Raw genomic sequence first — 144,179 nt, 5'->3', positions numbered from 1 at the left:
ATCTTTGGGATGCGCTATAAAACAAGTCCAATTCATTGAAGCCTCATCTTAAAGCTTATAGGACTTTGATTCTGCTGCTAATATGCCAGATACCACTAGTGCTGTTTAGTCAGAGTCAGAGTCCCCTTCAGTGCAGAATTTGTTGCATATTTCCTTTCATAGGAATTTAGGCAACTTTTGAAATGTCCTATAAATATAACGTTCTATTCCTCTAAGCCCCTATTTATGAAAAACATTGATAGCTAGGATGTGGAAACGGCAATAGACTAAGTATCCTTATGCTGCTTCTTCAAGGCTTTTAGTTGAGATGGATCTGTGCCGCACTATCTGCACATGCTCAGTAGTGAAGCTCCTCCTCTACAGACCAAATCACAGAGGATCCCTTAAAACTATAATATTTTATTACTTTTACTTTAAAAAGCACACTTTGGGCTCAAGACACTCATCCACTGATGAGAAAATAAGACAAAGACAAAACAACAATGAACAGAACAGACGTGCCGGTATAGGTCACGGTGTTACCACATAAAGGAAGTGTGATTTTAGACTCAGTTTGTACGTCTCAGGTATAGCTACGCAGTTTTTGTGCCATAGGAACTTCCCATTAGAGGGACAATATATACATGATGTCTACCTACCCACCATCAGGGCAGGAGGCTACACCAACCTCTATCTAATTTAGCCTAAAGAAAATTGCTCTCCATTCAGCGCTTTAATGCAGTATAGACAGCTAGTTAACTGAGTCAAGACTATTTGACCAAGGGTTCAGTTAGCTATACTAACAAGTTTGCTGACCTTTCTGCAGATCTAGATTTAAGTGGAGGGGTATTGTCTCCTCCTTTACTTACTTAGTCTAGACAGTCAGTAAACTGGGTCACTAGCATCTGACTGCAGATCTAGTGAGTTAAACTAGTAAATCTGCTGACCTCTTTGCAGATCTAGATTTAACCTGAGGGGTATCGTTCCCCTAATCTTTATCTTTTTCTCTGAGTGCTGAGACACTGGTCTATACAGCAGGAGAATGGTGTTATAGAATAATAAACCATCTCTACGTTACCGATACTATCAAATCGGGTAGACCAATGGTAGCTACACAACAATGGTAGCTGCTAAGAGGCGGTGTACCAAATTTACACCTGCCAATCAGGAGAGCCAATATCAGAATTATTTGGGACTCCTATAAAATCTATCTTGAGCCATCCCAGAAAATTCTTTTGCAACGATTAAAAATCAAGATACACCAGCAATTATTCTCTCGCATAAACAACTAACTACCGAGATATATCTACATTGATTCATATATCTGTCAAACCTTCCACATTGATGTGAGAAGGATATATATATATATATCCTTGTAGGTAGAAAAGAAAACACTGGAATATATACATTTATATAGATATAGTTATGTGCCTTTCTTTTTATATGTATAACTAACTTTATTCTCATATGTACTAACTCTATGAAAAAACGTAATACTTCGCCTTATACCAGATATTCCAAAGGCCTTGCCAGGCGAAGACAAAATGTACAGCAAAGAAGAATCGGACAAGGCCGCGTGTACTTGGCCGTTTTCCCAGAAGCGCCATATCTAGATGAAGACCGTTCAACTATGCATCTGAACTTTCACTGTCTCAGGCCGGAAATCCGGACTTCCAATATATGGTTATGCTGTGAATTTTAGCCAATGAGCCCATCACCCATTTCTAGTGATGAGACCAAAGGGTATAAGATCTCATGTAATCTGTAATAAAGGGCAGCGCAGTCATGGCCCCGTGTGAGAAACTATACCAGACCTCCGTGTGGTGTTTTCTTCTTTCCGCCGGCAGCGGGGCAAGTGGGGTGGGCCTGATTGGTGCTGTACTTAGAATTTTACCCTGACAATTTGGCGCAACCAACTGGGGCAACAAAACCGGAGCCGTACAACGCATTCTACCCGGATCCACGCCACGGGGAAGCCGTCCTGCTGCAAACCGAGCCTGATCAACTCACAGAACTCCAGGTAAGACCAGCATATATTTATGTTGTGTTTTACACTGCGAGTCTTGCAGCAGGAGGGACTATCTGTGTTTTGTGACCGGACGGGTTGGGTTAAGAGTTCTACACGGTAACTCGTGTGGGCTTCGGGTTTGCCATCATGGACCACTGACCGTGATATGCGCACCAATCGCTCACCCAGGAACTAGTCTGTAGTCTATTTGTACTTTGAAGTCCGTAGCGTTTTAGCAATAGTGGAGGTTGTTTGTTGTATCTGCAGAATTTTTTTTCTCTCTTTCTTTTCATTTAGTCTCACAAGAGAAGGGACCATCGGTTGTTTTTCCAGTATATAAGGGGCTAACGATTTGAAAATTAAGAGGGATGCATTTTGCGAGACAGGCTTCATAGGAGAAGGGACTCTCGGTTGTTTTGCCTTATATATGGGGCTAACGATTTGATTTCAGAGAGATGCATTCTGTGAGGCTGGTTCCATAGGAGAAGGGACCCTCGGTTGTTTTGCCGGTATATAAGGGGCTGACAATTTGAAAATTAAGAGGGATGCATTCTATGGAGCGTGTTATTATTATCATTGTTGTTGTTGTTCTAATATGCGTAAGACCTTATTAAAGAAGACAGAGCCCCTCAAGGGCTGCCGCCGTGCGGATGAATTGGTGGAGGAGAGTTCCAATCTGTAAAATGTAAGAAAACTTATAAAAATGTGTAACAAGGACCCGCACGGTATATTACAGTATGGTGACTAGGAGGTCTTTAGGACCAAGAAGCGTGCCTTAAAAGATCAAGGTTTGCTAGAAAGTGCTGGAGGAGGAGGAGAGAGAGACAGTCAGAGAAAGTTAAAGGGGTTGTCCCGCGCCGAAACGTTTTTTTTTTTTTCAATAGCCCCCCCGTTCGGCGCGAGACAAACCCGATGCAGGGGTTAAAAAAGAAAACCGGATAGTGCTTACCTGAATCCCCGCGCTCCGGTGACTTCTTACTTACCTTGTGAAGATGGCCGCCGGGATCTTCACCCTCGGTGGACCGCAGGTCTTCTGTGCGGTCCATTGCCGATTCCAGCCTCCTGATTGGCTGGAATCGGCACGTGACGGGGCGGAGCTACGAGGAGCCGCTCTCCGGCACGAGCGGCCCCATTCAGAAAAGAAGAAGACTGGACTGCGCAAGCGCGTCTAATCCGGCGATTAGACGCTGAAAATTAGACGGCACCATGGAGACAAGGACGCTAGCAACGGAACAGGTAAGTGAATAACTTCTGTATGGCTCATAATTAATGCACAATGTACATTACAAAGTGCATTAATATGGCCATACAGAAGTGTATAACCCCACTTTGTTTCGCGGGACAACCCCTTTAAGTATGTACACGTATTAAGAAAGTATCCGTAAGTGAAATGTTGGAAAGTACAGTAAGTGATCAAGAGGGTGTCGGGAGAGTGTCTATTGAAGGTTACATTGGCAGTTAGGTAGGGAGAAAGTGCTGAAGGAACAAGCAAAGTCGAGAAGAAAGTTACAATGCATGTGATTTGTTGGCAGAGAGAGAGAGGAAAAGGTGTATAATACAAGATAGATAATAGATATAGATATATATGTGTGTATATATGTATATACTGTATGTGAAAATAGTTAACTGAGCTTGCTTTTAGAAGAGAAGGGTTTGTTTACATGTAGCTACAGTCTGTGTCTTGTTTTCAAGGTCAAGCGATAACAAAGCAGAGAAAATGAAATACTGACCCTGGAAAATATCTTTGCTTGCTTAAATGGAATGAAAGCTTGAAATGAATTTAATTAATTATACTGTCTTAGTAGGCTGGAAATATAGCAATTTCTAAGGTATATTCTTACTTATACAGGGGTTGAAAATGAATGTTGCAAGGTCCCAGGATATGTGTTATTTATGAGTTCAAATGCAGGGAATAGTTAAGCTAAAACAACTTATTCAGTCTGTGTTTCATATTCGTAGAGAGATAACAGTTGGTTTTACAAAGGTGGGGGCTTTCAGACTTGACTCTCAACTCAGGGTCACAGAAACTAAAGTACTTCAGCGTTTAATACAGCATATAATAGCTTCAGTAGATAAGAAATATAGAATGTCTCAGTCACTCAGCAAACTTTTTCACATAATTTGTCAAAGATAGCACTCATTCACAATCTCATCTCAATAGAATCATGTACTTTATAACATTATAGCACTCACCTCAATGTTTTTCAACTGATGTATGTTTGTTTGTCAAACTTTTTTTGTCTGTGCGTCTGTGTGTGCTGGTACACCTTCAATAGGGGGTGACGGAGCAGACTTGAGTGCATGGATGGATGAGAGTTAGTGACCCGTGCTCAGGCTGCGGTGAGTGTGGAATGTGTGATGCAGATATTGACTAGGGATGGAGGTCCCCCCCCATGCATGGGACTTTACTTGGTTGTGATGTGGATGCTTAGACTGTACAGCTGAAATGAAGTTCTGAAAAAAGACGCACGCAGCCAGTATCGAAGGGGTGGAGCTAGATGATGTAAAAGTACGTAATGTGGGTCATCCCTCTTGTCCACAAGGGAGGGGGTGAGAATCTTGAGCAGCTAGTAAAAGTTTTTTTTGTTTTTTTCTCTCTCTCTCAAATTTGATAAGACATTGCAGGCAGGAACAGATGAATAATGAATTTGCTCAAAGCATATCACATTTCCAATATTAGTAGATGTTTGTAGATTATTCTGCCCTGATGTAACTCATGTCTCTGTTATTGGTGCTAACATTTTACAGGCCTTATCTGCATCCATCAAATCTTTTTACAATGTTATACTACCTTGAAACCGGGTACTACTGTTCCAATTGAGTACCCTGGTTCAAAGGGGGGGAGGAGAAGGCATAGGTGATCTAGGTATTGCAAATCAGCCATTTTTAAATTTTTTGCAAGCCATTTTTAAATTTTTAAATTTTTTGCAACAAGATTCTGATCTTTTTGAAATAAAATACCAGCATGATTGTCTAGCATTGATGCAACAAGAAAATTTAAGTTTTAAAAAAGTTACTGAAAGCCCTTGTTAATAATGCATATTTTGAGTTGTTTTTTATAGATGGTACCCAGGGTGATTGACAACTCCACTCCGGTTATGCAGTCGTAACACAACATGACACGGTAAAAGCAGAACCTCTGCCTCCGCATGTCTCAGCACAAGAAGCGGAATTAAAAGCACTCACGGAGGCGTGTAGAGTGGCCACAGGTAAGACGGCAAACATTTACACTGACTCCCGGTATGCATTTGGCATAGCTCATGATTACGGCCCAACATGGAAGGCCAGACAGTTTTTTACCACAGCAGGACAGCCAATTGAGAATGATGCAGCGGGCAGAGTCTCACGGAGACCCTACTTCTACCTGATAAAGTGAAGAGCTCACACCAATTCCTACACCAGAGAAGCAAGAGGCAATGCCATCACAGACCACACAGCAAAGGCAGCGGCCCTCAAGCCGTGGAAGAACAGAAGAAAAGAAGAATTTAACAATAACTTTGGACTTTGACTAAACCTTGGACTTTGATATGAACTTGGACTTTGATATGAAATTGGACTTTGATAAAAACTTGGACTTTGATAAAAACTTTGGACTTTGACTAAACCTTGGACTTTGATGTGAACTTGGACTTTGATATGAAATTGGACTTTGATAAAAACTTGGACTTTGATAAAAACTTTGGACTTTGATATGCTAAAGACTTTACAGTTACAAGCCAGCAAGGAAGAAAAGGAAAAATGGACTAAAAAGGGACGGCGTATGGCGAACAGTCAACAGCACTTGCCTACCACGATCCCTGTGCCCCGTGATGGCCCAGCTGATGCAAGGAAAGACGCACCTCTCAAAGCAGCAATAAAGTTGACGCTTGAACAAGGACCAGTTGCTCCTTGGTTTTCTGTAGCTGCTGCATCATTTGTCCAATTTTGCATGATCTTTGCCGTAAGCAACAGGGCAGAAGTAAATTTGCCACATCACACTTGCCGAGGCCACTCTACCCATTTCAGGGATTGCAAATTGGCTACACTCAGCTCCCACTTGTTGGGAAGTATGAATATGTGCTTGTTGTTGTTGATGTTTTTCAGGTTGGAGAGACCTACTGTTACCAAGGTAAATAAGCAGGTAACCGCACGGAAGCTCATGAATGAGGTAATCCGCAGATACGGGGTACCGGAAGTAATTGAGTCAAACAAAGGTACACACTTCACAGGTGAAATAATGCAATACATCATGTCTGTTTTTGGGTATATTCCAGGCTTTTCACACACCCTACCATCCACGGAGTAGTGGGAAAGTAGATACAAAAGGCAATGAAGAAAATGGGCAAATCTTGAATTGAGTGTCTTCCATTAGTTTTTCTTTTTCTCCGGAGGGTACATGCCTCAGTAGCAGAATTTGGGGAATGATTCTCTTGTTAATTTTGTTATAGGCCTATCCAAGGAATTGTCAATAATGCATTCTGTAGTCTCTGCTTTTCTCCCAGGTCCTACAGATGAGTGTCACAATCTAAAACCAGGTGACAGGGTCTATGTGAAAGAGTTTGAGAGAGAAACCCTGTTTGAATGTCCCTACCAGATGTTGCTCACCACCCCAACTGCAGTCAAGCTCGAAGGAAAGCCCACTTGGATCCACACTTCGCTCTGAAAAAACTCATGATCCTGCATATCCTTTACATGCTATGGGCAGGGTTGGGGACCTGGGCGGAAGTGGCTGTCACAGTGACATTGTGGTACAATTTCTCTAACACACACAAGTAGCCACACACACCTTTGACTACTGTACACTAGCCCCCTGTTTCAGAACAAATTAATACAATCAAATGTGCAATATGAAGACTACACTGAGGGTGAGAATCCAACACCGCATCGTACTAAGAGAGAAGTTGACGCTCCAGGTGACAGGTTTGATCCACATGTATACATAGATGCAATAGGAGTGCCAAGGGGGGTGCCAGATGAGTTAAATTCTAGAGATCAGGTTAAAGCAGGTTTTGAGTCCTTATTTGCTATTGTCACTGTTAATAATAATGTAGATTGGATGAATTATATCTATTACAATCAGCAGAGGTTTGTAAACTACACCAGGGATGCTTTACAAGGGTTAGCTGACCATTTAGGGCCCACTGCATCCATGGCGTTCTAAAATAGAGTGGCCCTGGATATGATTTTAGCAGAAAGAGGTGGGGTATGTAATTTCCTGTACGTGTATTATCCCTTTGATCAAAAAGAGTATGAGTAAGGGACTGGACAATATGACACCAACATTTCCCTTGTTTGAAAAAGATGAAGAGCCAGTTCCGATAATGCCAACCACGTACGTTACCAGAAGAATGGAGAAATGTACTAGTACTGCGCCGCCCCGGTCTCATAAGATGAACTGTCAGTGGACTTCCCATTTGCCTAGGGATAGCGCAGAAGACCATAGGTTCCAGCGAGGGGGCACTCTGCAGGGTGTTAACTCGTACAGATAGAGGGTATGGATGCCCGAAAATGAGCCCAGGGAATCCATGGCCTCCTTCTGAGGTGAGGTAGGGATTCCCCCCCCCCCCCTTTTAGGAGTAGGGCCTTACAGGCAGTGGGGAAACCCTGACACAAGAGAGAGGCGACCGAGGGAGAGTGCGAGGCCTGGTGCTTGATCTCCGTATTAAGTTTTTAGGGGGGTTTGAGAAGGATATATATATATATCCTTGTAGGTAGAAAAGAAAACACTGGAATATATACATTTATATAGATATAGTTATGTGCCTTTCTTTTTATATGTATAACTAACTTTATTCTCATATGTACTAACTCTATGAAAAAACTTAATACTTCGCCTTATACCAGATATTCCAAAGGCCTTGCCAGGCGAAGACAAAATGTACAGCAAAGAAGAATCGGACAAGGCCGCGTGTACTTGGCCGTTTTCCCAGAAGCGCCATATCTAGATGAAGACCGTTCAACTATGCATCTGAACTTTCACTGTCTCAGGCCGGAAATCCGGACTTCCCATATATGGTTATGCTGTGAATTTTAGCCAATGAGCCCATCACCCATTTCTAGTGATGAAACCAAAGGGTATGAGATCTCATGTAATCTGTAATAAAGGGCAGCGCAGTCATGGCCCCGTGTGAGAAACTATACCAGACCTCCGTGTGGTGTTTTCTTCTTTCCGCCGGCAGCGGGGCAAGTGGGGTGGGCCTGATTGGTGCTGTACTTAGAATTTTACCCTGACAGATGGACATATGTATTCTAAACAATTGACCACCCGGTTCTTGAAAAGTCGTGGGTCTGACTGAAATGCATTGAACCATTCATTTTGAATCAATCACTGAATATCTCGATTCAGTCAGTGATTACATCAACTCACTAAGGTCTAGAATTTTTTGGCTAATTATATATGAATATTAGAAGATGGTTGGTCAAGTCTATTAACCAAACCAGTGAATGAAAACACTAAATTGGGACAATATCTCATACTGAGGGGTGATTCTAACCTATTACACTACAAAATCTCAGATATATGGGAGACACAACTAGGGAGATTGACAACGCCCTATCCCCCCATGTATATATTGTCCTTCTAATGGGAAGTTCCTATGGCACAAAAACTGCGTAGCCATACCTGAGACGTACAAACTGAGTCTAAAATCACACTTCCTTTATGTGGTAACTCCGTGACCTATACCAGCACGTGTGTTCTGTTCATTGTTGTTTTGTCTTTGTCTTATTTTCTCATCAGTGGATGAGTGTCTTGAGCCCAAAGTGTGTTTTTTTTTAAAGTAAAAGTAATAAAATATTATAGTTTTAAGGGATCTTCTGTGATTTGGCCATTTTATAAATTAGTTCCCTCTGCCTCTGTGATTCTCCTCTACAGACCAGAGGAATCATAATGGTGATAAAAAGCCTGATCTGATGTTACCATTTTAATACAGTAAATTTATGAGCCATATATTAGGGAGTTGGAATATGGGAAAATTGAGGAATTGAGAGGTTTGGCTTACTAACTCCACACCCTTGGATACCACAGGACACCTTCAGAGGTTTGGTAGAGTCCAGTTAAATGGTTAACGAGCTCAATATTATACCCTGGTATGTACAAGTACAATGTTGAAGCTAAACCCCCTACACATCTTCCCAGCGCTAGCTCACAAAGGGGGGAACTTCTTATTTCGTACTGCATTCTTTTAGTCCAGATTGGAATATTAATAAAGTCTATGCTACTTGGGTATATAGGAATTACGTGTTCACATAGCGACATACACCTGGGGTGTAAACATATGTTAATCATTAGCGTCATTACATACTAGGCTAATCATGAGTTGTTATGATTTTGGGGATTGTGCGTGTATTGGTGCATCATGTTCAACTATATCTGTATTGTATTTCCTTTTAATAAATCAGAAGGGTCCTGGGGGCTGACAGATAACACCAATTAGTTCAAATACATATATTCATGCATGAAGCTTCTCATTAAAACCAATTTGGTGCAGATCCGTGAAATATCCTTGAATATGATTTATTCCCTCTGACCTCGGTGGGTCAGAGCTATCGAAGCAGCATGAAGGATACCTACACAATATTAAGCAGGTAGATTTAATGTCATGGCTGATCAATGTATCACTTAATAGGATATGTACAGAATAAACAATAAAGCAATACTTACTAGGATATTATTAAATATTGGTGTTACCTTATTGGGAAGAAAGGTGTCAATTTCCTCCTGTAGTTTGGTTTAGACATCGGGGTGAGTTACCAAAAGGTAAGCCAGAAACATGAGTGTAGTGCTAGTGGTATCAAAACCAGCCATAATGAAGATAGGTCCCTGAGCCATAGTTTCAGTGTCTGGCAATTCTGCAGGACACAGAACATTGTCATAGTGCTGGCCATGTGACTTGGAAGAAAAGTGCAAAATACGCAGCCTGGAGGTGACAAGCTACAGAACTGGATTTTTCACAGCAGATGTTAGTGATACTGTGATGGATTTTTCAGAGAAAAAAAACATCAAAGTACTTCTTTTATAATAGCCTATACTGACCTACATGTACACTGAACGATCACTGCATTAGGAACACCTGGGGCGTGTCATCTTGTAATCTGTAACGCCGTACCACATGAAGAGCGCATCACAATCTGGTCTCAGATAATGTGCTGACCTCTCACATGTGCAGCAGGAGGCAACATTTTGCAGTCATGAGTAAACATGATGACTTGAGTAACTTTGACCTCAGGCAGATAGTTAGTGCCTAGAGGTGTGGTGAAATTATTCCTAAACATTTGCACTTGTTGGCACGGTATCAAGAGTGTACCAGAGAGTACTAAAACTTGTTGAACCATGGACAGACATACGATAGAAGATCACACACTGGCATGTATGTGGTTGATCCTAGAGGTGAACGTTGGGTTGCACATCTGGTATTTCAGCAACGACATGCCACAGTAGAACAACTGACCAAGTCCAACTGCGGGGAAGTTAGACAAATTTCCACAATGACCATGCAGCATACCTTGTATTGACGGTGGTTCAATAGCCAAAGGCTGACAAGACTGATGGCCCTATATCATCACAAACAGCACCTCACATTGGTCCAGAAAAGACGTCAGCAAGAGGTCTTCTGGAGTGATAAGTCCTATTTCCTTCTCAACTATGCGGATAGCCAGATTAACATCTGGTGTAAACAGCACAAAGCTGTATACTGGAGGGAAGGTTAAGGTTCAACAGGCCGATGGTGGCAGAGAAATCTGGGATTATCTTCCTTAGATGTTGCCCTCTCTTCTGTTTACTAGTTCTGTCCCTTCTTCCTGATGGTCTTCCTACATTTCTGGCTCTATGCACTGGAGCTGCTGTAGTATACTTCACTCCACCCTGTAGTGACTCTGCTCTGGAAGAGGGATCACCTAACAGAGAACACTGCTGGCCACGAGCCATGGACTTGTATTATCTGTGTGGATGGAGACAACATATACTTCTCATTTTCTTCTGCCACACTGTCTAGTGTGCTCTAATATCTTCAGTATGTACAGAAAAATCCAAAGTGATTCTTACATAGTAACATAGTATGTAAGGCCGAATGAATACAAATATCCATCTAGTCCAGCCTGTTATCCTCCTGTCTTGTTGATCCAGAGGAAGGCAAAAAAAACCCAAGAGCAGGAGCCAATTAGCTCTTTTGGGGAAAAAATTCCTTCCCGACTCCTTAATGGCAATCAGACTAATCCCTGGATCAACCGCTAGTAGTTCCTACCTGCCTGCATACCCAGATTAACAATTAACCTAAGATTTATATCCTGTAATATCCTTCCACTCTAGAAAGACCTCAAGTCCCCTTTTAAACTCCTCTATGGAATTTGCCATCACCACATCCTCAGGCAGAGAGTTTCACAGTCTAACTGCTCTTACAGTAAAGAACCCCCTTCTGTGTTGGTGATGAAACCTGCTTTCTTCTAGACGTAGCGGATGCCCGCTTGTTACCGTCGCAGTCCTGGGTATAAACAGATCATGGGAGAGAGCCTTGTATTGTCCCCTCATGTATTTATACGTAGTTATTTGATCACTCCTCAGCCATCTTTTTTCTAGAGTAAATAATCCCAATTTGGATAGCCTCTCTGGGTATTCCAGTCCCGTCATTCCATGTATTAGTTTAGTTGCTCGTCTTTGAACCCCCTCCAGCTCTGTAACATCTTTCCTGAGCACCTGTGACCAAAACTGTGTGCAATATTCCATGTGAGGCCTGACAAGTGCCTTATATAGTCGGAGGATAATGTTCTCGTCCCTCGCCCCTATACCTCTTTTAATGCTCCCCAAGACTTTATTGGCTTTTGCAGCAGCTGACTGGCATTAGTTACTCTAGTTTAGTCTACAATCCACTAGTACCCCCAGGTCTTTTTCCATATCCCTTTTCCCTAGCAGTACCCCATTTAGTGTATATTGGTGACATCCGTTTCTCCTGCGCATGTGCATAACCTTACATTTTTCAACATTGAACTTCATTTGCCATTTTTCTGCCCAAGCCCCCAGCTTATCTAGGTCGGTTTGTAGCTGTACCTTGTCCTCCATTGCATTGGTTATATTGTATAATTTTGTGTCATCTGCAAATATTGATATTTTACTGTGCAGTCCCTCTATCAGGTCATTGATAAATGTATTGAACAGAATGGGGCCTAATACTGAGCCCTGTGGCACGCCGCTAGCGACGGTGGCCCAATCAGAGTATGAACCATTTATTACCACCCTCTGCTTTTTATCTTTGAGCCAATTCTTTACCCAGATACACACGTTTTCACCCAATCCAAGCTGTCTTACCATTTTTTTCCCATTCATGTATGAAGGCAGGTTACAGAACTGTGACAATGTTGTGGGGGCATTTCTGTGACCCCCTTGTTATGCAGCCGAGCATTATTCTGCTGGAAAATGCCTCTTGGAAGCCGCCATGAGAGGAAACCTGGATTTGTCGCTGAAGGCAACCTGGTTTCATTCTGTAGCGTCCAGTTTCATTGTTCACAACATCACTGCTAACGGAGGTGATGGTGGGTGGGTGTCAGAGCCAGTACACATAATGGACGCTGTGAGACCAAATGTCCTTCAGTCAAGTGCCTAGAAATAATACCGACAGACACAGTTGCAGACAACTAAACAGTTGGAGCTGCTCATGCTTGTCAGACAATCAGACGATCCTCTCTACTGATGGTCTGTTGAGGGCATCCTGAGTCCAGTCGCCTTGTGTGCATGTGTGCACTGCGAGATCTAGGAAGTGGGTAAGTACAAAAAAGCATCAGGCTCCCTGTCACCACACCTAACAGCACTATAAGTTAGTTTATGGTTCTCTAGGCAGGTGACCGGTTTCCTTTAAGAGGTGGACAACTCCTTTAAGGGGGCCCATGGTATTATAAATGAAACATGGTACATGATAGTCCCTGCTACAGGTGTAGCACTAAGACCTAGAAGCTTTAAGCAACCTCCATGACTGCACCACACATGAAGAAACACTACATAAGAATACCCAGTGGAGAAACAATGCAATAAACTTGATGCTATAACTTCAGTATCACCGGAAATAGGTCCTTGGACATTATTCCCATGAAAGGTGGGGGTTAGACTATATTCCCCTCCACTTCGTCCTCATTCAATTCATTGGGAACTGTTCAGGTTCTTGCAAAACTAGTTGTGAGTAATGATACAAGACCAAGACTCTTATTTATTTTACTATACACTTCAATGTCCAGCTTAGTGTCTACGTTGCCAAGTCATCTTGTCATGACAAACTAGGATTAGGGCTCCTTCACACTTGCAAGGGCGATATCAGGCTGTAAATCATGGCCCAATATCACCCTCGCCATCCATCTGAAATCCCCAGTGATGCGAGGCATTTTAATGTGAAAACTGTGTGATTGTTCTCAGCAAGAGAAACCAAGTAATCTTGTAGATATGATACCTTTTAATGGCTAACAAAAATACATGATGTTACAGCAAGCTTTCAGGTTTGGGGCACAAACCACTTTTATAGCCTGATGAAGGGTCCATAGGAGAACCCGAAAGCTCGCTGTAACATCATCTATTTTTGTTAGCCATTAAAAGGTATCATATCTACAAGATTACTTGGTTTCTCTTGCTGGGAACAATCACACTTTGCTCTACTGGCTAACACGGTACCAAACCTTTTTTTTCATGTCAAAACAGCCACACATAACTGCAGGGTTTCCCACAGCCCTGGCAGAGAATCATAGAGTTCTCCCATTGCTTTCAATGGGGCCAGTGCTGCTATCCCTGACCCCATTAAGAACAATGGGTGATATCGCAAAAAGAATGGGCATGCTGCAAGTGTTTTTTCACGCAACATCATGTTAGTGAAAATATCGGAAATGGCAATAAAACCATTGGAAAAAATTGGTTTCATAATTTTGTGTTTTTACTCACTCTCGCATCATTTATCTCGATTTTATCACCAGTGTGAAGGCACCCATACTTTTATTTGTAATTTGGAATCTTAATCTAAATCGTAACCCCTTGAGGATAGGGTCACTTGCTCTATTCTCATTGCGGTTTTCTCCTCCCCATTTTCAAAATTTAAAAAAAAAAATTTCTGTCGACATAGCCAAGTGAGGGCTTGTTTTTTGGTGCAATTTAAATTACCACATCATGTACCGAAAAATTTTAAAAATTTCTAGCTGGAGTAAGATGGAAAAATACAATTGTGCCATTTTTGGGGAATCTTGATTTTACGGTGTACACAGTGCAAAAGAAATGTAAACTTTATTCTGTCACAGACAATATATTCACTGTCAAGGCCATATACTTACTGATATACTGATACAAGAGGGCAGGTATAAACACCACATCCAAAACATGCAGACAGCCAGACTGCTTTCTGTAACTTTATTCTGTGGGTCAGTATAATTACAGTGACACCTGATTTATACAGTTATTTTTACTACTTTAAAATTTAAATTTAAATGTCACTGTCTTCTGAACACCTTAACTTCACTTTTTGTCAATGGGTCATTTTTTGAGAAATGACCTGTAGTTCCTATTAGTATTATTTCGGGGACTCACTGATCACTTTTGTATAATTTGTTCTTGGGTATGGAGCTACTAAAAAAGCTCAATTTTGATGTTTTTTTCCCTCTTATGTCGCCCACCAGAGGGACGATAATAATGCGGCATTTTAACATATTGGGCTTTGACGGATGTGATGATACAAAATAAGTTTTCTCTTTTTTTGCTTTGATCTCTTATGCTAAAAATAGAAAAATGGTTTATTATTAGAGATGAGCGAGCACCAAAATGCTCGGGTGCTCGTTAATCGGGACGAAAATTTCGCGATGCTCGAGGGTTCGTTTCGAGCAATGAACCCCATTGAAGTCAATGGGCGACTCGAGCATTTTTGTATTTCGCCGATGCTCGCTAAGGTTTTCATGTGTGAAAATCTGGGCAATTCAAGAAAGTGATGGGAACGACACAGCAACGGATAGGGCAGGCGAGGGGCTACATGTTGGGCTGCATCTCAAGTTCACAGGTCCCACTATTAAGCCACAATAGCGGCAAGAGTGCCCCCCCCTCCCAACAATTTTTACTTCTAAAAAGCCCTCATTAGCAATGCATACCTTAGCTAAGCACCACACTACCTCCAACAAAGCACAATCACTGCCTGCATGACACTCCGCTGCCACTTCTCCTGGGTTACATGCTGCCCAACCCCTCCCCCCCCCGCACGACCCAGTGTCCACAGCGCACACCAAATTGTCCCTGCGCAGCCTTCAGCTGCCCTCATGCCACACCACCCTCATGTCTATTTATAAGCGCGTCTGCCATGAGGAGGAACCGCAGGCACACACTGCAGAGAGTTGGCACGGCTAGGCAGCCACCCTCTTTAAAAGGGGTGGGGCGATAGCCCACAATGCTGTACAGAAGCAATGAGAAATCCAATCCTGTGCCACCTCCATCAGGAGCTGCACACGTGGGCATAGCAATGGGGAACCTATGTGCCACACACTATTCATTCTGTCAAGGTGTCTGCATGCCCCAGTCAGACTGCGTTTTTTTTTAAAAATAGTCACAGGCAGGTACAATTCCGCAATGGGAATTCCGTGTGCACCCACAGCATGGGTGGCTCCCTTGAACCCACCGGCTGTACATAAATGTATCCCATTGCAGTGCCCTGGACAGCAGAGCTAACGTCAGATTTTAAATGCAGGTGGGCTTCGGCCCACACTGCATGCCCCAACCTGACCGGGGTTTTTAATTCATAGACACAGGCAGGTACAACTCCCTATTGTGAAGTCCCTGTGGACCCACAGCATGGGTGGCTCCCTGGAACCCACCAGCGGTACATAAATATATCCCATTGCAGTGCCCATCACAGCTGAGGTAATGTCATGTTTAATGCAGGTGGGCTTCGGCCCACACTGCACGCCCCAGACAGACTGGGGTTCTTTAGAAGTGGACACATGCAGTTACAACTCCGTGTGGACCGACAGCATGGGTGGCTCCCTGGAACCCACCGGCGGTACATAAATATATCCCATTGCAGTGCCCATCACAGCTGAGGTAATGTCATGTTTAATGCAGGTGGGCTTCGGCCCACACTGCATGCCCAGTCAGACTGGGGTTCTTTAGAAGTGGACACATGCAGTTACAACTCCGTGTGGACCGACAGCATGGGTGGCTCCCTGGAACCCACCGGCGGTACATAAATATATCCCATTGCAGTGCCCAGCACAGCTGATATAACGTCAGCTTTAATGCAGGTGGGCAAAAAATTAATTGGATTACACTGTAGGCAAGGGCCCCAAAAAATTGGTGTACCAACAGTACTAATGTACCTCAGAAAAATTGCCCATGCCCAACCAAGAGGGCAGGTGAAACCCATTAATCGCTTTGGTTAATGTGGCTTAATTTGCAACTAGGCCTGGAGGCAGCCCAGTTAAAATAAAAATCGGTTCAGGTGCAAGTTTCAACGCTTTAATGAGCATTGAAACGTATAAAAATTGTTTACAAAAATTATATGACTGAGCCTTGTGGGCCTCAGAAAAACTGCCCGTTCGGCGTGATTACGTGAGGTTTCAGGAGGAGGAGCAGGAGGAGGAGGATGAATATAATACACAGATTGATGAAGCTAAAAGGTCCCCGTTTTTTATGGTGATAGAGAACGATTCTTCCATCCGCGGGTGCAGTCTACGTATTGTTTAGGTACCGCTGCGGTCCGCTGGTGGAGAAGAGAAGTCTGGGGAAATCCAGGCTTTGTTCATCTTGATGAGTGTTAGCCTGTCGGCACTGTCGGTTGACAGGCGGGTACGCTTATCCGTGATGATTCCCCCAGCCGCACTAAACACCCTCTCTGACAAGACGCTAGCCGCAGGACAAGCAAGCACCTCCAGGGCATACAGCGCGAGTTCAGGCCACGTGTCCAGCTTCGACACCCAGTAGTTGTAGGGGGCAGAGGTGTCATGGAGGACGGCCGTGCGATCGGCTACGTACTCCCTCACCATCCTTTTACAGTGCTCCCGCCGACTCAGCCTTGACTGGGGAGCGGTGACACAGTCTTGCTGGGAAGCCAGAAAGCTGTCAAAGGCCTTAGAGAGTGTTCCCCTGCCTGTGCTGTACATGCTGCCTGATCTCCGCGCCTCCCCTGCTACCTGGCCCTCGGAACTGCGCCTTCTGCCACTAGCGCTGTCGGATGGGAAGTTTACCATCAGTTTGTCCACCAGCGCCCTGTGGTATAGCATCATTCTCGAACCCCTTTCCTCTTCGGGAATGAGAGTGGAAAGGTTCTCCTTATACCGTGGGTCGAGCAGTGTGTACACCCAGTAATCCGTAGTTGCCAGAATGCGTGTAACGTGAGGGTCACGAGAAAGGCATCCTAACATGAAGTCCGCCATGTGTGCCAGGGTACCTGTACGCAACACATGGCTGTCCTCACTAGGAAGATCACTTTCAGGATCCTCCTCCTCCTCAGGCCATACACGCTGAAAGGATGACAGGCAAGCAGCATGGGTAGACATGAGGTTGCTCTGACTATCCAGCGACATACTGTCTTCCCCCGCCTTCGTTTCCGATTCTAAAGCGTCTGCCTTTATGCTTTGCAGGGAACTTCTCAAGAGGCATAGCAGAGGAATGGTGACGCTAATGATTGCAGCATCGCCGCTCACCATCTGGGTAGACTCCTCAAAGTTTCCAAGGACCTGGCAGATGTCTGCCAACCAGGCCCACTCTTCTGTAAAGAATTGAGGAGGCTGACTCCCACTACGCAGCCCATGTTGGAGTTGGTATTCCACTATAGCTCTACGCTGCTCATAGAGCCTGGCCAACATGTGCAGCGTAGAGTTCCACCGTGTGGGCACGTCGCACAGCTGTCGGTGCACTGGCAGATGAAACCGATGTTGCAGGGTGCGCAGGGTGGCAGCGTCCGTGTGGGACTTGCGGAAATGTGCGCTGAGCCGACGCACTTTTCCGAGCAGGTCTGACAAGCATGGGTAGCTTTTCAGAAAGCGCTGAACCACCAAATTAAAGACGTGGGCCAGGCATGGCACGTGCATGAGGCTGCCGAGCTGCAGAGCCGCCACCAGGTTACGGCCGTTGTCACACACGACCATGCCCGGTTGGAGGCTCAGCGGCGCAAGCCAGCGGTCGGTCTGCTCTGTCAGACCCTGCAGCAGTTTGTGGGTTGTGTGCCTCTTCTCTCCTAAGCTGAGTAGTTTCAGCACGGCCTGCTGGCGCTTGCCCACCGCTGTGCTGCCACGCCGCGCGACACCAACTGCTGGCGACGTGCTACTGCTGACACATCTTGATTGTGAGACAGAGGTTGCGTAGGAGGAGGAGGAGGAGGAGGAGGGTGGTTTAGTGGAGGAAGCATACACCGCCGCAGATACCACCACCGAGCTGGGGCCCGCAATTCTGGGGGTGGGTAGGACGTGAGCGGTCCCAGGCTCTGACTCTGTCCCAGCCTCCACTAAATTCACCCAATGTGCCGTCAGGGAGATATAGTGGCCCTGCCCGCCTGTGCTTGTCCACGTGTCCGTTGTTAAGTGGACCTTGCTAGTAACCGCGTTGGTGAGGGCGCGTACAATGTTGCGGGAGACGTGGTCGTGCAGGGCTGGGACGGCACATCGGGAAAAGTAGTGGCGACTGGGAACCGAGTAGCGCGGGGCCGCCGCCGCCATCATGCTTTTGAAAGCCTCCGTTTCCACAAGCCTATACGGCAGCATCTCCAGGCTGATCAATTTGGCTATGTGCACGTTTAACGCTTGAGCGTGCGTGGCGGCGTACTTGCGCTTGCGCTCAAACACTTGCGCTAGCGACGGCTGGACGGTGCGCTGAGAGACATTGGTGGATGGGGCCGAGGACAGCGGAGGTGAGGGTGTGGGTGCAGGCCAGGAGACGGTAGTGCCTGTGTCCTCAGAGGGGGGTTGGATCTCAGTGGCAGGTTGGGGCACAGGGGGAGAGGCAGTGGTGCAAACCGGAGGCGCTGAACGGCCTTCGTCCCACCTTGTGGGGTGCTTGGCCATCATATGTTTGCACATGCTGGTGGTGGTGAGGCTGGTGGTGGTGGCTTCCCGGCTGATCTTGGCGCGACAAAGGTTGCACACCACTGTTCGTTGGTCGTCTGCACTCTCAGTGAAAAACTGCCAGACCTTTGAGCACCTCGGCCTCTGCAGGGTGGCATGGCGCGAGGGGGCGCTTTGGGAAACAGTTGGTGGATTATTCGGTCTGGCCCTGCCTCTACCCCTGGCCACCGCACTGCCTCTTCCAACCTGCCCTGCTGCTGCACTTGCCTCCCCCTCTGAAGACCTGTCCTCAGTAGGCTTAGCAAACCAGGTGGGGTCAGTCACCTCATCGTCCTGCTGCTCTTCCTCCGAATCCTCTGTGCGCTCCTCCCTCGGACTTACTCCAATTACTAATACCTGAGTGATAGACAACTGTGTCTCATCGTCATCGTCCTCCTCACCCACTGAAAGCTCTTGAGACAGTTGCCGGAAGTCCCCAGCCTCATCCCCTAGACCCCGGGAACTTTCCAAAGGTTGGGCATCGGTCACGACAAACTCCTCCGGTGGGAGAGGAACCATTGCTGCCCATTCTGGGCAGGGGCCCGAGAATAGTTCCTGGGAGTCTGCCTGCTCCTCAGAATGTGTCATTGTAATGGAGTGAGGAGGCTGGGAGGAAGGAGGAGCAGCAGCCGGAGGATTCAGAGTTGCAGCAGTGGACGGCGCAGAACTCTGGGTGGTCGATAGATTGCTGGATGCAATTTCTGCCATCCACGACAGGACCTGCTCACACTGCTCATTTTCTAATAAAGGTCTACCGCGTGGACCCATTAATTGTGAGATTAATCTTGGGATGCCAGAAACGTGCCTCTCTCCTAATCCCGCAGCAGTCGGCTGCGATACACCTGGATCAGGAGTTCGGCCTGTGCCCAAACCCTGACTTGGGCCTCCGCGTCCTCGCCTGCATCCACGTCGTCTAGGCCTACCCCTACCCCTCAGCATGGTGTATTACCAGTAGTGCAGAAACAGAACGCTGTAATTAAATGTGCCGCTTATTGGCCTGTGGTTGGAGGCTGACTTCGCTTACGGAACGCACAGCAGAGCCAGGAAAGAATTTTGCGCAAACCTGCTGTAACACTTAGCTGGGTGTGTATTAATTAGGACTACTACCCCCAGCAGAGACGCAGTACACTCAGGACGGTCACAGGCAGCCCAAATAGATTTTTTTGTCCCAAATTTTTTTGGAAAAGCCCACTGCCTATATAGACAGAATATGTCTTTCACCTTTTTCACTGTCCGTGCCTCAGCACTACTGGCCCTATACTATGTAAAATTACTGCAGACTGTTTCCCTCTGGACAGGATGACAGCGGTAATCTAACGGGCAACGCAGAGCCAGGAAAGAATTTTGCGCAAACCTGCTGTAACACTTAGCTGGCTGCGTATTAATTAGGACTACTACCCCCAGCAGAGACGCAGTACACTCAGGACGGTCACAGGCAGCCCAAATAGATTTTTTTGTCCCAAATTTTTTTGAAAAAGCCCACTGCCTATATTGACTGTATATGTCTTTCACCTTTTTCACTGTCCCTGCCTCAGCACTACTGGCCCTATACTATGTAAAATTACTGCAGACTGAGGACGCAATGCTCTGCACGACCGATATACAAAAAACAAAAAACAAATGTGCAACACTGCAAAAAGCAGCCTCAACAGTACTGCACACGGTCAGATGTGGCCCTAAGAAGGACCGTTGGGGTTCTTGAAGCCTAAAATCACTCCTAACACTCTCCCAATAGCAGCTCCAGCATCAGCAGCACTTTCCTTGAGCTATGTCAGAATGCATCTGTGGCGAGCCGCGGGAGGGGCCGATTTATATGCTCGGGTGACTCCTGATCTCCCCAGCCACTCACTGCACGGGGTGGTATAGGGCTGGAACATCACAGGAGGAAGTTGTAATGCCTTCCCTGTCTTTCTATTGGCCAGAAAAACGAGCTAACGTCTCAGAGATGAAAGTAAAAAGTAACTCGAACATCGCGTGGTGCTCGCCTCTAGTAACGAGCATCTCGAACACGCTAATACTCGAATGAGTATCAAGCTCGGACGAGTACGTTCGCTATTTATTATTAATAGAGATGAGCGAGCATCCTCGCTAAGGCAAACTACTCGAGCGAATAGTGCCTTATGTGAGTACCTGCCCGCTCGTCTCTAAAGATTCAGGTGCCGGCAGGGGTCAGGGAGCGGCGGGGGAGAGAGAGGAAAGGAACGTGGGGGGCGGGGGAGAGCTCTCTCTCACTCTCTCCCCTCTGCTCACTCCCGCAACTCACAGCTCTCCCCCGCCGGCACCTGAATCTTTAGAGACGAGCGGGCAGGTACTCGCATAAGGCACTACTCGCTCGAGTAGTTTGCCTTAGCGAGTATGCTCGCTCATCTCTATTAATAAACCATTTTCCTATTTTTAGCATAAGAAATCATAGCAAAAAAAAAAGAGAAAACTTATTTTGTATCATCACATCCGTCAAAGTCCAATATGTTAAAATACCGCTCATCTCTATTTATTAAATTTTCCCCTTTTTTGTAATCATCAAAAAAGCTTAATTTAACTTATTTTTAGTCCTCATAGGGGACTTGTGATCATTTGAATGCTTATACAATATACTGCAGTTCTCCTGTTTTGCAGTATATTGTATGTTGACAGACGATCTAAGACTTTCCACAGACAGGGCTTAATAGACAAATAGCCATAGCAGCCTTCATAAGTCCCAAAGGTGCCATGGTGTATGAACAGCCCTGCGTGATCTTGTTGCAAGAGAGTCGTTCAAGTGACAGAGGGAGCTCCTGTGACGTCACAACTGTATGGTGACTGCTGTGACGTCACAACTGTATGGTGACTGCTGTGACGTCACAACTGTATGGTGACTGGTGTGACGTCACAACTGTATGGTGGCTGCTGTAACATCACAAATGTATGGTGACTGCTGTAACATCACAACTGTTTCAGTCAAGCAAGCTATTGTGACATCAAAAGTGGGTTTTAGTAATGTAAACTGTTGTTACATCACAAGTTGTTTCTGGCAGGTAACTGCTGTGACATCACAAGTGAGTTTCCATCAGGTAACTTGCTGTGATATTAGGTTTTCATCAGAAGTGAGTTTCTGTCAGCTCACCTCTCTGACATCACAACTGTTTCAATCAAGTAAGCTATTGTGACATCACAAGTGAGTTTTAGTCATGTAAACTGTTATTATATCACAAGTAGGTTTCAGTCAGGTAAATTAGCTGTAACATCACAACTCCCTTTCTGTCAGGTAGGCAGCTGCCAGATTATAGATGGGTTTCAATCAGGTAATCTGCTATGACATCACAACTAGTTCAGTCAGGGGTGGAAATACCATATCATATAAGCGGTGGAAAATGAAGGCGTCCATTTACTGTTCTTGCACAGAGATATATGCTGCTGGTGTCCGCTCCTGGGATGTGTGACTGTGTACTATACACCCTCCTGATAAGATATCCTGCAAACACCAATATACGGAAGGACTACATTGCCTGATTGCTGCTATTAGCAGTGGAGACAATCCTATAGTCTGCATTTTACAGGAAGTCTACCAAACATCTGGGAATGAGAGGGAACAACATATCACATATAACTGATGGTTGTGGGAGGTCCTTTATAACACGTCCTGACTATGGTTTCCATTAACTTCTCCATTCATCCATACATGTGCCACACTGTCACATTCAGTCATCTGTCATTAAGAAACAAAGGTCTGACACATAAGGCAACTTGATGATGTCATTAGTTTCTTTATATCACATTGTATGACAGACAGTGCTTTTGGCCTCTGCACAGTTTACATAAAGTATATTGACTGTGTATAGTGCAGATTTCCATCCTCAACATGTAAAACTGAATATAAGTAACTTTTGCAGATGGGTGATGCATGTCGGGGCCGCTGCTGGCTGGGACATTTATTTTCCTCCTATAAAAATACAATACTGCCTTCTATAGACACAATATTAGACTGCATTTAAACAACCAGTACAAAAGATTTCCCTTATGGTCATCTGAGGTCAGTTAGTATGTAGGTAGATAAAAAATAGTTTGAGTTTTACAAACATCAGTAAATAGCTGTAAGAAGTTCTATACATGTGTTCCCACTAAACATACATCCTACATTTAGTAGTCTTTATATCCTGGACGGTGGTAATAAAAACATTCTCTCTTCTCTTCCTCCTGCACCAGCCCTGCTACTTTTTTGAAATGTGGGCAGGGCTTGTCAATAGGGGGAGTGGCCAAGCAGACCGACAGATTTATATATTTTTTAACCCCATAAACTGGTGTAAATTATTGCAGAAATGTACGTTGGTTGGATCCAAGCAGACATTTCTGTGATGCTTCCGGGGATGCGCTGAATACATGAAGAAGTCTGCGCCTCTACATATATTCAGCGCACCGTGCCCTGGGGAAAATTCTAGTAAATCCGGCATTGGGATTAGTAAATTTCTCCCACGGTTCTTAAAGAACACAAGGCATGAATGTAAGCAGATTTGCTGCATAATTTAAAGGCATCTTTACTTCAATTTTTGCCAGTTTTACATAAATGATCCTGGCCTTTCTGCACATTTTTAGAGTATAAGGCACTTATGTCAGCTCATCACTGAATTTGTAAAGTGACCAGGCAGCAGCTGATGATTTTTTATAAAGATAGAAAAACTTTTATTCCTCCATAAAAGTCAGACTGGCGACGTTTCGGTCTCCACTGAAACCTTTCTCAAGGGGCTTGAGAAAGGTTTCAGTGGAGACCGAAACGTCGCCAGTCTGACTTTTATGGAGGAATAAAAGTTTTTCTATCTTTATAAAAAATCATCAGCTGCTGCCTGGTCACTTTACAAATTCAGTCGTGTTTGGTTTTTGGATCCGGACCACACCAGGCTCTTGCACATTTCTCCTCATATCCACAACAGATGATCCTCTGGTGGAATCCGGAGTTTTAGTCTGCCAACTCTGGTGAGTGCTGTGGTTGCATTAACTTCTTTTGGAATTATGTCAGCTCATCATTCACAGTCTTCTAGGCGTCTCTAGGCACAAGGTTCAGTATAACTGGTTTTGTTGGCTTCAGGAATCCTTTGGAGTCAAGTACCAGAGGGATCTGTAACATCAGATATAATAGATTAAGACTTGTGTATATAGGCTTGTATTAAGACTTATAGTCTATTAAACCCTTCCCGCTGTACTTCTGTTCAAACTGTACTTCCTGGCAGCGGGTTACGTAACGCAGCAGGACGTACAATTACGCCCTGTGGATGCTGTGAGATCAGAAGAGATCCCACGGCATCTGGCAGCAGAAGTCGTCGTCTGTGACTGATAGCCAACCTTCCACTGCAGTAGCGGGGGGTGCATCGGGGCAGCGACCCTCCGCTTTTAACCCCTACACGCCACAATCTATGTAGATCGTGGCATGTAAAGGGTTTACAGAGGGAGAGCGCTCCCTCTATGACGTCATTGGACCCCTGCAACGTGATGACGGGTTGCCATGGCAACAGGATACCAGATACAGGCATCCTACTTTGTCATTGGTCCTGCTATGCCTTATCGCTTGTTATAGCAATCATAGGCAAAGTCTTGCAATTCCTTACCATAGCAATCATAGCTGTTATGCAATTTGAAATGCAATTATGCCTTTTGAAAAGTAGAAATGAAAATCCCCCAAAAATCATTGCGTCCTCAACGCCAAAATAGGCCGTGTCCTTTAGGGGTTAAGGGCGTTTCCATTGTTATATTAATAAATTATAATGGTTCTGTAATAAATAGCTATGCAACTTTCTTATATATTTTGTATTACAACTTCCCATAATTTACAACATCTATTTATTGTATTCATAAATCAAAACCTAAACAGACATGATAATCACAGTTTTAGTGATCGTTTAGCATAAACTGCTAATTGACACTAATGTCTATTAGCAGTTTATTACCTTCATTTGCATGTACATGAGCCTCCAGCAGCTGTTTGCAAATCCCAGCATATGGTCTGGACTTTGCACGCAGCTGCATTGACCTAGTTGGGGCTACCGCAGGCTGTCAGCTGAATACAATGTAATGCGGTCCCTGCTATCTCTCTCCAGCTGAATGATGGATTTTAAGCTCACCCAAAAATCAATGTTCAGACGAAAAGTGAAAGATAGAAGCATTTACATGCAATGATTATCGCTCAAAAGCCATCGTTTGAACGAATTTTGAGCAATAAGCGTTGCGTGTAAATGGGGCTTAAGTCTATAGTCCAGAATGTCCCAGGAATGTCTAGGCTAGATACATAGGCACATACCCTTGGAGGGGCTGGGAAAGATAGCTGTCGACCAAATGAGCGTTTGGCTGACAGCTATCTGAAATGTTTAAAAAGCTGTAAAATCCTTTATTCACTTTGGTTAAGTTACTATATAGTAAACAATGCACAAGAATATTCAATGACTCTCTAGCTGAAATTCTCAAATGTAATAATCCATTTTAATTGGTGTCTTACTGGAGTGTCTTTACACGTTCTGAAAGAGAAGTTCTGCAGCAGCAGGGTGATGCCTGATTTCATATTGAGCATGGCAAATCTCATCCCTATGCAGTTCCTCGGTCCAGCTCCAAAAGGCAGGAAGGTGTAAGGGTCTTGGGTTTCCTTGTTTTCTTTACTAAATCTGTGCATGAAAAAGAGAAAATTTCATGTTTGCTTCGTGCGTGAAATAACTGTAAACCAAAATATAAACTCTCTGGCAATGTTCACACCACACTACCAGGAACTCCCAGCAGTGCAAGGAAAAAATAAACATTCCCTAAGGGGAACTAGGGCATGACAACCCTTGCCTACTAGTGAATGGTCCGCCCTGATAAGGACGCATCCACCCTCATGCCTGTGCCACTCACTAACCCTGATAAATGACATAGGAAAAACCACCATTAGCACTCCTACCCGCTAGCGTTTTTTCAATGCAAATGTCAGTGGGACTTTCTAATATTAAAATCGCATCGCAGAAAAATCGCAAAGCACAAACTTGTGATTTTTTTGTGCAGTGTGTTTTTAACATTAGAAAGTCCAATTGACATTTGCATTACAAAAAACGCAGCGATATCGGAGCGGTAAAAAAACGCTAGTGGGTAAGAGCCCTAAACAAAAACCTCAAAGAATAATTTTTAGTAATGAATCTCTAAACTTATCTGAAGAGCCGCTGAAAAAACCATGGAAACCAGATCCAGAGAGGTCATCACTCTGCAGCAGAGGGAAACTGCTCTGAAATTGACCAGGGCAGAATACAGTCCAGGAGAGAACTAAAAACCCTCCCTAATTGTCCCAAGGTGTACAGCCACAGCCTACACACCCAGCAGAGTCAAAGAAGACCAAATGCACAGTCAAGCTCAGGGTGCATTCACACGAAGTATATCGGCTCGGTTTTCACGCCGAGCCGATATACGTCGTCCTCATCTGCAGGGGGGGGGGGGGGGGGGGATGGAAGAGGCAGGAGCAGGAATTGAGCTCCCGCCCCCTCTCTGCCTCCTCTCCGCCCCTCTGCACTATTTGCAATGAAAGGGGGCGGGGATAAGGTACGAGAATTAGCTCCGGCCCGCCCCGCCTCTCCCCATTGCAAATAGTGCAGGGGGCGGAGAGGAGGCAGAGAGGGGCGGGAGCTCAGTTCCTGCTCCTGGCTCTTCCAGGCCCCCCCCCCCCCCCCTGCAGATGAGGAGGACGTATATCGGCTCGGCGTGAAAACCGAGCTGATATACGTTCGTGGAAATGCACCCTCAAACTGACACAACAATACCTTTCAGGTCTGAATTCTTCTGGTTCAGGCCAGAACTCAGGGTCACGGTGCAGAACAAAGGCCGGGATAACTGTCACAACGCCCTTTGGGATCGTTACTCCATTAATCTCAGTTGTTGTCTTACAAACACGTTCAATTCTCCCAGCTGCAGGGTAGAGCCGCAAGGTTTCATTAAGCACCATATCAAGATATTCCATCTGCATCAGAGCTTCGTATGTTGGAGGAGCCTGCAGAGGGTAAATACATTGCTTGTTTATTCTTGCTGTACTTAGTATGATTGCAATGTGGTCAGCAATTCATAAATTTTACCATGCTCACCAATGACATTGCTATCAAATACTACTTGCTGCATATACAGTCGTGGCCAAAGTTTCCTGCTTCACTTATAGTGGCAATTTGCATCAACTCGAGATTGTTATGAAGATGATCAGATGAATTGCAATAAATTGCACAATCATTCCTTGTCATGAAAATTAAAGGGGTTGTCCCGAGCCAAAACCTCAAAATTTACTATTAGCCCATTCCCCCTGTCACCCCCCGGCATAAAGCAGCCCTTTAAAGCGGTTATAAACCGCTTTCCTACTTACCGTTTTGAAGAAAGAATAACTTATAAAGTTCTTCTTCCAAGAAGGCGCCTGTGATGTCCCAGGGTGCGTTACACGGTGCACCGCGCTTCCAGGAGGCTTTCATGCGCGCTCCCGAGACGCCGGTCACGTGAGCAGGTGACTGACGTCATCGGTGGAGGCGTGCACTTGTACTGAATGAAACGCCACTCCCGTGCAGTGATAGCTCGTCTGCGCATGCGCAGACGAGCTGTATAGCGCGGGCACACTGGAGCGGCTCGTTCACAGCGGGGAGAGGACAATCTGCGCAAGCGCGTCTAAAACAGACTGCTGAGGAAGAAATTAGACGGCACCATGGCGACGGGGACGCAGAGACAGCGCGAGGACGGAGACAAGTGAGTGAATAACTTCTGTATGGCTCATATTTAATGACGATGTATATTACAAAGTGCATTAATATGGCCATACGGAAGTGTATACCCCCACTTGCTTTCTCGGGACAACCCCTTTAACTATATGACATATTCCAGGACTTTCAAAACTTCTAAACCTTTTACCACAGTTAGCCCCATTTGTTTACCTTGAATGAATGCTTGTGTTTCAATCAACGATTAAAGAGCAATTTGGTGATGATATAGAGATGAGCGAGCACGAAAATGCTCGGGTGCTCATTGCTCGAACTTTTTGTAATGCTCGAGAGTTCGTTTCGAGTAACGAACACCATTGAAGTCAATGGGGGACTCGAGCATTTTTATATGGGACCGATGCTCCGCATAGGTCATGACTTGTCAAACACCAGAAAACATCAGAAAGTCATGAAAACACCACAGAAACTGATAGGGAAGGGCAGGGGCAGCATGCATGACTGCATCTGAGGCTCCCAGGTCCCACTATTAAACCAAAATGGGGGCAAGCGTCTGGCGTCACCCCCCTAACAATTTACTTGGGACAAACCCTCATCAGCAAGGCACACGCGCTGGCACATCTTAGCCAAGCACCACACTACCTACAATGAAGGACAATCACTGCCTGCGGGTGACACCGCTGCCTCTTCTCCTGGGTTACATGCTGGCATTGCTGTCCAACCCCCCCGCATGACCCTGCGTCCACAGCGCACTCAAAAGTTTCCCTGCGCAGCGTTCAGCTGCCCTCATGCCACACGCTCGCTTCATAGCCACACCACCCTCATGTCTATTTATAAGTGCGTACTGGATGAGGAGGAACCGGAGGCATACACTGCAGAGGGTTGGCAGGGCTAGGCAGCGACCCTCCTTGAAAGTGTGGGCGATAGCCCACAATGCTGTTGAGAATTGATTATAAATTGACGTACGATCATCATTCCAATCCCGTGCCACCTCCGTCACAAAATTGTGAGGAACCGCAAACGTGAGCATAAAGGGGACTCAGATGCCAGCACTTCTACACATCTCCACAATGCAGCAATACTCTGTGTGGGAAGCATGTGAGCGGGCCCAGGGTCAGGCTCGGTCCCAGCCTCCATCTTGTGTGACCCAAGGTGCACGAGTTACAGAGCAATGGGAAATCCATGTGTCCTCACACAATTCATTCTGTGTATGTGTCAGATAGCTCAACACCGCAATGGGAAGTCTTTGAGTTCCTTGGGCTCGCCTATGGCAGAGTTTCACCCTGCCAAGGACCTCGGCCCACATTTTTACCCTAGCCAGTCAGTGTATTTGTGCCAGACAGGTAGAACACCGCAATGGGAAGTCTTTGTGCACCCACAGCATAGGCAAGCCCAAGGAATATAAAGGTGGTATTACACATAAAGAAATCAGAGTGCCCAAACATGGCAGAGTTTCACCCCGCCAAGGACCTCGGCCCACATTTCTACCCTAGTCAGTCAGTGTATTTGTGCCAGACAGGTAAAACACCGCAATGGGAAGTCTTTGTGCACCCACAGCATTGGCAAGCCCAAGGAACTTAAAGATGATATTGCACATAAAGAAATCAGAGCGCCCAAACATGGCAGAGTTTCACCCCGCCCCCCTCCCCACCTATCTTTTCCTTCCTTCTATCCCTCTACCCTTACCCCGATCCTCTCTTTATTTTTCTTTCTATCTGTCTATAGTACTTCTTTAAGTGGGTTTCATCTAATTAAACTTTCAGAGGTCTTTGCTCCTTCTTGGAAACTCCAGCATCTTTTTGCCACTTTCTGACTATGCTGTTTGTTTTTCAATGTCTGGGAGTTTATTTGTGAAACAATGTTTTCCTTTCTGTTCATTACACGATCTCCCTCAGATGTTGGACTCCGAGAGGCAGGTATTTTCTCTGTACTATAAAAGTTTTCAATAAAAACTTTATTTAAAAAAAAAAGAGTTTCCCCCTGCCAAGGACCTCGGCCCACATTTCTACCCTAGTCAGTCAGTGTATTTGTGCGAGACAGGTAAAACACCGCAATGGAAAGTCTTTGTGCACCCACAGCATAGGAGAGCCCAAGGAACTTAAAGATGGTATTACACATAAAGAAATCAGAGCGCCCAAAGATGGCAGAGTTTCACCCCACCAAGGACCTCGGCCCACATTTCTACCCTAGTCAGTCAGTGTATTTGTGCCAGACAGGTAAAACACCACAATGGGAAGTCTTTGCGCACCCACAGCATAGGCGAACCCAAGGAACTTAAAGATGGTATTACACATAAAGAAATCAGAGCGCCCAAACCTGGCAGTTTCACCCTGCCAAGGACCTTGGCCTCGGCTCACACCCTCAGTAATTGTGGGCATAAAACGGACTCGGATGCTTGTGCAGCTCTGAACGTTCCATTAATGCAGTAATGCTCCTTTTGTTTGGCCCAAACCACTGTCTCAGATAACTGTGGTAACAGGAGAGAAAATACATGTTGCCCAGCGCTGATCCCCAGACCCCAAGCAGGAGGAAGAGGTGGCATAATAAAACCGAGAAATCATGACCGAGGTAGGACCTGCAATACTCTGTGTGGGAAGTACGTGAGCGGGCCCTGGGTCAGGCTCGGTCCCAGCCTCCAACTTGTGTGACCCAAGGTGCCGTGAGTTAAATAGCTATGGGAAATCCATGGGTCCCCACACACTTCATCCTGCAAATTTACAAGGGCAGCTAATCCCAGTCAGAACTTTGGGAAATTTACTGCTAGGACCTTCCAAACTAATAAAATTAAAAAATACCTTTTATTAAATTCCTTTAAAAGAAGAACAAAACAAATACAAACAAATAAGGGGAAGATTAGGATTAAGAAGGCCACTAGTGACTAGTGACCAAACAGGTTGGAGTCGTATAATAGGACTCAACCTTAAAAAAGCTACTCACTCGAGTTGCATTATCAGTCTATTTAGCAACTTCAGATAGTTTCTTATCATTTAGGTAGCTGCAAATCTATCTTGAGGACTTTAAGGGCTTAGGTTATTGATAGCATCTGACGGCTTATATATCTCTTTTTGATCTCATCTTGTACTTTGAGGATAATTTTGTCCTCTTAATGACCATTACCGTGACCATCATTGCCACGTCATAGGTCATTCTTTTCTGATTTTTGTAAATTGCGGTGCACTGGAATTCTTCGCTGCATTGCATTTACATTTAGAGACAGATCATTTTGGCGACCACTGGTCCATGATTATCAGTCCTGGACTATGTGTGGCTTCCACACTTTATAAAAATTTAGCCACAATCCAACCTTTTGGTTGGAACTAGCGCATTGTAACCCCTGAGGAACCCACCAGTTGGGAGAAACGCGTTGGGTAACGCGCATTTTTGCTTTAAGAGCAAACTCCTTACGTGCAAGTCCTTCCCACTATACGACGCACATTAGGATACCAGATTTAGAGTGATTCTACTTTATTTGATCACTTTTCTGGATCTATGATCAATGTTGTACATCAATTGAGCTTCATCACATGACTCGATTTCCCATTGTTCATATTTCAGAAGTGGCGGTTGCTGTCGTTTTTTAAGGTTGAGTCCTATTATACGACTCCAACCTGTTTGGTCACTAGTCACTAGTGGCCTTCTTAATCCTAATATTCCCCTTATTTGTTTGTATTTGTTTTGTTCTTCTTTTAAAGGAATTTAATAAAAGGTATTTTTTAATTTTATTAGTTTGGAAGGTCCTAGCAGTAAAATTCCACACACTTCATCCTGTGTAGGTGTCAGATAGCTCAACATCGCAATGGGAAGTCTTTGAGTTCCTTAGGCTCGCCTATGCTGTTGGAGCACAAAGATGGTATTACACAGGAAGAAATCAAAGTGCCCAAACATGGCAGAGTTTCACCCCGTCAAGGACCTCGGCCTTGGCCCACATTTCTGCCCAAGTCAGTCAGTGTATTTGTGCCAGATAGGTAAAACACCGCGATAGGAAGTCTTTGTGCACCCACAGCATAGGCAGACCCCAGTAACATTTCTGTAGCAAAAGTATAGGCAGACCCCAGTAACATTTCTGTAGCAAGACTATAGGCAGACCCCAGTAACATTTCCGTAGCAAAAGTATAGGTGAACCCCTCAAACCATTCAGTTGAAACTACATAGGCGGACCCCAGTAACATTTCTGTAGCAAAAGTATAGGCAGACCCCAGTAACATTTCTGTAGCAAAAGTATAGGCAGACCCCTGTAACATTTCTGTAGCAAAAGTATAGGCAGACCCCTGTAACATTTCTGTAGCAAGAGTATAGGCGAACCCCTGAAACATTTCTGTAGCAAAAGTATAGGCGAACTACTCAAACCATTCAGTAGAAAAGCTATAGGCAGACCCCAGTAACATTTCTGTAGCAAGAGTATAGGCGGACACAAGTAACATTTCTGTAGCAAGAGAATAGGCGGACCCCAGTAACATTTCCGTAGCAAAAGTATAGGTGAACCCCTCAAACCATTCAGTTGAAACTGCATAGGCGGACTCCAGTAACATTTCTGTAGCAAGAGTGTAGGCGAACCCCTGAAACATTGGTGTACCAAGAGTATAGGTGGACCCCAGTAAGATTTCTGTAGCAAAAGTATAGGTGAAGCCCTCAAACCGTTCAGTAGAAACTGCATAGGCGGACCCCAGTAACATTTCTGTAGCAAAAGTATAGGCAGACCCCTGTAACATTTCTGTAGCAAGAGTGTAGGCAAACCCCTGAAACATTGGTGTACCAAGAGTATAATCGGACCCCAGTAAGATTTCTGTAGCAAAAGTATAGGTGAACCCCTCAAACCATTCAGTAGAAACTGCATAGGCGGACCCCAGTAACATTTCTGTAGCAAAAGTTTAGGCAGACCCCTGTAACATTTCTGTAGCAAGAGTGTAGGCGAACCCCTGAAACATTGGTGTACCAAGAGTATAGGCGAACCCCTGAAAAACTCTGGTTACCAAGAGTGTAGGCGAAGGGCGGAAAAATTAGTTAGATAACAGTATAGGTAAGGGCCAGAAAAATTGGTGTACCAAGAGTGCAAGTGCACCCCTGAAAAATTGCTCAACCGCGAGGGCAGGTGAAACCCTTAAACATACAGCTTGCTGTTGCTTAATTTGTAACAGAGCCTGGAGGCAGCCCTGTGAAAAACATTGTTGTCTGTTAAAGCATCAATACTTTTGAAATGTTGAAAAATTGTAAAAAACTTTTAAACAGAGCCTTTTTGGCCGCAGAAAAAATGGCAGTTCAGCGTGATGACATGCTGTTTTAGGAGGAGGAGTAGGAGTAATAATATCCGAGAGTGATTGACAAAGCTAATTCCCCCTTTTTTTGTGGTGATAGAGGATGCATTTTTCTCCTGTCGCAGCGAAAAGAATCATAAGGCTCCACTGCTTTCTGCCGGTGGAGAAGAGAAGTCTGGGGAAATCCAGCCTTTGTTCATCTTTATGAGTGTAAGCATCTCGGCACTGGCAGTTGACAGGTGGGTACGCTTATCCGTCATGATTCCTCCAACTGCACTAAACACCCTCTCTGACAAGACGCTAGCGGCAGGGCAGGCCAGCACCTCCAGGGTGTACAGCGCAAGTTTGTGCCACGTGTCCAGCTTTGACACCCAATAGTTGTATGGAGCACAGGCATCACGGAGGACGGTGGTATGTTCGGCTACGTACTGCCTCACCATCTTTTTACAGTGCTCCCTCTGACTCAGCCTTGACTGGGGAATGGTGACACAGTCTTGCTGGGGAGCCATAAAGCTGGCAAAGGCCTTGGAGAGTGTTCCCCTGCCTGCGCTGGACATGCTGCCTGATCCCCGCTCCTTCCCTGCTACTTGGCCCTCTGAACTGCGTCTTCTGCCACTAGCGCTGTCAGATGGGAACTTTAGCATCACTTTTTTCACCAGGGCCCTGTGGTATTGCATCACTCTCATACGCTTTTCCTCCTCGGGAATGAGAGTGGAAAGGTTCTCCTTATACCGTGGGTCGAGAAGGGTGTACACCCAGTAATCCGTGTTGGTCAGAATGCGTCTAACGTGAGGGTCACAGGAAAGGAAGCCTAACATGAAGTCAGCCATGTGTGCCAGGGTACCAGTACGCAACACATCGCTGTCCTCACTGGGAAGATGACTTTCAGGATCCTCCTCCTCTTCAGCCCATACACGCTGAACAGATGAGAGGCAAGCAGCTTGGGTACCCTCTGCAGTGTGGCCAGCTGTCTATTCCCCCTCCTCCTCCTGCTCCTCCCCCTCCCCCTCCTCCTCCAAAATGCGCTGAGATTTAGACATGAGGGTGGTCTGGCTATCAAGCAACATACTATCATCCCCCATCTCCTGTTCCAACCGCAAGGCGTCGGCCTTTATGCTTAGCAGCAAACTTCTCAGCAGGCAAAGCAGCGGGATGGTAACGCTAATGATTGCCGCATCGCCGCTCACCATCTAGGTAGACTGCTCAAAGTTTTCGAGGACCTGGCAGATATCTGCCTTCCATGCCCACTCCTCAGTAAAGAATTGCGGAGGTTGACTACCACTCCACCGCCCTTGTTGGAGCTGGTATTCCACTATTGCTCTACAGCCTGGCCAACATGTGCAGCATAGAATTCCAGCGTGTGGGCACATTGCACAGCAGTCGGTGCTCTGGCAGCTGAAACCGACGTTGCAGGGTCCTCAGGGTGGCAGCGTCCGTGGTGGACTTGTGGAAATGTGCGCAGACGCGGCGCACCTTGCTGAGCAGGTCAGACAAGTGGGGGTAGTTTTTAAGAAACCACTGAACCACCAGATTGAAGATGTGGGCCAGGCATGGCACATGTGTGAGGCTGCAGAGCCGCTACCAGGTTATGGCCGTTGTCACAAACGACCATGCCCGGTTGCAGGCTCAGCGGCGAAAGCCAGAGGTCGGTCTGCTCTGTCAGACCCTGCAGCAGCTCGGGGGCTGTATACCTCTTGTCACCTAAGCTGATTAGTTTCAGCATGGCTTGCAGACGCTTGCCCACCACTGTGCTGTCGCGCCGTGCGCTACCAACTGCTGGCGACGTGCTCACACTTCTTAATTGAGAGGTAGAGGTGGCAGAGGAGGAGGAGGGGGTGGCATAAAACGCCGCAGATACCAGCACCGAAGTAGGACCCGCTATTCTGGGTGTGGGTAGGACGTGAGCGGTCCCAGGCTCTGACTCGATCCCAGCCTCCACAAAGTTCACCCAATATGCCGTCAGGGAGATATAGTGGCCCTGCCCGCCAGTACTTGTCCACGTGTCCATGGTTAAGTGGACCTTCCCAGTAACCGTGTTGGTGAGGGCACGATTTATGTTGCGGGAGACTGCTGGTGTAGGACTGAGACGGCACACCGGGAAAAATAGTGGCGACTGGGGACCAAGTAGCGCGGGACCGCCGCTATCATGTTTTTGAACGCCTCCGTTTCCACAAGCCTGTACGACAGCATCTCCAGGCTGATTAATTTGGCAATGTGCACATTTAAGGCTTGTGCGTGCAGGTGGGTAGCAGCGTATTTGCGCTTTCGCTCCAACGCTTGTGTTAACGACAGCTGAACGCTGCGCTGAGAGACATTGCTGGATGGAGTGGAGGACGGTGGAGGTGAGGGCGTGGGTGCAGGCCGGGAGGCGCTCGTGGCTGTGTCCTGGGAGGGGGATTGGATCTATGTGGCAGGTTGGGGCACAGAGCAATAGGCAGTGGTGTGACCCAGAGGCGGTGAATGGCCTTCGTCCCACCTTGTGGGGTGCTTGGCCATCATATGCTTGCTCATGCTGGTGAGGCTGGTAGTGGTGGCTCCCCGGCTGATCTTGGTGCGGCACAGGTTGCAGACCACTGTTCGTCGGTCGTCCGTGCTCTCACTAAAAACATCCACACCTTTGAACATCTAGCCCTCTGCACGGAGGCTTGGCGCGAGGGGGTGCTTTGGGGAACAGTTGGGGGATTCTTTGCTCTGGCCCTGCCTCTACCCCTAGCCACTCCACTGCCTCTTCCAATCTGTCCTGCCGCTGCACTTGCCTCCCCCTTTGAAGCCCTGTCCTCAGTAGGCTTAGCAAACCAGGTGGGGTCAGTCATCTCATCGTCCAGCTGCTCTTTCCCCAAATCCTCTGTGCGCTCCTCCCTCAGAATTACTGCCCTTACTACTACCTCACTGACTGACAACTGTGTCTCATCATCCTCATCCACAAAAAGCTTTTGAGACAGTTACCGAAAGTCCCCAGCCTCATCACCTGGACTCCGGGAACTTTCCAAAGGTCGGGCATCGGTCACGACAAACTCCTCACTGTACAGCACTGACAACTGTGGCTTAATTCACCGTACACAGAGACTTGTAGATAGCAGAGGCTTTATGCTGTGACTTGAAAAATTTAACCCGCTGTCTTGCGCTGATACTTAGGGGTAATTTACTGCTTGCAGAGACTTGTAGATAAGAGAGGCTGTATGGAGTGGGAGAAGACTCTAAAGCCAGTGGATAGTGCTGGTAACTGCAGCTATCTCAACCCCACCAAGGAAAGGGTATTGTGAGACGCTCAGCACAGCAGCAGAGCTGAAATACTTTGCAGTGGCCCAGGAAATATTACAGTACTGTTTAGCGGTGAGACCTCTGTGTTATGCACTGCAGACACAGAACGGTATAACTGAACTCGTTTGCAGTAGGCTAGGAAATATTAGTTAAAGGCTGGGAACAGGCCTAGATGCATAATAAAAAAATTGATGCACTACTTCTCCCAGCCAGCCACAACCATAATGCACACAGTTAGATGTAGCCGTAAGAAGGAGCGTTGGGGTTCTTGCACGGAGGATCAGGGCTGTATAGTGTATAACTTTCCCTATAGAAGTGGCTGTGCCCCAACACTCTGTGTCTAATGCACTGCAGACACAGAATGGTATAAATGAAGTCGCTTGCAGTAGGCTAGGAGATGTTAGAGAGCACTGCAGGCTGAGAACGCTATTACTGAAAGGCTGGGAACAGGCCTAGATGTGTAATACAAAAATTGATGCACTACTACTCCCAGACAGCCACAACTATAATGCACACGGTCAGATGTAGCCCTAAGAAGGAGCGTTGGGGTTCTTGAAGACAGGATCCTACTCTAACACTTATAAGCAGCTCTTTCCCTTAAAGGGGTTTTGTCATAAAAAAAAAATATTTAAACTTACCTATTCCTTTCCTGTCTGTCTCCCTATCACATCTTCTCCTGGTTGAGCTTCTCCAGTGCCCCAGGTCAGCTCACTGCAGGTTGGGCCCAGCTTGTTTTGAGGGCTGCTTATCACAAATTCCTTCCGGCTGGGTCAGTGAAGGTCACATCCCTGTGCTGAACTTCACTGCCTAGGAAGGAATTGTAATCTATTTCAGAGACAGCTTGCATGAGCAATCTCTGAAGAAGATAGGCAGTCCTCTTGCTCGCCTGTGAGCTGTGATGTAATGTATATTGTAAGACTGCCAACCAAATGTATGTAACCTCACAAGAAGGAGAAGAATCGGGCAGCTGGAGGTGAAGTGACCCCCCCTGGACTGCAGGAGACAGGAGAAGATAAGGGCGGTAAAGATCTGGTAAGTAGACTGATGGGGGAGGAATAAATAAGTATAGTATTTTTATTTTTTAGTGACAGAACCCCTTTAACTCTGCCTACGGCACTGCAGACACAGAGCAGTATAGCTGAAATGGCCTCCACTGCTTAAAAAAAAAAAAATTGGTGCACTACTGCTCCCAGCTAGGCACAACAGTAATGCACACTATGAAGAGTAGCCCTAAGAAGGACCGTTGGGGTTCTTGAAGACAGGATCCTACGCTAACACTTTCCCTATATCAGCAGCAGCACTTTCCCTAACCTCTGCCAGCGTGTGTCTGAGGCGAGCCGCGGGCAGGACCAGTTAAAGTACTCGGTGGTCACCTGATCTCGCCAGCCAGTCACTACTAGGGGGTGGGGGTGGGGTGGAGAGGGCTGGCACGTCACAGCAGGAAGTGGTAATGCCTTCCCCGCATGTCTATTGGCTAGAAAATGGCGCTAAACATGCGGGGAAGGAAATGCAATTGACTCGACTACCGCGTGGTGCTCGTCTCGAGTAACGAGCATCTCAAGTACCCTAATGCTTGAACGAGCATCAAGCTCGGACGAGTGTGCTCGCTCATCTCTAGTGATGAACAATGCTTTTTCAGCATGATGGAGCCCCATGTCACAAGGCAACAGTGATAACTAAATGGCTTGGTGAATAAAACCTTGAATTTTTGGGTTCATGACCAAATTCCCCAGATCTCAATCTCATCCTGCAGTCAATCTTCAAAAAGCAGGTGGACAAACAAAAACACAGAAATTGTGATAAACTCCAAACACTGATTAGGCAGGAATGAGTTGGGCCAGAAGCTGATATCCAGCATGCCAGGGCAAAATACATAAGTCTTGAAAAAAAAGGCCAACACTGTCAATATTGAGTCTTTGCCTAAACTTGATGTATTTGTCAATAAAAGTTTTAAAAACTTATTAAATGCTTAGGATTGAGTTTCAAGTGAAGGAGCAAACTTTGTGAAAACCAAAATTTGCGTCAGCTTGAAAACGTTTGGCCGCGACTGCAAAAAAGAAGGCTGAGAGGAGAATTAATAGCAGTCTACAAATATCTGAAGGGCTGTCACACTGCAGAGGGATCAGCCCTATTCTCATTCGTACATGGAAAGACTAGAAGCAATGGGATGAAACTGAAAGGGAGGAGACACAAATTAGATATTAGAAAAAACTTTCTGACGGTGAGGGTGATCAATGAGTGGAACAGGTTACCACGGGAAGTGGTGAGTTCTCTTTCATTTGAAGGGTTCAAACAAAGGCTGGACAAATATCTGTCTGGGATGATTTAGTGAATCCTGCACTGAGCAGAGGGTTGGACCCGATGACCCTGGAGGTCCCTTCCAACTCTACCATTCTATGACTGTACTAATCATGCTACTTGTGGACTAAACAAAAATAGTTCCTTCCTAAGGCCTCCTTCCCACGAACGGATTTCCGCCGCGTAATTCGCGGCGAAAATCCGCTGCGTTGCCCCCTGCTATTAGGTTCTATTGAACCTAATAGCACAATGCTCACGGTGCGGAATTCCACCGCGGAATTCCGCACCATGAAATCTCCCGTCCTCACCCGCGGCATGCTCTATTTGTCGCGGGTGTACGCGCTGACGGCTTCCATTGCAGTCAATGGAAGCCGTCCGTTCACGCTATCTCCCGCTGTAACACAGCGGAAGATAGCGTGAAAACGCTTTCCCGCCTACCGCCGCCGCGTCATATGACGCGGCCGGCGCGGAAGCGTCATGCGGGAGCGGGAACGCCGGATCCGCTGGAATATTCCGCGGCAGAGCCCGTCACGGCCGTGTGCAGCCGGCCTAAAGCACCAAACTGTTGATCTGAATGTGTTTGGAATACATTTTCTAATACCATTCATAAGATAATTATAGGAAACACATGACATTACTTCTCCACGCTGTACTGTTACTATATTATTGTCTTTGATAAGTATCTTTGGACTGAAATGTAACATAAATATTTGGGTCTGTACATTTACTTAGAACTTACCTTTTTGCCTTTCTACTTCAAGCTGAAAGTACCTAGTAGATCCAGGACAGTGTACTCAATATTATATAAACCAATTACACTAATCAATACTCAATATCATATACACCAATCAGCTATAATATTAAAACTACTGATGGATGAATTAATTAACATTGATTATCTTGTTACAATAGCAGCTGTCAAGGGCGGCATATGTTAGGCAGCAAGTGAGTCCTTAATGCCGTGGGAATGAGCCCTTAAGCAATATTTAGAACCATATTATTGCATATTTGTGTTACCTTATTGGGAAGAATTGTATCAATTTCCTCCTGTAGTTTGGTTTGGACATCGGGGTGAGTTGCCAAAACGTAAGCCAGAAACATAAGTGTAGTGCTGGTGGTCTCAAAACCAGCTATAATGAAGATAAGTCCCTGAGCCATAATTTCAGTGTCTGTCAATTCTGTGGAATATATACAGAGCCAAGTTGGTATCTTACAAGTGAGCGGGCATACAATGGGAAATGCGAAGAAGTAAGGCTTCCCTCACACACCCCTTTTTACAGTGTTTAGCGCTGTCAGAGGATCCCATTGTTTTTAGTGTTGCAATTTTCGAGCGTTGTCTGTCCTACTTTTGAGCGTTCAGCGTTCCTCATTAATAATAAGGAATGCTAAGTGTCGATGCTGCAGCCGAAAACGAATTATTTAAAACTCGGCGCTATGCTGCTTTCATGTGTGAGGGAGGCCTAAGTTTTGTGATTTGTCCTGCACTAAAAACAAAAGTTTATACTTGCTAACTTATGCACTTAAACAGACAGGTGCATGCACAAATACAATTGCCATTGTGGAGCGTATTAGTGCATGAACTAGTCAAAATCTTTTCTGGTTTTTACAGTTAAATTCCGTGCTATTGCGCACAGGCAAAAAAAAAGCTAAAGGGGTATTATTGTATCTTGTCACCACCCGGAAGCTAGGGCTTTGACAGGGCTTGCATAAGGGAACGCCCCTGTCACGTCCCAGCTCCTGATTGGGTGAATTCAGAAAGGTCCTAGCAGCAGCACGTGTAGTGATTTTTTCCCATGCTGGAGGGTTAGGGTTAGTGATTAGTTTTCTTGTTAGGCTTACATTATTAGCTGTAAATGCTGAAGCCTTTACAGCTATAAATGTAAGTCTAATGGGAAAACGAACCCTGACCCTAACCCTCGAGCATGGGCAAAAATCAGTACACACGCTGCAGCTACCTTGCCACCTTTGTCACGAAAAAATACCGGCCATGGTTAAAAACGTGCGTGCTTTGGAGGGTGGCTTATTACGGCATATTATTTGACCTCCGGGCACCCAGTGGCCTCTGGTGATCGCAGTCTCGCTGGCTGCTGCATCCATCACTTGACACAGTGGCCCCAGTTGAAATGTTGATCCCCACAGTGTCCCCAGTATAAATAGCGACCCCCCACAGTGGCCCCAGTAGGAATAGCGACTCCCACAGTAATATTAACCCCACAATAATATTAACCCCCCCTCAGTAATATTATTAACCCCCCTCAGTATTAATATTAACCCCACAATAATAGTAACTCCCCCCAGCAATATTAACACCTCCTCAGCAATATTAACCCCCCTTCAGCAATATTAACCCCCCCAGCAATAGTAATAACACCCCTCAGCAATAGTAGCAACCGCCTCAGTAGTAATAGTTCCCCCCAACCCATATACCGTAAGACGCACCCCCTACTTCCCACCCAAAATTCTGGAAAAAAAATGTAAACAAAAATAACCCCTAACTACACTACACTACACTACACTACGCTACACTACAGTACACCTAAAAAAAAAAACACCAATACTCACCTACCGCAGCGCGTCCCAATGCGTCTGCGGGTCCCTGTCATTCCTGCAGGCTGCTGCGATATCCTCAGTGCCAACAGAGCATTTCTTTCTGGAAGCAAGACTTGAATTCCCCGCCTCCAGCAAAGATAACGCTCTGATTGGCTAGCCAGCGTCAGTCAATGAAAGCCGGCGCTAGGTTAACCAAACACAGCCATTCAATGGTTGATCAGAGCATTATTTTTGCTGGAGGCAAGGAATTAAAGCCCCGCTTCCAGAAAGAAATGCTCTGCCAGCACGGAGGACATCACAACAGCCTGCAGGAGTGAAGGGGACCCACAAGCGCACCGGAACACCGATGGCAGGTGAATATTAGACCCCACACCGGCCTGGTGGGCAAAATACCAGCCAGGCCGGTGAATTACTGGCCAGATGGCAACCCTAGCTGCAGCTGTCCCTGAGCTTCCTCAGTGGTCCATGGGCCACTTTTTTGCAGCCGCTGTGACGGCTGTCAGCTCCGTCCCGGCAAGCAATTGCCCCACTGACTAACTGTTGGGGACCGCTGTCTGTGTGCCTCAGCCACTGCCTCTGGCTCAGCCACCGCTCCCACTCTGGCCACGGTCCTCCTGCCGTGTCAGAACAGCACTTGGAGGATTCAACAGCACTGCCGCTTCCCACCTCGCCGGTGTCCTCTGGCGCCTCTGCTGCCGCTCCCGGCCTCAAAGTGGTGTCTTCCTACCCTCTCAGAATGGCACTGGCCGCTCTCCTCCGCCGTCTCTTGTTCTGCCTGCGCTGTCCTCCTGCCCAGTCTAAATTTAGTAACGCCCCCAGCCAATCAGAAGTTGGGGGCGTTACAAAATTGTTTCATAGCTGGTGCCATGTCAACACCCCTAACTTCCGGTGGTGACAAAATACAATAATACCAGCTAAAGTATAGGTCCTACCCTATCTTTTCTCACACGTAGGAATAACGCTCGAGAATTACACTAGTTAAAACTATGTGCAAGAAAGATAGAGCAAGGCCTATTTTTTTTCGTGCGTAGTAATATCACATGAGATTCATGCTTGTCAAAACAAAACTGTTGAAGTTAATGGTTTAGTTTTATTCAGTTTTGCGGATGTGATTTTCACAACAGAAAAACAGGACGAGATCACGGTCGTCTGTTTAAGCCCTTAGATAAAGCCCACATGGAAAGGGAGTACTCTGATCAATAAAAAGGCAATACTGTGAACATTGATTTAATGTCAAGAAGGCACTCAGACATTTGTTTTCTTAAATCCTCCTGACCACGGCCAAGTCGGACTCCGCCAGCGGAACACTACAGCGGAGTCCGACATGGCGCCCTCCAAAGACCCAATACTCGCCTCTCTGGATCCGCCTCGCGAGTCCCATCTGGCGAACCGGCGCGCATGAGTACAGGCTGTCGTTAGCAGAGATTTAAGATGGTAGACAGCTCATATATGTCACATCAATGAAAACAGGTATTCTTAAAGCATACACTAGAGCCTCTACATTATTATTGAATAAAAAATATAGTTGCACTGTACATGGAAAAAAATGCAAGAGTGCTTCTTTAAAGAGGTCTTTTATATTGTATTTACACAACTAGGGTTCTGCTTTCACAATCCTTATGTAGTATTCTAGAACACAAGGGGCACAACAAAGGAATGCACCATATACTTCTGAGATCATGGATATCTACCCAAGACGGATATTTAAAAAATAACTCATTTTCAAAAACTTTTGGCAATTCAGACTGACATGGCAAAACACCTGAAATAAAGGGTCTGCAGCACTCCCCTGAACACTGTGACCCTTCAGCTGTCTTCACTGCTTGTTTGCTTCTTTTAGCAACTGAAGATAGAAGCATAGATGTCTATACCAGTCTATGTATCCATCCTCAGCTGCTGAGAGGTGCCGAAAGGCAGCAAAGTCAGACAAAAGTGCACCGCACTCAGGTGAACAATGCAGCCCCTTCATTTGAGTGATCAGTCTCTTCACCTGGACCCCAACTGATCAAAACTTTTTACATGTTACTCTGACATGTAAAAAGTTTTAAAAAAGTGTAGTTATTCTTTAATTTGTAATTATATTAACAATGCTGTATACCCTCTCACTAATTTATTAGATTCTAATACTTTTCTAGTCATCAACATTTGGGGGCCACACAGTACACTGATTTATGACAGATCTAGTAAATATGCCATCTTACCTTTATAGCCATGAGCCACCTCTCCACCACTGTTGTCATTAGACTGAGCATCTACCATGAGTTGTAGGAAATCTACTCGATTCTAAAAGGTCAAAGAAAATATCAGAATAAGCAAAGATATACAGAAAATAATGCCCTCGCTCTAGGACTACTATATCTGCGGTGAGCATCTGAGGTTTTGGTAGGGAGAAATTTTGATGAAAACATTGGATATATATGTTTTAAAAGATGCTCCTTAGTGGAATCCATCACCCATAGGTTGCCATTGTATACAAAAAATATACCACATAGTATACGTTATTTTTGTTGGAACCTTCTACATGGGATAGCTCATTATTCTGTGCCATTCCGTGCAGTAACAATGGCAACCCTAACAGATACCACCCACATAGAGAATCCGCCAGATTAATTGAGTTCTATGGATCAGTTTACCAAATGTGCTGGCAGGTTCCCCAGCACATACATGACATGTACACTGTAGATGTCCTTTGGAACTCCCAATCCACATGCAACAAACTCCAAACCATCTACGACCTCTTCACTTCCAAACGTCTTAACCTGCTTGCCCTCACCGAAATAAGGATATAGCACTCTGATTCTGCCTCCCCAGCTGCATTGTCCTTTGATGGCCTGCAGTTTTCCCACACCCCCAGATCAGACGACAGGCGTGGTGGAGGAGTAGGTGTTCTCTTGCCAAGTTTCACCTTCCAGGTCATTTCCCCGGCTCCCTCCCTCACCTTCTCGTCGTTTAAAGTCCATACCCAACGACTCTTCCATCCACTATCCCAGCATGTCGCAGTCATCTATTGTCTCCTGGGTCCCACCCGCCTGTTGTTGGAACAATTCACACACCTGGCTGCCCCACTTTCTATCCAGTGAACTCCCAACCCTTATTCTCCGTGACTTCAACATCGCCACTAACGACCCCATCTGCCTCCCAGCTTTTAACGCTCACCTACCACAACTCTCGACTTAATTTTACTCCAATTCTGCTCTGCCTCCCACTTCACTAACTTCACCCTCCCACTCTCAGACCACAATTTCCTCTCCTTCTCCATCAGGCACCCTAGCATCTCCCCAGACCCTCCCACCTATCGTACCTATAGAAACCTCCACACCCAGCAGTTTGCCGAGACCTTACAGCCTTTCTTGTCTCCCATCTCTCTCCTCTCATGCCCTAACTTGGCTGCCAAACAAGTTTATTTCACCTTCCTTGTCTCCTCACTATCCCATAACCCCAAACGACTCTTCAACACCTTCCATTCCCTTTTCAGCTCCAAAGAACAGGCCCCCGTGACGGATTTCAGTGTTGGAGGGCTAGCCGCCCAGTTCAAAGAAAAAATCGTAAATATCTGAAAAGAAATCTCCGAACATTACATGGCTAGCCCCGATCCCAATCTCTTTAGCCCTTCATCCATCCATCATTCATTCATTATCTATACTTGAAGCAACGACAGAGGAAGAAGCCTCAAGTCTGTTTTCCGCATCTTGCCCCACCACTTGCGCTAGTGACCCTCTTCCCTCACACCTCTTCTGGTCCCTTTCCCTGGCTGTCATTGCCCACCTCACCACCATCTTCAACGTTTTCCTGACCTCTAGTATTTCCTCCTGCTCATTCAAACACTCCATCATATCCCCTCTACTAAAGAAACGGACCCTTGGCCCGACTGACACTGCCAACTACTGACCCATCTCTAACCTCCCCTTCATCTCCAAACTACTTGAACAGATGGTCTATTCCCTCCTTACATGCTTTCTCTCTGATAAGTCTATCCTCGACCCGTAAATATCTGAAAAGAAATCTCTGAACATTACATGGCTAGCCTCACTCTACCCACGCTCTACCCACAACATCCAGACAATCCCCTAAGCAAGTAACTTTCAACGCGCCTTAAAGACGCACCTATTCATAGAAGCATACCAAACCTCCTGAACTAGTCCCCAACCTCACAATATGCCCCCTGCCCCTCCCTATAGCTTTCCACTTTTGCCTATTATATACACTTCCTGCCCTGCACGTCCTGCACTACCCACACTTTCATTTGTGTCCTAAAAACTGTATATCGCATGTTATACCTCCTGCCCTTGTACCTTCTGTATCAACCCCCACTACCTTTGTTTCCAAATAATTGAATACCATATGTATCTTTTGTCATTTTCATATTCTCTGTACTTCCCATGTGCCTCAAAAGCGCTGCGGAATAAGTTGGTGCTATACAAATAAAGATTATTATTGGATACTATGTGAGTAGAGCCTTAGTAACTACATTGAGCACTTCATATATCGCAGTATCATGCTCGTATATTTACTCATTCCTTTCTTTTAATCTGTTTTTCTGATATTCAAAACTCAATGTTGGCTCAAAATTTGCAAAAAAGAAAGATTTTGTCACAAACTTTTTATTACGATGAAGATGGGTGGCATGGGACCGTGATGGAATCCCACCATGTACCTCCCAACTGGAGTTAAATATCCACTTACTGTGTGATCTCCTTTCTGCCTGTTTTTCTTAATAGTTGTTATGGCATCTTGAAAAAAGTTGAGGACACTCATTGGAAGGAAGCAGAAATTCATTTTTTCCAAAAGAGGAATTAGGAATGGACACAAAACTGTAATAAAAATAATACAAATGAAAATGGAATCTTTTCATGAGCACATGTTTTTGTATTAGCTATAGGCCCTTTCTAACTTATATGGGGACAGGTGAGCTGGGGATCTTTGGAGCAGGCAGCCATGGTGATTAAGAAATGGTTGCTCAGATGGTTGTGCCAAGTTAGATGCCAAGTGTAACTAAATCTGAATTCAAGGTATGCCATAGTCGCATCATAAAGTGTTTGTGGCAAATACACCTTTGTCAAAAAAATTCAAGCACCTAGAAGAACTTGTTGTTTTGCTGCAAAACTCAGCATGCACTTAGATCTTAGACAAATATACAAATGATTAGAGTTGTAGTGTGATTAGATAAACCGTCTTGCCACCTGAGGCCCTAAAAGTGGTTCCACCCTGGGACTATATAACATCTATCAGAGGCTACTTGTATGCAGTGGATCTCTTTTTCTATTTGTGTGGAGCTTGTTGACCACTAGACGCCTCTACAACGCAATCAGAGAGATTTCACCCAGTTTGAGTTTGAGAGGGGCGCATCATTGGAATGTGAGAAGCTGGATGGTCATATGGACAATTTGCCCGCCACCTGGGGTTTTGACCAGACTGTTAGGAGGTGTTGGGACCAGTGGATATATGAGGGCACGCACAAAAGGCGACTGGGCTCAGGATGGCCTTAACAGACCACCAGTAGAGAGGATCATCTGATTGTCCGACAAGCACATGCAGCTCCAACAGAGGCAGGTAACATCATCGTTACAAGCCACTGTGTCTGTCAGAACCATTTCCTAGTGCTTGGCTGAAGGACATTTGGTCCCATGGTGCCCATTATGTGTACTGCCTCTGACACCCATCCACTGTCATCTCCATTTGCAGTGGTGTCGTGAAAGACAAAACCGAATTGCTACGGAGTGGAACCAAGTTGTCTTCAGCGACAATTGCAGGTCTAGTTGGGGCACAGGTTTACGTCTGGAGACGGGGTGAGCACAGCAATCCTGCCTTTGCTGTGGAGCGGCACACTGCCATCACTGTTGATGTGATGATCGCTTATGACAGTTGGTCACCCCTAGTCACCCAGTTGGTCACCCCGCTCAGCAATATGCTTCCAGCAGAATAATGCTCGGCAACATACAGCAACCATGTCACAGAAATACCTCCACAACATTGCCACACTTCCGTGACCTGCCCGGTCACCAGAATTATCACCAATAGAACATATATGGGACCATCTGGGCTGCCAACTTCAACAACCTATACGTTTGCAGGATCTAGAAGCTCATTTGGAGCAAATGTGGACTGATATGCTGCAGGATACCATACAGAACCTGTATGCCACCATGCCTGCTCGTATCACATCTTGTATCCAAGCTAGAGGCGGCCCAACAGGGTCCTAGAGCCTCCCTTTAAGAGGTCAGTTTTTCACAACAAATTATCCTTTTGCTTTGATATTATAATAATTTACTTATATCAACATTACAATCACACATAGAAAGTTTGATTTGATTCCGACAACTCCTTCTACACGCTTGATTTTTTTTTTTACAATGAGTGTATTATAGGACCATGTCTATTGATATCCGCTGCTATATAATGGTAACAGATAGTGTATATCAATATAGGTGCCAGGTGGAAATCAAAATTTCAGATCTGGTTCTTGAAAATCCTTACTCTTCGTTCAACATGTGCCAAACTGGCCAGTCATAAAATTAATTGTTACTTTTAATGATTATTTAATAATTCATAATAAAATTGCATGATATTAAAATGTCTCTGCTGTCACAAACCATATACAAATATATTATCAAATACCCCCTAAAAAGTCTTTTTCAGTCATCAGACATGTAGAGGGAAAATGGTATGTCAGTGTAACCAAGTCGATATACAATGTTGTATGTCACTTATCTCCTCTAGTGAATAGTAACTCTATCTTTCCTCCTTAGGCGTCTGGCACACAGGCAGGTCAGATCCCACATGTGGGAATCCCGCAGCAGAGTTTGCCCTGGTGCCAAGCCGGTGACCCCTGCATACCTGTCTAGCGGTTTCTTTCTGCGCTGCGGATGTGCTGGCCAGCACTCCGTCGCGCATGCGCAGTAGGCGCCGGCAGTGGGCTTCGACGCGGATTCCAGCGATACTTCCACACTGCTCACTGCGGAAGTGCAGAGACAGACGGCTTCCATTGACTTGAATGGAAACCGCTTGTGCGTAGCTCGCACAGAATCACAGCATGGTGCGATTTCTTCTTAAACACAATTGATTTCCTCTCGTGGAGATAAAATCGCGATTTGCCATAGCATGCTATGGGGTGGTATTTGCTAAAGAGTCCGGAGGCGAAGGCCCACCACGGATTCCACAATGCAAATCCGCCCGTGTGCAGGAGAAGGTGAGTGAGGAGACTTATAAGGCCATTCATGCTCCTCTTGGCAATATGCAAATAAGGGAGATGAAACAAAACCTCTGCAGCACCACCTATGAGAAGGCAGCATTCCTGCAAGTCAATTTTCGACTCTTTATACAAGCCTTGTAACAATGGCTGAGACTTAAAAGCCAAGCCAGAATCTACACACAGACAGCTGTTTCAGGGGATGCTTGCCCCTCATCAGTGTGCAGTAGGTTTCTGGCTTGCCTAGCGTGAGGCCTCTGATGTGGGTCAGGAACACTATCTTTTCTCCTTAAGGAGAGTATCTATAAGGTGAGTGAAGAGACTTATAAAGCCATTCATGCTCCTCTGGGTAATATGCAAATAAGGGAGATGGAGCAATACCTCTGCAGCGCCACCTATTAAAAGGCAGCATTCCTGCCTTCAATGTCAATGTTAGACTCTTTATACAAGCCTGAATAGACACGATTATGCTCCAGTAGTGCAGATGGTCGCAGGTGTAGAAGATCCCAAACAGATTTGGTTACATCCATATGCCATTTTTCCTGTATGTGTTTGATGCCTGCAGGTGACTTTTTCCCATTTGTTCTGTTTAGCAAGTTTGCACTGTTATTAATGCTGATCATTGAAAGATTCTTAAAAAAATGATTGGTAATTAACTTACGTGTTATTAAGAATAAAGGGTTAAAAAAGCTGAAATTCAAAAGTTTTCTTCCATTGGTCACAAATGGATCATTGGGATTGTTTAGTGAATCCACATTCACACTGAAGGATGTACTCAGAACAATGTCCATGCTGTAGCTGCCAAAGATGCTGGAAATATAAAACACTGATGTAACAGACGGCGCTACATAAGTCCAGGACCTAAATGTGCTATATACATGAGTCTTCTACTAGTAGCTCAATGTGATACTCTTGTGTACAGAAGACCAGACAAGAACTTTGTTTTGTGTGACTATAATCCTTTATTAACCCCTTCGGAATCACTCATGCACCTTTTTACGGCGGTAATTCTGATGCATATGCCTTTTTACTGTACTGCATAACAATACCGACACGGGTGTCCCATGCCGATACAGGGGCTTGGCTGTCTGATGATAGTAAGGACTTAAACAGACTAATGCAGGGGCGTAACTATAGAGGATGCAGGGGATGCGGTTGCACCTGAGCCCAGGAGCCTTAGGGGGCCCATAAGGCCCCTCTTCTCCATATAGGGAGCCCAGTATTATTAATAAAACGTTATAGTTGGGGGCCCCGTTACAGGTTTTGCATTGGGGCCCAGAAGCTTCAAGTTACGCCTCTGGACTAATGTGTTTGCACGCGTGAAACTCACATTCTCAAAACGTGATGAAGCAAACCCAATGATTTCAATGGGTTCATTCACATGATCCTGTTTCTCACGAGCGATTCCTGCGAGCGAGAAAAAATAGGTCTTGCCATATCTTTCTGTGTGTTATGCAGAAAGTTGCCTAGAAGTCTATGGCAAGTTCAAAAAATCAAGGGGAAGTGCGTGACCCCATGTACAACGCAGGGAAAAGAAGGCAGCTGGCCATTATTAGGCCTTAAATAGCCATTCTATTCCACAGAAGGAGGGTAACATGTACACACGTGTGAACTGGTATTCAGAGTGCAAAATTACATTACTATGCGCTGGCATGCATATTAGCCTGATTATTACCATTTCAAGACCTTGCTCATGCACAAATACGCTCCGTTGCGGCGAATGTATTTGCACAGTCACTTGTCTGTCAAAGCTGTTAGGTTTCAGCTCTAATGGCTGAGAGTGAAGTAACCTTAGATCCCAGCTGTTTAACCCTTTTTATGCCGCAGGCAATGCGAACATGGCATGTTAAAGGACAACAGAAGAGGAAGGGGCTCCCTGTCACCTATTACCAAGTTGTGATCACAGGGTGCCGATGAGTTACTATAGCACTCAGAGCCTAGAAGATAGCCTCTGGGTCTGCCGTCTACGGTAGCCTGTGAGACTCAACCAGAGGCTGTCTTTCTTAGTCCAATATAATACACTGAAATACTGACGCTTTGCAGTGTATTATAGAAATGATCAAATGTAATGAAAATCAATCCCCATACTGGGACAAAAATAAAAAAGTAAAAAAAAGGTAAAAAATATATTTAAAAAAAATTTAAAAAGTCAAAACATTACTATTCCTGTCTTACTATGTCAATAAAGAAAATTACTAATTTTGTGTCGCTACATTCGTAAAAAAAAACCTTTGGGAGGCGTTGAGGTTTGTAAAATATTCTACTTTTGAAATTCCAATACAAATCCTGGACCTCATGTATCACTTTCCTTTCATGCTTCCACCCATTGGTTCTCAAGTAAAGTGCTGCAATCTTCAAGCTAATGAGATCCACAAAAAGACAGCCACAAAAAATCCCAAACCGGATTTTTGGTCAGAAGTTGAGTTACAAGTGACTTTGTCATCATAAGCAGCAAGGCAAGTCGCATGCAACTGTGACTTGTCTGCATCCTGTCTGCGATTTGGCTACTTTATAACAACCAAATCACAGTGCTAAAACTGTTGTGCTATGGCAAGTCTTAGAAAAGTTTTGTGACCAAAGTTGTTGTGTAGTTTGGTATTATTGTATCTTGACGCCAGTAGGAAGTCCTGGTGGAGCCAAGATTGACAGGGCAATGACGCACCCTGTACGTGATTGGCTGCTGAGGTGATTCAGCTGTAGGTCCTGGAAGGGCACTAAGGAATCCCAGCTGCAAGGGGCTTCCCAGGCGGCAGACCACTATTGCGGACTGCGGCTTCCCTGGCGGCGGACCAGAAGCGCAGGCTGCGGCTTCCCTGGCGGCAGACCAGAAGCGCAGACTGCGGCTTCCCCGGCGGCGGACAAGAAGCCCAGACTGCAGCTTCCCCGGCGGCGGACCGGAAGCGCAGACTGCGGCTTCCCCAGTGGCGGACCAGAAGCGCAGACTACGGCAGCATTGGGATCAGTGAGCAGCCATCAGGGAGGACATAGGCAGCGGGCGGCACAGAGCTGACAGCCGGCTGCTGGGACGCAGCACAGAGCCGGCGGACGGCCGTATTTACTGGCGGAGGACCAGAAGCACAGAGTAAGGCAGCATTGGGAGCTGTGAACTATGAGCAGGGAGAGCGGCCATCAGGGAGCACAGAGGCGGCGCCCACCATGGAGCTGATCGCTGCAGCATGTGGATTGCTACCGGTATGTGCCTGCCATACAGGCTTAGGGTGAGGATTACTTTTCTTCTCAGCTTACATTATTAGATCTTAATGCTGTCATGTTACAGTGGTAACATGGCAGCATTTACAGCTCGTAATGTAAGGCTAACAATAAAAGTACCCCTCATCCTAAGGCTGCAAGGCAGGCACATAGCAATCAACACTGTGCTGCTAGGACCTTCCAGCCTTGACCCTATCGGTAGCCGGGGGTGTGAGAGGGGCGTTCCCCCTGTCAAACCCCTAGCTTTCCGTTGGCGTCAAGATACGATAATACCGTGTAGTTCTAGCCTAAGGAGCACCATATATCCCAATTAATATATGTTGCGGATCCTTCTAGCTAGTCAGCTAGGCTGAGAGGGATCTCCTTCCCCATGCCCTCATGTACAGGAAGCGGTCCTGAAGACCTGGTAACAGCTGTGATCTAGTGTATATAAACTGTAATAAAGTTATGTACTTACTTCTTCATATCTATAAATTCTTTATTATCAACCCTCTTCTGAATATTCTTCACTAAAAGGTCTCCGTACTGTTTTATTATCGGAAACATCTGCATGAACGACAGGAGATTATTAGGCTTCTTCTGCAGAAATATATCAGGTTACATGTGTCAACAACAGCAAGAACACTTATATTCCTACTCTTATTGTATATGTGATATGTATAGATAGGGTGGGAGTAGATAGTTGGATTCAGGTATCACTGGTGTTTTTGTACAAGATATTTGTTCAAATTGGAATTTCCGTAAATTTATGACAGACACATTTGTTACAACCTGAGTGGATGGGAAGTATGACTATGTTCACATCTGTACTGGAAGCTATATTAGAAGCCTCTGTAGCAGATACAGTATGATATGCTACATGAAATTCAGGACAACATCCTTGAAGTTATCCAGACCCCACTATAATGAATAGGGTCTGATTGGCACTGTCCAGACCTCACTGGATTCAATGCTTCAGGTGTTTGTCTTGTTCGTCTCCTAGGACAAAGCCGAGCAACAAAATCTTGTATAAACCGCCCATAGTTAGTCACTAACCATAGATAAATGGCATGTTGGACAGTATTTTTATGCAAAAAGTTATATTAATGGTAAAACCCGTTTAGGCCTAATGTCCACGGGCGGATTTTATTTGCGGAAATCCACGCGGATCGGCGCCCAACAGACATGAATGGAGATTCCGCAATTGATTTTAGGTCTGCGGATTTGATTTTATGGTATTTATTTACTATCCGCGTGGATCTAAAATTGCAGCATGCTCCATTTTCATTGCTGATTCCGCGCAGATCTTGCTCCATTGAAGTATATGGGAGTCGTAGATCCACAGCGATCTGCAAATACATTTAAATGGTGGGTGCGGAAAAGGGGTTTTCTCAGAAACGTCTGCCGGCCATTTTGTTATACCAAGATGTTCAACATGGGGAAACTCGTGTGGGGAAATTTCCGCGCAGAATCCGCAATTCAAATCCGCGTGCATCCGTGTACACCATTGCAGAAAAAACACAGAATCCGCGACCACCTGCAATTATTGCTAAATCATTTTTGACACAATCCGCAGTGCACCCGCTATGGATCTGAAGCTTAGATCTGCAGTGGGTGCACTATGGATGCACTGTGTGCCGTGGACATTAGGCCTAAAGGGGTTTGTCCACTACTAACGAAAAGGGTCTACTGTTTTTTTAGAAACAGCTATACGTCTGACCACAGATCATGTCTTATATTGCATCTGATCCTCATTCAAGTCAACTACAATATCAGACACATGGCATGAACAGACATGGTGCTGTTTTTGCAAGCATAGCAGACCCTTTTTTAGTTTTTTACTTTTTCTAAGATAAAGAAAAACATGCTCATATTTATGATACATCGGTACTATTGTATCTTGACCCCTAAGGAAGCTAGGGGCTGACCTGGGTTAGCAGGAGTAAACACCCCCTGTCAAGCCCCTTCTTCCGATTGGCAGGCAGTATTGTGCAGATCCCCAGCTGCGGAGACTCTGTGATTGCCCCATTGGGTGTCCACAATTTTGGGTCCCTGCTGCAGTGTCTGCTCTCCCTTCTGGCCCTAGAACTAAAATATCTTGGGCTATCGGCCGGCTGCCAACTGTGTTTCTGCCGCCCTGGCAGCACTGTGTTTTTCAGCAGTCCTGACCTGCAAGCAGCTGAGTGTCACCACAGCTGTTGTCAGCCCTGTGTTCCCCGAGAAGGAAGAGCAGCTGGGGATCTGCACAATTGGAAGCTAGCGGCTTGACAGGGGGCGTTAACTCCTGCTAATCCAAGTCAGCCCCTAGCTTCCGGTGGCATCAAGATACAATAATACCTGATACATCTATATCATTTACCTGCTTAAGTTTACCACTGGTGAATGTTGGTGACAACACTGTTCGTATCCTCTTCCATTGGTCATCAGCAGCAATTGACACTGCAGATTTTAGAGGTCCGCTAAGACCAAAATCCTAAAACAAAGTAAACAATTAATGTAGATTTTAGAACATTTGCCAGAATTTGCCAAAAGCAAGTAACTGGATTTGGTTGTCAGACTTACCCTTCTGTTTGTGAATATTGTGTAGCATTCCTTAACGAGAATGGACTTAATGATTGCTGGGTCCATAACAGCAAGTACTGGCTGTCTCCCATCGTAGAACCTGGTACAGAAAATATAGCTGTTCAGACATATTGTGATGACCAAAACTAGAGGGCCGATCCACGTAAAACAGGACAAAAATGCTAAATAATTTTACTTATTAACCTCTTAGTGACAGCCCCATAGTGTTTTTACGTCCTGCCTAAGTCGGCCTTAATCCTAGAGGACTTAAAAACATGTATCCTCTCAGGATTAAAGCCACGTGGGCTGAGGACATGACAGCTCCATACTGTCAGTTCCCGGAGGTAGCCAACAACCTGGAGCTGTCATCCCGGGCCACGGGGAGCCCACTCGGCAATGAGATCATCGCTATCCAACGGATGGTGGCGATCGCATTAAAGTAAAAAAAAGTTTTAAAAAGTTTAAGTTTCAGCTTCCCTCGCAAATCGCATCAATGAGGGGGGCTGAAACTACTCACCCCCGTCCTCCACTGATCTGGCCCAGAATGGCCCCTCCGGTGTCTTTTGCGCATGCGCGCCAAAGGAAAAATGGCAGCGCAAGCACAGAAGAGAAGATTGGCATGGGGCATTTGAAATCTCCTGGTTCCCGCTCTCCAATGGATAACGGCGATCATGGAAAAGTTTAAAAAAGTAAACTCAAGTTAAAGTTTCACCTCACGTCATGGATCGGATCCATTAGGGAAGGTGAAAATACCCACCCTGTCCTCCATGATGTCCCGGTCTTCCAGGACCTGAAGTCCCCTTCTGCACATGCATGCCCAACGTCATACATCGAGCGTGTGCACAGAGTGGCTCATGCCGCGTTAAATTTAAAATCACTCTGCTGTATGCGGTTTCCTGGTGACGTAATCACTGTTATCCAATGGAAAACAGTGATCATTTAAAGTAAAAAAAAGTTAAAAATTTTTTTAAAAGCTAACGTTTCATCTCCCCTCACGTATCATATCCATGAGGCAGGATGAAATTACGTACCTAAGGCCTCGGATTTATCCGCGGACCTTACCCAGGCTTCTACGCACGTCCCCGTCGCCAAAATGTCAGACGCATGTGCAAAAGCCACGGATTGCCCGGATAATTTAAAATCTCTCTGCTCCTGGCTACCAAACTTGGCCGACAACCTAGAGACTTCACGGTGCGCTGCAGTATGTGGTCTCTGGTCACGTGATCTCCACTGTCCAATGGATAACGGCAATCACATAAAAGTGAAAAAAGTTACAAATTCACCTGCAGTCATGGATCCAATCTGTGAGGAGAGGTGAAGTTATTTGTCTAAGGCCTCCGATGATGTCCCCCGACGGGATCTTTATCCGTAGACCTTCGACGCACGCGTCTGTCAGCAAAATGGCGGCCGTAAGCGCAGAAACTAAGGAGGGCCCTGGAAATTTAAAATCTCCTTGCTCCTGGCTACTAAAGGTAGCTGAGAGCCTGGAACAGTGACCGAGGTCTACGGTGAGCGGTCCCCAGTCACGTGATTGCCGTTATCCAACGGATAATGGCGATCACGTAAAAGTTAAAAACAGTTGAAGTGTAATACTCCTTTCGGTTTGGGCCCCGTTGTGCATACGGACATACGGTTAGGGCCACAATGGGTATGTTTATGAACACAGGACAAACAGGGGGATCCATTTTGGGGTGCGAGACTTCATTCATATGTTGCTGTACAAAAAAAAACAGTTTTTAAAATGATTCAATTACCAAAAAAATGAAAATTGTAATTTTTTTCCCTCTGCTTTGCTTAGATTCATTCAAAAACTGTGAGGTCAAAATACGCAGTAAACGCCTAGATGAATTCGTTAAGGGGTCTAGTTTTCAAAATGGGGTCATTTGTGGGAGTTCTCCGTCGTTTTGCTAGCTCAAGGGCGCTACAAGTGTGCAATGGGGCCTAAAACACCTTCAAGCAAAATGTTAGCTCTGAAAGCCACTTGCTGCTCCTTACGGTTTGAGCCCCGTTGTGCATACGAACATGATATTAGAGCCACAATGGGCATGTTTCTGAACACAGAACAAACGGGGGTATCCATTTTGGGGTGCAAGTCTTCATTCATATTTGTGCTGTACAAAACAAAAAGTTTTTTAAAATAACATGATTGCCAAAAAAAATAAAAATCGTAATTTGTTTCCCTCTGCTTTGCTTAGATTCATTCAAAAACTGTGGAATCAAAATATGCAGTACACCCCCAGATGAATTCGTTAAGGGGTCTAGTTTTCAAAACGGGGTCATTTGTGGGGGTTCTCCAACGTTTTGGCTGCTAAAGAACTCTACAAGTGGACAATGGGGCCTAAAACACCGTCAAGCAAAATGTCTGTTCAGAAAAGAGCTTTTGCAATCTTGGCTTGGTGTATGAAAACAAAGTGTTCTTCAAAATGTTGATAAGTAATGTTAAATTTGTACGTTTCCTAAATGGTTAAAAAAAACTAAAGTTTTTCAAATGTGCACTCTAAATAAAGTAAAAACAAGGAAATATATATATATATATCTTATCAAAAATTTGTATAGTATGTTTGCACATATTTGAGGCATTACAGTTGAAAATGTAAAAAATTAATATTTTTTAAAAAATGTTCCCAATTTTGGCACTTTTAATAAATATATGCAAATTCTATTGGTCTATTTTCACCACCTAAATGAAGTACAATATCTGGCAAAAAAAAACAATGCAAAAATCACTTGGATATGCAAAACCTTTAGGGCTTTTACCCACTAGCGTTTTATTAACGCTGTTCTATAAGAACCCTGGAGATCAGTAATACAGCAGCAATTAAAAAATCCAAGTTAAAGCTCCAATTCCTCAGCCCCTGTCACAGCTCCAGATACCCTGTGAAGATGGAAGACCTTTTGGGCTGGTTGATTGTCTGATCGGAAGAAGAGGGCAGTGAGGATTGGCTTCGAAGATGTCTGGTTCCCCTGTGCTTCAGCTTCAGGACACGTTGGAAGCATGCTGAACAGGTAGATGACATCGATTGAGCGTGCATATTGGAGGAGGCTTCGTCAAGTATAAGACTGTCAGTGAAGCGAACGCGGAAGGAGAGAACTACCTTTTCACCTTCATCCGATTGGAGAAGACTGAGACCTGGCAGCAGGAACAGTGCCCAACATATGACAACACCTGTACCAAGTCCTGTGCTGCTGCCGGTGCAGAGTACAGGCGAAGCTCTAGAAGAGATGGCGAGATCTCCGGTAATCAGGTGTCACCCCTGGTTATTGGCACCTGTTCTTCTAAGGTTTGCATTGGTGTACAAGTTGAGATAGATTTGTCAATTTTGTGTCAGTGTTAACCCTTGCTAGGCTTCTTCAAGAAAAGGCTAGCTCAGGTGTTGATGATGGTAAAATGTCTTTGGTAACTCTGAGCACTGCTTGTGAGTCTGCGGTGGAGCAGCCTCTGGTTGAGAAGGCTGCTGGAGTTAAACAAATTTGTTTTAAAGAACCAGTTACTTGTGAAATTTCACCATTGGGTTTTCAGCTTGCCAATCACATTAAAGAAATGATTTGGCGAGGTGAATTTATTGATATTTTATCACTGTTATCTTCATTTTAAAAAAATGATGATGAACGTAGGAAACCAAGGTCTTTTAGTAATTGGTTACAGGCTTTTGTATTCTTGCCGCTGTATTGTCTGAACGATCCTCCACTTCTATGTCAGGTTTGTTGCAGCATATTGACATTTTGGTGGGATCGCCTGTTTTAAATACGACAATATGCTTAGTCAAAAACTGGCAATTTACCCCAATATTAAATGGGGTGTAAAAGATGTAGGCTTATGGTTGAATTTGATGTTAGCTCAGCATAACATCAATTGGTTTTAGGGCACAGCCTTTGGGCACTCCAGTACCCGGGATGTGAAAAGGGGTGTACTTTGAATTTAATGAGAATCAATGTAAATGGTCTCAAAATTGTAAGTACCGACATGAGTGTTCATATTGTACTGGGTCTCATCCATCTTTTTGTTATTTTCATCAGAAATCGGTACAAGATTCCTTGCATCCCGGAAATAGAGAATTTCTTGAAAAAAGGCAAGACGCCAGTGAGGATATCAAAAATGTTACCATGATTAGAAGTATACCCAGACTGAAGGAAGTCCCAGTTCATTAAAGAAGGCTTTCTGAACGGCTTTTTGTGTCAGAGTTCAAGGAACTCAGCTGCAAATGGGTTAATAATTTGATTTCATTTCCTATCCTTATGTAGTTCAAAAGGAAATTGCTAAGGAAATGGAGGAAGACAGAATTGCAGGTCAATTTTAGGTTGTCCCCTTTAGGGATGATACCAAAGAAGGAGCCCAAATCCTTTTGATCACTGCATCATTTATGCTATCCAAAGCAATTTTCTCTAAATGATGAAATTGACCCTGAGTTGTTGTCAGTAAAAAATGCATCATTTGACTCTGCATTGGCTTTATTACAACTAGAGATGAGCGAACCTACTCGGCCACGCCCCTTTTTCGCCCGAGCACCGCGATTTTCGAGTACTTCTGTACTCGGGCGAAAAGATTCGGGGGGCGCCGTGGGTGAGTGGGGGGTTGCAGCGGGGAGTGGGGGGGAGAGGGAGAGAGAGAGAGGGCTCCCCCCTGTTCCCCGCTGCTACCCCCCGCTCCGCCACGCCTCCCCCCGCCCCCTGGCGCCCCCCGAAGCTTTTCACCCGAGTACGGAAGTACTCGAAAATCGCGGTGCTCGATCGAGTAATTACTCGAAACAAGTAGGTTCGCTCATCTCTAATTACAACACTTTGGTCAAGGTACCTTATTGGCCAAAACAGTTTGTCCAGCTGACTTTAATTCTCTTGGTTTTCAGTTCAAATATAGACTGTACTTTGACATGGCTTTACCCATGGGTTTTCTCCGTCATGTTTTTACTTTGAGACTTTTGCTTCCTTCTTGGAGTGGGTAGTTAGAAGAGAATTTCCAAAAGGAATGGGGTAATGCATTACTTGGATGACTTCTTATTTGTTGGTCCTCCTGGGTCTTGAGAAAACAGTTTTCCCATACACAAGATTAGAATTCTTGGATTTTATAATTGATAGTTGTCCTATGAAGTTTTGTTTACCTCAAGAAAAATTAAATAATCTGTATAGCTTGAGGAGCTGTACTATGTGCAAAAAGAAAGTGATGTTAAAAGAATTACCGTCATTATTGGGAATTTTTCCAGAAAACTTTTTCGTAGCCACAAAAGGACTTAGCTCAACCACTGTGCATGTTAGACTGTCTCCAATTCAAAAATATAATTTGCTCACATGGATGCAGTTTTTGCTAGACTTTAATGGTAGCTCCACTACAATTGAACTCTAGCGGAATTTGTTTTAACATCCGAATTAACATTTTTTACAGATTTTTCTTGTGAGCAAGCTTATGGGGTATTCTGGAATAGTCACTGGTTGGCTGAACCATGGTGTAAGCTCTGGGTTAGAGCTGGTTTAACTAAGAATAAAGTTTCACTTGAAGTAGTGCCAATCATAGTGGTCCTATCTCTGTTGGGTGAGCAGCTAAAAGATAAGGGGATCTGGTTTCACATGCTTAACAAGTTTTGCTGTTTGCTGTTAACTGCTTGTCCCCCAAATCTACTTAAGCATTTGGTGCTATTGTGCTTACGCCATAATATATTGATTCATACAAAGTATGTACATGGTTATGATAATTCAAGTGTCATTGCATTGTCATGTTTCCAGATGCAGAATTTTCATCAAGCATCTCTGGAAGCAGATTTAAGGGGATTGCAGAACATTTGTGGGAGGTAATTTGGGTTTGATTTCAAGATTATTGGTTCAATCTGTGGCACCTAAAACTTGGCAAGGCTAAAAAGCAGCGTGCGAGTATTGGACTGTTTGATACACTAGTTTTGGGGTTGATTGTTTTTCAGAAGATATTGACCTGCCGTTATCCTACTTGTATGGCTTACTTTGAGAAAGGAAGTCTTATAATTAGGTGTTGCAAATATTAATATTGTGTGTTTTGCTGATAACCTTGGAGTCTATAGGTTTACAGCCACTGGTATAAAGTTTAGCACAGGATATTCTGAGATATGGGGAAGTACACTGCACCTGTGAATGAACCAAACACAGTTTCATAGTAACACATTATATTTTTGTACTCACCCCCATATTTTTCCATATTTTTTGAAACACTTCATGTCAAATTCAAAAATCCCCTGAAAATAAATTCAAATTGTTTTACAAATGAAAAATAAAATGAGTGATAATATGTGAACTAAGGACAATATTAGCTGTATAGTTTAGGTCAGTGACTGGATCGCTGACATCCGTTCTGTTCTGACCTTCTGTCACAGGACTAGTTCATCCAGGAAAATAACGGCAACCAGGTGGAACCTGTTATAGTCAATGGTTTCCGGCGCTGTTTGAATCCGGCATGTGACGGATCCGGCACTTCCGGTTTAACCAATGTTTGGCTCCTAGAAGCGCTACTGTCTACCAGTCAAGAACTGCTATTGCAGGTGGATAAAACATGTAATCTTTACTCTCACAACGCAGAAAAAACATGATAGGAAAGACCATTCATAGAATAATATTAATAGTCCTATTAATTACTGTATATCTCTATTTGCTGATTGCAGCTGATGACATAAAGCCTTCTGTCTGATATACAGTGAATCTCTAGGACTCAGAATTGCTGCTGCTTTCTGCTTTTAACATGGCTGGTTCTGACTCTTAAAACTTTTTGCCCTAAGGCTGCCTGTCCACGGGCAATAGTTCATTGCGTTATCTGCGGCGATAATCCGGCTGCGGGTACCGCAGTGAATGCTTTCCATAGACTTACTATGGAAAGCGTAGCCCCGGCGTTCACAAGCGGAGAACCATAGAGATTCTCCGCTTGCGGGATTTAAATTGTGGCATGCTGCAATTCTCCACGGTGAGCCTGACAGCTCTCCCCCCTGCTCCCTCGCGGTGGAATATCGCTAGCGATATTCCGTCACAGCCGTGGACAGGGGGCCTAAGGATCCCACCATCAGGGCTACAGGCTTTGCTGCATCATTTGTGGTTTAGTATCTTTCTATCCTTGACTAATAGGCAGGCTAATTGCAGTTTTGTTTAGCTAAGTGAGCCTTAGGGAGAGCTTGAAGCACTTTAATAGAAGCATCCTTTGCCGACAGCAATCTCCGGTTCAGCCTACTTTAGGTTTATATTCTCATGGGAACAGCAGGGGTGCTATCTAGGAGGCAGTAGCTTTGAGTAGATCATTGCAAATACTCAGGCAGCAGCTAGGACAACGCTGGGACTTCTTTAGTTAACCAACCTGATGCTCCGAACTAGATAAGTGTCCATCAACATTTAGTTACGGATATCAGGTGGACAACATTAAAACTTTCTTCAGGTATCAATAGTGCCAACTATCCAAGAAGGGCACTCCTGAAGAGTCATTTACTCTATTAAGGTGCTCTTACCCCTACCACTGCCGGAAGAACTTGCTATCAGTGGGCATACAGACACAGTAATTCAGGAAAAAATAGGAATCAGAACTCTCCCTGAGTTAGCTATCTCTGGTGGATTTTTGAAATTTTGCTCACTAATCTATACAAAAAGAGTGGGTCTTTCCAAATACACACTGGCAGTGTGCTTCACCAACCCCACTCTCACTAGTACTGTACGAACTATCTTCCGACTATTATGGGAAGATTGATCGGGTTCCTGATGATCTGCTGACCAAGCAGTGAAATGCATTGAACCGTTTCAGAACCTACAACACATATTCTCCAAGTGATGATTCTATCAGATCCAAGAAGTATGAATCTACCTTTCCTCTGTGTCTACTGTTAACATACAGCCTGGGTAGGATTATACTTACCCAAATAAAAGGAAAAATTCCCGTCCTTCAGCACCTAGGTGAATTGATCACAACAGTGCATACACAGCCTATATTCATCACTGTTGACCAGACCCCTACCCTTCGCTATATCAAATCGAAGGCGGGGTGAATACTGGATCTGTGTAATAGCTGAGGCACACAGTATTTGGGTTCTCCAAGTGTGTCTTTTTTGTCTTCATTCCAGTTGTTCAGTGTCCCACGTGCCTGTGCCTTCCAAGCGAGACCCACATGGGTTTTTTGCATGTCTCTCAGCGCCGATTTTAATATGTAATTAATAAAAACGTTATCATTTTTAGAGATGAGCGAGCATACTCGCTAAGGGCAATTATTACTCGATCGAACATTGTCCTTAGTGAGTACCTGCCCGCTCGGAAGAAAAGATTCGGCTGCCGGCGGGGGACGGAGAGCGGCGGGGAGAGCGGGGGTGGAGGGGACGGAGGGGAGATCTCTCTCTCCCCCGCTCCCCCCTGCTCACTCCCGCAACTCACCGCTCACCCACGCCGGCAGCCGAATCTTTCCTTCCGAGCGGGCAGGTACTCGCTAAGGACAATGTTCGATCAAGTAATAATTGCCCTTAGCGAGTATGCTCGCTCATCTCTAATCATTTTTAATACAAAAATGTCTATACAGTGAAGGGCCTTTAGAAATACTTGTAGACTGTTCTGCTTTTGTGATTAGGCTTCTTTCTACTGGGTGTATCTGTTGTGTTTTGGGTTAATTATTCATGATACTGTATTTTACAATCTACGGTATTTCCAGCAACTTCTGCAATCACTGATTACTGAATGTAGCCTGGTTAAAGGTCTAATCAGGTATATAATTTATGGCTTTCAATTACGGACTGGGTATGGTGTGGTACATAAGCTGGGTCCACAGGGGGTGCTCATATACATTATAGTGTATAGTGCCAGATGGGCTTCTCTACTAAGCAGTTGTATCTGTGTGCAGCTCAGGACCGTTATATTGTTTTCATGAATTTGGACAAATTGCAACATTAATCGTGCTGCCTATGGTGCAAGTAGATTCGTCATCCACAATGTCAGAGAAGTTGGAGGTTGAAGTTGTTAGTCATCCAGCATATTTGTTCTGGGTAAATAAAGCTTGTCAGCAAAGCTCTCTCTCAACCAATAATAATAAACTTCTAATATAGATCCCGATCAAGCATAGAACACAAAGCTCCCGGGTGCAGCTTCTTCCTGTAGTAATGTCGGCTCCATGGAGTTTACAGCTATGTTTATACAAGACAAGTTCTAGTAGACACAGAAGTATTGTAGGATAATCCTGTAGCGTAATGTACAGTAATTGTGAACTGCAGTCAATGAATGGATCTCGCTAGTGAAATAAAACCATTGAAATCAATGGTTTTATTTTGCCCCGTTTTTCGGCTGTAATTGACAGCCGCCCCGTATATACAGTTATACATAGATAGCTAATCCCACCACAGCCCTTGCCATAGCCTTAAACCCAGAGTTGGGTCCAGTTAAAAAATAACCTTTATTGATATGTAGTAAAATATATAGTGGTAGAAATGAATTGAAAAAATCAGACTCTGATATTTTTAATTCATTGCTACCACAGTATATTTAGCTACATATTAATAAAGGTTATTTTTTAAGGGGACCCAACAGTGGATTTAGGGCTATGGCAAAGGCTGTGGTGGGATTGGTTACAATTTAACCTTAGTGGGTCCTTCAGTCCCCCCCCCCCCCCCAAAAAAAATGTTTGTACACAGATAACTGTCAATCACTGATAGGACCGCCCGTTGGGTTCAGCTCAGAATGAGCAGGGATCTAAATGAATTTAATACAAGTTATACTGAATCTTTTCCTATAAAGGTACCGTATTTTTCGCTCTCTAAGATAATAAGACGCACCTAGATTTAGAGGAGGAAAACAGGAAAAAATATTTAGAGCTCACACAGGGACTTTAGGTGACAGTGCAGGGGATAGTACAGGTGACGGAGGGGCACTATAACTCCTTTCCTTTGTCTTCTACAGTAAGAGCAGCGGAGCTCTGTAACAGCGGCACTCGTGGTACGGCAGGAGGAAGGGAGTAAGCTGATTGGTGGAGGCAGGGGAGCAGCAGCAGTTCCCGCTGGCACTTACCACCAATCAGCAGTACATACGGGTGGCAGTGCAGAGAAGAATGAGAGAATTGCTCTTCTCTGTTATGGAGTGGGCCTAGCTGGACATGCATTTGGCAAGTTCACTTTAAAAGACGCACTGACTCCTCCCCCCTTCCCCACCCCTTTGGGGGGAAAAGTGTCTTGTAGAGCGAAAAATATGGTATATATCAATCTGCTCAGCTCCTCCTGCTGTATAACATGCTGCCTGCAGTTTGGATAACATGTTCGGGCTGACAGACGCCCTTTAACACTTAAAGTGTAATTGTACTTAAAAAAGTGAAACATTTTTAGAAAGTACAAATACAGTTTAAAGTAATCATGTCCCCAAGGGATTAATTAATTGTATATTTATAATTAAGAAAACATGAGTTCATATAAATGGTAATTAAAATAAAACATGGACTTAATCAGATGATGCGTTTTTTTACTTACGTCTTTGTTTTCCAGAAAAGTTCCAATAAATGGGAGGGGCCTAGGACCGGGTATTCCATATTTTTTGAATACTCTGTATGGCCAGATCCCGTAACTGGAAAAAAATGTGTTTTTATTATTGTGAACTTTGTTACATATTAATGGTAGTCTGATTAATGTGATAAAGGAAATGCTCCCCCAGTATCCAATCCAAGCAGTCCGCATCTAAACATTTGTACAATCATTTCTGATCATATTATATGGATGACAAATTGAATATTCACAAATCTTTGGCCTCGTTTACACTGAGGAATGTGTACGCGGATTACACGACCAAATCAGTGATGGAATCCTCATTATTTTCAATGAAAGTTTATAAAGTGCAGAATTTTCCACATACAGATTTGAAATCCTCATAGCAGTAAAAAAAAAAAGGAAGGACGTGACATTTCTTGCTATGAGGCCGCTTTCACACGGGTGACAAAATTGCGCGATTTTCTCGCAATGCAACAATGCTACATATTGCATGTATGTGAAGCCCATTCTTTCCAATGGGTTCCTTCATATTAGCAATGTTTTGTAGGCTGCTATAGTGCGAGAAAAAAAATCGCAGCATGCTAGGGATCGCCGCGATTTGCTATGTTTTGTAGCCCGTGTTTCCCTATGCAGCCTTCTTTTCTATTGCATTGCACAAAAACGTGGTTTTCGTGCGGTGCGATGCAACTTTTACAGTAGGATCTGTACAACTTGTAAAGTCCTACTGTTTGTTCTAAAATAACCCCTAGCTGCCTTTAACCCCTTACCGCTATAGGACGTACAATTACGTTCTGCAGCGTTTGGGGATGTATGAAGAGAGATCGCGGGGCAACCTCTCTTCATACAGTGTGGGCGCCGGCTGTTTATTACAGCTGACACCCACCGGCAATAGCTGCAATCAGCTGTGTGACTGATCGGGGCTATTAACCCTTTAAATGGCGCTGTCAATTCTGATCCGCTGCTCAATGTGCTCATTGATGTGTGTGGAGATTCCTCTCTCTACACACACCAGCAGATTTTATTTGTGGACGCTCTATGCCAAAATAAAATCGCAGCATGCTCTATTTGTAGAGCGGATACGCAGGGATGGCTTTCATTGAAGTCAATAGAAGCCGTGCCTGCCGTGGCACTTCTGCAATGATCATTGCAGAAGTGTCGCGGATACGCATCATCGCCTAGGCGACGGCGTCCTCTGTACTGCGCATGTGTGCCGGCGGCACATGTGCATACAGAAAAAACAACTTCTGACAGGTGTGCAGGGTCGCAGGCAGTGGGAGGATTCCGTGCGTACTGTGTGCGTACTTCACAGTTACAGGAACACTAGTTACACCGCTGGTCGTGGGAGAAAGAGGAAGCTATTAGTGGCTGCCAACATATTCCTGAAGAGGCTGCTAGTCAAAATCCCTCGAGTGACTAGAAAAGACCTGCGGCAGGCGCTGATAGGGAATAACTAGTAATTCTGGTACGACCCCTTAAGGCCTCATGTCCATGGGGAAAAGCAGGCCCGCCGTGGATTCTTCATGTACAATCCGCAGCGGGTCCCTCCTGCCCCTCGGACATGAGGCCTAAAATCAGAATAAACTCACCTGCTCCGGACGATGCAGATCTTCCTTCCTTCGCGGCCAGATCCTCTTTCTTCGGCCCGGCTGATGTGCTCGGCACGCCGGCGGCGTGCCGTGTGCACGCGCCCAGCACATCCGCCGGCCTGAAGAAAGAAGATCCGGCCGTGAAGGAAGGAAGGAAGATCCGCATCGTATTCTGATTTTGATTCTGATTTTAGGTCTCCCGCGGATCCGGACAGCTTCCATACACCTGCGGGTGTCCAATGCATCCCTATGGGGCGCGGATCCGCGTGCGGGAAAACGATTTAAAATAAACATTTCCCCGTGGACATGAGGCCTTAAAGGGGTTGTCTCACGCCGAAACGGGTTTTTTTTTCTTTCAATAGGCCCCCCGTTCAGCGCGAGACAAACCCAAGGGATGGGTTAAAAAAAAAAAAAGTTTATCACTTACCCGAATCCCCGCTCTGCGGCGACTTCTTACTTACCTTACCAAGATGGCCGCCGGGATCTTCACCCACGATGCACCGCGGGTCTTCTCCCATGGTGCACCGTGGGCTCTGTGCGGTCCATTGCCGATTCCAGCCTCCTGATTGGCTGGAATCGGCACACGTGACGAGGCGGAGCTACGAGGACCAGCTCTCCGGCACGAGCGGCCCCATTCACCACGGAGAAGACCGCACAGCGCAAGCGCGTCTAAAATCGCCAGAAAACGGCGATTTTAGACGGATCCATGGAGACGGGGACGCTAGCAACGGAGCAGGTAAGTGAATAACTTCTGTATGGCTCATAATTAATGCACAATGTATATTACAAAGTGCATTAATATGGCCATACAGAAGTGTATAACCCCACTTGATTTCATGAGACAACCCCTTTAAGGTCTTACCGTGCTGGTAGTAATGATTTCCCTGTTGTACATTCTAATGTATACATGTTATTCAGGGCAGTAGATACATGATGATTATTTAGCAGCACACAAGATATGCAGTAACTTTGTAACATAGGACATGCTTATGTTTTTTTTTAAAGGAAAGTTTATTTAGCCAAAATAGATACATATACAAAAACAGCGGACACCAAAGAGAATGCACATCTTGTTGATACATCACAGTATATGAGAATTGAGAAAAAAAGGGGACAAAAGTAAGAACACTGAGTGTCTCGCATATTCGTGTGCATTTCTCATAAGAAAGTATTTGGCTGTTCATTTTTGCTTTTATTTATAAACTACTCATAATAAAACAAACCCAAACCAGGTTAGGGCACCAAGCCTCGGAGTCCCAAAATATCAGGAGAAAGAGAACGGTAATAAAAAGAGAACGGGAGGAACCCCCACCCCCCAGGACAAAATAAACAAAGGGACATAAGAAAGATTAGAGAGAACACCCCCCCCCCTCCAGAAAGAATTTTAACCCTCCCCCCTTAATCCCTTAAACAACAAACCTGCGCGACTCAAAGAAAAAAAAAAGGATTAGCCTAAACAGTAGATCGGTTCAAGCGGGTGTACCTTATTTTATCCCTTCCTAGTATCTAGACAGGCATCTCTACTGCCATTGCAGGACTGCTCACCCAGCTCCCCCAAATCTTGTCAAACTTCTCAGGACATCCTCTCGCCATATAAGTCAGTTTGTACATTGGAAGCACAGAGTTCACCACCTGGATCCATGCGTTCCTGGTCGGCCTACCAGGGTGTTTCCAGTTCAACAAAATCACCTTTTTAGCATAGAAAAACAGTAGCTTATATAAGGTGCGGGTTGCCGCTGCCACTGGCAGGTCTCCAGCAAGCCCAAAGAGGCACACCCCAGGGTGCATGATCCTCGGGGCCCCCAGATGAGACTCCATAAATATGAGAACGTCCCCCCAGTAGTCTCGCATGACATCGCAGTCCCAAAACATGTGCATGATAGTCCCGTCGGCAATTAAACATCGGGGGCAGGTCGCCGAGGGGAGTAGACCCATTACATGTAGCCTAGATGGGGTGTAGTATATCCGGTGTAGGAACTTTACCTGGATGAGCCTATCTCTAGCACTAATCAAGGAGGACCAGAGCTCGCCAATATGTCCTCACCCTCCCCCTCCAGCAGATCAGGAATGTCGATGATCCATTTTTGGGTGGCTCTCTCTCTTAACGGGGCAAGACACTGCACCAAGTGGGCATAGAAGCTGGACAATGGTCTTACTATGTTGCACATCTGTGCCAATCCCTCCAGCCGAGTCAGGGACAGCGGTATGGACAGGCCCTGAAACTGAGCCCTGATCACATGTCGTAGCTGGTAATATCTGAAATAGGAGTGCTCAGGCAGGTTGTAGACTATCTGCAGCTGAAGAAAGGTGCAGAAGGCGCCCTCCGTGACTATGTCAGATAGTACATTAATACCCTGAGCTCTCCAGAATGCAGACTCTGTAAAGCGCTGCAGGTGCGGCAAGTGTGGATTATCCCACAAAGGAGTATGTGGGGACCATGTGACTTCCACTACAGGGGTCAGCCACAATGCCTTGTGCCATATTTTAAGTGTTACCAGCATGGGGGCAGGTAAGGGGGCAATAGAAGAGGAGCGGCCACGCATCAGCAGACCCCTCAATCCCAGGGTGGGGTCCGCCACCCTGCGCTCCAGCCTGACCGCCGGATTGTAATCCGATGAGGTCAGCCACCACCCAGCATACACCAGCTGGCTAGCCAGGTAGTAATAGTAAAAATGGGGTAAGGCTAATCCTCCCCAGCTCACCGGGAGGCACAGGGTCTCCAATTTAATCCTGGGGGTGGAGGCTTTCCACAGGATACGCAGTACAATCCCACGAAGCGTAGCGAAGAATCTGATTGGGACCAGGACAGGGGAGTTATGGAGTACGTACAAAACTTTTGGTAGCAGCTTCATCTTTATCAAATTGACCCTGCCCACGAGAGTGAGCGGGAGAGAGGCCCATCGTGTTGCCATTCCCTCAGCCCATTTCAGGAGGGGAGCTAGGTTAAGGTCAGAGAAGGCAGAAACCCTCACTGACACTCTTATACCCAAATAGGTTGTCTGAGTTGTCCAGCTCAGTGGAGCGGGCAAAGGGAGCTCAGCCGCTGCAGAGTCTATGGCAATTAAGTGGGTTTTGTCCCAGTTGACCCGAATACCAGAATGCAGGCCAAATATGTCAAAAATGGTGAGTGCAGAGTCAAGCGAAGACTCCGGATCCTGGAGGAAGAGGAGGGTGTCATCAGCGTATAGTGCTATGCGCTCTTCATAGTTGTGAAATTTAAATCCTTTTATTACCGGCGAGGTCCGGACCCGGATTGCAAGTGGCTCTATAGCAAGGGCAAACAGGGCAGGGGACAGGGGGCAACCTGGGCTGAAATATGGACATTGGTTTTAATACTGGCTACTGGGGAATCATATAGGATCTTTACCCATCTAATAAATACTGGCCCAAATCCAAACCGTTGCATCACTGCCCACAAGTACCTCCACTCTACTGAGTCGAAGGCCTTTGCCTGGTCTATAAATACCAGGGTGCGTTTCCCGCAGTTAGAATGTTCATATGTCAGATGGTCAAAAAGCCGCCTTAGATTCATGTCTGTACTTTTGCCAGGCATGAAGCCAGATTGGTCAGGGTGTATGATCTCTTTAAGAATGGAATTTATGCGCGTCGCAAGTATTTTTGCCAGAATTTTAACGTCGTTGTTAAGAAGTGAGATCGGCCTATAGGAACCACAATCTGCAGGATCTTTTCCAGCTTTAGGAATCATGACAATTATGGCCTTGCGCATGGTGTCCGGCAGGCCACCATCTCGCAGAATAGAATTATATAGGGTTAGAAGCCGGGGAGCTAGGAAATCCGCATTCTTTTTATACCATTCCCCAGGGAGTCCATCCAACCCTGGCAATTTCCTATTGGGAAGTGACTTGATAGCGTCCATTACCTCCTCTATACTCAAGTCCCCATCCAAATAAGTGGCACTACTTGGGCTCAGCGCTGGGAAGGGGATATCATCAAGGTAAGCTATTAGCTGTTCATCCGAGCAGGGTATGTGCCTTGTGGGCTGCAGGGCTCGTTAGATCGGGTGTCCGCTGAGCCGCTGGGTCGGGCATACTGTTGCAGCTTGTTGGCTATTTTATTTTGTTTAATGGGTGCCATCTTGCCGGAGGGGTACAGTTGGAGATATCCGTCGGCCCGAGCTTGTAACGTATCGCAGGGGGAGTTCACATGTAGTTTAGTGGTTAGTGCATAACTGTTGAGGAATAGTCATGATGCAGTGCAGTGATGTCAGTGAACTGGCGCCACACCACCACTAGGTGTCAGTAGAGAGCAGGTCAAGAGTCAATGGGTAAATGCAAGTGAAGCAGACTTTATGGGTTATGAAACAAAGTAAAGGCTGCAAATGTGGGCCTGTGCTTCTCTCTCTGGCCCACAGAATATAGCCCCAGTGTTGTACTGTGGTGTCTGGTGAGCTGCACAGGCTTTCAACAGTCCCAGCTCTGCTGTGCAGGCTGTATATGTGTGGCTTGTGCTTCTTTCTCTGGCCCACAGAATATAGCCCCAGTGTTGTACTGTGGAGTCTGGTGAGCTGCACAGGCTTTCAACAGTCCCAGCTCTGCTGCGTCTCTGCTGTGCAGGCTGTATATGTGTGGCTTGCTGCTCACAATAAATGTCAGTCCCTGGGAGTAGAGGATGACCCCCTTTCTGGCCTCAGGAGCCTCCTGGACAGCACTCCCGACAGAGGCCCTCAGTGGGCAATCTGTGGCAGTCTCGGCCCTCCCAGTGCCTGCAGGCAGATTCAGGGCTTTCTCACCTCCCCTCCGGCGCCTCCACCATCTTCTCAGCTGGCCTTCTCTCTCCAGCAGCCGTGCCTCCCCCTCAGCTGCCTCCCGGTAGAAGCTCCCTGCAGTGGTCCGCGGCCGGCCTCCACTTCCGGTCGGCCGTGCTCCCAACTCTACCCGGGGATGCGCCCGACGAGGTAGGCCCCGATTCTGTAACTCCAGCTAGAGGCCCGCGGAAGGTGTCGTTCTGCAGCTCCTGCTCCGGTGGTGTCAGCGGTGCGGTTTGCAGCTCCAGGGGTGCTCTCAGGATGGCGAGATCACCTCTGAAAGTCTCCTCCAGCCTGGAGCCCCCGAGATGGCGCCCGTTCCCGCCGCTGGTTAGCCACGCCCCCGTACATGTTTATGATTAGTACACTACTTCCGATCTCAGGGGTCTCAGCTGCAGGAGTAGGTGGGGGCAGAGCTGTGTGTTTACTTGTATCACAGTCATGGATGAGGAATGCATGGAGGATCAAGACCCTTCACTATTATCTGTCTGAAGGGACAAAGACAAAAGACTATAAGAAGAGAGAATGATAGAAGTCTTACTAAGTGAGAAGTGCCAGCAGAGCGAGGAGCAGGATCCATGTTTCCTTAGAGAAATCTGGGATGATGTTCATGCTTGATCTTCCTGAGATGTTGCCCTCTCTTGTGTTTACTAGTTCTGTCCCTTCTTCTTGATCGTCTTCTTACACTTCTGGCTCTATGCACTGGAGCTGCTGTAGTATACCACACTCCACCCTGTAGTGACACTGATCTGGAGGAGGGATCAAATAACACAGAACTCAGGGCGTATCTTGGCATTTATTTTATGTATACATGCAGGAAGGGAACACACCAGGCAAAACTGATATACTGTATTATGCCTAGTGTATGGCAATAGGGGGCAATAGGAAGACATAGCTGGGGGTCCAACACAAGTAGGCAAAACATCCTAAGTGGGCTCATTACCCAGGTAATACACATTTATAGTTGTGGAGGCACATCTTAATCATAGAGGTTAAGCAAAGAGCAATATTACCACCATACATTGACCAAATAGTGGAAAATAACAGATCTACACAGAAGCTCTGGAGACTGTACAAGTGATTACAGTACAGTAAAATCCTTGGACTCACAATCATATCCTCTCTGAATGGAGTCAATCACTTTTGCAGCCTTTTAAATCAATCCCAAACCACCATGTTGACTTCTTCCAAACCTGACTTATGTCAGCAAAGTTTGCAACACAGATACCTTTGTCTCCTCTGCCGCTACCTCAAATCCTGTGTTTGTTGCTTCCCCACCTGCCTTTATTACTTTATCTGCTGTGGTTCCACACATACACCAACCATAAAAACAAGAGTGCTAAATAAATGGTCCCGCTAAAATTAATGTTGCCAGATATTGCCCCGTATCATGCACCAGATGGTAACAATGTACCAAACCGGTAAAGCGCCATCTTTTGAAACTTAAACAGTAATAGTGCCAACCTTTGCAACTAATAGAGTAATATGATCTTCTCAGTGCCAAACCCAGTAATAGTGTTCGCTTTGTGCTCCCATACAGTAATTATCTGTCGTGTTGTGCCCCTCACAAGGTAATAATGCCTCCTTTAGTCCCTAGAAAATGATTGTGTTCCCAAGTAGTGCTTCCAAACATAATTATGTGAACCAGGGTGTCACCATTAGTAACAGTGCCTACACAGAACCCTGAGTAACACAGTACTGTGCAAATGTTTTAGGCAAGTGTGGAAAATACTACAAAGTAAGAATAGTTGCAAAAATAGAAATATTAATAGTTTATCTTTGTCAATTAACAAAATGCAAAGTGAATGAACAGAAGAGAAATGTAAATCAAATTGATATTTTGGGGTGACCACCATTTACCTTCGCAACAGCATTAGTTCTTCCAGGTATACGTGTACCTAGTTTCTGAAGAAACACTGTGTGGAGGCTATTCCAAAGATCTTGAATAACTAACCATAGATCTTCTGTGCATGTAGACTTTCTCAAATCCTTCTTTCTCTCTCTTCTGTCTCTTCATGTAATCCCAGACAAACACAATGATGTTGAGATCAGGAGTCTTTGGAGGACATATCATCACCCCAGGGCTCCTTGTTCTTCTTTACACTGAAGATAGTTCTTAATGACATTGGCTAAATGTTTGGGGTCATTGTTTGCAGAATAAATTTGGAGCCAATCAGTCGACTCCCTGATGGTATTGCATGATGGATAAGTATCTGCCTGTATTTCTCAGCATTGATGATACCATTAATCCTGACCAAATTCCCAACTTCATTTGCTGAAGTGTAACCCTGAATTTGGAAGGAACCTTCACAATGCTCATTAGTCCAGAGCATCGTCTGCCATTTTACTGCACCCCAGTTCCTATGTTTTCATGCATAGTTAAGTGACTTGGCCTTGTTTGTACATCGCAGGAATGGCTTTTTTGACACAATTCTTGCACGAAGACCACTTTTCGCCAGACTCCTCTGAACAATGGTTGCATATACCTGGGTTCCACTGGTTTCTGCTAGTTCTGAACTGATGGCACTGCTGGACATCTTCCAATTTTGAAGGGAAGTAAGCATGCTGCACTAAGTTTTTTTTGGCTGATGTTAGATCTAGCAGATGGAGGCGTTGTCCTGCCTCCTGAGTCTGCTTCTGTTTCTTCCAGTACCAACAGGGTTACTGTGTCTGGTTCCTCCACCCATCTGGTGATGATATGCAATTATCCTCCTATTTAACCTCCCCAGGCCTTTCACAGAATACCTTGGTGTTGTTGTGCATTTCCTTGCATGGCTGCATGTGGGCTGCTGCTGCAGCAGCTATCCTGTCTGCATTCAGTTCTTTATGTGTGGATGATATTGTGTCTGTGTGTGAATCCAGCTTTCTGTGTGTTTTGCTGTTGGTTTCTGCAGCTTGTTTTCTGTGTCTGTTACCTCTTTATAGGTCTGTGTCCTGCCCTCACCTTATGTCCACTCCACACTCCTCTATATGTGCTTGGCTTGGTGCAACTGACTCTGGATTCCTATCCTCGCCAGGTAGGTAGGGAAGGCTAGGAGCCAGGAATGGGAAAGGCCCCTTGGACCTCCAAACCTTCAGGGGTACCTCCAGGTAAGGGACATTTTAGCCCATCTAAGTTCAGGGTCAGGTCCGTTGTCATCCTTTACACCGAGTTCCTATCTGTGCACAGTCTCCGTCCTGGAGTCAGTTGTTTATCCTGCCAGGTGGTCACACTCGGTAGGTTGACACAGTGGATCTACAATCACATCATTACAGTACATCAAAGACATGGATCCTGCTGAATCTCACCACACAAGACTGCCAGAGTTGTTTCAGGAACTTACTGAACAGCGACGGAGACAGGGACTGATTCTGACGTTTCTTCATACCGTGAATGTCCGGCTTGACGGTATCATGGTTGCCATGGCGATATCGCAGCTCTCTACCAGTCCAACTGCCGCTGCGTCAGTTTCATTAGCGAGTGTTGCTTCAGCTCTTGGACCTCAGTTGACATCTTCACCTTGCTATGAGGGAGACCCTGGACTTTGCTGAGGTTTTGGGGTCTAGTCTGGCATCTGATCTGAGGTCGGATGAATTTAGGGGGTCTTGTCTGTTCTTTGATATCTTTACAGGCTTAATTTAGAGAGCTAGTCTATTGTCTGAATTAATGCTAATATAAAGCCTGGGATGGCAGCAGAAGCAAGGGGGCAGCAAACTCGCTATAATTCTCCGCTCGTGGACAGATAGCTGCGCTTTCCATAGCGTGCACTGCGTTAACTACGGCCGGATTATCGCCGCGGATAACGCAATGCAAGAATGCCCGTGAACAGGCAGCCTAAGTCACAGGATATAGTTACACTGGAAACAGTGGGATTGTTCTCAGTAAGAGAAGCCAAGTAATCTTGTCGGTACACAACCAAATCAAAGAGCCAGTCTATGTATGTCCCTGACCAGGTGTTAGGTATTTCTGTGTTACAGTTGTATTTTCCTTCTTTAGGCAACATTCATATGGGCGAGCACGAGATTGAGCTGAGAAACGAAGCCTTATGTCGAACTTACCAATGTGCAATTTTTATAGCAATGCAAGGCGTTTTTGATTAAAACTAACTTTGCTTCTGTGGAATTGTGATCCTCTAGGGCAGTGATGGTGAACCTTTTAGAGACTGAGTGCCCAAACTGCAACTCAAAACCAACTTATTTATCGCAAAGTGCCAACACATCAGGGGGCGGGGCTTATCACGACGTATGTTTTCACCCCCGTCATTATAAAAAGGACAGGGCTGCTTCAAAATAGACAGGGTGCAGCTTTTGACTGCTTTTTGGATGCAGAAATGCTGCGGAATTTGCCACGGTAATTACTGCCATTTGTAAACAGCGCCCCTTCCCCACGGCGGCCCCCGGCGGTAACGGCGCCCCTTCCCCCACGGCGGCCCCCGGCGGTAACGGCGCCCCTTCCCCCACGGCGGCCCCCGGCGGTAACGGCGCCCCTTCCCCCACGGCGGCCCCCGGCGGTAACGGCGCCCCTTCCCCCACGGCGGCCCCCGGCGGTAACGGCGCCCCTTCCCCCACGGCGGCCCCAGCGGTAACGGCGCCCCTTCCCCCACGGCGGCCCCAGCGGTAACGGCGCCCCTTCCCCCACGGCGGCCCCAGCGGTAACGGCGCCCCTTCCCCCACGGCGGCCCCAGCGGTAACGGCGCCCCTTCCCCCACGGCGGCCCCAGCGGTAACGGCGCCCCTTCCCCCACGGCGGCCCCAGCGGTAACGGCGCCCCTTCCCCCACGGCGGCCCCAGCGGTAACGGCGCCCCTTCCCCCACGGCGGCCCCAGCGGTAACGGCGCCCCTTCCCCCACGGCGGCCCCAGCGGTAACGGCGCCCCTTCCCCCACGGCGGCCCCAGCGGTAACGGCGCCCCTTCCCCCACGGCGGCCCCAGCGGTAACGGCGCCCCTTCCCCCACGGCGGCCCCAGCGGTAACGGCGCCCCTTCCCCCACGGCGGCCCCAGCGGTAACGGCGCCCCTTCCCCCACGGCGGCCCCAGCGGTAACGGCGCCCCTTCCCCCACGGCGGCCCCAGCGGTAACGGCGCCCCTTCCCCCACGGCGGCCCCAGCGGTAACGGCGCCCCTTCCCCCACGGCGGCCCCAGCGGTAACGGCGCCCCTTCCCCCACGGCGGCCCCAGCGGTAACGGCGCCCCTTCCCCCACGGCGGCCCCAGCGGTAACGGCGCCCCTTCCCCCACGGCGGCCCCAGCGGTAACGGCGCCCCTTCCCCCACGGCGGCCCCAGCGGTAACGGCGCCCCTTCCCCCACGGCGGCCCCAGCGGTAACGGCGCCCCTTCCCCCACGGCGGCCCCAGCGGTAACGGCGCCCCTTCCCCCACGGCGGCCCCAGCGGTAACGGCGCCCCTTCCCCACGGCGGCCCCAGCGGTAACGGCGCCCCTTCCCCACGGCGGCCCCAGCGGTAACCGCGCCCATTCCCCACCGAGACCTATATACCATTACCAGAAGATGCGGTACGTATATCTTGTCACCACCGGAAGCTAGGGGTGTGACAAGGTTTCCATTCAGGGACACCCCTGTCACACCCCTAGCTTCCGATTGGCTACTTGCAAGCAGGTTCTAGCAGCAGGCTGTGCCAAGCTTTTTGCCTGGCCTCCAGGGTTACACCAGTGCCCCCACACTCATGACACAGCGCTCCCGGCCACCCCCGCTGCTGACCCTGCGCTCCCAGCCTGTTACGCTCATGACAGTGCGCTCCCGGGCCCCCCTTCCCCCTGTAGCTGCTGTCAATGTGCTGCCCGCTGACCCACTCTGTGCCGGCTGTGTCTGGCCATGTGCCCCCACCACCACTGGCCTCCCCGCTGTTAGCCTGCATGCCGCTGCTGTACATGTTTCTCCCGCGCGCCGGCCCAGTGGGCACACTGACAGCGGGGGACCAGTCCCGCCGGCAGACACTGACAGCGGTGCAGGAGGCATGGAATATGCCGGCCCTCCGCTGCAGTGAAGAAGGGAGCGCGCCGGTCTGCAGGGAATGACAGCGGGGGACCAGTCACAGCCGCGGAGCAGGCAGGGAAGATGCCGGGCTGCCACTGCAGTGAAGAAGGGAGCACGCCAGGGACACTGAAAAGGCAAAGAGTGAAGACCTTCAGGGAAAGGTGAGGGAGTACGCCGCCAGGGACATGTCTAACCTGCCAGGGCCATTGGTCCGTCCTGCTGTATCTGGTCTCCCAGTCCGAAGCTAGGGGTGCTAACGTGGTGAACGGCCGATGGCTCTGCGTGCCAGCAAAGAGGGCTCTGCGTGCCACCTCTGGCACGCGTGCCATAGGTTCGCCACCACTGTTCTAGGGTGTGAAATGCATGTGTGTGGATCCCAATTTCACAAAAGTGATTCTATTTTTTTTAAATGAAAAACGCTTTGCATCACAGTGAGAATCGCACATTGGCAAGTGCAAGTGTTTCCCATGGACTTCAGTGGGAAATATCGCACTCGCATACTGCTCCCCTGCTGATTGGACCACAAACTGTGCAATGCACCATGGGAAGTCAGGGCAAGGAAGTGCAAGACAGTAAATACTGGCAGTATGCTAGGCTTGCTACAATCACCGCCTGGAATGCAAACAGCAGGGCAACAGAAAAATAAAGAAGACCACCTGAAAATCAGAACTTACAGACATGAAATGGTGCAAACAGATGCAAATGAGCGGGTGAGGAGAACCTGGTGTATTTTACAAAGCTTGTTGAAAACTCAGGTACGTTTTAAATATCTGCCCACCAAGATGTGCGTGACTTATGATTCTGGTTAGTCATCAGTTATGCTTATTTAATTATGTTGACTTGTGGATATTTATGCTCTTATCCCTAGTTAATGTGTAATACGTATATCTGCAGTGTACCTTGTCACTTTTTATTCAATAAAGTGAATTTCATAAAGTTATATCTCTTAGGCCGGGCTCACACAGCATATTACATGGGCAGGTTTTGCATGCGTAATAGGCTGTACCAATCTCTCATGGGCTCTCAAGTTGCCTCTCATACAAATTGTGCAAATAAAATGGCAGCATGTTCTATCTTGGTGCGTATTACGAGCGCATACATGCCATGATAGTTCATGGCAATTGGCGGCACGCAGCAAATCACGTGAACGGCATGCTGCGAATTAAAGTCATCTGAGCCTGGATTTCCGCAGTGGAACACCTGCAATCATTTGCAGAAAGTAATTGCGGAAGATTGCAGATGCTAGCATTTATCTGTGTGGATGTACTTGTCTGCAGAGCATATCGTCCGTGTGAAAGAAAGATCCCTCCTCTCCAGCCAGCATTCCGGCTTTTCTATCTATTTTCTTATGAAGTATCGAGTGTTTCCGCCGCTCATACGCAATGTTAAGTTTTGTTGTGCAGAATTGCTGTTACTTGTCAAAAATATAAGAATAAGGGCTCCTACCCACTTGCGTTTTTGTAATGCTGCGATATCGCTGCGTTTTTTCACGCGTTTGTCAATGGGACTATCTATTGTTAAAAACGCACAAAAATTGCAAAGCACCAATTTGCGATGTGTTTTTAACATTAGAAAGTCCCATTGACAATCGCATAAAAAAAACGCACAAGAAAAACGCAAGTGTGCAGGAGCCCTAAGGTTCACAATTTCTTCTTCCACCCAGTACACAGAAAAAAAAACAACCAATGACAGAATTGCACGTTTTTTTTTTAGATCCCTTTTAGCCCCCAAAATAATAAATGAATGCTTTAATGCTGGGGCACACAGAGACTTTTTTGGTAGCTTGACTTACCAATTTTAAATATCAAGCTACAGTGGAAGCCCATAGGAGTTCTGTGAGACCTGCAACTGAACTGCAGCGGTAAATCAATAGTTAAAATTGGAAAGTTGCATTGCAAGAGCCTCCACTTAGCTCAGCCTGAAATAGTGCCATTGAAAAATACAGCCCCTCCTGCAAAAAGCAAATCCACATACTGCTACACCAACACAAAGACTTTTGTAATGCAGGGATGAAAAAACTCCTTGGTCATTAAGAGGTTAAACTAACCAGCTCTGTGTAGTCATAACTAAGGTAGGACTGCTTCATACATGAAATAATAGAGCGGGTGTGATTGTTCTGCACAGGTCACCTAAGGACAACCTAACATAGGGCATCAATATGAGCAGCAAACAACATAACAGATAAGGTTACATTTTAACTCCTTCAGGACTGGCTTAGTTTTTGAACCATAGGCCGCCTGCAGACGGGCGGGTCGGATCCGGCGGCGAGGATTCTCGCCGCGGGACCCGACCCGAGAGCCTACAGGGACCAGCGCGTACTCACCGGAGCTCCGCAGCTCCGGCTCTTTCATGTGCCGGCTGCCGGGCAGCCGGCGCATGCGCAGACCAGAGCCGACGACTGGGTGAGTGACATGCCGCGATTTGTTTGCCGCGTGAGATTTCGCGCGGCCAAACAGCGGCCATCTGCATAGAATTGCATTTGTTAACGCAATCCTATGCAGGCTTTGAGCGGCGGAAATACCGCCGCGGGATTTCCGCCCGTGTGCAGGCGCCCTCAAGGGCTTATTCAGACGACCGTATATCGGCCGGGAATTCACACTGGCCGATATACGGCATCTCTCTCTGCAGGGGGAGGAGGCTGAAAGAGCCAGGAGCAGGAACTGAGCTCCCGACCCCTCTCTGCCTCCTCTCCACCCCCTCTCCGCCTCTCTGCACTATTTGCAATGAGAGGAGATGGGACGGGGCGGGGCTAAGTTCCGGGAATTACGCGGCTGATATGCAGTCGTCTGAATAAGCCTTAAGAATGGAATTTTAGTTTCTCTTTTTTTTTTATTGTCATACGCTAAGGCTGGCTACACATTAATGCAAGCGTATTTGCGAGTGCCTGAGAATAGTGTTTTTGCAATACGAACAATGCTTTTTTTATGCGCATCGTTTTACTGTACTTTTTGCACCCGGCAAACAAAGATACATTGATTGAAATGGCTAATTAGTCTTAATGGGTTCCAGATGTGTTCTTTTTCCTGATCCATTCGGCACTGTTTCATGCATGTCCTTGCGTGTTGCATGCACATTGTTGCACCCTCTATTGACTTTTATGGGGATTTTGGTGTGCAAATGCAAAGAAAAATAGAACATATTTTTTTTTACATGACTGAAATACACGGGCAAATACGTCTGTGTGAAGCTGGCCTAAGGCCTCATTCACTCGGCTGTATGCATAAAACTCTGCGTGGATCACACAACGTATTACGTCTGTGCTAGACGGCTATCTCCCTGTATGGCAGCGTTAGTGCAAGACAGTGAGAAGGTGAGGGCTGAGCAACCCTGTGAAGTACAAGAGACCAAAGAGAAGGCAGACGGTGAGGCTGCTGAGTCTGAAAAAGCCCCACATGTAAATTTGAAATCCGCTGTGGAAAACGTTTGATCCCATATAGGCTATGGTGCAGATTCCCATTTAAAGTTCTGGAATGCAGATTTGCTGTGGAATTGGCACAGATTCCAACTCACATTTGCGAAGACTTCCGTGATGAGGATAGGGAACAGCAGAGTGCATAACGAAGCTGTGGGGGACTGGAGGGCGGGGGAGAGTCAGGGAATAAGAAAGTAAGAGACCAAGGAGGGGTGGTACAGCAAGTAGGAAGTAGAAAGGGAGGAAGAGAAGGAGCTCAGTGCTCTGAAGAAAGAAGAAGGGAGAAGACGCACCCGGACAGGTCAACTATCAAGAGGGAAGATGGAGCAACTTATGCAGCAGATTAAGGAAGCAGTGGCCAGCCAGGGCCCCCAGTGGCTCATGAAGATGGCCGAAGAGTTTGGAGCTGCAGCGGCGTTGGAGGGGAGAGCGGAGGGCGATCCACCAGCGGAGAATAGCGGCGCAGAAGCCCGCGGAAGACCGCAGAGGAGAACACACCCGGCAGCCAGACTGAGCCCCAGCCCGGCAGCGAAGAAAGGAGGACGGAACAACAGCCCACGAGCAGCAAGGGCGGACGGGAGCAGAGCGGCGCGGTCGCAGCGCCCGGCGGACGCAGCCAGCTGGCGGGATCGCAGGAGCGGTGATGAGGTTGGCCTGGAAGCCAGTGGGTTACTCACCAGGAGCGGAGTGGCGGTTCAGAGAACGGGTAAGTCCGGCACAGGAGGGGAAAATCCCGCGGCTGTCCAGAGGGGTAGCAGAAAGGAAAAGGAGCGCGCTCCACGTGTCTCCCTCGGCAGGCGGAGGGATCCACAGGCTGGAAGTAGTTCCGGTAAGAGGCCTGCACTTCACAAGGAGGCCAGTGGGGGCTACGGGAGCGAGTCCCTGTTCAGCCCAGAGGACAACAGCGGAGGAGAGAGAGCAGGTTAGATGTGGCGCCAGTAAGGGGGAGGAGAAGCAGTTAGCAAGGGAAACTTATAGAGGGAGTAGCAGAGTACAGGAGCAGGACAGTGAGGATAGTGTTGGCAGCCTAGAGCGAGCAGGAGGCAGAGCGAGGGCGTTGGCAACAGCCCCTTTGCCTTTGGCTAGTAGGGCGGGAGAGGGTCCGCAAATTTTTCGCGCTACGCCAGGCAGGATCGGCAGCGGCATACGGAGCAGTTAGTGGCTCGCAGAGCGACCGACGCGAGCGGTGCACAAGCGAGCGCTCACCGGAGAGCTCAGCAGCGGAGCGCGCAAATTGGCCTTGCTTAGAAGGGCATGCAGCAGGGCAAAGCAGGTCACATTCGGCGATGGCACGCAGGCGCTCAGGTGGTGCGGATCAGGGTAGGCTAGTCAGAAGAGCGCGTGCTTCCCCAAGCTCATCCTCATCGGTGTCTCCAGAAAGCTATAGTCAGGGGGGAGGCCCCCTTTATCAGGCGAGCATGGGAGGTCAGAAGTGGTGGTTGGAAGTGCGAGGCGTCGCAGCCAGGAGTTGGGCGCCCGGGCTCCGCGATTTTCCCTTATCTCTTTCACCGGCTTCTTCCGCAGACAATAGAGATTCTGCCCGCAGCATTAGGCACAGCATGGCATCTTCGGCCGTTAGGGCATCGAGAGCATGGAACCAGAGGAGCCGTGGTGTCGCCCACGAACTGGGTTTGGAACGACACGCGATGCAGAGGCGAGATCGTCAACCAGCGCCACCCGGCCTGAGCTTCCCCTTGGCAGGGCCAGAGGGTAACAAGGCGGGTGAGTCATCCTATAGAAAAGTTTGGGATGTTTCTTTATCCAAAAATGATAAAAGCAATGAGGAGTTTATGGTAGCGCTTAAGGCGCTGGTAAATCGTTTTGACATGGAAAAAGGGCTAACAGTGTCCTGTGCTCATCCGGGGGGCAGAGGCTCGCCTGTGGTTGGTGGTTTTTCTCACGCACCCGAAAGCTTGCATAGAGAGGCGAGTGGTAGGGGCGACGAGTTGTGCAGTGACGATCTAAAATTCGCATAAATAGATAATGTAAATCAACTGCAGCACTCTCATAGAATCAAGATAATCTGATTCTATTAATCCGCTATATATGCAGAGAGGAGTAGATAAATGCACCAGCCCAGTTCGGTCCGGATCAAGACCTTGTAGTCATAAGAATCATAAAGTGAAGACCAGGCAGCATCAGACCAGTCTCTTTTAATGGAGGAATAAAGGTTTGGAAACTCTTTGAAACTACATCTGATGCTGCCTGGTCTTCACTTTATGGTCTAAAATTCGCAGACTCTTTGTTCTGCGGGGTAGCCCCATTAGGAGTGGGCTTGGCGGAGGATGTGACGGAGAAAATTAGCAATGGATTATACGTGGATATATGGTCACTGCTGTTGGTGGAACATATTGCGGTGGACAAAGAACGTTTTTCGGAACGCGGAACGGACAAAAAAGCGAAGGTAGCCAAAACTTTTGGTAATTGGCTACAGGCGTTTTTAACTTTTACTCACGTGATATGTCAACAAAGTCCTCCAAAAAGGCCCAGAGTTATTCGTTTATATAAATACTATCCACAATGCTTTTAAACTGCACGGAGGGTCTGCGTGGTGGCGATACGACGAGGATTTTAGGCGTCGTATCTCGGGTTTAAAAAATATAAGTTGGGCCACCAAAGCGACGGATGTTTGGATCCAGTTTATTCTGGCCCAGAAACCGGCTAAGCCGTTATTTCAAGGAACCGCCACAGGTGCTGGTGCACAACAGGCGCCTGTGGCCCCTAAGTCCTCCGGTTCCTGTTGGGCCTTCAACGAGGGTCACTGTCGATTCTACGCCTCGTGCAAATTTCGCCACGAGTGCTCAGTCTGTGGAGGATCGTACGCAGCGGTACGGTGTTTTAGACGCCAGAGGCCAGCGGCCGCACCGGGGGTGTCCGGCTCAGGAACGAACCCCGGTGAACGTCAGGTACCTGGAGCGGTGGCTCGACAGGTACCACAAGAAGCAGGAGGCAAAACTGCTTAGATCTGGTTTTGCTGAGGGTTTCCTGATTCCGCATACCCCTAGTTGTTCGCTCATGCTCAGCGGTAATTTAAAATCAGCTTGAGACAACAAGGATTTAGTGATGGAGAAGTTATTGAAAGAGGTTGAGTTGGGTCAGATGGCGGGCCCATTTCAGGAGCCCCCATTCGGGAATTTGCGGGTTTCACCTTTGGGGCTGGTCCCGAAGAGGGAACCGGGCAAATTCCGACTTATCCATCACTTGTCTTTTCCGGCGGGAGATTCGGTCAACGACGGAATCTCAAAAGAGCAATTGGCTGTGTCATACGCATCTTACAATCGGGCCGTGTCTCTAGTCCGACAGGCGGGAGCTGGCGCTCTTTTAGCTAAGGCTGATATTGAATCGGCTTTCCGCTTGCTCCCGGTGCACCCTGATTGTTTCCACCTATTAGGGTGCAAAATGGATGGTTGCTGTTTTGTAGATATGTGTTTACCGATGGGATGCTCGATTTCGTGTTATTATTTTGAGGTGTTCCGTTCTTTCCTAGAATGGATGCTTAGATTCGAAACGGGCATCGCATCGGTTTTACACTACCTCGATGATTTCCTGTTCATCGAGCCCCCTAACTCGGAGGTATGTGAGTTTTTATTAGCATCTTTTCAGAGGCTGATGGAAAAAGCAGGCGTTCCGCTATCGGCAGAAAAAGCGGTTGGTCCGGTGTCATCCCTTGTGTTCTTAGGCATCGAGATCAATGCTGAAAACATGGTTTTTCGGATGATAAAACCGCGCGTTTGCGGCAAATGGTAGAGACAGTTAGTATTTCGCGTAAAGTTACACTGCATCAAATGCAGGTGCTGCTAGGACTGTTGAATTTTGCGTGTTGGGTCATCCCCATGGGACGTGCGTTTTCGAGGCGTTTGTCCCTGGCAACAAAAGGGGCAAGGGAGCCGCATCATTTTGTCAGGGTGATAAAAAAGAAATGCGGGCGGACCTACACATATGGCAGGTTTTTCTCGAAACTTTCAATAGGCAGGTCATTTGCCAGCAGGATGAAGTCGGCAATGAAGAGCTTTGCCTTTTATCGGACGCATCCAGATCGTGGGGTTTTGGCGTAATTTTCGGAAACAATTGGTGCAGCGCCCCATGGCCAAAGGCCTGGGTCGAAAAAGGATGGACAAAAAACATCGCATTGCTCGAAATCTTTACTATCATGGTCGCCATTGAGCTACGGGGGCCCAGTTCTGGCTGATAGAAGCATCTGTTTTTGGTCTGATAACCAGACTGTGGTGAGAGCAGTCAATAAATAGTCTTCTTCCTCTATGTTGGTGCTGGCGGCACTATGCCATCTGGTGTTACGTTGTCTGCAACATAATATTAAGTTTAAAGCGAGCCATGTCCCAGGATATTTGAATAACACGGCTGACGCTCTTTCTCGATTCCAGATGAAGAATTTCAGGGAGCTGCACCCGACTGCGGACGTCGAGGGGGTATGTTGCCCTGCTTTCTTGTGGGAGATAATAGAACGGAGCTCCTAAAGTTGGTTCGGAAGTCAGTAACGGAATCTACCTGGAAGCGATATAATGTCATTTGGAAGGGATGGCTCGCGGCCGCGGGGGGTGTTTTTCCGGAAACGGAACAGACCAGAGTAGTTACGTTAGATACTTTAGCGACCCTGCGTGAAAAAGGAGCGTCGGCCGACGCGGCCAAAAAACACATGTCGGCTATTGCTTTTTTGTTACGCCTCCATGGTAGTCGCGATGTAACTAAGGACTTCGTTTTTAGACAAATTTTAAAAGGTTGGAAGAAAGAGAAGTTATCTCGGGACGGTAGACGCCCGATCACTTTTGAGCTGCTCTGCGCGATGATGAATGTTATGGGGTCAGTTTGTGTAGACAAGGCAGAAACGGCGCTTTTTAGAGTGGCTTTTTCACTTGCCTTTTTCGCAGCCTTGCGACTTGGAGAATTGGTTTCGGCGAGCAAAAATAACCCAGGAGGTCTCCAATTTTCGGACGTTATAGTAGGGAACGACGACATTAAGATCTGCATTCGTAAGTCAAAAACGGATGTGTACGGCGCAGGCGAATGGCTCCGGAGCGGAGCTCTGGAGACAGCGTGGTGCCCAGTAGTTTTGCTAAAAAATTTTATGGTGCAACACAGCGGGGAGGGCCGGCTGTTGTTACACGCGTCGGGCTCTCCGTTAACCAGGTACCAGTTTTCGGGGCTAATGCGTGAATGTCTAAAAAATTTGGGTTTCGTGCCAAGTGAATTTGGCTCTCATTCTTTTAGAATCGGAGCCGCCACGTCGGCTTTCGTTTGTGGTTTGCGGAGCGAAGAAGTCAAAAGGGTGGGTAGATGGAAGTCTGAGGCATACCGGTCATATGTAAGGCTGGATTTGAGGGTGCTGTAAAATAATGGTTAAGAGTGGTTGATGTTCGGGGTCGTTTTCTTTTCCCCTTTTGGTTTTGTTTAACAGGTTCAAATTGGACAGTGTGGGTGGTTGGCCATTCATACGTATTTTGGGCAGAAAAGAGGGCCAGGTCCAGGCCGATGGGCACACATTTGGGCCAAAAGGATGTAAGCGTACAATGGCATGGCATAAGAGGCATGCAATGTAGCGGGCTGCTCCATGAAGTGTTGCAAATCAGCAGATGTCCTCGGACAAAGTAATATTGGTAATCCACGCAGGTGGAAATGATCTGGGCAAAGTAAAAGTCAGAGAGTTAATAGCGTTAATGAAAGAGGATTTATGTCGATTCAAGAAGTTTTTTAACAAAGTTATTTTATTCTGGTCAGAAGGTTTTGGAGAGAAGCAGGAGAGAGTGAGAAGGAGCGTAAATTTTAAAATGTCAAAGTTTGTCCAGTCGATAGGGGGTGTAGCAATTAGGCACTGGGAGCTAGAGAAGAGGGAGAAAGGGATGTTTAGAAGTGACGGTGTACACCTTAGTGACATAGGCACCGACATGTTCTTGTTAGGATTGCAGGACGGGGTGGAGGAGGCGTTGTTGCTGGCATGTGAGGGGCGGAATGCAGCATAGGGATATGCTGCATCCTTTGTCGCGGTATTTTGGGCTTTCCATGCCAGCGATGGATGGAAAGGCTTTTCAGGCCCATCATGGGGCTTTCTTACGCCTGTTTTTTTTGTGGTGATTTTACATTTTCAGCAAAGCAGTTTTAAGCGGCATGGAAAGCGATAAGTGGACATTTTACAAGTTTGTTAAAAGAAAATTTAAATAAAGCTGCGGCCTACCCACATATTAAAAGCCAGCAATTTGTTTCGGTATTCTCATTTATATTGAGGAGCAAGGTTTAGGAGAGGAGTGAGTCCCCCCAGTCCATATCCCCAGTGTCTTTTTTTCAAAGCTGAACAAGCCCAAGCTTTCAGCCGTGTCGGAGGGTCGGCAAGTGTATCCCATTGTTTTCAATGGGAAACCTCACATCACACTCGCATGCATATCACACACTGTGCAAGGTGTTTTCCGGGCCCATTGAAAACAATGGTTGATGTGTTCCGAGGAACGCGGAAAGTTATAACATGCTACGATTACATTTGTACTAGACCTGTGCATCTTGCAATGCACGAATCTCGTGCGATTTTCCTGCCCGTGTGAAAGCAGCCTTACGGAGTTAGCTCAGCTTACAATCACCTCCAAGCTCCTATGAGAATCGTATGGGCATAGCTTCTGAGCCTATGCAATTACCTGGAAGTACAAGTATTCCTTGGTGCCTCAAGTTAAAAGGATTGTCCCACGGAAATCACATTCCCTATTCACAGGATAGGGGATAAGTATTTGCTTGGCCTCTGGGATCCCACTGATCATGAGAAAGAGGGTCTAAAGAGTCCCCGAATTATTGGAGCAGTGCAGACTACCACTTCTTTATCGATTTCTATGGAACTGCAAGAGATAGCCGAGTGCAAGTGCTGTACCATGAACAATAATCATGGGGCAAATGTGAGCACAGCCTTACTCGTTATGGGCTCTTTCACATGGGGAGATACGTGCGCAAAAATCCCGTGCTTAAAAAACACGCTATTAGTACCAGTGGTTTCCTATGGGAACGTTCAGATTCCTTCATCTGAATGTTCCCATAGAAAACCATTGGTTCTAATAGCCGTGTGTTTTTTTTAAGTGTGGGATTTTTGCGCCCCTAGCTCCCCCTGTGAAAGAGGCCTAACTTCCATAGACCACCAAGGATGCTCCTATTAACATATAATTCCCATAATTATCAGTGACCCAATCACTATCATTTGAATTGATTCTATTGGGGGAGGGCACAATTTGTATTATCTTCCTATGGCACAAAAAAAATGCAAAGGTGCTAAATTTGAACATCCATTAGAAGGGTGCTGGAGAACGGGAGAAGGAACCTTTAATGCAAATCTGCTGCAGAAATTTCTGTTACTGAATTCCACACAAAATCCTCACTGCTAACTATGGATTTTGATGCAGAATTGCCAGAAGATTCTGCACCTAAATCCAAATGTTAGCTGTGCTAATTTTGGTACTAAATATTCTGCAATGCTGTTGTGGAATGTTCCGTCCTATGTGAAAGGTCGCTATGTAGTTAGAGTGGTAGGTAGTAGTGCATGCAGCAGTATAGTAGTGTGCAGGTAGTAGTAGGTGAGTGTTGGAGCTGCACCTTAGAGCCACTGTTATGTGGTCACAGTGCTTGGCCAATTCTGGTATGACACTAAATAACAAATATGAGAAAAACATGTAGGTTTTGTTTATTTAGCCACACCACTGTGTCGGATCTCATATGGAATCAGAAAAAAAGCCACAGCACACACATCTAGCTGGATATACCTGTTCCTCTTGCCTAATCTGTAAAACTTGGCAGGTTAACATTAATGTGTCTTATTTGTGGTACAATATTTTGCAATGAGCACATTATGGACAGTGACATCTATGTACTAATATACAGTGCATTATAATGAAGAGTGTTGCAGAACAAGCTTTACATGTTTCTGTAGTGATTCAGTTAACAATTGCATGTGCTTGTTAACAATTTGTTTTGGGTTAAACCGCATGAGACTGTATTCCCACAAGTTATTTTGGATAGGGTATAAGCCACATCGGTAAAAACATGGATTTATGTTCATGTTATGATTAAAGATGTTCCATCTGAAACACGTCAACTGAATTTGTTTCCATTTGAACTATTTGCTGTTTTTTTAACCTGATGATCTAAACTCCTGGTTTTAATGAATTTTCTTGCTACTGGATTACTTCAATCTATGCTACTTTCAAATGGTTTTCCCATATTTGCAGTAAAAAACACAGCCATGGCAAAACCAAGGCAGAAATACAAGTGATTTTGCCAATGCAGTTTTTGGTGCAGTTCTTACCACATCTATAGCGCCACATGGGTTTAAGCAATAGCTTAGTCCACTTGTAACTAACCCAACCACATGACTAAGATTGGGTTTACACGTAAATCCCACGGAAATCTTACTTCCTGCCACACCCACGGGTGTTTTCTCTCTTTTCGGGTATCAGAATGCCTGTCTACAGCCCATTCTGCGTACTACCCATCTATATATAACCCCTCTGGGTAAAGACCATGGGCCTGATCACAGCTTTTGCCCCTTCAAAACACCAGGCTTGGGGATCTGCATGTGTGAAGCTATCACTGCTACCTTCTTCATGTTTTATAACACTAAGAACCTTTTCACTTTTCTGCACATTCTCAACTACCATCGCAACCTTTTCTTCAGTCTGTTCCTTAACTGGCTCTTTCCTAGCCATCACCTCTCGACCTTGCATCTCTTCAGGTCCTTGTGTAAGATCTGTCTCTACTGACGGTTTGGCTAATCTCTGCAACTTCTTTCATATAGCTTTCCTCATCAGCAACTTCTGAGGCCTTTTTTCCAGTCTCGGCTTCTTTAGGGGCTTTCTAAGCTTCAGCAGCCTCACCGTCTGCCTTCTCTTTGGTCTCTTGTACTTCAGAGAGTTGCTCAGCCCTTACCTTCTCACTGTCTTTACTACTGTTTATAGAGGCAATTTCTTCCGTCAAGACTTTCCCAGTTCACATGCACTGTTCACCTGTAGTCAAAAGCATAACTTGAAGCTGCTGGGCCCCAGTACAACATATGGAACTGGGCCCCCAACTATAAAGCTCCATGATAGTATTGGTTTGCAATATGGAGAAGAAAGACTTTATGGGCCCCTTAGGGTTCCTGGACCCAGGTGCAACCGCACCCTCTATATGTACGCCATTGCCTGACTGCTTGTATCTCATTTTTAAGATTCTTCAATGATATTTTCATTTACTTGCTGTCTGAACTGGGTCCTACAATTCTCAATTCTCTGAATCTTCCAGATAGCAACACAACTATTCGATTCCCAGTGTTTCATATTCGCACTTAACTTTTTAGCAAACCTTTTAAACACAGCCTTGTCCTCTGAAAATACTATCAGGGTACATGTCAAGGTTAGCACTTTGGTCTCTTTCTTACGATCCCTTTCCTCAGCACGCTTGCATTCAGTGGCATATCCCACAGACCCGAGTTTCTCTTCATTAAGCCCCTGTCCACACATCTGTTTCTTCTCCAGTTCGGACACAATCTGACGTTGGTGACCAAGCACCACAATAGCATCTTCCAGTTTCTGTTTAAGACTCGTTTTAAACTCCTCAAGTTAATCATAAGCAGCTGCTTTTTGTTCATACTGTTGACTTTGTAGCTTCTAACTCTCTTTGAATTTCTCTTTTATGCTCTTCCACAGAATCCAAGCATGCAGTATTCTCTATTTTCTTTTCCATATCTGACACATAAGCCTCAGTTCAAATCTGCTCTGACAGGTTTCTCTTTATTTCTGCATCTTCTTCTAACTGCTTGAGGAACACATTTCACTCATTCTCCATTCTCTTCAGGTGTGCAATAAGGCCAAGCCTCTGGTGCATCTTTTTTTGCACCAGCTTTTGAGACTCTTCACTCTGAGCTTCCATTTCACCATTTCTCTTTGCTAACTGCATTTTCAACTCTGCAACTTGATTACACAAGTCTGTAGTTTGATTACGTGCATCTGTAGAATCTCTTTCTAACTTGCAATGAGTCACCTTTAACTCCTGGGCTCTTATTTGCATTTTCTTGGGTATATCGCAGGTCTTTCACACACTCTACCATCCACGGAGTAGGGGGAAAGTAGATACAAAAGGAAATGGAGAAAAAGGGCAAATCGTGGATTGAGTGCCTTCCATTAGTTTCTTTTCTCAGGAGGGTATATGTCACAGTAGCTGAGCTTGGGGAATGATTCTCTTGTTAATTTTGTCATAGGCCTCTCCAAGGAATTGTCAGTAACACATTCTGCAGTCTCTGCTTCTCTCCCAGGTCCTACAGACGAGTGTCATGATTTCCTGTACGTGTATTATCCCTTTGATCAAAAAGAGTATGAGTAAGGGACTGGACAATGTGACACCAACATTCCCTTTGTTTGAAAAAGATGAAGAGCCAATCACGATAATGCTAACCACCGTACGTTACCAAAAACATGATACTATGCCTGCCCCGGTCTCCTAAGATGGACTGTCAGTGGAATTCCCATTTGCCCAGGGATAGTGCAGAAGACCATAGGTTCCAGCGAGGGCGCACTCTGCGGGGTGTTAAGTTGTACAGATAGAGGGTATGGATGCCCGGAAAATGAGCCCAGGGAATCCATGGCCTCCTTCTGAGGTGAGGTAGGGATCCCCCCTCCTAGGAGTAGGGCCTTACGGGCAGTGGGGAAACCTGACGCAAGGGAGAGGTGACCGAGGAAGAGTGCGAGGCCTGGTGCTTGATCTCCATATTAAGTTTTTAGGGGGGGTTGTGAGGGTATATGTATATATTGCCATATGTTTTTTTATGCTTTTATACCTGTATGCAAGTTCTATCCAATGCTAAAATGAGAAAAACTTAATATGTAGCCTTAAAAATCATATAAGATATGCCAAGGCTTTGCAAAACTGAGAGAGATGTGTCCAGAAATTCAGAGATGATACAGAACCGGATACGAAGGCTGCATGCTTGGCTGTTTTTCCAGAACCGCCGTATCAAGATAACGACTGTTTAACTACGTATATTACTAACACTGCCTGAGGCGGAATTGGGACATCACATATATGGTTATGCGGTGGATTGGAGCCAATGAGACCATTACCCATTCCTAGTGACGTGACCAAAGGGTATAAGACCCCATGTAATCTGTAATAAAGTGCGCAGTCATTTCCCTGTGTGAGGAACTATACCAGACCTCCGTGTGTGGTGTCTCTTCTTTACCGCCGGCAGTGGGGCATTGGGGTGGGCCAGATTGTTGCTGTCTGCAGAATTTCCCTGACAGAATCAAACAAGCCAAACAACCAATCAGGTTGATGGAATTGTGAATCAGAACCAATGAGGTTGCTGGAATTGCTCCATAGTGCCGAACTTCAGTGTAATATAGATATATACTTGGTGGAGTATTCAGTGCACTGCAGCTGCTCGATTTAGTTCCCCTCTGGATTTCTGTAAACTAAAAAAAATGATTTTTGTTTAAAAAATTGTTTAAACGAGTGGAAATGAGTGATAATCATTCAGTATAAACACGGCCAATGATGAATAGTTATTCATTCGCTTATAGTTCATTTAATGCAAGCATAAAAATCATCATTGGTTCATTCGCCAATCATTCGGTTTAAACAGTGATAGTTCAGTCACATTCACTGGTACAGAAATCTCAATGATCCTGTTAAAAAAATAAAAAGCTGTATCTTTGTGTCTAAACTAGCCGCCTGCGGCAAACTGACATTGTTTGCTCAGGCAAACAATAATTGTTCTGTGTACCTAGCTTCTTCTTCCACCATCTTGATGCAGTAGCCTGTGACCACAGAAAAGCAGTTTTGTCTAGAGGCAGTAGTGGGGTGTCAGGGATTGAACCCGGGAACTCCTGTACTGTAGTCGGCAGCTCTCTCTGCTGAGCTATCCAGTTGTCCAGACAGCTGCTGAACCTTAGCCTTGTTCTGTGCTCCTGTTGATCCAGTTCCTGCCTCCCTGTCCTGGCCCCACCCTGCTTCTGATTACACAAACTATAAAAGCCTGGCCCTGCCACTGTACCAGTGTGTGATTATTGAGCTCCCTGCCAATAATTCAGCTCCTCTTCCTAACCTGATCCTCTATACCTGCAAACTGATACCACCTGTTATTGACTCTTGGCTTCCTCTTGACAATGTTACCTCCTTGCTCCCTTGTACTGAGAACTGAGACCACCTGTTACTGACTCCTGGCTCCCAGCTGACTACGGTCTTCGACTGCATGGGCTACAACACCAGAGGCTCCAACCCTGAACTGGATTGGTCACATACGGCTAGTACAGGCCACTCTTGAGGCCAGGAGTGAGAAACAGAGGGCAGACTTGGAGAATTCATCACCACCTGCCCCAACATTGCCATTTGCTACATGTTCCTACATGTCCCAGGTCAGCAGCCAGGCCTCTAACTCCCAGCTATGGGAACATAAATGAATAGAGCTTAAATGTAAGCATTGCACAGCCTCTGGTGTTGGAAATGCTGTCCTTCGGGCTAGCGGACACAGGCAACTTCCACAATGTAATGGTCTGTGCTAATCCATAGTATCAGCTGTCATTTATTTGCCAAAAAGAGACATTCCTGAACTGCACCACCATGTGAGTGATAACGTGTCTCTGGTGCTGCACAATGCTGTCAGTGACAGGGTGTACCTGAGCTTGGATGCATTGTCCTGCAAGCATGGGAAGGGGCGTTACATATTCTTAACAGCACACTGGGTCAATGTCCATAGGGTGAGGCATGAAGCTAAAAGTGGTGGACCTCATTTCACTGTACACCAAGACTTGCGGGACGTTCATCCATGTCTGTCCCCTCCTCACCTCACCCCCTCTTTCTTCACCTCCTCCTGCTAACTTTCAACAACCTTCTACATCAACACTGTTATCTACATAACACTGCATGCAGGAAACTGCACCATGCTGTGCTAAAGCTCATCTGTTTTGGTGAGCACACCCAAACTGCTGAAGAGCTGTTAACGGCTCTACAGGCTTTAGGCCCGTTTACATGTAATGATTATCACTCAAATAAACAAAAGTGCGCGATATTCATTATGTCTAAATGTGAGCCCTTATACACTTTTCATTTGTCACTCGGTTTCAGTTGGCATAAAAATAATCGCTGGTTCGCTTGCTTCTTGTTACGTCTAAACACTTACCGCTCAGTGTTGTGAAGCACTGAGTGAGAAGTGAGCGGTTCTCAGCGATGATCTGCCTGTCTAGACATTCTGCATGAGCGCGAACAGCTGTCAGATTATAGGTGGGTTTCAATCAGGTAGTCTGCTGGTACATCACAACTTGTTCAGTCAGGGGTGGAAATACCATATCAAATAAGCGGTGGAAAATGAAGGCATCCATATACTGTTCTTGCACAGGGACATATGCTGCTGGTGTCCGCTCCTGCGACTTGTGACTATGTACTATATACCCTCCTGATAAAATATCCTGTTAACCCCAATGTACAGAAGAACTACATTGCCTGATTGCTGCTATCAGCAGTGGAGATAATCCTATAGTCTGCATTTTACAGGAAGTCTACCACACATCTAGAAATATATAACTGATGGTTGTGGGAGGTCTTGTAGTGAAATGGACTGGCACTACAGGATAAAAGTACTTTACCTTTAAGTTAAGAGCAACTGTTCTAACTACCAGTGCATTTAACAAAGGGTAGTTATGCTGGAATTCATTTAATAAGAAGAGGGAGTCAGGAAACTAAATAGTTAAGATTTAGAGATGAGCGAGCGTACTCGGATAAGCACTACTCGCTCGAGTAATGTGCTTTATCCGAGTATCGCTGTGCTCGGGGCTAAAGATTCGGGTGCCGCTGCGGCTGACAGGTGAGTCGCAGCGGGGAGCAGGGGAGAGCGGGCGGGAGAGAAGGAGAGAAAGATCTTACCTCCGTTCCTCCCCGCTCTCCCCTGCAGCTCCCCGCTCCGTGCCGGCACCCGAATCTTTAGCCCTGAGCACAGCGATACTCGGATAAAGCCAATTACTCGAGCGAGTAGTGCTTATCCGAGTACGCTCGCTCATCTCTATTAAGATTGTTATGGCACCGTCATAAATCAGTTAGCTGCTGAGCTGTGACAGGCTCCCTCAGTGGAGAAAAGATGGGGGTTCCAGTTCATTTTGTATTGCGCACTTAGAAATTGAAAACAGTGTTAGAAGACGGAGGTGAAGTGCAGTAGGGAATATGGAGTGAGACAGTGAAGAGGTCAGTTGGAGGGGAGAGAGAGGAGCTGAGATGGACACGAGGGAGGAAGGCGGATAGCCATGTGAAGACCCAGCTTCTTCCTTCTCGTCTGTCCTGCTGTAATTAGAGAAATGTTATGTAACCTTTCAAGAAATCCTGTGTGCAGCTGCTCAGAAATTACCCCGATGCTGAGAGAGACTGTTTGTTGTTCCAAACCTGATGTCTGTTCAAGCCAACTCTGCTTTCTACCAGATGATAACTTCAAACAAGAAGTAGAGAATCTTCATAGAAGTTTGTAAGTACTAAATAAAACAGTGTTTTAGGAATGGCAAAACTGTTAGTGGGGTTTATAAGGGGTAGTTCTCTCAATATAGCTCTTCCTTAGCTTAGATGCTGCCTCCTCAAAGTCTGTTTATCTGTGTCTAAAGTGTTAAACAGTGTATATGCAAGTTGTATATGCAATTTCTGGATATCTGTCTTTAATATTAATACAGACAACCACGGTTCTGAAAGTAAATGGTGTGTCTGTCATTTACCTACATACATGTCTTAGTCTTATTTCGCTACCAAGTGCTTTTAATCCAGACACTGGCGTGTGAACACTTATTTCCATTAGTTGTCCAGATCCTGTTATATACCTTCAATGGTATACAAGATTGGTGCACAAGATTACAAAAATTGTGTTGGCTCATTGCCACCGTGACACGGCTTTCCAGCCACATCTTAGAAACCCCTTAGAGAGTGTAGGCCTCTTCCAGCTTGCCACCCATTGCAGTCCTTATAACAAGTCCTGACTATGGTCTCCATTAACTTCTCCATTCGTCCATGCATGTGTCACACAATCACATTCAGTCATCTGTCATTAAAAGAAAAAAGGATTGACACATAAGGCAATTTGATGATGTCATAATTAGTTTTTTTATATTGCATTGTATGACATAAACAGTGCTTTTGGCCTCTGCACAGTTTATATTGACTGTGTATAGTGCAGCTTTACATCCTCAACATGTAAAACTAAATATAAGTGATCCTTCCATTCCCTGTGATGGGTGATACATGTCGGGGCCGCTGCTGACTGGGCCATTTATTTTCCTCCTATAAAAATACAGTACTGCCTTTTATAGACACAATATTATATTGCATTTTAACCCCTTAGTGACCAAGCCTGTTTGTGCCTTAATGACCAGGCCAAATTTTGGAAATCTGACATGTGTACTTTAACATAGAATAGCTCTGTAAAGGTTTTGCATATCCAAGTGATTCTGACATTGTTTTTTCGCCACATGTTGTCCTTCATTTAGGTGGTGAAAATAGTCCGATATAATTTGTGTATATTTATTAAAAGTGCCAATATTGGGAAAATTTTGAAAAAAATATCATTTTTTCACATTTTCAATTGTAATATATCAAATATGTGCAAACATACTGTACAAACGTTTGCTAAGATATATATTTCCAGCTATTTACTTAATTCTGAATGCACATTTGAAAAACTTTTATGTTTTTTTAACCATTTAGGAGATGTACAAATTTAACATTACTTTTCAGCATTTTGAGGAACACTTTTTTTTCCTGCACCAAGCCAAGATAGCAAAGGCTCATAGGTGTCAGAATAATAGATACCCCCGCAAATGACCCTGTTTTAAAAACTACACCCCTTAATGTATTCACTGAGGGGTGTCATGAGTATTTTGACCCCACAGTTTTTTTTCAGGAATTAATTCCATTTAGAGGAGAAAAATTAAAATTTCATATTTTTGCAAATATGTAATTTTAAAGACATATTTTTTTTCTATAGTTTACATGAAAATGAGGATTTACACCCCAAAATGGATCCCCCTGTTTGTCCTGTGTTCAAAAATATACCGAATGTGGCCCTAATCTTATATCTGAGTGCACAACGGGGCCCAAAATGAAAGGAGTAGTCAGTGTCTTTCAGAACAGAAATTTTGCTTGAAGGCATTTTAGGCCCCAAAGCACATTTGTAGAGTTCTTGAGCGCCCAAAACCATAGAAAACTACCACAAATGACCACATTTTGAAAACTAGACCCCTTAACAAATTTATCTAGGGGTGTACTGCCCATTTTGACCCCACGGTTTTTGAATGAATTCAAGCAAAGCAAAAGGAAAAAATTGTGATTTTCGTTTTTTTGACAATTCTGTCATTTTAAAAACAGCTTTTTTTGTACAGCCCACATGTGAATGAAGACTTGCACCCCAAAGTGGATACCCCTGTTTGTGCTGTTTTCAGAAATATACCCATTGTGGTCCTAATCTTATGTCTGGATGCACAACGGGGCCCAAAATGAAAGGAGCAGTCGGTGGCTTTTAGAACCATAAATTTTGCTTGAAGGCCTTTTATGCCCCATAGCACACTTGTAGAGTTCTTGAACGCCCAAAACAATAGAGAACCCCCACAAATGACCTCATTTTGAAAACTAGACCCCTTAACGCATTCATCTAGGGGTGTATTTTAACCGTACAATTTTTGAATAGATTTAAGCAAAGCAGTAGGAAACAATTACGATTTTCAATTTTTGGGCAATTGCGTCAATTTAAAAACAGGGTTTTTTTTTGTACAGCACACATATAAATGAAGACTTTCACCCCAAAATGGATACCCCTGTTTGTCCCGTGTTCAGAAACATACCCATTGTGGCCCTAATCTACTTACAGGACACATGGCTAGGCCTATAATGAAAGGAACACCAGTTGGATTTCAGGGTACAACTGAATAAATTCCAGGTCCCATCGCCCACTTATAGAGCCATTGGGCGGCCAAAACGATAAGGAACCCCCTCAAATGACCCCATTTTGAAAACTAGACCCCTTAACAAATTCATCTAGGATTATACTGCGTATTTTGACCGTACAGTATTTGACTGAATCTTATCAAAGCAGAAGCAAAAAATTACGATTTTCAATTTTTTTGAGAATTTTTTCAATTTAAAAACAGTTTTTTTGTACAGCGTAAATAGGAATGAAGACGTTCACCCCAAAATGGATACCCCCATTTGTCCCGAGTTCAGAAACATACCCATTGTTGCCCTAATCTACTTACAGGACACATGGCTAGGCCTATGATGAAAGGAACACCTGTTGGATTTCAGGGTACAACTGAATAAATTCCAGGCCCCATCTCTCACTTATAGAGCCATTGGGCGGCCAAAACGATAAGGAACCCCCTCAAATGACCCCATTTTGAAAACTAGACCCCTTAACAAATTCATCTAGGGTTATACTGCGTATTTTGACTGTACAGTATTTGACTGAATCTTATCAAAGCAGAAGCAAAAAATTACGATTTTCAATTTTTTTGAGAATTTTTTCAATTTAAAAACGTTTTTTTTGTACAGCGTACATAGAAATGAAGACGGTCACCCCAAAATGGATACCCCCGTTTGTCCCAAGTTCAGAAACATACCCATTGTGGCCCTAATCTACTTACAGGGCCCATGGCAAGGCCTATAATGGAGGGAACACCCGTTGAATTGCAGGGCACAACTGAATAAATCCCAGGCCCCATTGCTCATTTGTATGGAATAAAAATTGTCTCCCTAAAAATATCCCCCCCCCCCCCCTCCGCGCCCTTTTCAGCGTTCCCCAAATCTTAGATAAAAGTAATAATGTGAACTGTGTGGTATTTCCGAAGACAGGAGTAATTACGGAGGCTGGTTGGAATGGGCCCATGGGGCAATAAAACCGTGTATTCCCCCTCCTCTCATGCTTTTTGGGGGTCATTTCTTGACCTCAGTGGCGGGTATGGGGTGTAAAAAGTAGCGTTTCGTGAGTCTTCGTAAGCTTGCGGAGGTGCGGCGGTCTCGCACAGAAGACACTCAACAAGCTGCTCCTGGAACTGCAGGAAGGCAAGCGTTCCCGGGGCTTCTTGTAAAATACGTATTACAGGTAACAGTCTGAATAACTCCGGGCTCCGTAGGCGGAATCCTCTTGCGGAGGTCCACAGCGGATCCCAGCTGTGAGCCCGTCTGTGACCCTGCGTACGGCCGCGTAATGTACTGCGCATAACTGCCTACTGTTTCTATTTCCCGCACCGTCGCTTAGTGATGACATGGGTACCAGCAGCCCGTATACAAGGTAGTTGCATATGGGCAGCAGGTATATCCACGACAATGGAGCACAATGGGCTCTGTGCTGCGGATAGCCGCGGCAAAATAGAACCTGCTGCATTCTCTTTTGTGCGAGTGGATTACACAATTCCAACCCACTAATGTGAGCAGAATTGTGTAATCCAATGCGATTGATCTGCGTATTACCGCGGATCAGACGCATGCGGAATCCGTAATTCCTATCCGGTTAACAGTGGTCATCTCTGCAGGGACATCCCTCTGCTCCTGGCTACACATGGTAGTCAGGAGCAGAGGAATTTTAAATTTCCCGGGTCCGGAACCCCTCTGTGCACGCGCCCGATGTCAATCATCGGGCGCGCATGCGCAGAAGGGGACTCAGGTCCCGGAAGACCGGGACACCGCTGAGGACCGGGGGTAAGTATTTTCACCTTCCCTCATGGATCTGATCCATGAGGGGAGGTGAAATTAACGTTTTCTTAAACTTTTTTTTTAACTTTTTCACGATCGCCGCTATCCACTGGATAGCGGGGATCGCGACAGCATGGAGCTGTCATGTCCATAGCCTTGCAGGCACCGACAGTATGGAGCTGTCACGTCCATAGCCCACGGAGCTTTATTCTCTGTAGGACGCATGTTTTTACGTCCTCAGAGAATAAAGCCCACTTGGGCAGGATGTAAAAAGGCAATGGGCTGGTCGTTAAGGGGTTAATCAAGTAACCTCCTGGGACAGTACAACTGTATTCCTGTCAGCTGACTGCTGTGACATCACAGCTGTATTTGTTACCATACAGTAACTGCTTTGACGTCATAATTGTATGGTGACTGCTGTGACATCACAATTGTTTCAGTCAAGTAAGCTATTGTGACATCAAAAATGGGTTTTAGTCATGCTGTGACATCACAAGTGTATTTCTGACAGGCGAGCAGCTGTAACATCATAATTGGGTTTTCATCAAGCAAGTTACTGTGACATCACAAGTGGGTTTCCATCAGGTAACTTGCTGTGACATTACAATTAGGTTTTCATCAGAAGTAACATAGTATGTTAGACTGAATGAAGACAATGTCCATCTAGTTCAGCCTGTTTCCAGCCCCTCCATGTTGATCCAGAGGAATGCAAAAAGAAGCTCAGCAGATGCCAATTTAGCTCATTTGGAAGAAAAAAATTCCTCCATATGGCAGTCAGAATAATCCCTGCATCAACGTTTGAGTCCAAGACCCAGGTTAACCACCCCGCTGGTCACCTAATGTCTATATCCTATAATATTGTAGCACTCTAAAAAGATGTCTAGTCCCCTCTTAAACTCCTTTATGGATTTTGCCATCACCACATCCTCAGGCAGAGAGTTCCACAGTCTCACTGCTCTTACAGTAAAGAAGCCCCTTCTGTGTTGGTGATGAAACCTGCTTTCTTCTAGACATAGAGGATGCCCTCTTGTTACCATCACAGTCCTGGGTATAAAGAGATCATGGGAGAGATCCTTGTATTGTCCCTTAATGTATTCATACATAGTTATTTGATCGCCCCTTAGCCATCATTTTTCCAGGGTGAATAATCCCAATAATCCTCTCTGGGTGTTCTAGTCCTCCCATTCCGTTTATTAATTTAGTTGCCCTTCTTTGAATCCCCTCAAGCACTGCAACATCTTTCCTGAGCACCGGTGTCCAGAACTGTACAAAGTATTCTATAGGAGGCTGGACAAGTGCCTTGTATAGTGGAAGAATAATGTTCTCGTCCCTCGCCCCTATACCTCTTTTAATGCACCCCAAGACTTTATTTGCTTTTGCAGCAGCTGACTGGCATTGATTGCTCCAGTTGAATCTAGAGTCCACTAGTACCCTCAGGTCTTTTTCCATATTACTTTTCCCTAGCAGAACCCCATTTAGTGTATATTGGTGACATCCGTTTCTCCTGCCCATGTGCATAACCTTACATTTATTAATATTAAACTTCCTTTGCCATTTTTCTGCCCAAGCACCCAGCTCATCTAGGTCCGTTTGTAGCCGCACATTGTCCTCCGTTGTATTAATTATCTTGTATAATTTCGTATCATCTGCAAATATTGATATTTTACTGTGCAGTCCCTCTATCAGGTCATTGATAAATATATTGAACAGAATGGGTCCTAATACTGAGCCCTGTGGCACCCCGCTAGCGACTGTGGTCCAATCAGAGTAGAAACAATTTATTACCACCCTCTGCTTTCTATCTCTGAGCCAGTTAGTTACCCAGATACACACGTTTTCGTCTATTATGCGGTATGGTGTCAAATGCTTTAGAAAAATCCAGATATCTGTGATCAATAGACTCTCCCCAGTCCAGCTTAGCACTTACTTCATTGTAGAAGCTGAATAAATTAGTCTGACATGATCGACAAGCACGCATCTTGCTCAACAGTATGCACCCTCGATCAGCTGATCAAGGTCCGCATACATTGCTTAAGTTGCAAACTTAACAGCATTGCCAAGCATAAAGAATAGAGATGAGCGAACGTACTCGTCCGAGCTTGATGCTCGGGCGAATATTAGCGTGTTCGGGATGCTCGTTACTCGTAACGAGCACCACGCGGTGTTCGGGTTACTTTCACTTTCCTCTCTGAGACGTTAGTGCACTTTTCTGGCCAATTGAAAGACAGGGAAGGCATTACAACTTCCCCCTGTGACGTTCAAGCCCTATACCACCCCCCTGCTGTGAGTGGCTGGGGCGATCAGATGTCACCCGAGTATAAAAGTCGGCCCCTCCCGCGGCTCGCCTCAGATGCCCTGTGAGTTAGCTGAGGGAAAGTGCTGTTCTATTGGAGTTGCTGTAGGGAGAGTATTTGTAGTGAGTGTAGGCTTCAAGAACCCCAACGGTCCTTCTTAGGGCCACATCTATGTGTGTGCAGGCTGCTGTTAGCAGTGGAGAAATTTTTTTTTCTTCTCAAAATCGGCAGTGCAGAGCATTGCACCTGGCATTAGGGACAGAAGTGGTGCTTAGGCAGGGAGAGTGTTAGGAGTGAGTGTAGCCTTCAAGAACCTCAACGGTCCTTTCTAGGGCCACATTTAACTGTGTGGAGTACTGTGCAGGCTGCTGTTAGCTGTGTTGCTTTTTTTTTTTTTTCTCAAAATCGGCGGTGCAGAGCATTGCACCCTGCATTGATACTACAGGCACAGAATTGTGTAGGCAGGGCCACAACACAGTTATTAGTCATTGAATAGGCAGAGTGGGCCTTTCCTTTTAAACAAAAGGGAAAAAAGTATATTTGCCCTGCCTCTGTCAGTCCTAAGGGCTCTGTGTACGTGTGTGCTGCGTGGAGAACGTAAAAAAATCAGACGCAACCAGCTACGGTTGAGTGCAGCCTTGCGCCAATTTCTTTCCTGCCTGGGAAATACCTGCTCTGCCACAGTTAATAACTCTGCAACAGTAAAGTTCTGTGACACTTTTGCAGGGCCGCAACACAGTGTCAGTTATTAAACTTATTATTCAGTGAATAGACGCAGTGGGCCTATCCTTTTAAACAAAAGGGAAAAAAGTATATTTGCCCTGCCTCTGTCAGTCCTAAGGGCTCTGGGTACGTGTGTGCTGCGTGGAGAACGTAAAAAAATCAGACGCAACCAGTTACGGTTGAGTGCAGCCTTGCGCCAATTTCTTTCCTGCCTGGGAAATACCTGCTCTGCCACAGTTAATAACTCTGCAACAGTAAAGTTCTGTGACACTTTTGCAGGGCCGCAACACAGTGTCAGTTATTAAACTTATTATTCAGTGAATAGATGCAGTGGGCCTATCCTTTTAAACAAAAGGGAAAAAAGTATATTTGCCCTGCCTCTGTCAGTCCTAAGGGCTCTGGGTACGTGTGTGCTGCGTGGAGAACGTTAAAAAATCAGACGCAACCAGCTACGGTTGAGTGCAGCCTTGCGCCAATTTCTTTCCTGCCTGGGAAATACCTGCTCTGCCACAGTTAATAACTCTGCAACAGTAAAGTTCTGTGACACTTTTGCAGGGCCGCAACACAGTGTCAGTTATTAAACTTATTATTCAGTGAATAGACGCAGTGGGCCTATCCTTTTAAACAAAAGGGAAAAAAGTATATTTGCCCTGCCTCTGTCAGTCCTAAGGGCTCTGGGTACGTGTGTGCTGTGTGGAGAACGTAAAAAAATCAGACGCAACCAGCTACGGTTGAGTGCAGCCTTGCGCCAATTTCTTTCCTGCCTGGGAAATACCTGCTCTGCCACAGTTAATAACTCTGCAACAGTAAAGTTCTGTGACACTTTTGCAGGGCCGCAACACAGTGTCAGTTATTAAACTTATTATTCAGTGAATAGACGCAGTGGGCCTATCCTTTTAAACAAAAGGGAAAAAAGTATATTTGCCCTGCCTCTGTCAGTCCTAAGGGCTCTGGGTACGTGTGTGCTGTGTGGAGAACGTAAAAAAATCAGACGCAACCAGCTACGGTTGAGTGCAGCCTTGCGCCAATTTCTTTCCTGCCTGGGAAATACCTGCTCTGCCACAGTTAATAACTCTGCAACAGTAAAGTTCTGTGACACTTTTGCAGGGCCGCAACACAGTGTCAGTTATTAAACTTATTATTCAGTGAATAGACGCAGTGAGCCTATCCTTTTAAACAAAAGGGAAAAAAGTATATTTGCCCTGCCTCTGTCAGTCCTAAGGGCTCTGGGTACGTGTGTGCTGCGTGGAGAACGTAAAAAAATCAGACGCAACCAGCTACGGTTGAGTGCAGCCTTGCGCCAATTTCTTTCCTGCCTGGGAAATACCTGCTCTGCCACAGTTAATAACTCTGCAACAGTAAAGTTCTGTGACACTTTTGCAGGACCGCAACACAGTGTCAGTTATTAAACTTATTATTCAGTGAATAGACGCAGTGAGCCTATCCTTTTAAACAAAAGGGAAAAAAGTATATTTGCCCTGCCTCTGTCAGTCCTAAGGGCTCTGGGTACGTGTGTGCTGCGTGGAGAACGTAAAAAAATCAGACGCAACCAGCTACGGTTGAGTGCAGCCTTGCGCCAATTTTTTTCCTGCCTGGGAAATCAAATCACTGGTAATACAGCATGCTGAGGGGTAGGGGTAGGCCTAGAGGACGTGGACGCGGCCGAGGACGCGGAGGGCCAAGTGAGGGTGTGGGCACAGGCCGAGCTTCTGATCCAGGTGTGTCGCAGCCGACTGCTGCGCGATTAGGAGAGAGGCACGTTTCTTGCGTCCCCACATTCATCGCCCAATTAATGGGTCCACGCGGGAGACCTTTATTAGAAAATGAGCAGTGTGAGCAGGTCCTGTCGTGGATGGCAGAAAGTGCTTCGAGCAAGCTATCATCCACCCAGAGTTCTGCGCCGTCCAGTGCTGCAAATCCGAATCCTCTGTCTGCTGCTCCTCCTTCCTCCCAGCCTCCTCACTCCACTACAATGACACATGCTCAGGAGCGGGAACACTCCCAGGAACTGTTCTCGGGCCCCTGCTCAAATTGGGCAGCAGTGGTTCCTCTCCCACCAGAGGAGTTTATCGTCACTGATGCACAACCATTGGAAAGTTCCCGGGGTCCGGGGGATGAGGCTGAGGACTTCCGGCAACTGTCTCAAGACCTTTCAGTGGGTGAGGAGGACGATGACGATGAGACACAGTTGTCTTGCAGTGAGGTAGTAGTAAGGGCAGTAAGTCCGAGGGAGGAGCGCACAGAGGATTCGGAGGAAGAGCAGCAGGACGATGAGGTGACTGACCCCACCTGGTGTGCAACGCCTACACAGGACAGGTCTTCAGAGGGGGAGGCACGGGCAGCAGCAGGGCAGGTTGCAAGAGGCAGTGCGGTGGCCAGGGGTAGAGGCAGGGCCAGACCGAATAATCCACCAACTGTTTCCCAAAGCGCACCCTCGCGCCATGCCACCCTGCAGAGGCCGAGGTACTCTAAGGTCTGGCAGTTTTTCACCGAGACGCCTGACAACCGACGAACACTGGTGTGCAAGCTTTGTCGCGCCAAGATCAGCCGGGGAGCCACCACCAACAGCCTCACCACCACCAGCATGCGCAGACATATGATGGCCAAGCACCCCACAAGGTGGGACGAAGGCCGTTCACCGCCTCCGGTTTGCACCGCTGCCTCTCCCCCTGTGCCCCAACCTGCCACTGAGATCCAACCCCCCTCTCAGGACACAGGCACTACCGTCTCATGGCCTGCACCCACACCCTCACCTCCGCTGTCCTCGGCCCCATCCACCAATGTCTCGCACCGCACAGTCCAGCCGTCGCTAGCGCAAGTGTTGGAGCGCAAGCGCAAGTACGCCGCCACGCACCCGCATGCTCAATCGTTAACCGTCCACATAGCCAAATTTATCAGCCTTGAGATGCTGCCGTATAAGGTTGTGGAAACGGAGGCTTTCAAAGCTATGATGGCGGCGGCGGCCCCACGCTACTCAGTTCCCAGTCGCCACTACTTTTCCCGATGTGCCGTCCCAGCCCTGCACGACCACGTCTCCCGCAACATTGTACGCGCCCTCACCAATGCGGTTAGTGGCAAGGTCCACTTAACTACGGACACGTGGACAAGCACAGGCGGGCAGGGCCACTACATCTCCCTGACGGCACATTGGGTGAATTTAGTGGAGGCTGGGACAGAGTCAGAGCCTGGGACCGCTCACGTCCTACCCACCCCCAGAATTGCGGGCCCCAGCTCGGTGGTGGTATGTTCGGCGGTGTATGCTTCTTCCACTAAAGCACCCTCCTCCTCCTCCTCAACCTCTGTCTCGCAATCTAGATGTGTCAGCAGCAGCAGGACGTCGCCAGCAGTCGGTGTCGCGTGGCGTGGCAGCACAGCGGTGGGCAAGCGTCAGCAGGCCGTGCTGAAACTACTCAGCTTAGGAGATAGGAGGCACACGGCCCACGAACTGCTGCAGGGTCTGACAGAGCAGACCGACCGTTGGCTTGCGCCGCTGAGCCTCCAACCGGGCATGGTCGTGTGTGACAACGGCCGTAACCTGGTGGCGGCTCTGCAGCTCGGCAGCCTCACGCACGTGCCATGCCTGGCCCACGTCTTTAATTTGGTGGTTCAGCGCTTTCTGAAAAGCTACCCACGCTTGTCAGACCTGCTCGTAAAGGTGCGCCGGCTCTGCGCACATTTCCGCAAGTCCCACATGGACGCTGCCACCCTGCGCACCCTGCAACATCAGTTTAATCTGCCAGTGCCCCGACTGCTGTGCGACGTGCCCACACGGTGGAACTCTACGCTCCACATGTTGGCTAGGCTGTATGAGCAGCGTAGAGCAATAGTGGAATACCAACTCCAACATGGGCGGCGCAGTGGGAGTCAGCCTCCTCAATTCTTTTCAGAAGAGTGGGCCTGGTTGGCAGACATCTGCCAGGTCCTTCAAAACTTTGAGCAGTCTACCCAGGTGGTGAGCGGCGATGCTGCAATCATTAGCGTCACCATTCCTCTGCTATGCATGTTGAGAAGTTCCCTGCAAACCATAAAGGCAGCCGCTTTGCGCTCGGAAACAGAGCCGGGGGAAGACAGTATGTCGCTGGATAGTCAGAGCACCCTCCTGTCTATATCTCAGCGCGTTCAGGAGGAGGAGGAGGAGCATGAGGAGGATGAGGAGGAGGGGGAAGAGACAGCTTGGCCCACTGCTGACAGTACCCATGCTGCTTGCCTGTCATCATTTCAGCGTGTATGGCCTGAGGAGGAGGAGGAGGAGGAGGATCCTGAAAGTGATCTTCCTAGTGCGGACAGCCATGTGTTGCGTACAGGTACCCTGGCACACATGGCTGACTTCATGTTAGGATGCCTTTCTCGTGACCCTCGCGGGTTCACGCATTCTGGCCACTACGGATTACTGGGTATACACACTGCTCGACCCACGCTATAAGGAGAACCTTCTCACTCTCATTCCCGAAGAGGAAAGGGGTTCGAGAGTGTTGCTATACCATAGGACCCTGGCGGACAAGCTGATGGTAAAATTCCCATCCGACCGCGCTAGTGGCAGAAGGCGCAGTTCCGAGGGCCAGGTAGCAGGGGAGGTGCGGAGATCGAGCAGCATGTACAGCCCAGGCAGTGCAACAGTCTTTAAGGGCCTGGACAGCTTTATGGCTCCCCACCAAGACTGTGTCACCGCTCCCCAGTCAAGGCTGAGTCGGCGGGAGCACTGTAAAAGGATGGTGAGGGAGTACGTAGCCGATCGCACGACCGTCCTCCGTGACGCCTCTGCCACCTACAACTACTGGGTGTCGAAGCTGGACACGTGGCCTGAACTCGCGCTGTATGCCCTGGAGGTGCTTGCTTGTCCTGCGGCTAGCGTCTTGTCGGAAAGGGTGTTTAGTGCGGCTGGGGGAATCATCACAGATAAGCGTACCCGCCTGTCAACCGACAGTGCCGACAGGCTAACACTCATCAAGATGAACAAAGCCTGGATTTCCCCAGACTTCTCTTCTCCACCAGCGGACAGCAGCGATACGTAAGCAATACGTAGGCTGCACCCGCGGATGGAAGCTACATTCTCTCTCACCATCCAAAACGGGGACATTTCTGCTTCATCAATCTGTGTCTAATATTCCTCCTCCTCCTCCTGCTCCTCCTCCTGAAACCTCACATAATCACGCTGAACGGGCAATTTTTCTTAGGGCCACAAGGCTCACTCATCTAATTTTTCTAAACAATTTTTATATGTTTCAATGCTCTTAAAAGCGTTGAAACTTTAACTTGAACCAATTTTTAGTTAAACTGGGCTGCCTCCAGGCCTAGTTACCACTTAAGCCACATTAACCAAAGCGATTAATGGGTTTCACCTGCCATCTTGGTTGGGCATGGCCAATTTTTACTGAGGTACATTAGTACTGTTGGTACACCAATGTTTTGGGGCCCTCACCTACAGTGTGATCCTAGCAATTTGTATGTTCTTCGCCTGCACTCATGGTACAGAAGTGTGTGCGGGGTTGGCCTACACTTTAGCTACATAAATGTAACTTGGGCCTTGGCTATACTGCAGCTACTGAAATGGAACTAAGACTATGCTCCTCCTATACTGCTGCTTCGGAATTGTTCCTGGGGCCTGTGTAGGCTGCTACAATGACTTAAATGGAACTAAGACTATGCTCCTCCTATACTGCTGCTTCGGAATTGTTCCTGTGGGCCTGTGTAGTCTGCTACAATGACTTAAATGGAACTAAGACTGTGCTCCCCCTATAATGCTGCTAGTGATATGTTAGTGGGGCCTGTCGCTAATGCTACGGCTGAAATGTTACTAATTCTGGGCTCTGCCTATACCGCTGCTAATGGTATGTCTCTGGGGTGTGGAAACAGAGGCTTCCCAAAGACATGATGGCGGCGAGGCCATTTCCCACCAACGCTGTTACTGTTAAGGTGCATATAACCACGGACACGTGGAGAGGACACGTAGTGCCTCCAAAACATCCCCCGCCACGGCCCACTTAATCCTGGCCACATTCCGAAAACCAACAAAATAAAACCGCGCTACTAGGTCCGCAGTAACCACCACATTACCACCAACGCGGTTACTGTTAAGGTACATATTACCAGTCTGACTGGGGCATGCAGTGTTGGCCGGAGCCCACCTGCATTAAGCACGACATTACTACCTCAGCTGTGTTGGGCAATGCAATGGGATATTTTTGTGTATCGCCGGTGGGTTCCAGGGAGCCACCCATGCTGTAGGTGCACACGGAGTTTAACCTACATGTGTCCACTTGTAAAGCACCCCAGTCTGACTGGGGCATGCAGTGTTGGCTGGAGCCCACCTGCATTAAGCACGACATTACTACCTCAGCTGTGTTGGGCAATGCAATGGGATATTTTTGTGTATCGCCGGTGGGTTCCAGGTAGCCACCCATGCTGTAGGTGCACACGGAGTTTAACCTACATGTGTCCACTTGTAAAGAACCCCAGTCTGACTGGGGCATGCAGTGTGGGCCGGAGCCCACCTGCATTAAGCACAACATTACTACCTCAGCTGTGTTGGGCAATGCAATGGGATATTTCTATGTACCGCCGGTGGCTTCCTGGCACCCACCCATGCTGTCGGTCCACAGGGAGTTGTAAATGCATCTGTTTCCACTTGTAAGGAACCCCAGTCAGACTGGGGCATGCAGTGTGGGCCGAAGCCCACCTGTATTAAGCACAACATTACTACCTCAGCTGTGTTGGGCAATGCAATGGGATATTTCTATGTACCGCCGGTGGCTTCCTGGCACCCACCCATGCTGTGGGTCCACAGGGAATTATAAATGCATCTGTTTCCACTTGTAAAGAACCCCAGTCTGACTGGGGCATGCAGTGTGGGCCGAAGCCCACCTGCATTAAGCACGACATTACTACCTCAGCTGTGTTGGGCAATGCAATGGAATATTTTTATGTACCGCCGGTGGGTTCCAGGGAGCCACCCATGCTGTCGGTCGACAGGGACTTCACAATAGGGAGTTGTACCTGCCTGTGTCTATGAATTAAAAAGCCTGGTCTGACTGGGGCATGCAGAGACACCTTGACAGAATGAATAGTGTGTGGCACATAGGTTCCCCATTGCTATGCCCACGTGTGCAGCTCCTGATGGCGGTGGCACAGGATTCTATTTCTCATTGCTTCTGTACAGCATTGTGGGCTATCGCCCCGCCCCTTTTAAAGAGGGTCGCTGCCTAGCCATGCCAACCTCTGCAGTGTGTGCCTGCGGTTCCTCCTCATGGCAGACGCACTTCTAAATAGACATGAGGGTGGTGTGGCATGAGGGCAGCTGAAGGCTGCGCAGGGACACTTTGGTGTGCGCTGTGGGGGGGAGGGGGGGCGGTTGGGCAGCATGTAAGCCAGGAGAAGTGGCAGTGGAGTGTCATGCAGGCAGTGATTGTGCTTTGTTGGAGGTAATGTGGTGCTTAGCTAAGGTATGCCATGCTAATGAGGGCTTTTCAGAAGTAAAAGTTTTTGGGAGGGGGGGGGCACTCTTGCCGCTATTGTGGCTTAATAGTGGGACCTGGGAAATTGAGATGCAGCCCAACATGTAGCCCCTCGCCTGCCCTATCCGTTGCTGTGTCGTTCCCATCACTTTCTTGAATTGCCAAGATTTTCACACAAGGAAACCTTAGCGAGCATCGGCGAAATACAAAAATGCTCGGGTCGCCCATTGACTTCAATGGGGTTCGTTACTCGAAACGAACCCTCGAGCATCGCGAAAAGTTCGTCCCGAGTAACGAGCACCCGAGCATTTTGGTGCTCGCTCATCTCTAATAAAGAACGCTGGTCTTTGCCGTGATATTAACCCGGTGAACATTCGCGGACGGGACCGCAGGAAGAAGTACGGACATGTTTGCCCGGTTAACAGTTTTCTGGGGCCTGGCAGGCTGAAAAGGTCCTAGATGAAGCCACCACTTTCTGTCTGGCAAAACTTCTAGCTTGGCCAGAACGTTTTCAACCTCTGCTGCCTGGAGGTCTTTAGCATCGCCCCAGAAAAATTGGGGTCTGACTGGCAGGTAACCGGCAGCCACGCCAGCAATTGAACGGTCGGTGAAGACTGTTGGAGGAAACATCTCTACTCCACAAGGTCTGCCAAAGTTCTGTTTAATAGAGCCTCCTCACCTTGGGGCTTGCTTTGAGTCACTTTGGTGGGGGGAAGTCCTCCCCCTACTTTGTGCCTGGCCAGGGCGCGGTCTTTTTGGCGCTAACGATCTGGCAGGAAGGTTTTGGCATGAGCGAGCTGGAGAGAGGAGAGCGTTAGATTTTGGGCGCCATTTTGAGCAGTCCTGGGCAGAACGTGGAGTGCAAACATTTGTAAACTGTTAGGGCACTGTATAGCTTTACATCTCCTTTTGGACTGTACTTCTGCGGTAGCGCAGGCAGGATCATGCGGCACAGAGGATACAATCCTGTTCATAGTAACACCAAGAAGAAGTAGGCTGCTGTAGCTGAGGAGCTGGGAGGGCAAAATGCTGGCTTGTCATGGCTGCACTTACCACACTCCCTCCCAGAGGGACGCACGCAGCCAAGGCCAGGGCAGCGCTGGGCCTCTTCTGGGCACCCCTAGGATAGGGATGCCCAATAGATGGTAGAACAGGGATAGAGTTTGTCACGGGTGATGCACCGTTATGGTACACACCAGAACGAACTCCGGCAGAGAATATAATGAGCTGCAGACAAATATTAAGTACCTCAGGTCCCTGGGAACGTTCAGGGCCTGGAATAAACTTTACTTGGCAAACTTCAACAATACAAGGCACAATTTAGAGCAATGACAATGCAGGAAATTAGTAGACTTGAACAGTAGTACCTCCACACAATGACCCAGACTTCAGAACACCCATGCATGAACAATAGACTTTGGAGTACCTCCACCTGGTGGTCCAGACTTCAGGATGCCCAGGTGTGACAGACAAAATGGGTGTATCTCTACGGGGTGATCCACTAGCTCCAGACGACCATGTAGGAAATTATCAAGTAGACAGTACCTCTGCACTGAGCCTTGATAAGCACTCACTCATGGTTGCTCTCGCTCTTGCTCTGCTTAGATGGGGCTCACTCCTTCCTCCTCACATGCACATTCAAGCTGGGAAATCTTCTCCTCCTCTTCCATGCTTCACTACATGAGGGATAAAGGTACCCCCATGTAGCTGGACCTCTTGACTACGACTCCAGACATGGACCCTTTCCCGCTCTCAAACACTCACTTTTATAACCTCTCTCATACCACGTGACAGGACATAAATTGATACATTTACAGACAGTCCCCAGGCTTTGCAAACACTTAACCTCTCACTTGCTGCAGCTGTGCAATACACATAACAGAATGACAAGATAGTTTTGCACAGAGCATCTACATAAAACATACATGTATAACATTATGGAGGGGGCCAGGAAAGCATGGGTACTGTTGTTTCTTGATGCCACCGGAAGCTAGGGGTTTGACAGGCCTTAGATGGAGAAACACCCCTGCCACGCGCCTAGCGCCTGATTGGCTGGCGACCCCGCACAGCTTTGAGACCAAGAGCACAGTGGAAGGAGTTTATGCTGGGATGGAGGGTTAGGGGTAGTTTAAAAGTTAGGCTTACATTATTAGCTGTAAATGCTTGCTGCTGCAGCATTGCATGCTGCCGCCCGTGTCACCTAATGTCCCCTGCAGTCTGAAGCCGCCCCCCCCACCGACCACCACCACCACGGCCGCCACGCCCTGAGAAACAGACGCAGAAAATGGAGAGTGAGTGGCAGCACCCGGGAGGCCTTGCACACGTGAAGGGGAGAGAGGAGGAGCCGAGGACAAGCCACAGCACCAGGGTTACTCACCGCAACTAGCAGGGACAATTCTCAGCAGCCCAACAGAAGACACACCGGTGGAGGGGTGAGTGCAGCCTATCAGGCACTGGGGGCGTCACCAGGCTGTCAAACTGCCTAACACTTGGCTACTACCACCACTTCCGGTGGTGTCAAGGTCTGTTAGTACCGAAAGCATGTACTGGGCCACTACATTACCATATCAAATAAGTGGTGGAAAATAAAGGTGTCCATATACTGTTTTTGCACAGGGACATATGCTGCTGGTGTCCGCTTCCGGGACGTGTGCCTGTGTACTGTACACATATCCTGCAAACCCCAATGTACGGAAGGACTACATTGCCTGATTGCTGCTATCAGCAGTGGGGACAATCCTATAGTCTGCATTTCAGGGGAAGTCTACCAAACATCTGGGAATGAGAGGGTACAACATATCGCATATAACTGATGGTTGTGGGAGGTCCTTTATAACACGTCCTGACTATGGTTTCCATTAACTTCTCCATTCATCCATACATGTGCCACACAGTCACATTCAGTCATCTGTCATTAAGAAACAAAGATTTGACACATAAGGCAACTTGATGTTGTCATTAGTTTCTTTATATCACATTGTATGACAGACAGTGCTTTTGGCCTCTGCACAGTTTACATAAAGTATATTGACTGTGTATAGTGCAGATTTACATCCTCAACATGTAAAACTGAATATAAGTGATCTTTCCATTCCCCATGATGGGTGATACATGTCGGGGCCGCTGCTGACTGGGACATTTATTTTCCTCCTATAAAAATACAATACTTCCTTCTATAGACACAATATTAGACTGCATTTAAACAACTAATACAAAAGATGACTAGTACTTCATTTCCCTTATGGTCATCTGAGGTCAGTTAGTATGTAGGTAGATAAAAAATAGTTTGAGTTTTACAAACATCAGTAAGTGGCTGTAAGAAGCTCTGTACATGTGTTCCCACTAAACATACATCCTACATTTAGTAGTCTTTACATCCTGGACGGCGGTAATGAAACATTCGCTCTTGTCCTCCTCCTGCACCAGCCCTGCTACTTTTTTGAAATGTGGGCAGGGCTTGTCGATAGGGGGAGTGGCCATGCAGACCGACAGATTTATATATTTTTTACCCCATAAACTGGTGTAAATTATTGCAGAAATGTACGTTGGTTGGATCCAAGCAGACATTTCTGTGATGCTTCCGGGGATGCGCTGAATACATGAAGAAGTCTGCGCCTCTACATATATTCAGCGCACCATGCCCTGGGGAAAATTCTAGTAAGTCCGGCATTGGGATTAGTAAATTTCTCCCACGGTTCTTAAAGAACACAAGGCATGAATGTAAGCAGATTTGCTGCATAATTTAAAGGCATCTTTACTTCAATTTTTGCCAGTTTTACATAAATGATCCTGGCCTTTCTACACATTTTCAGAGTATAAGGCACTTATGTCAGCTCATCATTCACAGTCTTCTAGGTCTCTCTCGGCACAAGGTTCAGTATAACTGGTTTTGTTGGCTTCAGGAATCCTTTGGAGTCAAGTACCAGAGGGATCTGTAACATCAGATATAACAGTTAGGACTTGTATAAATAGGCTTGCATTAAGACTTATAGTCTATTAAACCCTTCCCGCTGTACTTCTATACTAACTGTACTTTCTGGCAGCGGGTTACGTAACGCAACAGGACGTACAATTACGCCCTGTGGATGCTGTGAGATCACAAGAGATCCCATGACATCTGGCAGCAGCAGTCATCTATGACTGATAGACAGCGTTCCGCTGCAGCAGCGGGGTGCATCTGGACAGCGACCCTCCGCTTTTAACCCCCTACACGCCACAATCTATGTAGATCGCGGCATGTAAAGGGTTTACAGAGGGAGAACGCTCCCTCTATGACGTCATCGGACCCTTGCAATGTGCTGACGGGTTGCCATGGCAACAGGATGCCAGATACAGGCGTCCTACTTTGTCATTGCCTATGATTGCTATAACAAGCGATAAGGCATAGCAGGACTGAAGTCTTGCAATTCCTTACCATAGCAATCATAGCTGTTATGCATCAAGTCCCCTACAAGCACATAAAAGTGTTAAAAAAGATACAAATAGTGGAAAAAAATATATTAAAAAAGTAAAAAGAAACCCTTTAGTATAAAAAAAGTGAAAAGAAATAAAATCCCACATATTTGGTATCATCGTATCTGTAACGACTTGTACAATAAATTGAACACATTTTTTATCTTGCAAGGCAAAAAGCTTGGTTTTTTAATTTTTTTTCTCCCAAAAAACACATTAAAGGTGATCGAACAAGCCGTATGTACCCAAAAATGGAGAACTACAGCTCATCACACAAAAAAAGTCCTCACAGAGCCCTGTCCATGGAAATATAAAAAAGTTATAGGACTTTGAATGCAGCAATTTAAAAATAATTATAATTTCAAAAAAAGGGGGGCTTATTGTGCAAAAGTGGAAAAACCTGAAAAAAAAATTATAACATTTTTGGTATCATTGTAATCATGCTGACCCACAGAAAAAAATCTATTGTGTCATTTATGCTGCATGATTGACACTGTAAAAAATAAAAAAAATGCAATGAGAGAATTTTGTCTCCCTACTCTCAAAAGAAATAAAAAAGTGTTTTAAAATACATTATATGTACCCAAAAATAGTACTAATGGAAACTACAGTTCACCATGCAAAAAACAAGCCCTCTTATGGCCGTCTCGACGGAAAAATAAAAAAGTTATGCCTTTTGAAAAGTGGAAATGAAAATCCCCCAAAAATCATTGCGTCCTCAATGCCAAAATAGGCCGTGTCCTTTAGGGGTTAAGGGAGTTTCCAGGGTTATAGTAATAAATTATAATGGTTCTGTAATAAATAGCTTTGCAACTTTCTTATATATTTTGTGTTACAACTTCCCATAATTTACAGCATCTATTTATTGTATTCATAAATGAAAACCCAAACAGACATGATAATCACAGCTTAGATTTTGCTATAATGTATCCCTGATTGTTTGCCACTATCAATCAATACAGGACAAATTTAAAGGCCCATTTACACGCAAAGACAATCTTTCAATCGATTGAAAGATTGACAGTTTTAGCGATCATTTAGCATAAACTACTAATGGACACTAATGTCTATTAGCAGTTTATTACCTTCATTTGCATGTACATGAGCCTCCAGCAGCTGTTTGCAAATCCCGGCATATGGTCTGGACTTTGCACAGACTGTTAGCTGAATACAATGTAATGCAGTCCCTGCTATCTCTCTCCAGCTGAACGATGGATTTTAAGCTCACCCAAAAGTCAATGTTCAGACGAAAAGTGAAAGATAGAAGCATTTACATGCAATGATTATCGCTCAAAAGCCATCGTTTGAACGAATTTTGAGCAATAAGCGTTGCGTGTAAATGGGGCTTAAGTCTATAGTCCAGAATGTCCCAGGATTTTCTAGGCTAGATACATAGGCACATACCGTTGGAGGGGCTGGGAAAGATAGCTGACGGCCAAATGAGCGTTTGGCTGACAGCTATCTGAAATGTTTGGGAAGCTGTAAAATCCTTTATTCACTTTGGTTAAGTAAGTTACTATATAGTAAACAATGCACAAGAATATTCAATGACTCTCTAGCTGAAATTCTCACATGTAATAATCAATCCGAATAGGTGTCTTACTGGAGTGTCTTTACACGTTCTGAAAGAGAAGTTCTGCAGCAGCAGGGTGATGGCTGATTTCATATTGAGCATGGCAAATCTCATCCCTATGCAGTTCCTCGGTCCAGCTCCAAAGGGCAGGAAGGTGTAAGGGTCTTGGGTTTCCTTGTTTTCTTTACTAAATCTGTACATGCAAAAGAGAAAATTTCATGCCTGCTTCGTGTGTGAAATAACTGTAAACCAAAATATAAACTCTCTGGCAATGTTCACACCACACTACCAGGAACTCCCAGCAGTGCAAGGGAAAAAATAAACAAAGGAGGGAAACATTCCCTAAAGGGAACTTGGGCATGTCAACCCTTGCCTATTAGTGAATGGCCCACCCTGATAAGGACACATCCACCCTCATGCCTGTGCCACTCACAAGGCATTTGCAATGGAAGGGGGCGGAGCTAAGTTCTGGAACTTAGCTCCACCCCCTCTCCGATTGCAAATAGTGACGAGGGGCAGAGAGGGGGCGGGAGCTCAGTGCACTGTTCCAGGCTCTTCCAGCCTCCTGCCCCTGCAGAGAGAGACGCCGTATATCGGCACCCAGCTGATATACGGTTGTCTGAAGGTGCCCTCAAACTGACACAACAATACCTTTCAGGTCTGCATTCTTCTGGTTCAGGCCAGAACTCAGGGTCACGGTGCAGAACAAAGGCCGGGATAACTGTCACAACACCCTTTGGGATCATTACTCCATTGATCTCAGTTGCTGTCTTACAAACACGTTCAATCCTCCCAGCTGCAGGGTAGAGTCGCAAGGTTTCATTAAGCACCATATCAAGATATTCCATTTGCATCAGAGCTTCGTATGTTGGAGGAGCCTGCAGAGGGTAAATACATTGCTTGTTTATCCTTGGTAGATTACATTGCAGTATGGTCAGGCATTCATACATTTCACCATGTTCACCAATGACATTGCTATCACGTTGTTAGTAATTATATTCAGACCATTATTAGTCAATTTGTTTTCTGAGAGAGTTGGGCTATAACGGCAGTCATTATGGCTTCCATATGGGCTTGCTTATAATATTGAATGGCAAATCTGCTTATTTACAGCTGAAAATAGGAGCAGGCCATTTGTCCAACAAAGGCTGGACAAATATCTGTCTGGGATGACTTAGTGAATCCTGCACTGAGCAGGGGGTTGGACCCGATGACCCTGGAGGTCCCTTCCAACTCTACCATTCTATGATTCTATGACTGTACTAATCATGCTACTTGTGGACTAAACGAAAATAGTTCCTTCTTAAAGCACCAAACTGTTGATCTGAATGTGCTTTGAATACATTTTCCAATACCATTCATAAGATAATTATAGGAAACACATGACATTACTTCTCCATGCTGTACTGTTACTATATTACTGTATTTTATAAGTATCTTTGGACTGAAATGTAACGTAAATATTTGGGTCTGTACATTTACTTAGAACTCACCTTTTTAGCCTTTCTACTTTAAGCTGAAAGTACCTAGTAGATCCAGGACAGTGTACTCAATATTATATACACCAATTACATTAATCAGTACTCTGTATGATATACACCAATCATCTTCAACATTGAAACTACTGACAGATGAATTAATTAACATTGATTATCTTGTTACAATAGCAGCTGTCAAGGGCGGCATATGTTAGGCAGCAAGTGAGTCCTTAATGCCGTGGGAATGAGCCCTTAACCAATATTTAGTTACATATTATTACACATTTGTGTTACCTTATTGGGAAGAATTGTATCAATTTCCTCCTGTAGTTTGGTTTGGACATCAGGGTGAGTTGCCAAAACATAAGACAGAAACATAAGTGTAGTGCTGGTGGTCTCAAAACCAGCTATAATGAAGATAAGTCCCTGGGCCATAATTTCACTGTCTGTCAATTCTGTGGAATATATAAAGAACCAAGTTGGTGTGTTACAAGTGAGCGGGCATACAATGGGAAATGTGAAGTAGTAAGGCTTCCCTCACACACCCCTTTTTACAGTGTTTAGCGCTGTCAGAGGCTCCCATTGTTTTCAGTGTTGCAATTTTCGAGCGTTCTATGTCCTATTTTTGAGCATTCAGCGTTCCTCATCAATAATAAGGAATGCTAAGTGTCAATGCTGCAACTGAAAACGAAAGTAAAACCCTGCAAAGCGCTATGATTTAAAACGCGTCGCTTTGCTGCTTTCATGTGTGAGGGAGGCCTAACTTTTGTGATTTGTCCTGCACTAAAAACAAAAGTTTATACTTGCTAACTTATGCACTTAAACAGACAGGCGCATGCACAAAGGCCTCCTGACCATAGCTGTGTTGGACTCTGCCAGCTGAATGTCGCTGCGGAGTCTGACATGGCGCCCTCAAAAGACCCCATACTCGCCTCTCCAGATCCGCCGTGTGAGTCCCGTCTGGCGAGTCGATGAGCATGTGCTCACAGTGGAATTATTGCGTGATGGACAGCTTCCATTGACTACAATGGAAGCCCGCCACGCGTTTTTCCACGGCAATTAGAACATACTGCGATTTCTTTCACGCTGTGGAATACTGATCACATGACGGTGACATAATCAAAGTTCCTGTCAGCACACAGCTGTTAGGCTCTGCATGTAAAGACCACTTGTCCATGAGTGAGTGAGTTAGGACCTGCAATGATGTCACCATCATGTGAACAGGGGCAGAGCATATAACTCACTCACTCATGGATAGGTTGTCGTTAGCAGAGATTTAAGATTGTAGACAGCTCATATATGTCACATCAATTAAAACAGGTATTCTTAAAGCATACACTAGAGCCTCTACATTATTATTGAATAAAAAATATAGTTGCACTGTACATGCAAAAAATGCAAGAGGGCTTCTTTAAAGAGGTCTTTTATATTGTATTTACAATGCTGGGATTCTGCTTTCACAATCCTCATGTATTATTCCAGAAGGCAGCAGGCAATTGTCTTCTTAGAACACAAGGGGAACAACAAAGGAATGCACCATATACTTCTGAGATCATGGATATCTACCCAACACTGATATTTAAAAAATAACTCATTTTCAAAAACTTTTGACAATTAGGACTGACATGGCAAAATGCCTGAAATGAAGAGTCTGCAGCACTCCCCTGATCACTGTGACCCTTCAGCTGTCTTCACTGCTTGTTTGCCCCTCTTAGCATCTCAAGATAGAAGCATAGATGTCTATAGAAGTCTATGTATCTGTCTTCAGCTGCTGAGAGGTGGCGAAAGGCAGTAAAGACAGCCGAAAGGGTACCGCACTCAGGTGAACAATGCAGCCCCTTCATTTGAGTGATCAGTCTCAATACCTGGACCCCAACTGATCAAAACGTTTGACATGTTACTCTGACATGTAAAAAGTTTTTAAAAAGTGTAGTTATTCTTCAACCCTTTCCAATCCAATTTGTATTCTGGTTTTCCAAGGGGGCTTACTCTTTTTCTAATGTTATAAAATGGCACTATATGCTGGCTAAAGCCACTACTGCATGAGGTGACACATTGGATAGGCTCCGACAGTAGAGAGGCTGGTAATATGCAGTAAGAGAACCCCGACAGATGTCTTGCAACATCGGAGCTGTATCATAATGTCTTCAGAGGTCAGACAGTGGATTGGAAAGGGTTAAGTTGTAATTATATTAACAATGCTGTATACCCTCTCACTAATTGATTGTTAGTAGAGATGAGCGAGTATACTCGCTAAAGGCAATTGCTCGAGCGAGCATTGCCTTTAACGAGTATCTCCCCCTCTCGAGACTGCAGGTTCAGGTGCCGGCGCGGGGGAGCGGTGAGTAGCGGCTGTCAGCAGAAGGGAGCGGGGGGGGGGGAGAGGGAGAGAGAGATCTCCCCTCCATTCCGCCCCGCTCTCCCCCGCAGCTCCGTGCCCGCTGTCGGCACCCGAACCTGCAGTCTCGAGCGGGGGAGATACTCGCTAAAGGCAATGCTCGCTCGAGCAATTGCCTTTAGCGAGTATACTCGCTCATCTATAATTGTTAGATTCTAATACTTTTCTAGTCATTAACATTTGGGGGCCTCACAGTACACTGATTTATGACAGATCTAGTAAATATGCCATCTTACCTTTATAGCCATGAGCCACCTCTCCACCACTGTTGTCATTAGACTGAGCATCTACCATAAGTTGTAGGAAATCTACTCGATTCTAAAAGGTCAAAGAAAATAACAGAATGAGCAAAGATATACAGAAAATAATGCCCTCGCTCTAGGACTACTATATCTGCGGTGAGCATCTGAGGTTTTGGTAGGGAGGAATTGTGATGAAAACATTGGATATATATGTTTTAAAAGATGCTCCTTAGTGGAATCCATCACCCATAGGTTGCCATTGTATACAAAAAATATACAACATAGTATACGTTATTTTTGTTGGAAGCTTCTGCATGGGATAGCCCATTATCCTGTGCCATTCCGTGCAGTAACAATGGCAACCCTGACAGATACCAGCCACACAGAGCATCCGCCAGATTAATTGAGCTCTATGAATCAGTTTACCAATTGTGCTGGCAAGTTCCCAAGCACATACATGACATGTACACTGTAGATGTCCTTTGGAACTCCCAATCCGCATGCAACAAACTCCCAACCATCCACGACCTCTTCACTTCCAAACGTCTCAACCTGCTTGCCCTTACAAAAATAAGGATATAGCACTCCAATTCTGCCTCCCCAGCTGCATTGTCCTTTGATGGCCTGCAGTTTTCCCATACCCCCAGATCAGACGACAGGCACGGTGGAGGAGTAGGTGTTCTCCTCTTGCCAAATTTCACCTTACAGGTCATTCCCCCGACTCCCTCCATCACCTTGTCGTCGTTCAAAGTCCATACCCTACGACTCTTCCGTCCACTGTCCCTGCATGTCTCAGTCATCTATTGTCTCCTGGGTCCCACCCGCCTGTTGTTGGAACAATTCACACGCCTGGCTGCCCCACTTTCTATCCAGTGAACTCCCAACCCTTATCCTCCGTGACTTCAACATCCCCACTAACGACCCCATCTGCCTCCCAGCTTTTAACGCTCACCTATCACAACTCTCGACTTAATTTTCCTCCACCTCTGCTCTGCCTCCCACTTCGCTAACTTCCCACTCTCAGACCACAATTTTCTCTCCTTCTCCATCAGGCACCCTAGCATCTCCCCAGACCCTCCCACCTATCGTACCTCTAGAAACCTCCAGACCGTCCACACCCAGCAATTTGCAGAGACCTTACAGTCTTTCTTGCCCTCCATCTCTCTCCTCTCATGCTCTAACTTGGCTGCCGAACAGTACTCCACCACCCTCAGATATACCCTGGATAAAGTGGCAAGCCCCCGTGACCCAAGCCATCCACCGCAGATCCCGACAACCTTGGCTCACAGCCAAAACGCGCTTCATCCAACGATGCTCTAGGTGTGCTGAATGACTGTGGCGCAAATCCAAACAGCCTGCCGACTTTACTCACTTTAAATTTTTGCTCAAAATCTACAACCTTGCCCTCCACCATGCCAAACAAGTTTATTTCACCTCCCTTGTCTCCTCACTATCCCACAACCCCAAACGACTCTTCAACACCTTCCATTCCCTCCTCAGCTCCAAAGAACAGGCTCCCGTGATGGATCTCAGTGCTGGAGAGCTAGCCGCTCACTTCAAAGAAAAAATTGTAAATATCTGAAAAGAAATCTCCGAACATTACATGGCTAGCCCCGATTCCGATCTCTTTAGCCCTGCATCCATCACTCATTCATTATCTATACTTGAAGCAACGACAGAGGAAGAAGCCTCCAGATTGTTTTCCGCTGCTTGCCCCACCACTTGCGCTAGTGACTCTCTTCCCTAACACCTCCTCTGGTCCCTTTCCCTGGCTGTCATTACCCACTTCACCACCATCTTCAACCTTTTCCTGACCTCGAGTATTTTCTCCTGCTCATTCAAACACTCCATCATATCCCCTCTACTAAAGAAACGGACCCTTGACCCGACTGATGCTGCCCACTACTGACCCATCTCTAACCTCCCCTTCATCTCCAAACTACTTGAACAGATGGTCTATTCCCTCCCTACATGCTTTCTCTTTGATAACTCTCTCCTCGACCCCCCCTCCAGTCCAGCTTACGCCCCCTACATTTGACCAAAACTGCCCTAACAAAAGTATAAAACGACCTGATGATGTACAAATCGAGGGGAGACTACTCCCTACTAATCCTCCTTGATCTCCAGGACTTCTCTAGAGCATCACCGATCCTCTGGAACGCTCTACCCACAACATCTGGACAATCCCTGACGCACGGAACTTTCGACACGCCTTAAAGACGCAACTATTCATAGAAGTATTCCAAACCTCCTGAACTAGACCCAACCCTCACAATATGCCCCCTGCCCCTGCCTATTATATACACTTCCTGCCCTGCACCTCCTGCACTACCCACACATACATTTGTGTCCTAAATACTGTATATCACATGTTATCGTCACATTACTGTGTTCCCCCTTGCTCTACCTCCTGCCCTTGTACCTTCTGTATCAACCCCCACCCTTTGTTTCCAAATACTTGAATACCATATGTAGCTTTTGTAATTTTCATATTGTCTGTATTTTCCATGTGCCTGAAAAGCGCTGCAGAAAAAGTTGGTGCTATACAAATAAAGATTATTATTGGATACCATGTGGGAAAAGCCTTAGTAACTAGATTGAGCACTTCATATATCGCAGTATCATGCTCGTATATTTACTTGTTCCTTTCTTTTAATCTGTTTTTCTGCTTTCAAAACTTAATGTTGGCTCAAAATTGCGAAATAGAAAGATTTTCTCACAAACTTTTTATTACGATGAAGATGGGTGGCATGGGACCATGATGGAATCCCACCATGTACCTCTCAACTGGAGTTAAATATCCACTTACTGTGTGATCTCCTTTCTGCCTGTTTTTCTTAATAGTTGTTATGGCATCTTGAAAGAAGTTGAGGACACTCATTGGAAAGAAGGAGAAATTCATTTTTTCCAAAAGAGGAATTAGGAATGGACACACGACTGTAATAAAAATAATACAAATGAAAATAGAATCTTTTCATGAGCACATGTTTTTGTATTAGCTATAGGCCCTTTCTAACTTCTATGGGGACAGGTGAACTAATGGTTGTACTTGCTGTGATGTCTGCACCTTGCTATCTTTGGAGCAGGCAGCCATGGTGATTAAGAAATGGTTGCTCAGATGGTTGTGCCAAGTTAGATGCCAAGTGTAACTAAATCTGAATTCAAGATATGCCATAGTCGCATCATAAAGTGTTTGTGGCAAATACACCTTTATCAAAAAAAATCAAGCACCTAGAAGAACTTGTTGTTTTGCTGCACAACTCAGCATCCAGTTACATCTCAGACAAATATACATATGATTACTAGAGATGAGCGAGCACCAAAATGCTCGAGTGCTCATTACTCGAGTCGAACTTTCAGTGATGCTCGAGAGTTCGTTTCGAGTAATGAACCTCATTGAAGTCAATGGGCGACTCGAGCATTTTTGTATATCGCTGATGCTCGCTAAGGTTTTCATTTGTGAAAACCTGGGAAATTCAAGAAAGTGATGGGAGTGACACAGAAACGGATAGGGCAGGCGAGGGGCTACATGTTGGGCTGCATCTCAAGTTCCCAGGTCCCACTATTAAGCCACAATAGTGGCAAGAGTGAGCCCCCCCCCCCCGCACTGTCAGCGTAAAGATCGTTCTCCTCTGCCACAGCTGTAACAGCTGTGGCAGAGAAGAACGATGTTAGCCCATTGAATTCAATGGAGCCGGCAATACAGCCGGCTCCATAGAAAGCAATGGGCTGCCGGCGATCGCGGGATGAATTGTCGAGAAGGGCTTAAATATATAAGCCCTTCCCTGCAATTCATCCAGAAATGTGTAAAAATAAAAAATATATATACTCACCTTGTCCCGGCAGAACGATGTTAGCCCATTGAATTCAATGAAGCCGGCAATACAGCCGGCTCAATTGAAAGCAATGGGCTGCCGGCGATCGCGGGATGAATTGTCGAGATGGGCTTAAATATATAAGCCCTTCCCTGCAATTCATCCAGAAATGTGTAAAAATAAAAAATATATATACTCACCTGGTCCCGGCAGACAGAGTTCAGCGCCGCCGGCTGCAGTCCTCCTGAACTCCCGCCAGCTGAATGCGCTGCCTCTGATTGGTCATTCAGCTGAGAGCTGCCCCTGAGCCAATCAGAGGCAGCACTCACTCACCCATTCATGAATTCATGAATGGGTGTGAGTGAGATCTGCCTCTGATTGGTCAGGCTGTGACCAATCAGAGGCAGCTCATTCAGCAGGCGGGGATTTTAAATCCCCGGCTGCTGAATACTACTCACAGCTGTTCAGAGCAGTTCAGGAGGACTGCAGCCGGTCGCGCTGAACTCCGTCTGCCGGGACCAGGTGAGTATATATTTTTTTAAAATTTCTACACATTTCTGGATGAATTGCAGGGAAGGGCTTATATATTTAAGCCCTTACCGACAATTCATCCTGCGATCGCCGGCAGCCCATTGCTTTCAATGGAGCCGGCTTACGTGCAGTGGAGCTCTTTTTCTATTTGTGTAGAGCTTGTTGACCGCTAGACACTTCTACGATGCAATCAGAGAGATTTCACCCAGTTAGAGTTTGAGAGGGGCGCATCATTGGAATGTGAGAGGCTGGATGGTCATATGGACAATTTGCCCGCCACTTGGGATGTTCTGACCAGACTGTTAGGAGGTGTCGGGACCAGTGGATATATGAGGGCAGGCACAAAAGGTGACTGGGCTCAGGATGGCCTCAACAGACCATCAGTAGAGAGGATTGTTTGATTGTCCGACAAGCACATGAAGCTCCAACAGAGGCAGGTAACATCATCGTTACAAGCCACTGTGTCTGTCAGAACCATTTCCTAGTGCTTGGCTGAAGGGCGTTTGGTCTCATGTTGCCCATTACGTGTACTGCCCCTGACACCCATGCACTCTCCGTTTGCAGTGGTGTCGTGAACGACAAAACTGAATTGCTACGGAGTGGAACCAAGTTGCTGTGGAGCGGCACACTGCCATCACTGCTGGTGTGATGATCTGGGGAGATATCGCTTATGACAGTTCGTTTCGAGTAACGAACCCCATTGAAGTCAATGGGCGACTCGAGTATTTTTGTATTTCGCCGATGCTCGCTAAGGTTTCCATTTGTGAAAATCTGGGCAATTCAAGAAAGTGATGGGAACGACACAGCAACGGATAGGGCAGGCGAGGGGCTACATGTTGGGCTGCATCTTACGTTCCCAGGTCCCACTATTAAGCCACAATAGCGGCAAGAGTGGGCCCCCCCCTCCCAACAATTTTTACTTCTGAAAAGCCCTCATTAGCAATGCATACCTTAGCTAAGCACCACACTACCTTCAACAAAGCACAATCACTGCCTGCATGACACTCCGCTGCTACTTCTCCTGTGTTACATGCTGCCCCCCCCCCCCGCACGACCCAGTGTCCACAGCACACACCAAAGTGTCCCTGCGCAGCCTTCAGCTGCCCTCATGCCACGCCACCCTCATATCTAATTATATGTGCGTCTGCCATGAGAAGGAACCGCAGGCAAACACTGCAGAGGGTTGGCACGGCTAGGCAGCGACCCTCTTTAAAAGGGGCGGGGCAATAGCCCACAATGCTGTACAGAAGCAATGAGAAATATAATCCTGTGCCACCGCCATCAGGAGCTGCACACGAGGGCATAGCAATGGGGAACCTATGTGCCACACACTATTCATTCTGTCAAGGTGTCTGCATGCCCCAGTCAGACCGCAGTTTTTTATAAATAGTCACAGGCAGGTACAACTCCGCAATGGGAATTCCGTGTGGACCGACAGCATGGCTGGGTCCCAGGAAGCCACCGGCGGTACATAAATATATCCCATTGCAGTGCCCTGGACAGCAAAGCTAACGTCAGGTTTAATGCAGGTGGGCTTCGGCCCACACTGCATGCCCCAGTCAGACTGGGGTTCTTTAGAAGTGGACACATGCAGTTACAACTCCGTGTGGACCGACAGCATGGGTGGCTCCCTGGAACCCACCGGCGGTACATAAATATATCCCATTGCAGTGCCCAGCACAGCTGAGGTAATGTCAGGTTTAATGCAGGTGGGCTTCGGCCCACACTGCATGCCCCAGTCAGACTGGGGTTCTTTAGAAGTGGACACATGCAGTTACAACTCCGTGTGGACCGACAGCATGGGTGGGTCCCAGGAAGCCACCGGCGGTACATAAATATATCCTATTGCAGTGCCCAGCACAGCTGAGGTAATGTCAGGTTTAATGCAGGTGGGCTAAAAATTACTAGGATTACACTGTAGGCGAGGGCCCAAAAAAATTGGTGTACCAACAGTACTAATGTACCTCAGAAAAATTGCCCATGCCCAACCAAGAGGGCAGGTGAAACTCATTAATCGCTTTGGTTAATGTGGCTTAATTTGTAACTAGGCCTGTAGGCAGCCCAGTTAAAATAAAAATTGGTTCAGGTGAAAGTTTCAACACTTTAATGAGCATTGAAACGTATAAAAATTGTTTACAAAAATTATATGACTGAGCCTTGTGGGCCTAAGAAAAATTGCCCGTTCAGCGTGATTACGTGAGGTTTCAGGAGGAGGAGCAGGAGGAGGAGGATGAATATAATACACAGATTGATGAAGCTAAAAGGTCCCCGTTTTGGATGGTGATAGAGAACGATGCTTCCATCCGTGGGTGCAGCCTACATATTGTTTAGGTATCGCTGCTGTCCACTGGTGGAGAAGAGAAGTCTGGGGAAATCCAGGCTTTCTTCATGTTTATGAGTGTAAGCCTGTCGGCACTGTCGGTTGACAGGCGGGTACGCTTATCCGTGATGATTCCCCCAGCCGCACTAAACACCCTCTCTGACAAGACGCTAGCCGCAGGACAAGCAAGCACCTCCAGGGCATACAGCGCGAGTTCAGGCCACGTGTCCCGCTTCGACACCCAGTAGTTGTAGGGGGCAGAGGCGTCACCGAGGACGGTCGTGCGATCGGCTACGTACTCCTTCACCATCCTTTTACAGTGCTCTCGCCAACTCAGCCTTGACTGGGGAGCGGTGACACAGTCTTGCTGGGGAGCCAGAAAGCTGTCAAAGGCCTTAGAGAGTGTTCCCCTGCCTGTGCTGTACATGCTGCCTGATCTCCGCGCCTCCCCTGCTACCTGGCCCTCGGAACTGCGCCTTCTGCCACTAGCGCTGTCGGATGGGAATTTTACCATCAACTTGTCCGCCAGGGTCCTGTGGTATAGCATCGCTCTCAAACCCCTTTCCTCTTCGGGTATGAGAGTGGAAAGGTTCTCCTTATACCGTGGGTCGAGCAGTGTGTACACCCAGTAATCCGTAGAGGCCAGAATGCGTGTAACGCGAGGGTCACGAGAAAGGCATCCTAACATGAAGTCAGCCATGTGTGCCAGGGTACTTGTACACAACACATGGCTGGCCTCACTAGGAAGATCACTTTCAGGATCCTCCTCCTCCTCCTCCTCCTCCGGCCATACACGCTGAAAGGATGATAGGCAAGCAGCATGGGTACCCTCAGCAGTGGGCCAAGCTGTCTCTTCCCCCTCCTCCTCATCCTCCTCATGCTCCTCCTCCTCCTCAACACGCTGAGATATAGACATGAGGGTGCTCTGACTATCCAGCGACATACTGTCTTCCCCCGCCTCCGTTTCCGAGCGCAAAGCGTCTGCCTTTATGCTTTGCAGGGAACTTCTCAAGAGGCATAGCAGAGGAATGGTTACGCTAATGATTGCAGCATCCCCGCTCACCATCTGGGTAGACTCCTCAAAGTTTCCAAGGACCTGGCAGATGTCTGCCAACCAGGCCCACTTTTCTGTAAAGAATTGAGGAGGCTGACTCCCACTACGCCTCCCATGTTGGAGTTGGTATTCCACTATAGCTCTACGCTGCTCATAGAGCCTGGCCAACATGTGGAGCGTAGAGTTCCACCGTGTGGGCACGTCGCACAGCAGTCGGTGCACTAGCAGATTAAACCGATGTTGCAGGGTGCGCCGGGTGGCAGCGTCCGTGTGGCACTTGCGGAAATGTGCACTGAGCCGGCGCACCTTTCCGAGCAGGTCTGACAAGCGTGGGTAGCTTTTCAGAAAGCGCTGAACCACCAAATTAAAGACGTGGGCCAGGCATGGCACGTGCGTGAGACTGCCGAGCTGCAGAACCACCACCAGGTTACGGGCGTTGTCACACGACCATGCCCGGTTGGAGGCTCAGCGGCGCAAGCCAGCGGTCGGTCTGCTCTGTCAGACCCTGCAGCAGTTCGTGGGCCGTGTGCCTCTTCTCTCCTAAGCTGAGTAGTTTCAGCACGGCCTGCTGACGCTTGCCCACCGCTGTGCTGCCACGCCGCGCGACACCGACTGCTGGCGACATGCTGCTGCTGACACATCTTGATTGCGAGACAGAGGTTGCGTATATGGAGGAGGAGGAGGAGGGTGGTTTAGTGGAGGAAGCATACACCGCCGCAGATACCAGCACCGAGCTGGGGCCCGCAATTCTGGGGGTGGGTAGGACGTGAGCGGTCCCAGGCTCTGACTCGGTCCCAGCCTCCACTAAATTCACCCAATGTGCCGTCAGGGAGATATAGTGGCTCTGCCCGCCTGTGCTTGTCCACGTGTCCGTTGTTAAGTGGACCTTGGCAGTAACCGCGTTGGTGAGGGCGCGTACAATGTTGCGGGAGACTTGGTTGTGCAGGGCTGGGACAGCACATCGGGAAAAGTAGTGGCGACTGGGAACTGAGTAGCGCGGGGCCGCCGCCGCCATCATACCTTTGAAAGCCTCCATTTCCACAAGCCTATACGGCAGCATCTCCAGGCTGATCAATTTGGCTATGTGCACGTTTAACGCTTGAGCGTGCGGGTGCGTGGCGGCGTACTTGCGCTTGCGCTCAAACACTTGCGCTAGCGTTGGCTGGACGGTGCGCTGAGAGACATTGGTGGATGGGGCCGAGGACAGCGGAGGTGAGGGTGTGGGTGTAGGCCAGGAGACGGTAGTGCCTGTGTCCTGAGAGGGGGGTTGGATCTCAGTGGCAGGTTGGGGCACAGGGGGAGAGGCAGTGGTGCAAACCGGAGGCGGTGAACGGCCTTCGTCCCACCTTGTGGGGTGCTTGGCCATCATATGCCTGCGCATGCTGGTGGTGGTGGCTCCCCGGCTGATCTTGGCGCGACAAAGGTTGCACACCACTGTTCGTCGGTCGTCTGCACTCTCAGTGAAAAACTGCCAGACCTTTGAGCACCTCGGCCTCTGCAGGGTGGCATGGCGCGAGGGGGCGCTTTGGGAAACAGTTGCTGGATTATTCGGTATGGCCCTGCCTCTACCCCTGGCCACCGCACTGCCTCTTCCAACCTGCCCTGCTGCTGCACTTGCCTCCCCCTCTGAAGACCTGTCCTCAGTAGGCTTAGCAAAGCAGGTGGGGTCAGTCACCTCATCGTCCTGCTGCTCTGCCTCCGAATCCTCTGTGCGCTCCTCCCTCGGACTTACTGCAATTACTACTACCTGAGTGATAGACAACTGTGTCTCATTGTCATCGTCCTCCTCACCCACTGAAAGCTCTTGAGACAGTTGCCGGAAGTCCCCAGCCTCATTCCCCGGACCCTGGGAACTTTCCAAAGGTTGGGCATCAGTCACGACAAACTCCTCCGGTGGGAGAGGAACCATTGCTGCCCATTCTGGGCAGGGGCCCGGGAACAGTTCCTGGGAGTCTGCCTGCTCCTCAGAATGTGTCATTGTAATGGAGTGAGGAGGCTGGGAGGAAGGAGGAGCAGCAGCCAGAGGATTCAGAGTTGCAGCAGTGGACGGCGTAGAACTCTGGGTGGTCGATAGATTGCTGGATGCACTTTCTGCCATCCACGACAGGACCTGCTCACACTGCTCATTTTCTAATAAAGGTCTACCGCATGGACCCATTAATTGTGAGATTAATCTGGGGACGCCAGAAACATGCCTCTCTCCTAATCCCGCAGCAGTCGGCTGCGAAACACCTGGATCAGGAGCTCGGCCTGTGCCCATACCCTGACTTGGGCCTCCGCGTCCTCGCCCGCGTCCACGTCCTCTAGGCCTACCCCTACCCCTCAGCATGGTGTATTACGAGTAGAGCAGAAACAGAACGCTGTAATAAAATGTGCCGCTTATTGGCCTGTGGTTGGAGGCTGACTTCGCTTACGGAACGCACAGCAGAGCCAGGAAAGAATTTTGCGCACGCCTGTAGTGAGACGTAGGTGCGTATGACTGAGCTAGTGGAATTCACAGAGCAGAAGCAGTCAAGTGTCCAAAGGCCACTAGTAGGCCTTAAGTATTTTGCTTCTATTTTTGAAAGGCAGAGCTGAGACAGCAGACATATACTGTAGGCAGCGTATATATGTATACTGTTTCAATGTGGACAGGATGACGGCGGTGATGTAACGGGCACCGCAGAGCCAGGAAACACTTTTGCGCAAGCCTGCTGTAACGCTTAGCTACGTATTAATTAGGACTACTACCCCCAGCAGACACTCAGTACACTGAGGACGGTCACAGGCAGCCCAAATATAGTTTTTTTCCCAAATTTGGTTGAAAAAGCCCACTGCCCATATAGACAGTATATCTCTTTCACCTTTCCCACTGTCCCTGCCTCACCAGTACTGGCCCTATACTATGTACAATGACTGCAGACTGAGGACGCAATGCTCTGCACGCCCGAAAAAAAAAAAAAGTGCAACACTGCTAAAAGCAGCCTCCACACTACTGCACACGGTCAGATGTGGCCCTAAAAAGGACCGTTGGGGTTCTTCAAGCCTAAAATAACTCCTAACGCTCTCCCTATAGCAGCTCCAGCATCAGCAGCACTTTCTCTGATCTATGTCAGAATGCATCTGTGGCGAGCCGCGGGAGGGGCAGATTTAAATACTCAGGTGACACCTGATCTCCCCAGCCACTCACTGCAGGGGGGTGGTATAGGGCTGGAACGTCACATGGGGAAGTTGTAATGCCTTCCCTGTCTTTCTATTGGCCAGAAAAGCGTGCTAATGTCTCAGAGATGAAAGTGAAAGTAACTCGAACATCGCGTGGTACTCGCCTCGAGTAACGAGCATCTCGAACGCGCTAATACTCGAACGAGCATCAAGCTCGGACGAGTATGTTCGCTTATCTATATATATAAAGCCGAAAGCCCTGACTCACTCACTCACTGACTGACTCGCCAAAAGTTCTCCAACTTCCCGATGTCGTAGAAACATGAAATTTGGCAGAAGCATAGATTATCTCCAAAATAGGAAAAGTAATTGGGTCCCAACTCGATTATTCAATTCTAGCGCAAAAGAATTGGCGTCAAAATTTAACGTACATAATCTAAATCTCTCACTTCTCAATGTCATAGAAACGTGAAATTTGGCACGAGCATTGATTATGTCATAAATAGGAAAAGTTAATGGGTCCCAACTCGATTATTCAATTCTATGCGCAAAAGAATTAGCGTCTAAATTTTATGTGCGGAATGTATTTTTCTCACTTTTCGGTGTCATAAAAACGTGAAATTTGGCACGAGCATTGATTATGTCATAAATAGGAAAAGATAATGGGTCCCAACTCGATTGTTCAATTCTATGCACAAAAGAATTAGCGTCCAAATTTTACGTACGGAATGTAATTTTCTCACTTTCTGGTGTCATAGAAATGTGAAATTTGGCACGAGCATTGATTATGTCATAAATAGGAAAAGCGAATGGGTCCCATCTCCATTATTTAATTCTAGCGCAAAAGAATTGGCGTTCAAATTTTACATGCGGAATGTAATTTTTGCACTTTCCGGTGTCATAGAAACAGGAAATTTGGCACGAGCATTGATTATGTCATAAATAGGAAAAGCTAATGGGTCCCAACTCCATTATTCAATTCTATGCGCAACAGAATTAGCATCTAAATTTTACGTACGGAATCTAATTTTCTCACTTTCCGGTGTCATAGAAACGTGAAATTTGGTGCGAGCATTGATTGTGTCATAAATAGGAAAAGCTAATGGGTCTCAACTCCATTATTCAATTCTATGCGCAAGAATTAGCGTCCAAAATTTATGTACGGAATGTAATTTTCTCACTTTCCGGTATCATAGAAACGTGAAATTTGGCACGAGCATTGATTATGTCATATATAGGAAAAGCTAATGGGTCCCACCTCGATTGTTCAATTCTAAGCGCAAAAGAATTAGCGTCCACATTTTACATATGGAATCTAATTCTCTCACTTCCTGATGTCATTTTATATGAAGGAAACGTCGCATGGTTACCTCCCGTGGTGTTTCCTGGGTAACGCAGAGAACTATGTAAAATGGTGAACATATGTTTTTCCGGTATATCTAAAGTTACCATGACTTCATAAGATTTCCGAGTGACCACCAGATAAACACCAGTACCAAATTAACTCGGGCGAAGCCGGGTATATCAGCTAGTAGAACATATATGGGACCCTCTCAGCTGCCAACTTCAACAGCCTATGAGTTTGCACAATCCAGAGGCTCATTTACAGCAAATGTGGACTGATATGCTGCAGGATACCATATGGAACCTGTTTGTCTCCATGCCCGCTCGTATCACATCTTGTATCCAAGTTAGAGGCGGACCAACAGGGTACTAGAGCCTCCCTTCAAGTGGTCGATTTTCCACAACAAATTATCCTTTTGCTCTAATATTGTAATAACTTACTTACATCAACATTACAATCACACATAGAAAGTTTGGTTTGACTCTGACAACTACTTCTACGTGCTTGATTTTTTTTGACAATGTGTATTATGGGACCATGTCTGTTGATATCAGCTACTATATAATGGTAGCAGACAGTGTATATCAATATAGGTGCCAGGAAATCAAAATTTCAGATCTGGTACTTGAAAATCCTTACTCTTCGTTTAACATGTACCAAACAGGCTAGTCATAAAATTAATTGTTACTTTTAATGATTATTTATTAATTCACTATAAAATTGAATAATATTAAAACGTCTCTGCTGTCACAAACCATATACAAATATATTATCAAATACCCCCTAAAAAGTCTTTTTCCGTCATCAGACACATAGAGGGAAAATGGTATGTGAGTGTAACCAAGTCGATATACAATGTATTATGTCACTTATCTCCTCTAGGGAATAGTAATGCTATCTTTCCTCCTTAGGCCTCCTACACACGGGCAGGTCGGACCCCACATGTGGGATTCCTGCAGCAGAGTTTGCCTTGGTGCCAGGCCGGTGACCCCTGCGTACCTGTCCGGTGGCTTCTTCCTGCGCTGCGGATGTGCTGGCCAGCACTCCATCGTGCATGCGTAGTAGGTGCCAGCAGTGGGCTACGACGCGGACTACGGCGATACTTCCGCAGTGCTCACTGCGGAAGTGCCGCAGGACAGATGACTTCCATTGACTTGAATGGAAACCGTCTGTGCGTAGCTCGTACAGAATCATAGCATGCTGCGATTTCTTCTTAAACACAATTGATTTCCTCTCGTAGAGATGAAATCGCGATTTGCCATAGCATGCTATAGGGTGGTATTTGCTACAGGGTCCTGAGGCGAAGGCCCACCATGGACTCCGCAATGCAAATCTGCCCGTGTCCAGGAGAAGGTGAATGAGTGAGGAGACTTATAAGGCTATTCATGCTACTCTTGGTAATATGCAAATAAGGGAGATGAAACAAAACCTCTGCAGCACCACCTATGAGAAGGCAGGATTTCTGCAAGTCAATGTTAGACTCTTTATACAAGCCTTGTAACAATGACTGAGAATTAAAAGTTAAGCCAGAATCCACACACAAACAGCTGTTTCGAGGGATGTTTGCCCCACCTCAGTTTGCAGTAGGTTTCTGGCTTGCCTAGCGAGAGGCCTCTGATGTGGGTCAGGAACGCTATATTTTCTCCTTAAGGAGAGCATCCAGAAGGTGAGTGAATGAGGAGACTTATAAAGCCATTCATGCTCCTCTGGGTAATATGCAAATAAGGGAGATGGAGCAATACCTCTGCAGCGCCACCTATTAAAAGGCAGCATTCCTGCCTTCAATGTCAATGTTAGACTCTTTATACAAGCCTGAATAGACACGATTATGCTCCAGTAGTGCAGATGGTCGCAGGTGTAGAAGATCGCAAACAGATTTGGTTACATTCATATGCCATTTTTCCTCTATGTGTTTGATGCCTGCAGGCGACTTTTTCCCATTTGTTCTGTTTAGCAAGTTTGCACTGTTATTAATGTTGATCATTGAAAGATTCTTAAAAAATTGATTGGTAATTAACTTACGTGTTATTAAGAATAAAGGGTTAAAAAAGCTGAAATTCAAAAGTTTTCTTCCATTGGTCACAAATGGATCATTGGGATTGTTTAATGAATCCACATTCACACTGAAGGATGTACTCAGAACAATGTCCATGCTGTAGCTTCCAAAGATACTGGAAATATAAAACACTGATGTAACAGATGGCGCTACATAAGTCCAGGACCTAACCGTGCTATATACATGAGTCTTCTACTAGTAGCTCAATGTGATACTCTTGTGTACGGAAGGACAACAGACAAGAACTTTGTTTTGTGGGACTATAATCCTTTATTAACTCCTTAGGGATCGCCCATACACCTTTTTACGGCGGTAATTCTGATGCATATTCCTTTTTACTGTACTGCATAACAATACCGACACGGGTGTCCCATGCCGATACAGGGGCTTGGCTGTCTGATGATAGTGAGGGCTTAAGCAGACTAATGTGTTTGCACGCGTGAAACTCACATTCGCAAAACGTGATGAAGCAAACCCAAAGATTTCAATGGGTTCATTCACATGATCCTGTTTCTCACACGCGATTCCTGCGAGCGAGAAAAGATAGGTCTTGCCATATCTTTCTGTGTGTTATGCAGAAAGTTGCCTAGAAGTCTATGGCAAGTTCAAAAAATCAAGGGGAAGTGCGTGACCCCATGTACAACGCAGGGAAAAGAAGGCAGCTGGCCATTATTAGGCCTGAAATAGCCATTCTATTCCACAGAAAGAAGGTAACATGTACACACGTGTGAACTGGCATTTAGAGCGCACAATTACATTACTATGCGCTGGCATGCATATTAGCCTGATTATTGCCATTTCAAAACCTTGCTCATGCACAAATATGCTCCGTTGCGGCGAATGTATTTGCACAGTCACTTGTCTGTCAAAGCTGTTAGGTTTCAGCTCTAATGGCTGAGAGTGAAGGAACCTTAGATCCCAGCTTTTCAACCCTTTTCATGCCGCAGGCAATGCGAACATGGCATGTTAAAGGATAGCAGAAGAGGAAGGGGCTCCCTGTCACCTATTACCAAGTTGTGATCACAGGGTGCCCATGAGTTACTATAGCACTCAGAGCCTAGAAGATAGCCTCTGGGTCTGCCGTCTACGGTGGCCTGTGAGACTCAACCAGAGGCTGTCTCTCTTAGTCCAATATAATACACTGAAATACTGACACTTTGCAGTGTATTATAGAAATGATCAAATGTAATGAAAATCAAGTTCCCTACTGGGACAAAAATAAAAAGTTTAAAAAAAGGTAAAACATTTATTTAAAAAAAAAAAAAAAAAGTCAAAACATCACTATTCCTGTCTTACTATGGAAATAAAGAAAATTACTAATTTTGTGTCGCTACATTCGTAAAAAAATGTTTGGGAGGCGTTGAGGTTTGTTATTGTAAAATATTCTATTTTTGAAATTCCAATACAAATCCTGGACCTCATGTATCCCTTTCCTTTCATGCTTTCACCCATTGGTTCTCAAGTAAAGTGCTGCAATCTTCAAGCTAATGAGATCCGCAAAAAGACAGCCACAAAAAATCCAAAACTGCATTTTTAGTTAGAAGTTGAGTTACTCGTAGTTGAGTTGAGCTCGTAATGTGAGGCTAACAAAAAAAGTACCCCTCATCCTAAGGCTGCAAGGCAGGCACAAAGCAATTCACACTGTGCTGCTAGGACCTTCCAGCCTTGACCCTTTCGGGAGCTGGGGGTGTGAGAGGGGATTTCCCCCTGTCAAACCCCTAGCTTCCGGTGGTGTCAAGATACGATAATACCGTGTAATTCTAGCCTAAGGAGCCCCAATTAATATATGTGGCAGATCCTTCTGGCTAGTCAGCTAGGCTGAGAGGGATCTCCTTCCCCGTGCCCTCATGTACAGGAAGCGGTCCTGAAGACCTGATAACAGCTGTGCTCTAGTGTATATAAACTGTAATAAAGTTATGTACTTACTTCTTCATATGTATAAATTCTTTGTTATCAACCCTCTTCTGAATATTCTTCACTAAAAGGTCTCCGTACTGTTTTATTATCGGAAACATCTGTATGAACGACAAGAGATTATTAGGCTTCTTTTGCAGAAATATATCAGGTTACATGTGTCAACAACAGCAAGAACACTTATATTCCTACTCTTGTTGTATATGTGATATGTATAGATAGGGTGGGAGTAGATAGTTGGATTCAGGTATCACTGGTGTTTTTGTACAAGATATTTCTTCAAATTGGAACTTCCACAAATTTATGACAGACAGATTTGTTACAACCTGAGTGGATGGGAAGTATGACTATGTTCACATCTGCACTGGAAGCTATATTAGAAGCCTCCGGAGCAGAAACAGCATAATATGCTACATAAAATTCAGGACAACATCCGCGAAGTTATCCAGACCCCACTATAATGAATGGGGTCTGATTGGCACTGTCCAGACCTCACCGGATTCAATGCTTCAGGTGTTTCCCAAGATTGTGGACACCCAGCTGGGCAATCACAGAGTCTATGCAGCTGAGGATCTGCACAATACTGCCTGCCAATCGGAAGCTAGGGGCTTGACAGGGGGTGTTAACTCCTGCTAACCCAAGTCAGTCCCTAGCTTCCGGTGGCATCAAGATACAAGAATACCTGATACATCTATATCATTTACCTGCTTAAGTTTACCACTGGTGAATGTTGGTGATAACACTGTTCGTATCCTCTTCCATTGTTCATCAGCAGCAATAGACAGTGCAGATTTTAGAGGTCCACTAAGACGAAAATCCTAAAACAAAGTAAACAATTAATGTAGATTTTAGAACATTTGCCAGAATTTGCCAAAAGCAAGTAACTGGATTTGGTTGTCAGACTTACCCTTCTGTTTGTGAATATTGTGTAGCATTCCTTAACGAGAATGGACTTAATGATTGCTGGGTCCATAACAGCAAGTACTGGCTGTCTCCCATCGTAGAACCTGGTACCGAAAATAGAGCTGTTCAGACATATTGTGATGGCCAAAACTAGAGGGCCGATCCACGTGAAACAGGACAAAAATGCGAAATAATTTTACTTATTAGCCTCTTAGTGACAGCCCCATAGTGTTTTTACATTCTGCCTAAAGGTGACTACCCACTACAGTTTTTTTTCACTGCGAAATTCGCAGCGTTTTTTCTCTGCAGGGGTCTATGGGACTTGTAATGTTAAAATAGTGATTGCGTAAAACTATTCACTAGAGGAGATAAGTGACATACAACATTGTATATCGCGATTTTAACATTACAAGTCCCATAGACCCGTGCAGAAAAAAAAACACTGCAAATTTTGCAGTGAAAACCCCTAAACTGTTTGGTACACTAGTTTAGGGGTTGATTGTTTTTCAGAAGATATTGACCTGCCGTTATCCTACTTGTATGGCTTACTATGAGAAAGGAAGTCTTATAATTAGGTGTTGCGAATATTAATATTGTGTGTTTTGCTGGTAACCTTGGATTTCTGTGTACAGTCTGCTGGTTTACAGCCACTGGTATACAGTTTAGCACAGGATATTCTGAGATATGGGGAAGTACACTGCACCTGTGAATGAACCAAACACAGTTTCATAGTAACACATTATATTTTTGTACTCACCCCCATATTTTTCCATATTTTTTGAAACATTTCATGTCAAATTCAAAAATCCCCTGAAAATAAATAAAAATTGTTTTACAAATGAAAAATAAAATGAGTGATAATATGTGAACTAAGGACAATATTAGCTGTATAGTTTAGGTCAGTGACTGGATCGCTGACATCCGTTCTGTTCTGACCTTCCGTCACAGGACTAGTTCATCCAGGAAAATAATGGCAACCAGGTGGAACCTGTTATAGTCAATGGTTTCCGGCGCTGTTTGAATCCGGCATGTGACGGATCCGGCACTTCCGGTTTAACCAATGTTTGGCTCCTAGAATCACTACCGTCTACCAGTCAAGAACTGCTATTGCAGGTGGATAAAACATGTAATCTTTACTCTCACAACGCAGAAAAACATGATAGGAAAGACCATTTATAGAATAATACTAATAGTCCTATTAATTACTGTATATCTCTATTTGCTGATTGCAGCTGATGGCATATACCCTTCTGTCTGATATACAGTGAATCTCTAGGACTCAGAATTGCTGCTGCTATCTGCTTTTAACATGGCTGCTTCTGAATCTTAAAACTTTTTGCTCTAAGGCTGCCTGTCCACGGGCAATAGTTCATTGTGTTATCTGCGACGATAATCCGGCCGCGGGTACCGCAGTGAACGCTTTCCATAGACTTACTATGGAAAGCGTAGCCCCGGCGTTCACAAGCGGAGAACCATAGCGATTCTCCGCTCGCGGGATTTAAATTGCGGCATGCTGCAATTCTCCACGATGAGCCTATCTGTCAGACAGGCTCACTGCAGAAACCTGACAGCTCTTCCCCCTACGCCCCCGCGGTGGAATATCGCTACTGATATTCGGTCACAGCCGTGGACAGGGGGCCTAAGGATCCCACCATCAGGGCTACAGGCTTTCCTGCATCATTTGTGGTTTAGTATCTTTCTATCCTTGACTAATAGGCAGGCTGATTGCACTTTTGCTTAGCTAAGTGAGTCTTAGGGAGAGCTTGAAGCACTTTAATAGAAGCATCCTTTGCCGACAGCAATCTCCGGTTCAGCCTACTTTAGGTTTATATTCTCATGGGAACAGCAGGGGTGCTATCTAGGAGTCAGTAGCTTTGAGTAGATAATTGCAAATACTCAGGCAGCAGCTAGGACAACGCTGGGACTTCTTTATTTAACCAACCTGATGCTCCGAATTAGATAAGTGTCCATTTAGTACATTTAGTTACGGATATCAGGTGAACAACATTAGAACTTTCTTCAGGTATCAATAGTGCCAACTATTCAAGAAGGGCTCTCCTGGAGGGTCATTTACTCTATTAAAGGGGTTGTCCCGCGGCAGCAAGTGGGTCTATACACTTCTGTATGGCCATAATAATGCACTTTGTAATGTACATTGTGCATTAATTATGAGCCATACAGAAGTTAAAAAAAGTTTTATACTTACCTGCTCCGTTGCTGGCGTCCTCGTCTCCATGGTGCCGACTAATTTTCGCCCTCCGATGGCCAAATTAGCCGCGCTTGCGCAGTCCGGGTCTTCTTCTTTTCTGAATGGGGCTCCGTGTAGCTCCGTGTAGCTCCGCCCCGTCACGTGCCGATTCCAGCCAATCAGGAGGCTGGAATCGGCAATGGACCGCACAGAAGCCCTGCGGTCCATGGAGACAGAGGATCCCGGCGGCCATCTTCAGCAGGTGAGTATGAAGACGCCGGACCGCCGGGATTCAGGTAAGCGCTTTGCGGGTTGTTTTTTTAACCCCTGCATCGGGGTTGTCTCGCGCCGAACGGGGGGGGGTTAAAAAAAAAAAACAACCCGTTTCGGCGCGGGACAACCCCTTTAAGGCGCTCTTGCTATCAGTGGGCATACAGACACAGTAATTCAGGGAAAAATAGGAATCAGAACTCTCCCCGAGTTAGCTATTTCTGGTGGATTTTTGAAATTTTGCTCACTAATCTATACACTAAAAGTCAGAGTGGGTGGTTCCAAATGCACACTGGCAGTGTGCTTCACCAACCCCACTCTCAATAGTACTGTACGAACTATCTTCTGACTTTTATGGGAAGATTCGGCTGCCGGCAGGGGGCGGAGAGTGGCGGGGGAGAGCGGGGGGACGGAGGGGAGATCTCTCTCCCTCTCTCCCCCCTGCTCACGGTCAGGTACTCGCTAAGGACAATACTCGATCGACTTAGCGAGTATGCTCGCTCATCTCTAATACAAAAATGTCTATACAGTGAAGGGCCTTTAGAAATACTTGTAGACTGTTCTGCTTCTATGATTAGGCTTCTTACTACTGGGTGTAGCTGTTGTGTTTTGGGTTAATTATTCATGATACTGTATTTTACAATCTACTGTATTTCCAGCAACTTCTGCATTACAACTGATTACTGAATGTAGCCTGGTTAAAGGGCTAATCAGGATTATAATTTATGGCTTTCAATTACGGACTGGGTATGGTGTGGTACATAAACTGGGTCCACAGGGAGGGCTGATTTACAGCAGAATGTATAGTGCCAGATTGGCTTCTCTACTAAGCAGTTGTATCTGTGTGCAGCTCAGGACCGTTATATTGTTTTCATGAATTTGGACAAATTGCAACATTAATCGTGCTGCCTATGGTGCAAGTAGATTCGTCATCCACAATGTCAGAGAAGTTGGAGGTTGAAGTTGTTAGTCATCCAGCATATTTGTTCTGGGTAAATAAGGCTTGTCAGCAAAACTCTTTCTCAACCAATAATAATAATAAACCTCTGATCCTTAATATAGATACCGATCAAGCATAGAACACAAAGCTCCAGGGTGCAGCTATCCTGTAGTAATGTCGGCTCCGTGGAGTTTACAGCTGTGTTTATGCAGGACAAGTTCTAGTAGACACAGAAGTATTGTAGGATAATCCTGTAGCGTAATGTACAGTAATTGTGAACTGCAATTAATGAATGGATCTCGCTAGTGAAACAAAACCATTGAAATCAATGGTTTTATTTCGCCCCGTTTTTCGGCTGTAATTGACAGCCGCCCCATATATACAGTTATACATAGATAGCTAATCCCACCACAGCCTTTGCCATAGCCTTAAACCCAGAGTTGGGTCCAGTTAAAAAACTCTGGGTTTAAGGCTATGGCAAAGGCTGTGGTGGGACTGGTTTCAATTTAACCCTAGTGGGCACTTCAGTTCCCCCCCCAAAAAAATGTTTGTACACAGGTAACTGTCAATCACTGATAGGACCGCCCGTTGGGCTGTTCAGCTCAGAATGAGCAGAGATATAAATGATTATAATACAAGTTATACTGAATCTTTTCCCATAAAGCTGCCGTATTTTTCGCTCTCTAAGATAATAAGACGCACCTAGATTTAGAGGAGGAAAATAGGAAAAAATATTTAGAGCTCACACAGGGACTTTAGGTGACAGTGCAAGGGATAGTACAGGTGACGGAGGGGCACTATAACTCCTTTCCTTTGTCTTCCACAGTAAGAGCAGCGGAGCTCTATAACAGCGGCACTCGTGGCATGGCAGGAGGAAGGGAGTAAGCTGATTGGTGGAGGCGGGGGAGCAGCAGCAGTTCCCGCTGGCACTTACCACCAATCAGTGGTACATACGGGTGGCAGTGCAGAGAAGAATGAGAGAACTGCTCTTCTCCTCTGTTATGGAGCGGGCCCGGCCGGACATGCATTTGGCAAGTTCGCTTTAAAAGACGCACTGACTCCCCCCCTTCCCCACCCCTTTGGGGGAAAAATGTGTCTTGTAGAGCGAAAAATATGGTATATATCAATCTGCTCAGCTCCTCTTGCTGTATAACATGCTGCCTGCAGTTTGGATAACATGTTCAGGCTGACAGACTCCCTTTAACACTTAAAGTGTAATTGTACTTAAAAAAGTGAAACATTTTTAGAAAGTACAAATATAGTTTAAAGTAATCCTGTCCCCAAGGGATTCATGAATTGTATATTTATAATTAAGAAAACATGAGTTCATATAAATGGTAATTAAAATAAAACATGGATTTAATCAGATGATGCGTCTTTTTACTTACGTCTTTGTTTCCCAGAAAAGTTCCAATAAATGGGAGGGGCTTAGGACCGGGTATTCCATATTTTTTGAATACTCCATATGGCCAGATCCCGTAACTGCAAAAAAATGTGTTTTTATTATTGTGACACCAACACAAGGAACTTTGTTACATATTAATGGTAGCCTGATTAATGTGATAAAGGAAATGCTGCCCCCAGTATCCAATCCAAGCAGTCCGCATCTAAACATTTGTACAATCATTTCTGATATTATATGGGTGACAAATTGAATATTCACAAATCTTTGGCCTCCTTCACACTGAGCAATGTGTACGCGGATTACACGACCAAATCAGCGATGGAATCCTCATTATTTTCAATGAAAGTTCATAAAGTGCAGAATTTTCTACATACAGATTTGAAATCCTCATTGCAGTAAAAAAAAAAAAAAATAAGGAAGGACGTGGCATTTCTTGCTATGAGGCCGCTTTCACACGGGTGACAAAATTGCGCGATTTTCTCGCAATGCGACAATGCTACATATTGCATGTATGTGAAGCCCATCCTTTCCAATGGGTCCCTTCATATTAGCGATGTTTTGTAGGCTGCTATAGTGCGAGAAAAAAAAATCGCAGCATGCTAAGGATCGCCACGATTTGCAATGTTTTGTAGCCCATGTTTCCCTGTGCAGCCTTCTATTCTATTGCATCGCGGGGCAACCTCTCTTCATACAGTCTGGGCGCCGGCTGTTTATTACAGCTGACACCCGCTGGCAATAGCTGCAATCAGTTGTGTGACTGATCGGAGCTATTAACCCTTTAAATTGCGCTGTCAATTCTGATCCGCTGCTCAATGTGCTCATTGATGTGTGTGGAGATTCCTCTCTCTACACACACCAGCAGATTTTATTTGCAGATGCTTCGTGCCGAAATAAAATCGCAGCATGCTCTATTTGTAGAGCGGATACGCAGGGATGGCTTTCATTGAAGTTAATGGAAGCCGTCCCTGCCGTGGCACTTCTGCAATGTTCATTGCAGAAGTGTCACGGATCCGCATCATCGTCTAGGCGACGGCGTCCTCTGTACTGCGCATGTGTGCCGGCGGCACATCTGCATACAGAAAACACAACTTCTGACAGGTGTGCAGGGTCGCAGGCACTGGGAGGATTCCGTGCGTGCCTGTCTGCATACTTCACAGTTACAGGAACACTGGTTACACTGCTGGACGTGGAAGAAAGAGGAAGCTATTAGTGGCTGACAACATATTTCTGAAGAGGCTGGTAGTCAAAATCCCTCGAGTGACTAGAAAAGACCTGCGGCAGGCGCTGATAGGGAATAACTAGTAATTCTGGTACAACTCCTTTAAGGTCTTGGTTAAAGCATCGTGCTGGTAGTAATGATTTCCCTGTTGTACATTCTTTTATATATATATATATATATATATATATATATATATATATATATATATATATATATGTTATTAAGGGTAGTAGATGATTATGATGATTATTTAGCAGCACACAAGATATGCAGTAACTTTGTAACATAGTACATGTTTAGGTTTAGTACACTACTTCCGATCTCAGGGGTCTCAGCTGCAGGAGTAGGTGGGGGCAGTGCTGTGCGTTTACTTGTATCACAGTCATGGATGAGGATCAAGACCCTTATTATCTGTCTGAAGGAACAAAGACAAAACACTTTATAAGAAGAGAGAATGATAGAAATCTTACTAAGTGAGAAGTGCCAGCAGAACGAGGAGCAGGATCCATGATTCCTTAGAGAAATCTGGGATGATGTTCATGCTTGATCCTCCTGAGATGTTGCCCTCTCTTGTGTTTACTAGTTCTGTCCCTTCTTCTTGATGGTCTTCCTACACTTTTGGCTCTGAGCACTTGAGCTACTGTAATATACCGCACTCCACCCTGTAGTGACGCTGATCTGGAGGAGGGATCAAATAACAGAACTCAGAGCGTATCTTGCCATTTATTTTACGTATTCATGCAGGAAGGGAACACACCAGGCAAAACCAATATACTGTATTATGCCTAGTGTATGGCAATAGGGAGACATAGCTGGGGGTCCAACACAAGTAGGCAAAACATCCTAAGTGGGCTCATTACCCAGGTAATACACATTTATAGTTGTAGAGGCACATCTTAATCATAGAGGTTATGCAAAGAGCAATATTACCCCCATACGTTGACCAAATAGTGGAAAATACCAGATCCACACAGAAGCTCTGGAGACCGTACCAGCGATTACAGTACAGTAAAATCCTGTGAAACACAGGTGATATCCTCTCTGAATGGAGTCAATCACTTTTGCAGCCTTTTCTATCAATCCCAAACCACCATGTTGACTTCTTCCAGCCATGACTTATGTCAGCAAAGTTTGCAACACAGATACCTTTGTCTCCTTTGCTTTTCCAGCAACTCATTTCTGCCGCTACCTCAAATTCTGTGTTTGTTGCTTCCCCGCCTGCCTTTATTACTTTATCTGCTGTGGTTCCACACATACACCAACCATAAAAACAATAGTGCCAGATAAATAGTCCCGCTAAAATTAATGTTGCCAGATATTGCCCCGTATCATGCACCAGATGGTAACAATGTACCAAACCAGTAAAGCGCCATCTTTTGAAACTTAAACAGTAATAGTGCCAACCTTTGCAACTAATAGAGTAATATGATCTTCTCAGTGCCAACCCCAGTAATAGTGTTCCCTTTGTGCACCCATACAGTAATTATCTGTCGTGTTGTGCCCCTCACAAGGTAATAATGCCCCCTTTAGTCCCTAGAAAATGATTGTGTTCCCAAGTAGTGCTTCCAAAAATAATTATGTGAACCAGGGTGTCACCATTAGTAACAGTGCCTACACAGAACCCTGAGTAACACAGTACTGTGCAAAAGTTTTAGGCAAGTGTGA

The 144,179-nt window shown here is 46.2% G+C and overlaps 1 protein-coding gene across 3 annotated transcripts; it reads right to left on the bottom strand.

The window, feature by feature from the left end:
- Window positions 1-23,781: 23,781 nt before the first annotated feature.
- LOC136572679 (cytochrome P450 3A29-like) lies at window positions 23,782-143,150 on the bottom strand. Of its 3 annotated transcripts, none has more exons than XM_066573492.1 (13): window positions 142,985-143,150; window positions 64,395-64,488; window positions 60,112-60,164; window positions 53,971-54,070; window positions 53,768-53,881; window positions 51,887-51,975; window positions 48,881-49,029; window positions 45,717-45,844; window positions 43,235-43,316; window positions 39,501-39,661; window positions 26,746-26,972; window positions 25,464-25,626; window positions 23,782-24,092 (listed from the first exon to the last, which is right to left on the bottom strand). In XM_066573492.1, exons 1-13 carry the CDS (start codon window positions 143,053-143,055, stop codon window positions 24,012-24,014), a joined length of 1,512 nt encoding a protein of 503 aa, XP_066429589.1. In that variant the 5' UTR covers window positions 143,056-143,150; the 3' UTR covers window positions 23,782-24,011. The 3 variants fall into 3 exon arrangements, with proteins under 3 accessions (XP_066429589.1, XP_066429588.1, XP_066429590.1); XM_066573491.1 differs by lacking the exon at window positions 142,985-143,150 and adding an exon at window positions 71,302-71,471; XM_066573493.1 differs by lacking the exons at window positions 23,782-24,092; window positions 25,464-25,626; window positions 26,746-26,972; ... (7 more) ...; window positions 60,112-60,164; window positions 64,395-64,488 and adding exons at window positions 112,217-113,202; window positions 115,326-115,488; window positions 115,947-116,173; ... (7 more) ...; window positions 137,250-137,302; window positions 141,279-141,372.
- Window positions 143,151-144,179: the final 1,029 nt, after the last annotated feature.

Source organism: Eleutherodactylus coqui, chromosome 7 (assembly GCF_035609145.1).
Source record: "Eleutherodactylus coqui strain aEleCoq1 chromosome 7, aEleCoq1.hap1, whole genome shotgun sequence".
Taxonomy (NCBI): Eukaryota; Metazoa; Chordata; class Amphibia; order Anura; family Eleutherodactylidae; genus Eleutherodactylus; species Eleutherodactylus coqui.
The sequence above is the reverse complement of the archived record's forward strand: the minus strand, read 5'-3'. Positions and strand labels throughout refer to the sequence as shown.

What these genes read in the sequence shown, in the direction of transcription:
- LOC136572679 (XM_066573492.1), bottom strand. Translation starts at nt 143,055, where the DNA reads ATGAACATCATCCCAGATTTCTCTAAGGAATCATGGATCCTGCTCCTC. An exon ending in AAATATGGAAAAATATGGGG is followed by an intron (nt 54,071 to 60,111) that starts GTGAGTACAAAA and finishes TTTCTGTACCAG; the next exon opens with GTTCTACGATGGGAGACAGC. An exon ending in GAAGAATTCAGACCTGAAAG is followed by an intron (nt 25,627 to 26,745) that starts GTATTGTTGTGT and finishes TTTCATGCACAG; the next exon opens with ATTTAGTAAAGAAAACAAGG.